We start from the raw sequence: 144,179 nt of genomic DNA, 5'->3' as shown, positions 1-144,179 counted from the left end.
AGCAAAGTCTCAGGATACAAAATCAATGTGCAAAAATCACAAGCATTCTTATACACCAATAACAGACAAACAGAGAGCCAAATCATGAATGAACTCCCATTCACAATTGCTTCAAAGAGAATAAAATACCTAGGAATCCAACTTACAAGGGATGTGAAGCACCTCTTCAAGGAGAACTACAAACCACTGCTCAAGGAAATAAAAGAGGATACAAACAAATGGAAGAACATTCCTTGCTCATGGGTAGGAAGAATCAATATCGTGAAAATGGCCATACTGCCCAAGGTAATTTACAGATTCAATGCCATCCCCATCAAGCTACCAATGACTTTCTTCACAGAATTGGAAAAAACTACTTTAAAGTTCATATGGAACCAAAAGAGAGCCCGCATCGCCAAGTCAATCCTAAGCCAAAAGAACAAAGCTGGAGGCATCACACTACCTGACTTCAAACTATACTACAAGGCTACAGTAACCAAAACAGCATGGTACTGGTACCAAAACAGAAATATAGATCAATGGAACAGAACAGAGCCCTCAGAAATAACGCCGCTTACCTACAACTATCTGATCTTTGACAAACCTGACAAAAACAAGCAATGGGGAAAGGATTCCCTATTTAATAAATGGTGCTGGGAAAACTGGCTAGCCATATGTAGAAAGCTGAAACTGGATCCCTTCCTTACACCTTATACAAAAATCAATTCAAGATGGATTAAAGATTTAAACGTTAGACCTAAAACCATAAAAACCCTAGAAGAAAACCTAGGCATTACCATTCAGGACATAGGCGTGGGCAAGGACTTCATGTCCAAAACACCAAAGGCAATGGCAACAAAAGCCAAAATTGACAAATGGGATCTAATTAAACTAAAGAGCTTCTGCACAGCAAAAGAAACTACCATCAGAGTGAATAGGCAACCTACAACATGGGAGAAAATTTTCGCAACCTACTCATCTGACAAAGGGCTAATATCCAGAATCTACAGTGAACTCAAACAAATTTACAAGAAAAAAACAAACAACCCCATCAAAAAGTGGGCGAAGGACATGAACAGGCACTTCTCAAAAGAAGACATTTATGCAGCCAAAAAACACATGAAAAAATGCTCATCATCACTGGCCATCAGAGAAATGCAAATCAAAACCACTATGAGATATCATCTCACACCAGTTAGAATGGCAATCATTAAAAAGTCAGGAAACAACAGGTGCTGGAGAGGATGTGGAGAAATAGGAACACTTTTACACTGTTGGTGGGACTGTAAACTAGTTCAACCATTGTGGAAGTCAGTGTGGCAATTCCTCAGGGATCTAGAACTAGAAATACCATTTGACCCAGCCATCCTATTACTGGGTATATACCCAAATGACTATAAATCATGCTGCTATAAAGACACATGCACACGTATGTTTATTGCGGCATTATTCACAATAGCAAAGACTTGGAACCAACCCAAATGTCCAACAATGATAGACTGGATTAAGAAAATGTGGCACATATACACCATGGAATACTATGCAGCCATAAAAAATGATGAGTTCATGTCCTTTGTAGGGACATGGATGAAATTGGAAACCATCATTCTCAGTAAACTATCGCAAGAACAAAAAACCAAACACCGCATATTCTCACTCATAGGTGGGAATTGAACAATGAGATCACATGGACACAGGAAGGGGAATATCATACTCTGGGGACTGTGGTGGGGAGGGGGGAGGGGGGAGGGATAGCATTGGGAGATATACCTAATGCTAGATGACGAGTTAGTGGGTGCAGCGCACCAGCATGGCACATGTATACATATGTAACTAACCTGCACAATGTGCACATGTACCCTAAAACTTAAAGTATAATTAAAAAAAAAAAAAAAGAAGAAGAAAAAAAAAAAAACCTAACGGAGAGTAAGGCAAGATACAAACGTCTGTGTAAGTTAGAACTCATTTATGTAAACTAATATTTATGGAAAGAGAGATGTAGACCAAAATAGTATATGGTAGCTTCATGGGTATCGTATTTTTAAAATAACAGCTTAATTGAGATATAATTCACATACCCAAAAAATCCACCCTTTTAATGTGTAATATTTTTGAGTTTTAGTATATTCACAGAACTGTAAAATCATCACCATTCTCTAGTTTTAGGAAGATCCCACAATCCTGTACCTATTCACAGTTGTTCTCATTCTTCCCACACTCAGCCCCTGGTGAATACTTATGTATTTTCTGTCTCTATAAATCTGCCTGTTTTGGACATTTCACATAAATGGAATCAAACAATATGTGTCCCTTTGTGATGGGCTTTTTTCACTTAGCACGATGTTTTCAAGGTTCATCCATGTTGAAGTGTGTATCAGTACTTCATTCATTTTTAAGGCTGAGTAATATTCCATTGTATGGATATAACACGTTGTGGTTATTCATGCATAAGTTGATAGACATTTGGGTTGTTTCCACTTTTTGGCTATTATGAATATTGTTGATATGAATATTGAGGTACAATGTTTTCAAATTCTCTTGGGCATATGCTGAGAAGAGAAATTACTAGTAACTCTATGTTTAGTATTTTGAGGAAATGTCAAACTGTTTTCCAAAGTGGCTGCACTATTCTACATTCTCACCAGTAAAAAATGGGGTTACAAGTTGTCTATGCCCTTGCCAAAACTTGTTATTATTTTTCTTTTTCTTTTTAACCATACTAGTGGATATGAAGTGGTATGTCATTATGGTTTTGATTTGCACTTCCTAATACCTTACCACTAGCCATGTTGAGCATCTTTTCATGTGTTTATTGAAAATTTGTGTATTTTGTTTGGATAAATGTCTATTGAAATTCTTTTCTCATTTTTAAATAGGGTTATTTGTCTTTTTGTTATTGCGTTCTATGAGTTCTTTATGTATTCTGGATACTAATGTCTTATCAAATATATTATTTGCAAACATTTTCTTCCATTCTATAGGTTTTGTTCTCACTTTCTTGATAATATTGCTGACAGCACTTAAGTTTTTAATTTTGAGGAAGCTCAATTTATTTATTTTTCATTTTGTTGCTTGTGTTTTTGATGTCATATATAAGAAACAATTGCCTAACCCAAAGTCTTGAAGATTTATTCATATAATTTCCTCTAAGAGTTTTACGGTTTCAGGTTTTACATTTTCATCCATAATTCATTTGCATATAACGTGAGGTGGGAGTCCAACTTCATTCTTTGGCGTGTGGATATTCAGTTGTCCTGGCGCTGTTAGTTGATTTAACTGTTATTTCCCAATTGAATTGTCTTGACATATTTGTCAAAAATTGATTGACCATAAATGTAAGGGTTTTATTTATGGACTCTGAACTTTATTCCACTGATCTATATATCTATCCTTATGCCAATACCACACTGTCTTGAATACTGCAGCTTTGTAATAATTTTTGAAATCAGGAAGTGAGAGTTCTCCAACTTGTTTCTTCTTTTTAAAGGTCCTTTTGGCTATTTTGAGTTCCTTGCAATTCCATGTGAATTTTAGGATTGGCTTCTCAATTTTCACAAAAAGGCAGCTAGAATTTTGATAAGGATTGCACTGAATCTGCAGATCTGTTTGTTAGGGATCGCCATCCTGTGAAGGATATGATGGCGGTGCCTACTTTAAATCCTGCGGCTTATTCTGTGCTGTAAGTGAACGCCTTCTTTGCCTGGCAAGATCAGTGCAGCTCCATAACATTAAGGCGGGCTTGGAAATGACATCTCTATGGAGAAGACCTATTAGGGCACAGCAGCTGCTCCCCTGAGGCCAGTTCTCGGCCACTCCATACACCACACGTTTTCTATTACTTAGTCCAGCAAGGCTTTAAATACCTCAGGGCACCCCCTCTGCCATTTCCTGTGGAATACTATTTCACAGTCTAATAGCTCTTCCTAAGGGAATTTCCCTGTTACTTAGCCCACATTTCGTTTTAAGTTTAAGTCCATTGCTTCCTCAGGACCATGCCATTCCAGACTGATCTGCCTACTTGGGATTCCCATATTTCATCGCCCCAGAGGTCATATTATTTCCAGGTTGTTGGGTAAACTCTGAGTTTGATAGACGTGGGCTTGAAGAGGAGGTCTCTGGTGAAGGCTGACATGGGGCTCCCTTAGGCTCATGAAGCCAAGAGCAAATGTGGCCAATCCAGAGAAACCCAGGAGCCAAGGCCCTCCTGGCCAAAAACTGGAAGAGCCCTCTCTGCAGATTAGGGAAGAATGATGTGCCCCAACTTTTGTTGTATGAAAGCTGGGGTTCTAGTTCTCCCCAGGCTCCAGCAAGAAGGGCAAGGTACAGGTGCCAGCCAAGTGCCTGCTTGGTAAGCTCACAGGAAAGCCAGCCCCCAGGGCTGCAGAGGCTTCCCTCATCACTGTAGAGGGAAGACAAGGGAGAATTAGAAGGAACCTCAGAAGAGAGAGGAGCCAGACAGGACAAGGTGAGGGATGAGCATGTCTGAGTGCCTCCTGTGTCCAAGATCGGTGCTGTGTCTTTCCTATATTATCTGCTCGATCTTGCATCAGCCCATCTGGTCTGGGGGTCCTAAGGAGGAACTGTGATGCAGAGAGATGAAGCCACCAGCTTGAGCCATACAGCAAGCAAGGGAGCAGGCCAGGGACTCAGACCCACATTGATTTTTCTCCAAAATCTACATTATTTCTGGTGCATAGCTGTGCCTCAGTTTCTTCAACTATGAAATGGAGCTGATGCAATATCACAGAGCTGCTTAGAGGACTGAGAAAATCTAGGTAAAAAAAAAATCAGGCTGGATAAATGTTATATTGCTTTCTTCCTTTCTTGCTTCTGGATGGCTGATCAGGGCCATTTCTCTAAGTAATTTAGCAAGGCGAGTGTCTGCGGTCCCTCTCCTCCCCGCCTCCTGCCCTGCACTGATAAGTTTTATTAGCAAAGAGGGAAGGGATTTTCTATGACCAAATTTCTTCTGAGCTTTTCAGGAGAAATTGTTGGAGCTGGCTGGTCCCTTGGCTGGCACTTCATCCTGGTGGGATTTCCTGGCCTGCGGGGGTGAGGGCGAGGGCTATGGAACCTGTCTGGCCTGAGAAGGGAGGGCCGGACAATGTTATTCTTCTGAAGGGGAAAATCATCATTTGGATTCTTGGGTTTATGTACCCTGGGCACCAGGGAAGCAGCTGGAATTTGCCTGGAAACCACAGTGCTGTCAGTTTGGTTCTCAATGGGCGGTTGGGGACTGCATTTGACAGTTTCTCACCTGCCTTTCTGTTCTGCATAATAAGAACCAGTTCTCAGGGCGTCTCAGTGGCTCTGCTGAGCTGGGGCTGCTGCTGGGTTTCCTGAAAAGGGGTTGTGTGTGTGGGGAGACATGTATGTGCCTGTATATGTATGTACATGTGTGGGTATAGGTAAGTATGTGTTTGTGGGCATGTGTGTGTATGGATACGCATGTGCCTGTGTGTGTGAGTGTGCATGTATGTGTTTGTATGTGTCAGTGTGTAGGTGTGTCTGTGTTGGAAGCACAAGTATGTGTGAGTATACATGTGTGTTACCTAAATGTGTTGATGTGCGTGTGTGTGCATGTGCATTTGTTTCTGTTTCCACCAAATGCCAGATGTGGGTCCCAGGAATGCCCATCGAGATGCCCCACTCAACCAGTTACAACCTCCCTTGAAAAGCAGTGGGTGCCCGGGAAGCCACCTACTCTGAGTCTTATTCTGCCTCATACCAGTCATGTGTCCCGCCAAGGCCTTCTGTACCCTCACCCCTGATCCCACAAGTTCACTCACTCATTCTTAAAGGTTCAACTCATGTCATTCTCTACCTCCTCCTGGAAGCCCTCTCATTCTGACTCTCTCCCCATACCTGGGTTGAAATCCTTTCTCTGAGTGTCCATCTGTGTCAGCACTGAAATCTACTGTCTTCAGCAGATTCTACCCTGGGTAGCACATGACTCTCTACACATCAGCTTCCCACCCTGGACTGTGAGCTCCCTAGGAAGGGGCTAGTGGTTGGTTCTTCTCTGTCTCCTGGAGTCTAGTACTATAAGACACCTCTTAGATATTCAATTCATGTATGTGGAAGGAGTAAATGAATGAATATTCTTCATATCTCAGTGTTCTCACCTATAAATTGCAGGAACAATATTTCACATGGTTCATTGGAGGATCACATGAGATGAATTATATGAAAGCATGTTTTAAAATGTCAAGCAACACAGCAATGCAGCTCTCTTGGGATCAGGGACACCCAACAGTTGAACAGGACAGCAGGCAACAGGCATGGTACAGAGAGAGCTGACTTTGGAGTCAGAAGGTCCTGTTTCAAATTCTGGCTCCATTACTCAGCATCTGATTGACCCTGGATGAGTTAACTCACTCTCAGCCTTCATTTGTACAACTGTAGGAAGGAGCTATTTATACTTTTCATGTTGGCATAAGAAACAGCCTATGCAAAGGGCATGGCACCCTGTGACATCCAGTGAAACTTGGTTAAGCAGAAGAATACTCACAAGGCCATGGGTGCCGACAGCAGAGGTGGTGTGTGTGCAGGAGGTCCCAGGACCTTGGGCAGTGGGCAATGAGTGTGCCCTAGAGGTGGGAGTCTGGAGCTGGGCTCAGGGAATGGGGCTATGGCAAAGCAGGGGGGGCTCTGTGGGGTGAGTCGGAGTGGGTACAGGATGGAAGAAAATGGCCATGTGAGTTGGGGGCTGTATTCTATTCATTTGCTGTTGCTGCTTAACAAACTCCCAGAAACTGAGTGGCTAAAAACAACATTTGTTTGCAAAATCTCATACTTACAGGTCAGAAGTCTGTACAGGGCTCAGCTGGGCTTCCCAGTAAGGGTCTCATAAGGCTGAAATCAAGGTGTCAGCCAGGCTGCATTCTCCCCTGGAGGCTCAACTTGGGAGAGATTTGCTTCCCTTAGGCTGTTGGAAAAAATCTGCTTGCAACTCTGGAAGTGAGGTTTCCATTTCCTTGCTGGCAGCTGGCCAGGGATCTCTCTCACCTCCTAGAAGCTGCCATCAGATTCTAGTCTCATGTCTGTCTCCCAACAGAGCAGCCAACCTCTTCCTTCCTTCTTACTCACGTCCTCTTTCAGGAAGGGCCAAGTCCTTCTAGCAAGCACCTACACTTCCTTTAGCTAGGCCCATCTAGGATTATCTCCCTTTTGAATAACACAAAGTCAACTGGTTTGGGACTTTAATTACACAAAAAAATCCATTCACCTTAGCCAAATATGGCCTAATTGTAGAAGTAAGAGCCCAACATATTTGCAGGTTCTCTTTTAGAAAGAAAGGAGATCATACAGGTCTTGTGTACTGGGGGGGTGGGAGGTAGGGGGAAGCAGCCCTCTTGTAATTCTGTGCACCAGAGGGTTATCAAGCTGTTTTTTCTGGCTGTGCTGTGAGGCTAGAATTCCATGAAGGAGGGTTTTGCTGTCTGTTCTCTACCCACCCTCACAGCTGACAAGACCAGCAGCGGAAGGGTGACCATATGTCCCTGCTGGCTTACATAGTCCTGGTTTACGCCTGGTTTTTGGGTGTGATTATCAACAGTACCCCCTTTCATTCTCATAACTGAACCAGATTGGAGGAAAAAGTATATTGTCATTGGGGTTAAAGGAAGCAGCTGCTCTCCAGAGTGTCCCAGGCTCTTTGGGGAGAAGGAAGTTGGAGGCATGTAAGCTGTTGTTACGGGCAACATGAGTGAAACTGCCCCAGCCAAGGAAAAACCTTAAAAGGAGAAGGTCCAAGGAGATCATTGTGTGCAGAGGCTGTGCTTCATGCCAGGTGATTGGGATAAGGTCTCTTATTGTGTTCTAACAACGATCCTATGGGAATGACAGTATTGCCCCAAATTTATGGCTGATGAAACTGAGGCTCGGAAGATAACATTGAGCAGAGCAAGGTCCCAGTTCACACCACCAGGAAGTGGAAGGCCTGGAATTCAAGTTGACCCACCTGGACCTCACATCAAGTTAGCTGCACCTGCACCCTCCAGCCACCTCCCTCTCCGGGGCAATCCCAACAACACACACTGGGTACCCCTCTTATGGTCATCTGTTTCTTTCCACAGTGACATTTTCCCCTGACTGACAACAAGTTACAAAGCTGATTTCTGGGAAGTGATAAACTCATATCGTGGGTGCTGGGATCTGTTCATCCATGGGAAAAATCAACCAGCTCTCAAGCATTTGATTTTCTCCTGAGAGTGATGTCAACAGACTCTCTACCTTAGAATGGGTCTCGAATGCCAGCTCCACAGGAGGGAAAGCTATGTCTTCTTCATCGCTGCCTCCCCAGTGTCTAGCAATGCTCTGGTATAGTACATGGTTCTCACTAAATATTTGTTCAAAGGATGAGTGAATAAACCCTTGACTCAGGGGAAACTTAACTTCAATATCAAAGCCAACTTATCTCTTTGAAAACGCATTTCAACAAAGAATCGGGGGTGAGGTCCTGGAGTCCAGTGTGGGGGAATGTGCCCAACAATTTTTCTACCTGTCTGGCTAAACCTTCTGTTCATAAGACCCAGTGCCATGGGAATGCAATAATACACATTTTAGAATAACAGCCAAGACCATTGATTTACATGCATTCCCCATGTCTAAGAGTGAATTAACCGTCAGTGACCACATCCATCAACTCATGGGGGACTAGTGTGAGAGATTTGCACAGTTTTCTGAACAACACACATGGGCATGCTAAACATAGGTTTCTGCTGACCCAGAAGGCATCACAGTTTGTGTAGTGAGGTCCACATCAAGCTGGAAAACCTGATGGAGGGACTTTGTCTGGGGCAAAGCAATGGTGCTGATTACTCACCTCGCCTTTGCGTTCGCACAGGTTGTCCTGATTGATTGCAGGATGGTGCGGACTAGAGCAGAAGCTTCCTCCTCTGCTGAAGCGGGGTGGCGGGGCATCTGATAGCATTTGCCACAACATCCCTTCTGATTCATCAGGTTGCTTTCTCTGGGAGAGAAATCTGCCTTGAATGGAGTTATCCTAAACTCCGACGCCCAGTGCAAGTAAACTCTTCAGAAAGTGGGTGCCGCTCCTGGAAAGCCAGGCTTTTTTGTGCTGGGAAACACACTTTGTGAGAAGAAAATGGCTGCAGAACAAAGACAAGAAAGCAAGAAAAAGAAAAGCTAAAGGAATTCTACTTCCTGTGCTCAGGGGTTGGGGAAGCCTGTGGAAATGCTCTGTAGGTTTCTCGTCCAGGCGATTTTATGTCAGGGCAAATAAATAATTGTTGGGCTCTCCTAGGCCCAGGCTTGACGCTATTTCTACCACCTATTAGCTGTGTGACCTTACAGAGAGCTGTAAATGCTCTGAGCTTCTGTTTCCTCATTTGTTAAAGGAGGAAAATAATAACTACCCCAACTCTTAGGGTTTTTATAGGATGGGATCCTGTGCCAAGATGCCTATGCCTCCTCCTTTTGGGGTTTGAATTAATGTTAAAGTCTTCACCCATCAGGCAAACCCAAACAGCAGTAACAAAAGGCATATGTAGTCTGACAAAGACTATTTTAGAAAATGGTTCTAAATGCATTTGTAGGAAAAGTCTTATAGAGGTACACAGAGGAACACACATTGAACATGTTATTTTTATCAACAATAACAGAGTTTTACAAAACATTCAGACATCCAGGACACATAGGGCTTCCCAGCCCACATGGACCACTCTTCTCATGCTGTGGCCATGTGCACTCAGACCAATGTCTCAGACATAAGTGAGCCAGCCTTCACCTTTAGCAGAGCCAAACTGGGGTGCAACCAGGCCCTGGGCATTTACACCTGAAAATCTTGCCTAGCTTCAGGGAAGAGGCAGCAATCAGAAAGGTTCAGGCTCTTTGGCAGGGCTCGCCAGCCTCCAGGTTGAAGTCTTTTTCCTCTTGCTTCCCAGTCCCCACTTCTCAGCCAGTTGCTGCTGTCTTCCATTTGTGACCCTCTGCCTTCTTGCCTTGAATGTCCCCTTCCTTCTCTGTACTTGACCTTAGCTCTGCCCTTTGGAATACTGCTGCCTCTGGTCCTTTGAGAACTCTGTCTCCTCCATTCAAGGAGAGGAATCAAATAATCAAGGGGTTGTGTATCCCTGAAAAGAAAAAAAAAGCATGTTGCTTTCTGCATTGATCACAGGTCAGCACCTTTTCTTTCATAAGATGGATGAAGCACAGGTCCAAAACCAAAGGAGCCCAGAGAAGCAGCAGGTTCTGTAAAAGGCAGAGTCCCTCCTGGCCCCAGAATATTCACAGCTAAGCCACCAAGATGCCTGCCAAGCAACGGAGTATTTTTTAATCATTATTTCTCTCTTATAGGTGGGGGGAAAGAGTCATTTGTAGCCTGGCAACAGAGATCGGCATGTTCTCCCTTCATGCCAAGCTGTAAACACAGCCTTCCCTCTGTTCAGCCTAATGATGCTAAAAGGCCAGTGACCAGGAGAAATTAGGGTGATGGTGTTGATGGTTGCAGGCGTGGGTGGTGCAAACAGGCCAGTAGTGAGTGTCGCAGAATTGGCACTGTGACCCAGGGGCTTTCAGTAGAACCCAAGAGCTCATTGGAAGAGTCCCAGATGAAGGGCAAGGAGTTCCTTCTAGACACAAGGCTGTTTCCTGCACTGGTCAGGGATGAGGTCCTGGAGTCCAGTGCAGGGGAAGTGTGCTATGGGGAAGGGCTGTAGGTGGTAGGGACAGTCTTGCTGTTCCCTCCTGGGGCACCCTCACTGGTCCCTGCTGATGCCACCTCCTACCTGTCCCCCATGTACCTCTCCTCTGTGTTTTCCTCTGGTCCAGGCACAAACTCTTCTCAGTGTGCCACAGCAGGCTTGAATGGGTCCAAGGAACATGTTCTTGAAACAAAGGAAAAAACAGGCCAGAAACACTAACTCAGGTGAGTGTACCCCCACCCCTCCCCCCACCCCCACCCCCTTCCCACCCCCCGCCCCATTGGCATCACCTTAGAAAGATTATATGAAGGAGTGGCTAAGAAGGTGGCCTTGGGGACAGACTGCCTGGATGCAAATCCTAATTACCAGGTGTGTGGCATGGCAAATGACTGACTTCTGTGCCTTGGATTTCTCCTCTGGCAGGTCCAGGTAGAAATAATTTTTATAAAATAGAAGTTCATGTAAAGCACTGAAAACAGAGTCTGGCAATAGGAAATAAGTGCTAAAAGGATGTTAGCCATTATTATTATTGTTGTTATTATTATTGCTATTTCTGAAACATCTGACTGTAGGCAAGTAACATATTCATTCAGTTTTCTCCTATCAGGGTTGCGGTCAGGTTTAAATGAGCTTATGCACTGGGCTCATTGAGTACAGTTCCTGGCACCGAGTTGGTTCTGCAATCACTGTTTTCTATGGGTTCCTTCTGTGGGCTAAGCCTGTGAGAGATGTGGCTGTGCCTGCCTGGCAAACCATTGGCCTCTGTTTCCCACACAGAGCCAGGCACACAGCAGGTGCTCAGGAGGACACGTTGTTAGTCTACGAGTCTCTCCTTACCAGTAACTTACCCAGCACAAAGGGAGAAATAGTGATTTCACAGTGGAGAGGCCAAGCAGACACCACCCTAACCAAGGGGTCAAAGCAAACAGGGCCAACATCAGGACAGACCTGCATGACGTGCCCTGCAATGAGATAACGTAGAAGGACACAGCAGAACTGCAGTGGGATTCCCTCCTGCCACCGACGTGGAGCTCGAACCCCACCTTGAGAAACGACCAGAGGAACTCAACTGAGGCACCTCTTACAAAGCAGCTGACCTGTCCCCAGAAATGTCAAGGTCAAGAAACAAAAAGGAAGACTAAGGAACTGTTCCAGATCAAAAGAGATTAAAAGATGTGACAATGGAATGCAATGCATAAACCTGGACTGAACTTGGACTGGATCCACAACTGGGAAAAAAATGGGTATCACCAACATTATTGGGATAATTGATGAAATTAGAATGTGGGCTGTGGGTTAGATCGTATTATTATATTAATGTTACATTTTCTGATTTTGATCACTGAACTGTGGTTATATAAGACACAGTCGTCTTAGAAAATAAACATTAAAATATTTAGATATATACTGAAATATTTAGGTGTAAAGGGTCAGGAGTTCTCAAATTCTCAAATAGTTCAGAAAATTGTATATACTTATACACACACACACACACACACCCCACACACACATACACATATAGAGAAAGAGAGAGTCTATTTCATCCCAGCTGTTATTTTCTTAAGGTTATCTTCTTTCTTTGAGCTTTTTCAGTTTTGCTTGTTTTTGGACTTTATTTACATGAGATCACACTGGATGTATTCTTCGTATCTTGTTTCTTTCTTTCTTTCTTTCTTTTTTTTTTTTTTTTTTGACAGAATCTCCATCTGTTGCCCAGGCTGGAGTGGAGTGGCACGATCTTGGCTCACTGCAGCCTCTGCCTCCCAGGTTCAAGTGATTCTCCTGCCTCAGCTTCCCGAGTAGCTGGGATTACAAGTGTGCACCACCATGCCTGGCTAATTTTTGTATTTTTTAGTAGAGATAGGGTTTCACCATGTTGGCCAGGCTAGTCTCAAACTCCTGACCTCAAGTGATCCTCCTGCCTCAGCCTCCCAAAGAGCTGGGATTACAGGTGTGAGCCAACATGCCCAGCCTATATCTGATTTCTTGGCTCAGCATTACAGTTCTGAGATTCATCTGTGTTTCTGTGTAGAGAAGGGATCTGTTCATTTCCACTGGTATACAGAATTCCATTTTTTCTGTATCCGTTCTCCCATTGGTGTGCATTTTGGTTGTTTTCTCTTTTTAGCTATTATGAATGATGTAGCTGTGAACATTCTTGCACATTTTTGGTGAACAAGGTATACATTTACGCTGTGTTGATTCATACGAGTGGAACTGTTGATTTATATAGTATACATGTGTTCCACTTTAGTAGATACTGACAATTTGTCAAGTTTCTTGGACACTTTATACTTCCACCAGTGGTGTATAAGCATTCTGGTTGCTGCACATCCTTGTCAACACTTGGTATTGTCAGCCATTTGAATTTTAGTCATTCAAACAGGTGTATCTTATTGTGGGGTTATATCACATTTCTCTAACGACTATTGAAACTGAGCCCCTTATGTTTATTGGCCATTTAAATACACTGTTTTCTGAAGTGTTTATTCTAATCCTTTGCCCATTTTTTTTCTGTGGGCTATCATTTCTCATTGATTTGGAAGAGTCCTTTATATATTCTAGATAGAAGGCCTTTGTCAGATACGCTTATTGTGAATGCTTTCTCCTGCTCCATGGCTTGGCTTTTCAGGCTTTTCGTAGTGTCTCTTGATAAGGAGAAGGTTTCATTTTTATGAGGTCCACATTTCCATTTTTTTTCATAAACTCATATTCCAACCTTTATTCTCTTAAAGAATTAAACTGAAAAGACTGTGAAGGTGAAGGCTAAAATCAGGAAGATTCCAATTCTAGGTTCCAGCTAGAAGGTCCTACCCAGGAGGTCCCAAGTTAAACTAGCTCACCCTCCTTCCTCCTCAGGCCCTGCCAGGTATGTGTGTGGTATCGAGGAGTGAGGTGCTTAGGGAAGACTGGTGGAGAGAGGAACAACTCCAGGCAGCACATAAAATCTGGGATTCAGAAGTCCAGCCTCCTTCTCCCCTGACTCCCCCATCCCAGGGCTCCAGGACCATTCTTTCCAGGCTCAGGCACAGTCCTCCCAGAGGGATACCTCAGAGTGGACAGAGATGCAGTATTGCAGTTCATGTCTCAGGGTCATCTGCAAAGGTGGGTGCTAAGTGACTTGGGACCCAGAGGATGAGAAATCACTCTACTGGCAGGAGGTCAGGGAGAGGTGTAGATCAGTGAAGACTTCACAGAGGAGGGGATTGTTGGGATTGGTTTTGATGGGTGTACAGGAACCTGCCAGATAGACAAGAGGAAGAAGGGCATTCCAGGTAGACAAGCATCCAGGACCCAGAAGGAGTTAAAACACTTGGGGAAACTGTAGGGTCTAAAATAGGGTGTGAGGAAGGGAGCAGCCATGGCCCTCAATTTTCCCATCTGCACGTGGGATGTTTGAATCAGCTGATCTCCCTGCTGACACATTGTTCATTCTTCATTGGTGAGTGTGATGGATGTGGAGAAGACTCAGATATAGGCTCCATCTTTGACGAGGAGAAAGGGAGGGGCACAGATAAGAGATCTGAGAGTTGAGGAGGTAGAATCCTGGAAGGTTGCACTGGAGCTAGGCCTTGAAAACTCTCCTATCCCCTCAGCTGTGAAGGGTGCATCAGAGGGTCTTGCTACAGGTCACTAGAAAATTCTGAGCTGGTCCCCAGTGTGGCAGTTAGGGCTTGGGACTCTCTTCCTGATTCAAAGTCCCCAAGTGGGGACCCAGTGGGGCAGGGGAGAAGTCTGGGTCAGGTGGGGGAGCTGACCTCTGCTCCTCAAAGAGGACACACCCATGGACTATGCAGCCCTCCTCACGGGTCGTGCAGAAGACGCTTGTATAAATTGCCTATGCAAAAAGGTAGTATAGGGTTCTAGGTGCTTGGTAGAGAGCTTGCTGCCTGGACCCATTCTGATATGCCTCTCACCCCTGAGCAGGGAGGCTTCGTGCAGGTCAATAAAAGCAAGCCCTCTCTGTAGAAGTCAAATACCAAGTTTTCCTGCAGAACACAGCGCCCCACACCTATGTGTGCAAGTGTGCACAGACACAAATATGCACACGCACCTTGCACAGTGTTTCTTCTCCAAGCTTCCTTAAGCAAATAAAGCTTGAAATTGAAGTTGGAATTGAAGGCTAAAATGCTCTATCACCAACTCACCTCTATCTCCTAATGAAGCTGGGTTTAAAAATTTTTTATACCGTTTTAACAACTCATTTTCAGATATACATCCTCCCAGCAGAGTGTACTTGTCTGTTTTTCTCTCCTTCTTTCTCTCCGTGTCTGTGTCTCCCTCTTTCTCTCTGGTTTCCCTCCAGGTAGTGGGGACAGGACCCAGTCCTGTTGCAGATGTGTGATGGGGCTGGCTCATACAGATTTGTGAGAGCACTTCTTTCAACTCCATAGTCAGCAACATAAAGCCCAATAGTGAAAGTGTTTACACCACAGAAATTGGCAAATGCTACGAATCCAGCCTTTTTGTTTTTCTGGGACAGCTCGTTGTATAAATTTTACCACCTGGCTGGGCCGTCACCTATATTACCAGCAGCAGAAGCTGGGCCCTGGTTTGAGGTCTATCCCTCTGTTCCCTTGTGTGTTGCCGCCCCAGATATTTTGGGTTGGCCACAGACCTTTGTGACATCTATTTACTATAACCATAAGTGTCTCATAGGCAGAGGTTGAATATGCGAGGGAGTCTGGGGGTGACTGATCTTATGGAAGCCTGATTCCCCAAACACCTCTCTGAGCCAATTGAGAAATCCAGGTAGATCATAAGTAGTGTAATTTCACACCAGTGCTTTTCAAATATTGACCTAATGGGAATTTGGAGGCAAGGCAGAACCCTGTAGGGCAGAGAATGCAGAGGAAGAAGACAGAGGTTGCATTAGTTTTTGGAACTCTCTTGCCTCGTTTTCAGCTCTGGTCCAAACGTGCACACTCCCCTTAGCAGTCATAAGTTCTGCTGCTAATGCTGTGCTGGCCCTCCTTAGAAGGCAGGGGAGTGAGGATATGTGACTACACAGGCCTACCCTGGGGGCTCTCTCTGCTCCAACTCCCCACTGCTCACAGGTGCTCAAAGTTATCTTCCCAAACCACAGGCACTAGCCCCAGGGAGAAGTCCATGGAGCAGTATTTCCTGTATCTTCTTGCATTCCCAGGGATGGCTTAGGGCTCCTCATAGATTGGCACTCTATGCTGTTGTCCAGCTGGCCTGGCTTTCAAACCTCCCTGTAGTCTCAGAATGGCTGGAGTGGTCTTGCCCTCTCTGACTGACCCTTTGAATCAGGCCAGCTGACCTGAGGCTGTACCTTTCCTCCCTACCTCTTACTTCCCACTCCATCTTCCATCTACCCACTCTACCCTGCCGGTCCTCCCTGGATTTGTTGACAATATCAAACATGGCTGAGAAAAGCTCCAATCCTGGCAATCCCAGTCCTGATCAGGCCCTTAGGCTGGGCCATTTGGCAGATGTCCCAAAACTACATTTCCTGACCCCTGTGTCACCTTGGTGCCAGGGAAACAGCCCAGTGTGATGAGGACACCCATAGGAGTGATCAGAACTCAAGGGTCACCGTGGCTTAGATTTCAGCCCCAGGAGCTGACTGTACACTGTGAGCAAGACACCTTACCTCCCTGAATCTTAGTTTTCCCATCTGCAAAGTGGGGCTGCTAATTCACCTCTTTGGTTTACCAAGAGTCTTAGATGAAATTATGGCCTAAAGGTGTCTACTCTTTTCTTAATCAATATTTTGGGGCAGCTCTACATGCCAGGCCCTGAGCCAGGAGCACAGTAGGTACCTAGCTGATAATTTGCTTTCCTATGTCCCTTCCTTTCATACAAAAAAGACTACAGAGATTGCAAAAAGGAGCTGAAAAAATGACTCTGCATTCTGGTCTTCTGGACAGTGCTGGAGGGGAAATTGTGTCCAGCATAGCTTTGGTGCCACTGCCACAAAAGCAAGTGTACATAACAAAATCTCAGGCCAGCACTGTTAGGCAAGGCATCCCTTGGGTGCCCCAAGCCTCTGGTCTCAGCAGCCAGACACTGGGTTGCAATAAGGCAGGGAAAACAACCTCAAATTCCTTGAAAGTCTAAACCCTCAGCCAGTGCTTTACCAGCAGGTTAAGATCTGGCCCAAGTTCAGAATGGACAGTCTAGGCAGGTTCCTGGGCTTGAAGGCTTGAGGGTGGGACCTGGTGGGGCAGAAGATAGGTGAGCAGGGTAGCGGTGCATGAAACATATCAGCGTCACTCATGGGGTTTCTAAACAGCCCTGGGGCCCAGGCTGCAAGGGGTGGGAATATCTACTGTGCTCTGTACTTTCTGCACGCTATTTTAGCTAATCATGAGCCCATTTTACAGATAGAAAAACTGAGGATCAGCTGGAGTCAACAGCTTACCTGACATCACCTTGAGTGGCAGAGATGTAATAACTCAAGTTGGCCAGCTCTTCTTCCTATTCAGCACTGAACCAGGCCATTGGCAAGTGTTCCATCAGCACCTTAACAAAAACTGGACTGTGAGCCAAAACCTAGAACTATCCATAGCTAGTGAAACAATGAGAACAGAACCAGCCCTTGTCCCTCCCCGCACAGCCTAATTAATGTGTACACACAAGAACCACTGCACATCACTTATTATTTAACTGGCGTATAAGTACCGTCAAAGGTGCCATAGTCATGCGTGGTGGCTCACATCTGTAATCTGAGCACCTTGGGAGGCCGAGGCGGGAGGATCACCTGGGGTCAGGAGTTCGAGACCAGCCTGGCCAACATGGTGAAACACCATCTCTACTAAAAATACAAAAATTAGCTGGGTGTGGTGGCCAGTGCCTGTATTCCCAGATATTTGGGAGCCTGAGGCAGGAGAATCACTTGAACCTGGGAGGCGGAGATTGCAGTGAGACGAGATTGCACCGCTGCACTCCAGGCTGGGTGACAAGAGCGAAACTTGGTCTCAAAAAAAAAAAAAAAAGTCCCCTGCTCCCCAAAGAGCTGAGGTCAAGTCGGTTGGGCTGACAAGAGCTCTTAAGAGAATGGTCCTGGGGCTGGGCTGGTGGAGAGAAAGCCCAGAGGAAGGAATGTTAGGGGACAGTGTGCACAGGGCAGGGTTGCTGAGCTCAGAACTAACCAGATCTGGGCTCCGAATTGGAGCACTGTTATCAGGAAGTTGAAACCCCTGTCTCCCAGGCTTTCTGTACCAAGCTGGGCACCAGCATTTTTGTTTAAAGAAAATCACCAGCATGGGCTGCTCCCCAAACCTATCCCCTAATGCACACTCAATCTCAGAGGCAGCCTGGGGCCCCTCTGCCTGGCCCACAGCCTCCTGGGGCTGCACAGATTTCCTAGCCCCATCACCTGCTGATGCTGGCACCACTGGCTGGCAGTGGCTCTAGAACTGGAAATCCCAGGAGGATCCAGGATCTGCAGCCTGAAGACAAAACGTTCTCAGGGCTGTTCCCTAGCAACCCAAGCTGCTCGCAATAGCTCCAGTTTCCACAGCTGACGCCCTTCCATCCATTTGCACTGAGGCGTTTGGTTTTAGGTGCTCCGGGATGCTTCCTAATGTCCCTTCAATGATCCACGAAGCCATTTGCTTATAAAATCTTCCTTCCTCCCTCCTCCCGCCCTCACTCCGCCCTTCTGCCAGCATTTAGTATAGTGAACCCTCTGCGGCAGAGGCAGCAAACAGAACCCTGGGTGGCTTGTTGAACAAAGCCCTCATTCCATGGTGGCAGCAGCAGCATGGGGTGACGTCCCTTGCGGCGATGCTGCCCGCCGTGGGCTGTGTGGGGAGGGGCAGGAGGGGATTGATGGGATCCAGAAGACAAGAAGCAAAACAAGCCCAGCACCAGGCAGAGGTGGAGGGGAGAGGGGAGGAGGGAGAACCAGGGAGGAGGGGGAGAAGAGGAGAGGAGGAGGGAATGGGGGAGGAGGAGGAAGGAGAGGAGAGGGAAAGGAGGAGGAGAGGCCACTTCATTTATTTATTATGATGCCAGTTGTAGTGTTGGTCTCATGTGTGGGGAGCAGACTGTATTTTATGTTTTAATCCTCCAAGCTGTGTGTGTGGGCTGGGGATAATCACATTGAGAAATGTGTATAATATGCGGAAGGTTCTTTTTGTGGAGAATGGGAATGCTCCAGTGGAATATCTTCCTCATGGCAACCAGTGCCTTTTCCATAAGCCACTCAGAAGGTGCCAGTAATTGGGAGTGCAGTGGAAGTGTGGGGCCAGCCCCCCAGTCTGGCCAAGTCCTCCTCCATTGTAGGGGAGGCCTGGGCATCTGAGGAGCAGGGCTGGCACCTTCCCTTTGCCCCTGCCTGCCCGCTGCTTGGGTGGATGACAGGCAAGATACAAATGGGATGCCTGATTGCTTTCTTGGCCACAGCCTTGGGGCCTGCCGTGGAAGAATGCAGGGAGGAGCTGATAGGCAGGCTGCTAGGAGACAGAGCAGCCATGTATGCATGCTGTCCTGAGTGGCACACATGCACACATGGGTGTGCACACACTCTCAGGGACACAGGTGTGCACCCCTGCCCTCACACACACACCCTCACACATCTACACAATGCACATGTGCATGTGTACACACACCTTCACACACGTAATATACCCACATGTGCACGTCCACACTTACACCCACTCATACACACACCCATGTGCACGTGCACACACTCACACCTTCACACACAATACATAAACAGGCACACACTCAAATGCTCACATTCACATTCATACACACACACACCCACATGCACTCACATACCCACTAACTCACTGTCACAATCACAAACGTACAGAAATCCACGTATCTATTGTGCATGTGTATGTACATGCCTTTTCATTCTCTCTCTCTCACACACACACCCTTGTATGTATGCACACACACTATTGCTTGCATGGGCTGACACTTGTGAAGTGATATCAGAAATATTGTTAGTGACATTTTTATTTGGAATTTTAAAAAAAGAAATTGACATCTCCTTCCTTAAAAGGCCACAAGAGTATCTTCAACCCTGACATCTTAAATATTTATTTTTTAGCACACATGCTTTACTGACTGCACCACTCACTTAATTTAAGCCACATGGCAAGTGTGCAAACTTTCCTTCAGCTCATGCCGAATGCTGATTTGATGCCTGTTTACCCAGAAACTGCAGATCCAGTGGAAAAAATACTCCAAGCTATGGAGATACCAATTAGTCTCTCTTCCCATGGTGGGCCAGCTTCTTCACAGGATGAAATCCATGGGACAGACAGTGAGGTCCTTGGAAACCCCAGCTGTGATGAATAGGCCTTCTGGCTCCCTTGGGACTTGGCTGGTTATTTTGTAGGACATTGAATTTCTTGGTAAGTTAGAAGAAGTGCTAATGAGCCCTAATGTGGGGCCGAGAGGGCTGGGGGTGGACTCCAGTCTAGGCATCAGCTGGGTCAGCTTCCACTTTTGCCTCTGTGACCCCTGGATCCTCCTTTCCCTTCCTCCATCTCCAGTCTCTGACAACCAAACTGGCACAATTCCACAACCCTGGCATGCTCTTCTCCCCAGGCACTGCCGCCTCGCTCCAGTCCAGACCCTCCTGTCTCTCTCCAGAGAGTCTATGTTGACCCCGAACTTCTGTCCTTTCCTCTGACAACACCCAAACCTTCCATGGGCAGAAGCATTTGAGACAACATATGGCCTACAGGATTCAGCAGGAATTTCTCAGCCTGGTGCTAAGGCTTCTTCTCTGTGGCCAGCCTGTCTAGCATCAACTTCCACTAGTTCTCTGCTGTGCCCTCTTTGCTGATCCAACAGCACTGGTCATTGTTTCCTGAGCTTGCCCTGGTCCCGCACCTTGGCCTACCCACCAGTGGATCCGAGAAGTTTCCACACTCTCCATTAGCTCCCACTGCAGGGAAGAGGGGTCCATGTACCTGCAGGATGGGGCTCTGCAAGGCCTAATGGCTTTGGCTTCCTGGCTGCTCCGAGTTGCCTCTGGTGGTGTCCCTGTTTGTCCACTTGCTCCAGCCACACTGGCTGCCCTCAAATGCTCCAGGCACACCCCCAGAGCAGGGCCTTTGCACTTGCTCTTCTTAATGCCTGGAAAGTTCTCCACCCGGCTGTCCACATGCCTCACTTCCCAACTTGCTAGGTCATCCCTGAAATGTCACCTCCGTGAGGCCGTGCTTGACCACATCGTTTAAAGTGGCACCCTGCCCCTGGTTCCTGACCTTCCACATCCTCTTACTCTGCAGCCCTTGTCACCACCTGACCCTGACCCTGACCCACACCCACTGTGCGTGCTACTAGAGAGTGAGCTTCAGGAAGGCAAATGCTGGGGCTGTTTCAGTCACTGCTGTATCTCCTGAACCCGACAGAAACCAGGGACTTAGAAACTACTCCACTTCCCAGCCCATCTCCAAAACAGCCTATTCCCAAGTCCATCTTAGGCTGGCAAAAGGAGCTGAACGCTTTTTCCTTTGTACTCCAAACATGTGTTGAAGGTTCTTGCTGCATGTTGACCCAGAGAACAAACCCAGATTTCTTTTTTATTGAGCATATTGAACTTCTCATGTACTCTTAAAGTATTTCACATGCATTATCTGATTTGCTGCTCACAAAAAAATGCAATGAAGTTAGATGTGCTAATTAGCCCTCATGTGGGGCCGGGAGGGCTGGGAGTGGGCTCCAACCTAGGCATCAGCTGGGTGAGCTTCCACTTATGCCTCTGTGACCCCTGGATTTGGTGGGGGGGGGGGGTGTCTACGAGGCCTTCTAGAAGTAAAAATAGGTACTATTTTTATCCTTATTTGATAGAAGAGCAAACTGAAGCTCAGAGAGGTAAAATGACTCACCTGGGTCACACAGCCTCTACCTTCCTGCGCCCTTTCTGCTAGACCCCACCACCTGCACTATTTATACCCTCTCTCCCTAGTGGGTGGTGATCTCTGTTTCTTAGCAAGCACCCAGTTTTTTGCAATCAACCTAGGCCATGTCTGAAGTGTGAGTCATAAGCACAAAGGCCCTGCTTGTCGGCCAAGAGAGCATCATCACATTTGACACCCGAGGAGAGACTTCAATCCCACTGAAGAGTGGATTTTCACAGGAGGATCTCTCATCTGGCACTTCCTGACCATGTGACATGGGGCATATTGTTTTACCCTTTGAGCCTCTGTATCCATATCTATTAAATGGGGTTAATATCTACCTCCAAGGTAGTTGTGAAACAGCACAGTTGATTTGTTCCTGCTTACAAATAATCTTTCTGTAAATAATTTATAAATTCCTGACTCAGGGAACTCCAACTCACCAATTGACACTTTATCACCCCCCAGGATTCGTTTTGCTTTACTAGGCAGTCACCCTGCGCTACAGCCCCACGGGTATTTAGCAGGCAAAGAAAAGTGCCACGCCTTTTCCCTAGAAGCTGTCCTATAGCACGGTTGATTTCCCATCCTGGAAGTGGCTGCTGGGTTTGGGGATCCAATCAGAGGATTCCACAACATCCCCAAAGAAGGCTGTGTGGGGTGGCAATGGGGTTGAAATAAAACCCCAACAGAAGTAGGGGGCTCCAGGACCAAATGCAAGCCAGAATGGGAAGGCAGCTGCAGGGAAAGCTTGCCCTGGGGGGTAGGCAAAGGGGCCCCCTCCAACAGGGAGAAGGTAGAGGGCTCAGGGATGAAAGCTGGCGGGAGGTGTATGCCTTCCCAGCCCTGTGCCAGGTTCCCTGGACGTTTCCATGCAGCAGCCTCCCAGCCACTGTGGCGCAAACAAAGCCAGAGGTGCTGCTGCAGACATCGCACGGCGACTGGGAAATAGGGGCCGTCTGTACCTTTCAATGCTCTCATCTCATTAATCTTGTACCTCTGCAGTCCTTCTGAAGAGCGCACTCACAGCAGCTCATTCATTACGGCTCTAATAACAGCGGCAGGCATTAAAGCACCAGGCTGCAGAGGAACTGGCCTCTGCAGCTGCAGAAAGCCAATACCTTTTTAAATACATTTACACAGCAATAAATAAAAGCGGTCTCAGTTTACCTCTTTATTAAACTCTATTTGCTCGTTGGAGTTAAGGGTGGCATTTGTGTCTTGCTATTCAAATTTATTCGTACTCGTCTCCTAGGCTGGTCACATTTATTCCATCATGCAATAATGGTGGCTGGAGCTTAAGGGGGCCTTTCATCACCAAGCAGCACTCATTAAGGGCTCTGCTTCAGGCTCCTGGGCTCAATTTGGCCACCATGAAGACCACCCCCATTATCCAGAGGGGCAAACGAAGGCAGAGAACGAGCATGCCTTCATTAGTCTCACTCAGCAACCAGCCGGCTGATGACTGGAGGCTGATGAGACATCAGTGTCCCCCAAACTCTAGTGTGGAGAGATGGCCCCCTAAAGGGGTTGCTGCACCTGACACACCCCCTCCCACCCCCTAGCTCCACAGTATTGAACAGTCATGGCATGTTAGCATAGTAAAGACCCTGAGAAAGCAGGGAATCTGTTCAAACTTGTTTTGACCTTGGATCTCCTCTCTCTCTCTCTCTCTCCGTCTCAACACCTGGTCTGTTTCAAAGAATCAACATTCTGTATTTTAGTTTGTGCAAAGTGTGGGATTTACCAACCTGGAAAGTTTCCCCCATTTGATGTATCTTGACTATTCCCATCATGGGCAATTTCTTGCTTCCACAGGCTGTTCAGAGATTGAGATTCCACCTGTCTTCCTTTATTAAGGGCTTATCTTCTTTGAGAATCCTGGATTTCCTAAAAAGACCCCAGTGGATGGGCAGGCACAGTTGCTGGCAATATACACATGTCCCGAAGCTCACGGGATGTCTATACTCTTCTGATTTTTGTGCCCAAAGGCCTCAGGGCCTAGGCCACTGTCCTTAGACTCAGGCTAAAGCAAGTGGGTAGTAGGGTGCTGGTTGGTCATGACCAGAAAACCCAGGTGGGGTGGGACTCCCTAGGCAAGTAATGGCCATAGGGTTTTGTGGGCAGCAGAGTAGTAAGAGCCCCAGGATGGTCACTTGAGGGTGCCTGGATATGTGGACCTGGCCACCTGTGAGACCAGTGGTGTCTTAACCACCAGCAAGAGCCAGCAGTGAATGAACTGTTCCCCAATTCACCGGGGGAGTTCTTACTCACCAGGGTTCACTGCAATGGCTCACCTGTACTGAGAAAGCAGACATGCCACGAATGCATTACCTCCCATGGGACAGCAGACCTACGAGGCAATAGGACTTCTTCCTCATTTCACGGATGGACAAAGTAGGCACAGAGAAGTTGCATGGCTTGCCCAAGGTCACACAGCTAGTCAGGATTCCAGCTCAGGGAATCCACTCTGATTCCAACTCTCTGCACTGCTGTCTCTCCAGAAGCAGTTTCAGGAACCACCTTGGCACAAACGGCCTCCAGGAGCCTCTGAGGGATTCCTATGTTGGAGAGTGAAGGGTGCTGTGTGGGGTCAGAGTGCTGAAGGGCCCTCAAAGTCCTGCAGCTAGTTCATACCTCCAAATTATACTAAATGGTAGAGTCCTCTTTCCCCAGGATTTTCTACTTCCTGCCCCTTCCCTTCCATTCCTCCCACATCACATTCCCAAGAATGACCTGTCCTGGACGTGGTGGAATGAACAAGGATCAGGAGACCAGCAGGAGAGGATTCTGGCCTAAGATTTGTGGATTTCTGGCTGCACCGCTCTGAGCCTGTTGGAGTCAGAGCTTGAATCCATTTTTCCTACATTATCCCAAACCTGGTGCTGTGCTCTCTTTTAAAAGAAAGCACAGGGGATGGCCTCAGGCTGGCCTTGAGTCCTGGCTTGGTGACTTACAAGCTGTGCTGTTTCAGGCAGGCCACTTCTCTCTGGGTCTCATTTCCCACATGTGGAGAAAGGCTGAGAGAATGCACACTTCACATACCACACAACATCTATGTGAGGAGGAGGCACACAGGAGACACCCAGCAAACAGTAGGGGCACAATAAATGCAACAAGTTAGTTCCCTTTCTTCATCTTAGTTTCTGGGCAGCTGGGGCAGGGGAGGGAGTCAGTTCTTTTAAGTTTAGGGAGAGAGGAGGGCAGCCTATCTGTTTACTGACAGCATCAGAACCCAGATGTAACCAGGTCATGCCAGCTAAGTGGCTGAGAGTACTGACTGCTAACTGCACGATGAGAGAAGCCAGGCTGTCTGCTTACACTTCTTTCCCCAATCCTGGAGCTGTGGGCTGGGAGACACTATTCAATAGCTCCTCAAATTCACTGTCAGTCCCCTTTTCCCATATGTGTTAGAAATCAAACCCCTGAAGATGGCCGAATAGGAACAGCTCCAGTCTACAGCTCCCAGCATGAGCGATGCAGAAGACAGGTGATTTCTGCATTTCCAACTGAGGTACTGGGTTCATCTCACTGGGGAGTGCTGGACAGTGGGTGCAGCGCACCATGCATGAGCCGAAGCAGGGTGAGGCATCACCTCACCCGGGAAGCACAAGGGGTCAGGGAATTCCCTTTCCTAGTCAAAGAAAGGGGTGACAGACGGCACCTGGAAAATCGGGTCACTCCCACCCAAATACTGCGCTTTTCCAACAGGCTTATCAAACGGCACACCAGGAGATTATATCCTGCACATGGCTCAGAGGGTCCTACGCCCACAGAGCCTTGCTCATTGCTAGCACAGCAGTCTGAGATCAAACTGCAAGGTGGCAACGAGGCTGGGGGAGGGGTGCCCGCCATTGCTCAGGCTTGAGTAGGCAAACAAAGCCTGGGTGTAAACAAAGCCTGGGAGTAGGTAAACGAATGGGGTGGAGCCCACCAGAGCTCAAGGAGGACTGCCTGCCTCTGTAGGCTCCACCTCTGGGGGCAGGGCACAGACAGACAAAAGACAGCAATAACCTCTGCAGACTTAAATGTCCCTGTCTGACAGCTTTGAAGAGAGTAGTGGTTCTCTCAGCACACAGCTTGAGATCTGAGAATGCACAGACTGCCTCCTCAAGTGGGTTCCTGACCCCCAAGTAGCCTAACTGGGAGGCACCCCCCAGTAGGGGCAGACTGACACCTCACACAGCCAGGTACTCCTCTGAGACAAAACTTCCAGAGGAACAATCAGCCAGCAGCATTTGCGGTTCACCAATATCCACTGTTCTGCAGCCACCACTGCTGATACCCAGGCAAACAGGGTCTGGAGTGGACCTCCAGCAAACTCCAACAGACCTGCATTTGAGGGTCCTGACTGTTAGAAGGAAAACTAACCAACAGAAAGAATATCCACACCAAAAACCCATCTGTACGTCACCATCATCAAAGACCAAAGGTAGATAAAACCACAAAGATGGGGAAAAAACAGAGCAGAAAACCCGGAAACTCTAAAAATCAGAGCGCCTCTCCTCCTCCAAAGGAACGCAGCTCCTCACTAGCAACTGAACAAAGCTGGATGGAGAATGACTTTGACGAGTTGAAAGAAGAAGGCTTCAGAAGATCAAGCTACTCCGAGCTAAAGGAGGAAGTTCGAACCAATGGCAAAGAAGTTAAAAACTTTGAAAAAAAATTAGATGAATGGATAACTAGAATAACAAATGCAGAGAAGTCCTTAAAGGACCTGATGGAGCTGAAAACCACAGCATGAGAATTACGTGACCAACGCTCAAGCCTCAGTAACTGATGCGATCAACTGGAAGAAAGGGTATCAGTGATGGAAGACGAAATGAATGAAATGAAGCATGAAGAGAAGTTAAGAGAAAAAAGAATAAAAAGAAATGAACAAAGCCTCCAAGAAATATGGGACTATGTGAAAAGACCAAATCTACGTCTAATTGGTGTACCTGAAAGTGACGGGGAGAATGGAACCGAGTTGGAAAACACTCTGCAGGATATTATCCAGGAGAACTTCCCCAATCTAGCAAGGCAGGCCAACATTCAAATTCAGGAAATGCAGAGAATGCCACAAAGATACTCCTCGAGAAGAGCAACTCCAAGACACATAATTGTCAGATTCACCAAAGTTGAAATGAAGGAAAAAATGTTAAGGGCAGCCAGAGAGAAAGGTTGGGTTACCCACAAAGGGAAGCCTATCAGACTAACAGTGGATCTCTCGGCAGAAACTCTATAAGCCAGAAGAGAGTGGGGGCCAATATTCAACATTCTTAAAGAAAAGAATTTTCAAGCCAGAATTTCATATCCAGTCAAACTAAGCTTCATAAGTGAAGGAGAAATAAAATCCTCCACAGACAAGCAAATGCTGAGAGATTTTGTCACCATCAGGCCTGCCCTAAATGAGCTCCTGAAGGAAGCACTAAACATGGAAAGGAACAACCGGTACCAGCCACTGCAAAAACATGCCAAATTGTAAAGACCATCAAGGCTAGGAAGACACTGCATCAACTAACGAGCAAAATAACCAGCTAACATCATAATGATAGGATCAAATTCACACATAACAATACTAACCTTAAATGTAAATGGGCTAAATGCTCCAATTAAAAGGCACAGACTGGCAAATTGGATAAAGAGTCAAGACCCATCAGTGTGCTGTATTCAGGAAACCCATCTCACATGCAGAGACACACATAGGCTCAAAATAAAGGGATGGAGGAATATTTACAAAGCAAATGGAAAACAAAAAAAGGCGGGGTTGCAATCCTAGTCTCGGATAAAACAGACTTTAAACCAACAAAGATCAAAAGAGACAAAGAAGGCATTACATAATGGTAAAGGGATCAATTCAACAACAAGAACTAACTATCCTAGATATATATGCACCCAATACAGGAGCACCCAGATTCATAAAGCAAGTCCTTAATGACCTACAAAGTGACTTAGACTCCCACACAATAATAATGGGAGAATTTAACACCCCACTGTCAACATTAGACAGATCAACAAGACAGAAAGTTAACAAGGATATCCAGGAATTGAACTCAGCTCTGCACCAAGCGGACCTAATAGACATCTACAGAACTCTCCGCCCCAAATCAACAGAATATACATTCTTTTCAGCACCACACCACACCTATTCCAAAATTGACCACATAGTTGGAAGTAAAGCACTCCTCAGCAAATGTAAAAGAACAGAAATGATAACAAACTGTCTCTCAGACCACAGTGCAATCAAACTAGAACTCAGGGTTAAGAAACTCACTGAAAACCACTCAACTACATGGAAACTGAACAACCTGCTCCTGAATGACTACTGGGTACATAACGAAATGAAGGCAGAAATAAAGATGTTCTTTGAAACCAACAAGAACAAAGACATAACATACCAGAATCTCTGGGACACATTCAAAGCAGTGTGTAGAGGGAAATTTATAGCACTAAATGCCCACAAGAGAAAGCAGGAAAGATCTAAAATTGACACCCTAACATCACAATTAAAAGAACTAGAGAAGCAAGAGCAAACACATTCAAAAGCTAGCAGAAGGCAAGAAATAACTAAGATCAGAGCAGAACTGAAGGAGATAGAGACACAAAAAACCCTTCAAAAAATCAATGAATCCAGGAGCTGGTTTTTTGAAAAGATCAACAAAATTGATAGACCACTAGCAAGACTAATAAAGAAGAAAATAGAGAAGAATCAAATAGACTCAATAAAAAATGACAAAGGGGATATCACCACTGATCCCACAGAAATACAAACTACCATCAGAGAATACTATAAACACCTCTATGCAAATAAACTAGAAAATCTAGAAGAAATGGATAAATTCCTTGACACATACACCCTCCCAAGACTAAACCAGGAAGAAGTTGAATCTCTGAATAGACCAATAACAAGCTCTGAAATTTAGGCAATAATTAATAGCTTACCAACCAAAGAGAGTCCAGGACCAGATGGATTCACAGCCGAATTCTACCAGAGGTACAAGGAGGAGCTGGTACCATTCCTTCTGAAATGATTCCAATCAATAGAAAAAGAGGGACTCCTCCCTAACTCATTTTATGAGGCCAGCATCATCCTGATACCAAAGACGGGCAGAGACACACAAAAAAAAGAGAATTTTAGACCAATATCCTTGATGAACATTGATGCAAAAATCCTCAATAAAATACTAGCAAACTGAATCCAGCAACACATCAAAAAGCTTATCCACCATGATCAAGTGGGCTTCATCCCTGGGATGCAAGGCTGGTTCAACATACGCAAATCAATAAACGTAATCCAGCATATAAACAGAACCAAAGACAAAAACCACATGATTCTCACAATAGATGCAGAAAAGGCCTTTGACAAAATTCAACAACCTTCATGCTAAAAACTCTCGATAAATTAGGTATTGATGGGATGTATCTCAAAATAATAAGAGCTATCTATGACAAACCCACAGCCAATATCATACTGAATGGACAAAAACTGGAAGCATTCCCTTTGAAAACTGACACAAGACAGGGATGCCCTCTCTCACCACTCCTATTCAACATAGTGTTGGAAGTTCTGGCCAGGGCAATTAGGCAGGTGAAGGAAATAAAGGGTATTCAATTAGGAAAAGAGGAAGTCAAATTGTCCCTGTTTGCAGATGACATGATTCTATATCTAGAAAACCCCACTGTCTCAGCCCAAAATCTCCTTAAGCTGATAAGCAACTTCAGCAAAGTCTCAGGATACAAAATCAATGTGCAAAAATCACAAGCATTCTTATACACCAATAACAGACAAACAGAGAGCCAAATCAAGAGTGAACTCCCATTCACAATTTCTTCAAAGAGAATAAAACACCTAGGAATCCAACTTACAAGGGATGTGAAGGACCTCTTCCTGGAGAACTACAAACCACTGCTCAATGAAATAAAAGAGGATACAAACAAATGGAAGAACATTCCATGCTCATGGGTAGGAAGAATCAATATCGTGAAAATGGCCATACTGCCCAAGGTAATTTATAGATTCAATGCCATCCCCATCAAGCTACCAATGAGTTTCTTCACAGAATTGGAAAAAACTACTTTAAAGTTCATATGGAACCAAACAAGAGCCCACATTGCCAAGTCAATCCTAAGCCAAAAGAACAAAGCTAGAGGCATCACGCTACCTGACTTCAAACTATACTACAAGGCTACAGTAATCAAAACAGCATGGTACTGGTACCAAAACAGAGATATAGACCAATGGAACAGAACAGAGCCCTCAGAAATAATGCCGCATATCTACACCTATCTGATCTTTGACAAACCTGACAAAAACAAGCAATGGGGAAAGGATTCCCTATTTAATAAACGGTGCTGGGAAAACTGGCTATCCATATGTAGAAAGCTAAAACTGGATCCCTTCCTTACACCTTATACAAAAATTAATTCGAGATGGATTAAAGACTTAAATGTTAGACCTAAAACCATAAAAACCCTAGAAGAAAACCTAGGCAATACCATTCAGGACATAGGCATGGGCAAGGACTTCATGTCTAAAACACCAAAAGCAATGGCAACAAAAGCCAAAACTGACAAATGGGATCTAATTAAACTAAAGAGCTTCTGCACAGCAAAAGAAACTACCATCAGAGTGAACAGGCAACCTACAGAATGGGAGAAAAATTTTGCAACCTACTGATCTGATAAAGGGCTAATATCCAGAATCTACAATGAACTCAAACAAATTTACAAGAAAAAAACAAACAACCCCATCAACAAGTGGGCAAAGGATATGAACAGACACTTCTCAAAAGAAGTCATTTATGCAGCCAAAAAACACATGAAAAAATGCTCATCATCACTGGCCATCAGAGAAATGCAAATCAGAACCACAATGAGATACCATCTCACACCAGTTAGAATGGCAATCATTAAAAAGTCAGGAAACAACAGGTGCTGGAGAGGATGTGGAGAAATAGGAACACTTTTACACTGTTGGTGGGACTGTAAACTAGTTCAACCATTGTGGAAGTCAGTGTGGCGATTCCTCAGGGATCTAGAACTAGAAATACCGTTTGACCCAGCCATCCCATTACTGGGTATATACCCAAAGGATTAGAAATCATGCTGCTATAAAGACACATGCACACGTATGTTTATTGTGGCACTATTCACAATAGCAAAGACTTGGAACCAACACAAATGTCCAACAATGATAGACTGGATTAAGAAAATGTGGCACATATACACGATGGAATACTATGAAGCCATTAAAAATGATGAGTTCATGTCCTTTGTAGGGACATGGATGAAGCTGGAAACCATTATTCTCAGCAAACTATCGCAAGGACAAAAAACCAAACACCGCATGTTCTCACTCATAGGTGGGAATTGAACAATGAGAACACATGGACACAGGAAGGGGAACATCACACACCGGGGACTGTTGTGGGGTGGCAGGAGCGGGGAGGGATAGCATTAAGAGATATACGTAATGCTAAATGATGAGTTAATGGGTGCAGCACACCAACACGGCACATGTATACATATGTAACAAGCCTGCACGTTGTGCACATGTACCCTAAAACTTAAAGTGTAATAATAATAAAAAATAAATAAAAATAAAGATAAAAAAATAAAAAAAAAGAAATCAAAGCCCTGCCTTTCCTAGCTGCCCTTGCAGCCACAAGTGGCCACAGGATCAAGTGTTGACCAATGAAATATAAATAAAAAATTTTTTAAAAATCTGCAGGGTTGGGGGTGGGATTCTGGAAAAGATTTTGTGGAGGTAAAGAATTCACTCACCATTTTGATTGTGGTGATGGCTTCATGTGTGCATATGTGTATCAAAACTGATCAAACTGTATACTTTAAATATGTGCAGTTGGTTGTATGTCAATTATATCTCAATGATGCTGTTTTAAAAAACCCTGCCCAGTCTCTGGGGAAGACTGGTTTTCCTAATCAAAGAAAGCTTCACAGAATGCCTGAAGTCTGGTGGCTCCCTGATAACCAAGAGTAACAAATACGTAGGCAAGTTCAAGAGAGTTGCTGAGATGTTGACTCTAACCCAGCCAGAAGTCACCTTCTTGCTATAGGAAGAAAATAAACACCTATTTGTTTGAACCCCTGCAAATGAGGTTTTGGATTCCTTGCAGCCCAAAGCTTTCCTACATTTACTTAGGTGCTCAATCAATATTTGCTGAATAAATGCATTAAGGATTTGATAAACCAATGAGATGAGAGGAAGGAGCAGTCTCCCTGGGCTGGAGTGACCAAGAAGTCTTCTCATTTGGGTCTGGAACTAGAGCTGGCCCTGCCAGGATGGGTGGAATTTGGCTAGCAAGAGAAGGTGCAAGGAAGGGTTCAAGGCAGGGAGGGCAGCAGGAGCCAGGCACCTCTGCCCAGGTAGACCCTCCCTCTGAGGCAGCAGCAGGCGTCCTGCCTCCCTCCATCTTGGCTAATAAGCCAGCCCATAGTTTACTTTCCTCCGCACATTCTTTTTTTTCAGTGGCAGAAAATTACAGCTGACAAGTGGCAATTGATCTCTTCACATTATTTTGAAGCGGTTATATTGAAACAGGAAACAATGCTTCCAGGAAAGAGCCCAATAACAGAGCCGAACACAAAGCTCCCTCTAAGACAGACAGGGGAGGACAATTTGCACTGCATAGAAACTGACCAAATTTCCTTCTCCTGAAACTACAGTTAATTATTGCCTGGAAATCTTCAAAGATAACTTCTACTTCCGTCCAGGGAATGGAGGACAGGCCCGAGTCCCCAGGTGACCTAAAGAGGGGTGAGGTGCCTTGGGCCTGTCAGCACTCCCAAACAGGGAGCCCTTAAACTCCCACATATCAAGAGGGGATCTATGGACTTGAGTCTGGGCACAGGAAACCAACTTGCGCAGAAGGCATTAGGCTATAATTCCTCAAAGTTAGAACAGCCTAGGACCCTTAAAAGAAACAGATTCCTGCAGACCCCAATATTGACTTAAAGATTGTATTTGAACACTACTTAAATTTTTACAAACCAAAGGTAGGAATAAACTTCCTTTGCTTATAGTTTATATATAATGGGAAACAAAAACATCATTCCAGATATAAAAATAAGCCATAAAACCAGCAAAAGCAAATTAACATCAATTTAATGCAAAATATTTAATGCTGCTTTGCTGCACCAAATTTGCACCTGTGACCTGGGTATGATGCCATTGCCACAGAGCCAATCTCTGTGTGTTTTTCATGGTGTGTCACTGTGGCAGTTTGACCAGGGCAATTTCTTGTCACCCCTCTCTTCTGTCTCCTGGAACTTCTGTTCACGTGGCATGCCTGGAGAGGGAGGTTTCAAAGAGCCTGTCTTGACTCTTTCCTCATGAGTCTGCAGCAGCTCATCTGGTGCCAGCATGACTGTAACACAAACAGGACATGAATGTGTAAGGGGACACTTTGGGGGCAAGGTGTCCTTTAGATGAGTGGCTCTCAGACTCCGTAGTACAGTGGAATCACTTGGAGAGACTTTAAAAATGCCCGTGCTCAGCCATACTCCAACCAATTAAGTTGGAATCTTTTAAAAAACTCCCTGGGTAATTCTAAGGGGCAGCCAAGTTGAGAGGGAATGATCTAGATCCATTTCTCAAGCTTAAGCATGCCTCAGAACCCATGGAGAATGTTTTTAAACCCAGAGGGCTGGGCCCCAGCCCCAGAATTTCTGATTGTGTAGTTTTGGGGGTGGGGGAGCCTGAACAATTGGCATTTCTCACAGGCTCCCAGGTGATGCTGATGCTGCTGGTCAGATGACCACATTTTGGGAACCATCAACATAAATGATCAGAATGAGCTTATATTCACTTGCTACAGATTATCATAGAAATTAAAGCCTTCGCATTATGAACTCATGGATTCCAGAGAATGCATCTGAGAACCCCAGCATAAAAGTGGCCATGTAGTGACCCTGGCAGGACTCAAATCCCTCCTCTACTTATATTTAACTATGTGGTCTCTGGCAAACCATTTACCACTCTTTGAGCCACAGTCTTTGATGTAGTGAGATGGGTATAACATCCATCTCACAGATAAGCTTAGAAAATGCAGTAAGGTGCAATTGAAAGTCAGACATTGGTAGGTCAGGGAGAAGGCTGGGGTTTTGGTTCCAGCTCCACTGCTTGCTGACTGTGTGGCTTTGGCCACTGTGCTTATTAGCATGGTAAAGATGAAAAATGGCTAATAACAGCTTGCAGACTTGTTATGAGGCATATATATATATGAAAGCACTTTTTAAACTGCAAAGCACTAAATGGCTTATTTTATAAATTAAGACATATTTCAGAGGTAGTTAGAGAAACCTGTGAACCTGGCTAGAAAGGAACTGTCCACACTTATCCATCTCTTCTCTCCACCTTTAGGGTGGGTTTCCCTAAAGGGGGACCTAACAAGCAGTTTGCTGAGAAGCCCCCTGTGTTTGCAAAGCTGGAAAATGATATGAATCCCAAAGATGGGTACCAGTAGATGACCCAAAGAAGGGAGCCTATTTAATCTCCCAGCATTTACTCTCAAAGGAAGTTGTTGGAATGAGCTCCTCTTCACTATCTAGCTTTCAGAGGAAACACAACTTCTAGTTGGCTCACATGGTGTCAGGGGAAAACAAGATTTTTTAAAATGAGGAAAAGTAGAAGGTAGGCAAGGAGAGGGTTACTGGAAGGAGACCACCCTCAAAGGACAGAGCTGTTGGTCTCTCGCTTCTCTGCCCACTTGTAGTCCCTGTCCATCTTCGTCCCAGCCCTCAGTCAGGATCATAATAACGGTAACATCTTTGCTGTCCCAACACCACAAACTCTTTGAAGGCAGCTTTGTGCCTCACCCACTCATGGCCCAGCTCTTTGCTTTCTGCTTGATTTGTAACTGATGCTCATTACAAGTTGAGTGAACGCTTGAATGGATGAAACCAATACAAAATTGTAAAGACATCCCGGCAAGTTAACTCACAGCTCACAATTTTGCTGATGATTCAGCATTAGTAAGACAGCAAAGGGGATGGCATTTTATGTATGAGGAAACCAAGAGGAGGCTTGGAAAACTGAGTAACATGGCAGCATTTGAATTTTGGTCTAAGAGAACAATTTATTATTTACCTTTCTTCAACTAAGTTCCAGGGGTAAAGTGCAGGATGTGCAGGTTTGTTACATAGGTAAATATGTGTCGTGGTGGTTTGCTGCACAGATCAACCCATCGCCTAGATATTAAACTCAGCATCCATTAGCTATTCTTCCTGATGCTCTCTCTCCTGCCATGCCCCCTGCCAGGCCCCAGTGTGTGTTGTTCCCCCACCATGTGTCCATGTGGTCTCATTGTTCAGCTCCCACTTATAAGTGAGAACACGTGGTGTTTGGTTTTCTGTTTCTACATTAGTTTGCTGAGGATCACGGCTTCTAGTTCCATCCATGTCCCTGCAAAGGACATGATCTTGTCCTTTTGTATGGCTGCATAGTATTCCATGGTATATATGTACCACATTTTCTTTTTTCCATATTTTATTTATTTATGTATTTACTTACTTATTTTTATTATACTTTAAGTTCTGGGATATATGTGCAGAACATGCAAGTTTGTTACATAGGTATACATGTGCCATGGTGGTTTGCTGCACCCATTGCCCCATCATCTACACTAGGTATTTCTCCTAATGCTATCCCTCCCCTAATCCCCCACTCCCTGACAGACCCTGGTGTGTGATGTTCCCCTCCCTGTGTCCATGTGTTCCTACTATTCAACTCCCACTTATGAGTGAGAATATGTGGTGTTTGGTTTTCTGTTCCTGTGTTAGTTTGCTGAGAATGATGGTTTCCAGCTTCATCCATGTCCCTGCAAAGGACATGAACTCATCCTTTTTTATGGCTGCATAGTATTCCATGGTGTATATTTGCCACATTTTTTAATCCAATCTATCATTGATGGGCATTTGGGTTGGTTCCAAGTCTTTGCTATTGTGAACAGTGCTGTAATAAACATACGTGTGCATGTGTCTTTATAGTAGAATGATTTACAATCCTTTGGGTATATACCCAGCAATGGGATTGCTAGGTCAAATGATATTTCTGACTCTAGCTCCTTGAGGAATCGCCACACTGTCTTCCACAATGGTTGAACTAATTTACACTCCCACCGACAGTGTAAAAGCATTCCTATTTCTCCACATCCTCTCCAGCATCTGTTGTTTCTTGACTTTTTAATGATCACCATTCTGACTGGCATGAGGTGGTATCTTATTGTGGTTTTGATTTGCATTTCTCTAATGACCAGTGATGATAAGCTTTGTTTCATAAGTTTGTTGGTGGCCTAAGTGTCTTCTTTTGAGAAATGTCTGTTCATATCCTTCACCAACTTTTTGATGGGGTTGTTTGTTTTTTTTCTTGTAAATTTGTTTAAGTTCCTTGTAGATTCTGAATATTAGCACTTTGCCAGATGGATAGATTCCAAAAATTTTCTCCCATCCTGTAGGTTCACTCTGAAGACAGTTTATTTTGCTGTGCAGAAGCTCTTTAGTTAAATTAGATCCCATTTGTCAACTTTGGCTTTTGTTGCCATTGCTTTTGGTGTTTTAGTCATGAAGTCCTTGCCCATGCCTATGTCCTGAATGGTATTGCCTAGGTTTCCTTCTAGGGTTTTTATGGTTTTAGGTCTTACATTTAAGTCTTAAATCTATCTCAAATTAATTTTTGTATAAGATTTAAGGAAGGGGTCCAGTTTCAGTTTTCTTTCTACATATGGCTAGCCAGTTTTCCCAACACCATTTATTAAATAGGGAATCCTTTCCCCATTGCTTGTTTTTGTCAGGTTTGTCAAAGATCAGATGGTTGTAGATGTGTGGTGTTATTTCTAAGGCCTCTTTTCTGTTCCATTGGTCTATATATCTGTTTTGGTATCAGTACCATGCTGTTTTGGTTACTGTAGCCTTGTAGTATAGTTTGAAGTCAGGTAGTGTGATGCCTCCAGCTTTGTTCTTTTTGCTTAGGACTGTCTTGGCTATACAGGCTCTTTTTTGGTTCCATATGAAATTTAAAGTAATTTTTTCTAATTCTGTGAAGGAAGTCAGTGGTAGCTTGATGTGAATAGCATTGAATCTATAAATTACTTTGGGCAGTATGGCTATTTTCATGATACTGATTCTTCCTATCCATGAATATAGAATGTTTTTCCATTTGTTGCCCTCTCTTATTTCCTTGAGCAGTGGTTTGTAGTTCTCCTTGAAGAGGTCCTTCACATCCCTTGTAAGGTGTATTCCTAGGTATTTTATTCTCTTTGTAGCAATTGTGAATGGGAGTTCACTCACGATTTGGCTCTCTGTTTGTCTATTATTGGCGTATAGGAATGCTTGTGGTTTTTGCACACTGATTTTGTATGCTGAAACTTTGCTGAAGTTGCCTATCAGCTTAAGGAGATTTAGGGCTGAGATGATGGAGTTTTCTAATTATACAATCATGTCATCTGCAAACAGAGACAATTTGACTTCCTGTCTTCCTATTTGAATATCCTTTATTTCTTCCTTCTTGCCTGATTGCTCTGGCCAGAACTTCCAATACTATGTTGAATAGGAGTGGTGAGAGAGGGCATCCTTGTCTTGTGCTGGTTTTCAAAGGGAATGCTTCCAGTTTTTGCCCATTCAGTATGATATTGGCTGTGGGTTTGTCATAAATAGCTCTTATTACTTTGAAATACATTCCATCAATACCTAGTTTATTGAGAGTTTTTAGCATCAAGGGGTGTTGAATTTTATCAAAGGCCTTTTCTGTATCTATTGAGATAATCATGTGGTTTTTGTCATTGGTTCTGTTTATGTGATGGATTATGTTTATTGATTTGCATATGTTGAGCCAGACTTGCATCCCAGGAATGAAGCTGACTTGATCATGGTGGATACACTTTTTGTGCTGCTGGATTTCGGTTTGCCAGTATTTTATTGAGGATTTCCGTATCGATGTTCATCAGGGATGTTGGCCTGAAATTTTCTTTTTTTGTCGTGTCTTTGCCAGGTTTTGGTGTTAGGATGATGCTGGCCTCATAAAATGAGTTAGGGAGGAGTCCCTCTTTCTCTATTATTTGGAATAGTTTCAGAAGGAATGGTACCAGCTCCTCTTTGTACCTCTGGTAGAATTTGGCTGTGAATCCATCTGGTCCTGGGCTTTTTTTTGTTTGGTAGGCTATTAATTACTGCCTCAATTTCAGAACTTCTTATTGGTCTATTCAGGGATTCAACTTCTTCCTGGTTTAGTCTTAGGAGGGTGTATGTGTCCAGGAATTTATCCATTCCTTCTAGATTTTCTAGTTTATTTGCATAGAGGTGTTTATAGTATTCTCTGATGGTAGTTTGTATTTCTGTGGGATCAGTGGTGATATTCCTTTTATCATTTTTTTTTACTGTGTCTATTTGATTCTTCTCTCTTCTTCTTTATTAGTCTGGCTAGTGGTCTATTTATTTTGTTAATCTTTTCAAAAAACCAGTTCTTGGATTCACTAATTTTTCTTGAAGGGTTTTTCATGTCTCTATCTCCTTCAGTTCTGCTCTGATCTTAGTTATTTCTTGTCATCAGTTAGCTTTTGAATTTGTTTGCTCCTGCTTCTCTAGTTCTTTTAATTGTGATGTTAGGGTGTTGATTTTAGATCTCTCCTGCTTTCTTCTGTGGGCATTTAGTGCTATGAATTTCCATCTACACACTGCTTTAGCTGTGTCCCAGAGATTCTGGTATGTTGTGTCTTTGTTCTTATTGATTTCAAAGAACTTACTCATTTCTGCCTTAATTTTGTTATTTATCCAGTAGTCATTCAGGAGCAGGTTGTTCAGTTTCCATGCAGTTGTGCATTTTTGAGTGAGTTTCTTAATCCTGAGTTCTAATTTGATTGTACTGTGGTCTGAGAGACTATTTGTTATGAATTCCGTTCTTTTGCATTTGCTGAGGAGTACTTTCCTTCCAATTATGTGGTCAATTAAGTGCAATGTGGTGCTGAGAAGAATGTATATTCTGTTGACTTGGGGTGGAGAGTTCTGTAGATGTCTATTAGGTCCACTTGGTCCAGAGCTGAGTTCAAATCCTAAATATCTTTGTTAATTTTCTGTCTCGTTGATCTGTCTAGTATTGACAGTGGGGTGTTAAAGTCTTCCACTATTATTGTGTGAAAGTCTAAGTCTCTTTGTAGGTCACTAAGAACTTTCTTTATGAATCTGGGTGCTCTTGTATTGGGTGCATATATATTTAGGATAGTTAGCTCTTTTTGTTGTATTGATCCCTTTACCACTATGTAATGCTCTTCTTTGTCTCTTTTGATCCCTTTACCACTATGCAATGCTCTTCTTTGTCTCTTTTGATCTTTGTTGGTTTAAAGTCTGTTTTATCAGAGACTAGGATTGCAACCCCTGCTTTTTTTTTTTTTTTTTTTGCTTTCCATTTGCTTGGTAAATATTCCTCCATCCCTTTATTTTGAGCCATGTGTGTCTTTGCATGTGAGATGGCTATTGTGCTCTTGAATACAGCACACCGATGGGTCTTGACTCTTTATCCAATTTGCTGGTCTGTGTCTTTTAATTGGGGCATTTAGCCTATTTACATTTAAGGTTAATATTGTTATGTGAGATTTGATCCTATCATTATGATACTAGCTGGTTATGTTGCCCATTAGTTGATGCTGTTTCTTCATAGTGTAGATGGTCTTTACACTTTGGTATCTTTTTGCAGTGGCTGGTACCAGTTTTTCCTTTCTATAATTAGTGCTTCCTTCAGCAGCTCTTGTAAGGCAGGTCTGGTGGTGACAAAATCTCTCAGCATTTGCTTGTCTGTAAAGGATTTTATTTCTCCTTCGCTTATGAAGCCTTACCCTGGCTGGATATAAAATTCTGGGTTGAAAATTCTTTTCTTTGAGAATGTTGAATATTGGCCCCCACTCTCTTCTGGCTTGTGGGGTTTCTGCCAAGAGATCCACTGTTAGTCTGATGGGCTTCCCTTTGTGAGTAACCCGACCTTTCTCTCTGGCTGTGCTTAACATTTTTTCCGTTATTTCAACCTCAGTGAATCTGATGATTATGTGTCTTGGGGTTGCTCTTCTCGAGGAATATCTTTGTGCTGTTCCCTGTATTTCTTGAATTTGAATGTTGTCCTGTCTTGCTAGATTGGGGAAGTTCTCCAGGATGATATCCTGAAGAATGTTTTCCAACTTGGTTCTACTCTCCCTGTCACTTTCAGGTACACCAATAAAATGTAGGTTTGGTCTTTGCACATAGTCCCATATTTCTTGGAGGCTTTGTTTGTTCCTTTTCATTCTTTTTTCTCTAATCTTGTCTTCACACTTTATTTCATTAAGTTGATCTGCAATCTCTGGTATATTTTCTTCCACTTGATCGATTCAGATATTCATACTTGTGTATGCTTCACGGATATCTCATGCTGTGTTTTTCAGCTCCTTCGGGTCATTTATGTTCTTCTCTAAAATGGTTATTCTAGTTAGAAATTCCTCTAACCTTTTTTCAAGGTTCTTAGCTTCCTTGCATTGGGTTAGAACATGCTCCTTTAGCTCGGAGGAGTTTGTTATTACCCACCTTCTGAAGCCTACTTCTGTCAATTCGTCAAACTCATCCTCCACCCAGTTTCGTTACCTTGCTGGTGAGGAGTTGTGATTCTTTGGAGGAGAAGAGCATTCCGGTTTTTGGAAGTTTCAGCCTTTTACGCTGGTTTTTCCTCATCTTCGTGGATTTATCTACCTTTGGTTTTTGATGTTGGTAACCTTCGGATGGGGTTTCTGTGTGGATGTCTTTTTTGTTGATGTTGCTGCTATTCCTTTCTGTTTGTTAGTTTTCCTTCTAACAGTCAAGCCCCTCTGCTGCAGGTCTGCTGGAGTTAGCTGGAGGTCCACACGAGGCCCTGTTTGCCTGGGTATCACCAGTGGAGGCTCAGTTGGAAATGCAGAAATCACCTGCCTTCTGTGTTGATCTCACTGGGAGCTGGAGACCAGAACTCTTCCTATCAGTCATCTTGCCAGCCACCTATATGTACCACATTTTCTTTTTCCAACCTACCATTGATGGGCATTTGGGTTGATTTCATGTCTTTGCTATTGTGAACGGCGCTGCAATGAACATACACACGCATGTATCTTTATAATAGAATGATTTATATTTCTTTGGGTATATGCCCAGTGATAGGAATGCTGGGTCAAATGGTATTTCTGCTACTAGATCTTTCTGGAATTGCCACACTGTCTTCCATGATGGTTGAACTAATTTACAGTCCCACCAGTAGTGTAAAAGCTTTCTTTTTTCTCTGCAATCTTGCCAGCATCTGTTGTTTCTTGACTTTTTAGTAATCACCATTCTAACTGGTGTGAGGTAGTATCTCATTGTGGTTTTGATTTGCATTTCTGTAATAATCAGTGATGAGCTTTTTTCATGTTTGTTGGCTGCATGAATGTCTTCTTTTGAGAAGTGTCTGTTCATGTCATTTGCCCACTTTTTTATGGGGTTGTTTATTTCTTGTAAATTTATTTTAAGTTTAAGGGAACAATTCAAAGTGTTTGCAAGAACTGATGGATTTTGAATTAGTTATAACCTTTGAGGGAAAAAAAGAGAAAAGATCTTGATGTCACTTTGGACAACTCACAACTCAATGAAAAAGCCAGAACACAGTGGCCAATTTCATAATTAAAATGTTCAGCCTGATTGAGGAAGGGAGAAAGGAGATGGAAATTATTTTAACATCAGCATGACAAGTCCATTGAGAGAGGGACCCTGATCATCTCCTCCCAAAGATACCGGGACCCAAACCAAAAGGGGAGAGAGTCAAGTCCCAGGTTAGTGAATAGCAGCAGGTTCAAAGAGTTTCGCCTTTTTTAGAAAACTGAGAAATAACAGCTGGGAACGGAGTGAGGGGAATCCGAATCAGGAGCTCCCATTTATCTTATTCCATTGGGCAGAAGCCAACAGTCACTCAGCATGAAAAGCCTAAAATTTAAGGCAGAAAGAGGGAAATCGCTTTTTCTGGGCTATGTCTAATTAACCCTTGGAGCAACATGGCTATTTCGTTTTACTGCAATTTCTCACTTAGGAAGACTCCAAAATAAAGATTAAATATGGGGTGTTCATGAGTGGTTATTCTCACCAGGATGTAACAGCAGAGGCCATCAATCCTCCTGCCCAAAGAAGCCAACTGGGGCCAACCAGAACATCTCTGCTGCTTGCTAAGGGAATGAGTTTGTTTTCTGGAGCTGCTGCCTATGATTGCAGTGGAGAAAGATGATCTGAAAAGTCAGCCGTGAACTTATTGCTGCCCATTCTCCAAGGTAAATAAGAGTTTCCTTTGTCTGGTGTATCCTGACTGTTGACCCTGAAGCTCCCAGAACTAGACCTTGTAAGTAGACACTCATTTTCTTAAGGTTGTCTTTCTGTCTTTCTTGAGGTTTAAGGAAGGGTTTCTTAAATTGTTGGAAAAGCTATTTGAAGAAAAAAAGGAAAGAAAAGAAAGAAATCCTTAGCCTGCAGGTGATCAATTACCCTGGGCGAAAACCCATTTGAAAGTCTTCTCAAATAAGCTGTGGAGCTGGTTTGAATGCTTAAACAGACATGACAGCCCAACTTTCCGGTGAAAGATCTGCTTTGGCTCCTAGTATAAATAGCTGCATTAACACCACAGGCAGAGAATAACACAATCTCCACCTTGAATATGCCAAATGTCCTCATTATTCAAAAGGCATGCAAACTGGCCAGATGCCCTGTTTAAATGAAGAGACACTGTGCAAGCTACATGAGAGTCAATGACAGGCACTCTTCAGTTTAAGCACGTTAGTTTTACAAAATGTCTAATTTTCAGATGTGATAAGGCATGGAACTATTTATAAGGCTTATTGGGACAAAATGATCTTAAAGACCTCTTCTACCCTTAGTATTAGCCCATGATTGTTTGGACTTCAGGCTATGTGTATCATGTATCAGAAAGTGGCCTCTACGGGTGAGGTACGATATTGCAGCCCAGCTCAAGTAGTCGTGGTAATTACAGCTGGCGTGTTAAGGGGAGTACTTCATATGATATCAAAATATTTGGTTGAGAATAAAAAGTAAACGCCAAAAAGTCTATGCTGAAACAATCCTTAAATGAGAGATATGCTAAGGTCTGTGGAGTTCTGAAAAGGTGGCAAAACATAAACAGCACACCATGACTCAACTTACCACTTCCCACACACCAGAAAGAGTAAATGCTGATACAAACACTTAAAATATCTTTGATTCAGTATTTTGAGATATGCACCATATCTGATTTTGTAATGAAAGCCAATGGAAAAGTGATTTGTTTGGCTATATTCTTATACAACCAACTTAAAAATGTTTCTGTTGCATGTAACAATCACACTATGTCTTCTGAGTTTTAAAGAGCACACAGTTGGTTTCCAAAGAAAAAAGGCTGACCTGTCAAGATACTTTAAAACCTTGAGTCAGAAGGATGAGGTGTGATGCACAGAAACAACATATCAGAGTTGGGAGGATCTTAGAAGGCCGTCTCACTCAATTTCCTCATTGTACAGATGGAGAAACTGAGGGCCAGAGAGGGGTGGTAATGTTCCAAGAGCCTTTCAGTGAGAGGTTAACCTAGTCATGAGTAGATTCAAAGCTTATTGCTACCAGCCCGGGTTCCTTATAATTTCATAGCCCAGCTCCTGGATTTTCCAATGAAGTTTCTATTTAAATGGATTGTCCTATAATTTCTGGAAGAGATGATTTTCTATTGGAAATTCCATAAGTTCTGCACCAAATTATATTTCCCAGACTGTCCCTACCCCCAGGAAGTGGAAATTGTAGTTATGGGAACATCACATCCCTCTAATCATATTAATCCAGATAACTGTGTCAACATGGCAAGGTGGACGACTAGGCAAACAAAAGCACTAGAAGGAGGAGCCCATCCTAGCCCACTTTCAGCCCTCTTCTAGTAGGAGGAGCAGCTACCGCTGCCCAGCTTCCAGAACTTCTTCTAGGAGAGAACTTCAGTGCCCTTCAAGAGACAATTACAGTCATCTTAAGGAAAGCGGAATTAGAGGGAACGAGCCTCCATGGACTCCAGAGCTTCTCCTCTCCCAACATCCCTTATGTTCCTCATAATGAATCCTTTCTTTAAACATTACACCCCTCAATTAGCTCATAATTGCTGTCCATGCCATATGAATTATGCATTGTGCGATGCAAATTCAGGTTCCCTGGCACTGGACAAATCACAAGCTGTTGAAGAAGCTGGAGTAATTACCAAAACAATCCTAGGAGCCCTGGGGAAAAAGAACATTATCTGGTCTACAGCCCGTTCTTCTGCCTTGTCTTCCCCACTTTCAGCCTGGTTCACCCCCCAACCCACTCAGCTTCAATACATAGTTGCTGGGTTTTGAGCAAGGACTGCATGCCAACCAAGGTGCTAACTGACGTATATCATACTTTAACATTTATAGTCTTCAAAGTCCTGTGGGGCAGGGGCCACAATTCTACATATCACTTGACTTCACTTTAAATACCCTCTCCTCCTGGAATTTCTGAGTTTCACCATGCTGGGGCTTGGGTGAGGTTCACCTTTGTGGTATAAATGGAAAAGAGGGATTATTTCAGCAAGTGACAAATGTCAAGACAAAGGATGGCTTAAAACTATTTAAAAAAAGACAAAGAGGGCACTTTAGAAGCATTCAATGTGTTAATTACAAGGCAAATTACATTTATTGAAACTACTTCTTGAAAACCTCCAAGGCAGGGTTAAGATATATATCCGAAAGCATTAAAATCACAGTTCCTCCCATATATTCAAATTTATGCATGCAGATTCTCAACAGTCTAACCTTTCATACAATTTTCTCAAAGCAGTTGGTTAATACTGTACATACACACCATACATACATGTGTGTGTAATGATTATATAGAGTTTAATGGTTATATCAACTTTAATGGTAAGAAGAGGACATGTGTCTCTCCATGATTCCTACCTTCCTTCCATCACCATTTCTAGTTTCTAATTTGGAGAGTAACACATCACTGCAATTATGCTCATACCTAGGCTGTTTCAACAAGATATATACAGATTTTTATATCCTAAGCATTTGCAGCAAAAAAAATTATTCTCTACAAGTTCATTCAGCTTAAGGAGGCAAATGTTTCTCTCTAGCCACTATGAGTTTTTGAGATAAATGTATAGCCTTGTCTTCTTTGCCCTGCCCATCGTTCATGAAAATCATGCTATGCTAACTGCTGCTTCAAACTTTTAATTATTGTGAATTTCCTCATTAATTTATTCATCCTTTAAATGTTTATTTAGGACCTATTATGTGACAACATATTGAACTAGGAACTGGTGTTGCCAAAGATAAATAAGGTGTATGTGGTCTTGTTTGTTTGTTTGTTTCTTTCTTTATTTCTTTGATGGAGCTTCACTCCTGTCACCCAGGCTGAAGTACAGTGGCACAATCTCGGCTCACTGCAACCTCTGCCTCCTGGGTTTAAGTGATTCTCCTGCCTCACCCTCCTGAGCAGCTGGGATTACAGGCACCTGCCACCATGCCTGGCTAAATTTTGTATATCTAGTAGAGACAAGGCTTCACGAAGTTGGCTAGGCTGGTCTTGAACTCCTGACCTCAGGTGATCCATTTGCCTTGGCCTCCCAAAGTGCTGGGATTACAGATGTGAGCCACCGCGCCAGGCTGTGATCTTCTTTCTAAGTAGCTCAGGGTCTAGACCTTATAGAAGGCCACTTTAGCTTGAACCAATTACATGTGTTTAGGGTTCAGTAAAGTAAAGAACTCTGAAGAGGCAGGCTTGAGTTCAAGTCCTAGAGGCACTATTTACTAATTATAAGGCTCAGTTTCCTCATCAGTAAAATGGGAGTAAGTGACAGTATAAACATATGGTGTAATGAGCACTCTTTGTATAGCATTTTAGAATCCTTTTATGCTTCTTGAATGTCATGCATGTACCAATTTAAATTTTTACTTTAAAAAATGAACAAGCAGACACCATTTTGAAATGAATGCTGACATGGAATGGATCCCAGGGACTCCTTTTTCCTCCTGCTCTCTGTCCAGGGACAATTCACCTATCTTGTCTGATTCCCGCTCTCTTCATCAGACAAAAGGTGAAATTGAACAAGTGGCCTTTAAGGTAGCTTTGATATTGGAAAGTCAATGATTTTATTTGTAGGTAACAAATCACAAACCCCTCTGGTGGTCTTCCTATGGGCAGGAAATCTGATTGGGGTCAGCCCAGTGGTGTAGAAGAAGGGTTATGATGGGTGGGCGTTGCCTAGCGGCTTGTGAGTGATGTGTCCAAAGAGGTGGCAAGAGAGGGAGGCGAGGCCAGGCATTGAGAGACATAAGATCATGTATCAAACTTGACGGGTGAAATAGAGTTTAAATAGAAGAGCAAAATCACAGTTGGTAGCACAGGAGTACAAGAGATTGATGTAGGGTCCAGGCAGATGAAGCCTGTTTCTTCACATGGAAATTTGTTCATTCATTCACTCATCCAACAAACATTTAGTTAGTGCCTATTTAGCCAGTCCATGCTAAGTATTTGGCAAGCAGTATGAACAAATAGGCATGGCCCTTGTCCTCATGAGGTTGACAGTCTAGTGAGAGAATCAGACATTTATAAAGAAACACTTAGGACTATATAATAATCAGCCCTAATGACTGCTCTCACTGACTATCCCAGGCTGTCCTAGAAGCAGAAAAAGCAGACTAGATCTAGTCTGCAGGCAGGGAACCAGTCCAGGAGGAAGTGACATATAAGCTGTGATATAAAGGATGCACTGGAATTAACTAAGTCAAGTCAAGGGAACAACTTCCATAAATGACATGTCCAGTGAGACTCTATTGTGTATAGATTTGGGTGTTTCCAGCTTAGAATGGAAAGGAGTGGGGAAATTCCTTAAAAGGGCCGATCAAAACAGAAATGTGACACATTTTGTTTTCATCAATAAATGGGCTTATATAAATATACAGAGAGCATCAAAATATTTATCGTATCAAAGTTTCCAAGACTGCTGGAGCAATGACTATTTCTCATGGAGGAAATCAGAGTTGATCCAGGTTCTTGCTTTTCATGAGTGGACTCTCCCAGCATTTTAAGAGCAGCGGGTGAGTCGGTCTTCCAAGCAGAAGCTGGACACGAGCCTTGGTTAACCTTAAATGGACTCTCTCCCCTCATCCTCTCTCCCTGCCCATGACCCTTCCTGAGGGCCACTGTTTCTCTGCTCACAGAGAGGATAGAAGGCAAGACACGAGGGAGATGCAGATTCATAAACTTTACAGTTATTGTAATGCTTTCCAAGTGTGTTAAATAGCAAAGTCATTTCATTAAATGTTCATAAGTGTTATGTGGGTTCAGAATGCAATAATTTTGGCAAATGGATCAAACAGTTATGCAAGCTTTTGTTGCAGGCCTTATCAGAGCCTTTGATATTTTGTAATGTGCACTGTAAGTCTCTAATTGAGGATACAGCTTGCAATATTTTCCAAACATATTTGACCACAAAACATGCTTTCCCTGGAATATTTCTTGGGTGTGTTATGTTTCAGAATTCATTTTGGTAAATACTGTTTAAATGAGTAACTGAAAGTTAGGGTTTAAAAGTCAAATGGATTGGGCCAGGCATGGTGGCTCACGCCTGTAATCCCAGCACTTTGGGAGGCTGAGGCAGGTGGATCACGAGGTCAGGAGTTCGAGACCAGCCTGGCCAACAGGCTGAAACCCCATCTCCACTAAAAATACAAAAATTGGCTGGGCATGGAGGTGCACACCTGCAATCCCAGCTACTCAGGAGGCTGAGGCAGGATAATCGCTTGAACCCGGGAGGCGGAGGTTGCAGTGAGCCAAGATTGTGCCACTGCATTCCAGCCTGGGTGACAGAACGAGACTCCATCTCAAAAAAAGAAAAAAAAAAAAAAAGAAGAAGATGAAATGGATCTTAGAGGCCACCTTGTCTAAACTTCCACCTAGAGAGGAATATGAATAAAAACCCACTGAGCTAAATTCATTTCTTTTACATTATTCCAGGCATATCTCTTACACTGTTAATGTCGTTAAGTTGTAGGAGAGAAAAGTGCTGTAAAGGAATAAGGAAATCCCGGCACTTTACCAGGTAACTATGGGCAAGTCCCTACTCTGGCCTTCAGTTTCTCTAGAGGTTCAATGAATACCATGCATCTTTGGGTTGCTGAAGATCCAATGCTGTATGAAAAGCACCTGATACTGAGCAAGTTACTAGATTTCCCCCTTCCCACCCTGAAAAATAAGCATCATGCTTTACATAAATACTGCATGCAAATATTCTATATGCAATATGCAAATATTCAAGACATTTTTTATAATGTTGGGTTTTGTCCTTGTCCCTAAGGGAACATATTAATGCAAAGTAAAACACTCTGTTCAATTCTGCTGGTTTAGATGATGCCTCATTCTCCCAGGAAGCTCTATTTTATAACCTGGTGTTAAACTTCATTAAATACAAATACTCTGGAGTTTATCATCCTTTATAGGAACCTAAGCTTCAGAATTACAGCATTTCAAAGTTTGGGCTCCCTTATGTTTTAGAAAAGTAGAAATAGACTCTACAAGGGGAAGTGACCTGTGAAAGGTTACCACATGAGCTAGAAGCAATTGCAACCCCAGGTAAGCTAGTCATGTCTAGCCTGGGGCCTTTTCTCCAAATCAGCAACTCCTCATTTCTTTTCTTGGAAACTTAAGCTCCAGCATGCTGAAGTGTTTGCTCTTGAATTCTCTTACCTCTGGAAACCAGGAAACTCAATGGATTTTTGCCTTCTCACTTATTTGAGAAGATGCAGTTTGTTGAAAAGAGAATATATGTCAACAATCTGAGTTGGGTGTTTTATGCCAAACAGAGGATTCAGCATGTTTTAGTGGGATTTACAGTCCTCTCTCTTTCTGCAACTAATGAGAAAGGAAGTAAAACATGCTCGACTGTAGGCAAAAGTCTCCTTTCTGTTGTACACACAGGGGAACAGGTGCCAGGCCATGGCCCTGACAGTTATGCAAATCAGTTGTGCAGATTTTAAAAACAAAAACAAAGGTAAACTGACTCTACCTGAGCATAACATTTTATGCAACATGAGCATAAATAACAAGATTCTTCGCTACTTACTCTCTGGTACTCACGCAGGTGACAGCTTTGGCAGCACTGTGGGCGGAGCCATAACAGACTGGAGCTTGTGGGTCCGGCTTCTAAAGTTGCTCCTCCTGTGACCTTGGACAAGTCACACTTCCTCCTGTCTGATACCTCATCTGCTCTGTGGGGGATGTAGCTGCTTGCCTTTTTATAAGAATTAAATGAAAGACAGGAACCAAACATTCACTCCAATATCTTATTGCTACTCCAGGGCAGGAACCAGGCTCAGTGCTGTAGATGAATGTGATGGTCCTTTGCCCATAAGGGACCCCCCCACCCCCGCTGTACTGGGCACTCTCACTCCAGATTCTGTAATAGGTGTGCTCATCACGAATCCCAGCAAAGTCCTTGCAAAAGAGCACAGATGTGCAATGCAGGCATTTGTGATTCACTGAGATGAGGTGTTTGTTTGTTCTGGGCCCACATCAGAGACCTGGGTTTTGCAGCCATTGTGTTCTGGGGTCCATGAGCTGAAGAAGGGATTCTGTGAGTGATAGTCTGGTTTGCTTGAGCAAAGATCTGAGAATCTGCCAGGTAAGGTTTCAGACAGATTCCTGAAACTATTTTTAAGAAGAAGCTACTCTAGTAGTAAATGCTAAGTGAGTGTGTCTCCAATGGGCAGGTCCTGGGATTGGCCTCCAAATGTGACAAGGAGACTTCAAGAGGCTATCAGGGGACATGGTGTTACAGTTAACATAAGCAGTACAGTGTTAGAGGATCTTGAAAGCCCCGGGCCTCCTCACTTCTATGGTGACACCAGAGAAGGCAACCAGGTTTAGACATCTCAGAGATCAAATGGTTCTATAATCACCTCCAAAAGGTGGCTAGAATGTTTTCTTCCAACCTGGAAAGTAAAATCCTAAATTCAGAAAAGACAACCCCCCCAACCCCGCCCCACCCAGAGGCATCAGAACAGCAGGCTTGGGATGGGCTGTAGATGTCATCTGGACCATCTCTAATGTTCCAGGTGAGGAAACTGAGGAAGGAGGACTTGCAAGAGGACACACAGTGAGTTTGTAGCAGGGCTGGTTCTGAAACCCGACAAGCTGGAGAGAGTCAACCCCTGGAGATTGAGCTCTCTGAACACCTGCCAGTAGGGGGAGCTCCGTCTCACGGGTGGTGCTCAGTGTCTCCTGGCAGGGTACACAATGCCCTGGTTAGGAAGTGGGTTGAAGGCGCATCTGTAAATCCAAGGCTGACAGAGGAGGCCCTGTTGTCCTATATTTCTCCTCTGTAAAAGCCCCTGCCCACCCACCCCAACGAGTTCCTCCTGGGTCCCTGGGAACCATGAAAATTGTCCTGTCCAAGTTGAAGGCATAGAAGTGCCTCCTGAAACTTGTACGTGAGTTTGTTACTCTCGGCTGGAACAATGATGGAGCATTACCTGTCTAAGCACTCTCAGGCAGAGCATTGGCAGAGTGGCTTCCGGGGTACGGGGAGGTGCAATTCAGAGTGGGCATAGGAGGGCATTTTTAACCAGAGAAACGTGTCCATTCACCTTTGCAGACATTTACTGAGCACCTACTATGTGCTGGGCACAGGACTTTCACCATCCCAGACATCTAATCAATGCCACGGCGGACAACCTCCTTTCTGAATGTCAGCCGCCCAATCCTGGGCTTTGTGCTGGCTCTCTTTCTTCCTCACTCTCTTTCTTTCTTTCTTAAGCCACCAACAAAACTCTGACCTCTCCCCACACACACAATGCAGGCAGTCACTCATGCATTAACAACCACCAGGCCCCAAAGGTCGTTTCTATGACAACCCTGGGGTCCTTAATGACCCTGGCAGGCCAATGATTTTGTTTTGTTTGAGAGTGAAGGAATAATAAGTCAGTCCAGCTCGCTCGGGCGCTCGCCTCTCTCCCCGTCGCCCCCCTCCGCCGCCTCCGCTGATATACTGTTCATTATCTGGCTGCTGCATCAGCCCCAGAGACGGGGCGGCAGCCAGCTCTGAAAGACAAGAGCCTGGCTGCAGACAAAGAGCTGTAAAGGACCGAGTGTGCCCTGCATCCAGGGCTGCCCGGGATTCATTAATTCCATTGCCCGCTAGAAAGGAGAGTGGGAGCAAGGGCCTTGGGGTCCTTGGTTCCTAGAGTCCAATGGCACCAGCATGAACCCCAAATCACCGTGCAGCTCTTCAGAAAGAAGCGTGTGTAGGGCCCTGTTGGGAGACCTTTCTACCCAGGAGGTGTGCCCAACTCGCCGCCAGCCAGCACAGCTCCCGAAGGCGAGACGTATCATTTTAATGATGGGTTGAACAAGGCAATTAATGTGCAGCCCCCCCAGCTTCCATATGGATCATCAGTAACTCGGGAGGCTGGGCCTGATCACCCAGACAAAGGAGGGCAGCATGGCGTCCCAGCTGATTCCCGTCCACTGGCTCCGGTGGGGCGTTGCCCTCTGGGTTCTCCAGTTCCGGATTTCTGGTTCTACCCTGAGAAACTTCCTGGGGAGGAAGCTTTCATTGTCTTCTGATCTTGGGGCAAACAGGCCTCCAGCTTGTCCCATTAATTTTCAAACGCGATGTTCGGCAGCATGGGATTTTGCTAGCAGACACTTGGAATTATTTTTGTTGTGTGTGCACAACTGAAATCCCCTAGAATAAGTCATTATCCTCTTTAAAAAAAAAAAAAAATCAGCTCCTACTGGCTGCCTGGTGGCCCAATCAGCTGACTCACTTTCCATCTTTCCCTGAAGTAATTAGCGTTTTCATTTTTCCCAACCTGCCTATTAGATAAACTCCAGGATCCCATTCAGTGGAAGCACATTTTTGTGAGTTGACTTGCCTCAGCCTCTCCCCAAGAAACAAAAGAAGAAATCTGGAGAAGGGCACAAAGAGATGTGTGATTTAGGCTCCTGTTCTCTGACATGGACTGTTTATTAATCAAGGAGATCGATAAAGGGGGGTGTGCTGTGGCCAGGGTAGGGGGGCACCGTGGGTGGACACCAGCATCAGCTGCTGACCCTAGCACAATAATGGGAAAGGGTATTTGGTCATTCAGTAAACAGTTACTGAGCACAAACCCCGGGGTGCAGAAACACGGTGCTGCTTTTAACAGTGGCAGCACCTGCTCATCCCATGCCCTCTCTAGGGTTCATTTCTCCTCTGTTGAGTGAGGGGCTGGCTCTAGATGAGAAGTGGAAAACTCTGGGGTTGCATGGGCCAGGAGACAGTGTCAATGGGGGGGTGCAGTGGGCCTGGGCATGAGGACTTGGGCAGGCTGGAGGGCATTGAACCTGTCTAAAATGGGCAGCCACAGGTCAGCTCCAGCACTTGCTGTGTTCCACCATGTAGGGGCAGGATGGCCACAGCTCCTGAGGGTTTCAAGAGAAGACAGAATTTGGAATTATTAAAACGTGAAATCTGCACATTTTTAGATGTTTTCAAGTACATCTAATTTTTTAGAAGATTATGCTGGTCAAAGAAACACATTTGGATGAAACAAGTGGTGCCAGGACCACCAGTTAGTTGCTGTGCTCCAGACTTTTGTGATTTCAAGTGCAGTTGAGTGAGCAGGTATAGCAGCAGCTGCTGGAAGCTTGCGAGGCATGAGGATTCTCAGACCTTGCCCCAGATCCCCTAAATCATAAACTAGATTCTCCCTATGCATGTTAAAGTTTGGGAGGCAATGCAGTGAACCCTCAAGGTCTTTGAAATGGGCTGCGACATCTCTAGCATTTTCTCTGAGTACGGATTTGCTCACTGTACCTCCTGTGCACACCTTTCATTGCAATCCAGGTAAGAAAAAAGTCCCATCAGAGTATGAGAGACCAAAGTGTGTGGGCTCAGCCAAGGGGCCCTGGGGGCTTGTCTGTTCGAACCTCTTCCTCAGCAAGGGGAGAGTTCAGCTGTCCAGTACAGAGAGCTGTTTATTCTCTTCTCCAGGAATGGGGCTGCTGAGTCTCATCATAAATGTAATATTTTTCCTTTCCTCATTTCCTAGAATTTGCAGTCATTGGCACAACTGACCATGATTCTTTCCTGAAATTCCCTTCTCCATTGGGTCCTTCCTCCAATGGTCCCTAAACATTATCCTGGTTTGTAGCCCAATTATTCTAAAGACTTTAGTCTCCTCTTATGTTTCTCCTTCCTTCTCTAACATTCTAAATGCAGGCTGTTCCCAGATCTTCTGCTGTCTTTTTCTGTCTCCATCACAAGAGTGTTCCTCTAAGCACTTGGACTTCCAGATCCACTCTCTTGGCTTCCATCTCTCTGAGAGGCAGTGGTACTTTTCAACTGCTTGGTCCCACTTCAGGCTGAAATAATCTAGAAGGAAAACATCACCCTTGCCCTAGAGCTCATTCTACTCCTGGTTGCATGCTCACTTTTAGTAGCCTCATCACTCAGGTTCCAGACTGGACAACAGCCAGGCATAACAGAAGGAAGTGAAGTCTTTGCCTGGTGCCGACCATTCAGCCTAAGTTTCACATGGACTACTCTAGGAGTAAGTGATCTACAAATTGACAAGTCAGCAAGTTGATTTTATGAGCTTACCTTGTTTTCAACTCTCTTATTATTAACATTTATTTTCCACCTTTCTCTGGTCCAAATCCAAAAGTTGCCAAATGTAGTTGATCTGACCTCCTGGATCTCTCTTGCCACATGCCACCTCTGTTGCCCTACACTGCATCCTCACCTGCGTTGCTGCAATCACTTCTAGGGTTGAGCCTTTCCAGGGACCTCCAGGTTACTCAGCCCAAGGAATAGTGCTAAATGAAACTCTGCTTGTTTAGAACCACCAATGTGCCCTCATGCCTCCTCAAGGAAGCCCAGAGTCTTCATCTTGACTTTCAAAGCCCTTCACAACACTACCTCAGTGTGTCCTGCATGCTTCTGCATCACACATGCCAGATCCTCCAGACAAGTGAAAGCTGTGAGTTTTCGTGCTACCAACTAGCCCAGGACACTTCCAATAGCTGGAATGTTCTCCTATTATCAAGTTCACCTAAACACCTGCAAGTTGGTTCTGGCTCCCTGAGGCAGCAGATATCTCCATTCCTCTGAGTTCAGTGCTACTTTGTTCCTTCCCCCTGTGTCACATCATGGCTATTGGTATTAGTCAGCTCAGGCTGCTATAATAAAATGCCACAGACTGGATGAGTTAAACAACAGGGGTTAATTTTCTCACATCTGGAAGCTGGTAGTCCAAGAAGAAGGTTCCAGCCAGTTCGGTGTCTGGTGAGGCTCTCTTCCTGACTTGCAGACAGTCACCTTCTCACTTTCCTCAGTGCATGCTCAGTTTGGGGTGTGGGGTAGGGAGCACTCTCTGGTGCCTCTTCTTACAAGGACACTAATCCTATGGGATCAGAGCCCCACCCTTATGGCCTCAATTAATTTTATTTACTTCCTTAGAGCCTCCATCTCCAAATACAGCCACAGTGGGGGTTAGGGCTTCAACATATGAATTTGAGGGAAGCATAAACATTCAATCCATAACAGGTATCTTGCATTAGTTGTTTGTGTGTGCATCTTATTTCCCCTTCTAAGTCCTAAGCTTTCCAAGGACAGCATCTGTGTCTTGTATATTCAATGATACCATTCATATAATAGGTACTCAGCAAATATTTGTTGGATGAATTTGCCAACAAAGTCTCCACCACCCTCTTCTGCATCATCTGAACCCCAATAGTCACCTGAATGGCGCTGGGGCTTTTTACTTCAGTGCCTTTCCCATTATGCACCTTCTCTGTTCACCTGGAATGCAGGAGTTAGCTCATCCAATACTTCTTTTAGAAACTCTATCTGATTCTGTCAAATACATTGAGGGATTCTTATCAGCCTGGTGAGCACCTGCATCTCTGTATTTATTGCTCATATGCAATATATGATCCATCTCTTCAGGGGAGTTCCTTAAGAGCAGAGATTGGGGCTTTTTATTCTTGTGTACCCAGCGCCTGGCATGTTGCTTGACAGCAAATAATAGCACAATTAAATACTCATTGAAAGAAGGAGTGAATAAAAACAGGAAGTTTAAAAAAGATTTTCCTATCATTCCTATAACCTACTTGAAATTGCCTTTTAAAAGCAAATTTATTATAACATTTCAGACAATTACTTTACATGGATGTTCACAAGATATTCTTATTTCAGATCCCATGACAATGGGAAAAATGATTAGTATACAGAGAAGATGAAAGAAGGGAAATTGGAGATGTATATTGAATTTGAAAAGAAAATTTTCCAGTAACAGTAGCTCCTTGCCATTCCTGAGAAATATGTTACAAAACCATCATAAATATTCAAGTTCACTTATTCCAGTGTAGCATGTAGTTTTCATCCAGAAGATTGTGGGTAAAATGTATGTGACTCCATCAGCTCCATAACAGTTCTACTAAGAGTAACCATAAAGGATAATATTAACACTTGTGCTAGGCACTCTGCTAAGCCTGATTAACATATTCCTATTTAATGTCCACGACTGTCATGAAAGGTCAAAATGATTATTATTCCCATTTTCCAGTTGAAGAAACGGAGATCAGAAGAGGTCAAGTGACTTGCCCAAGAACATGAAGCTTATACATAGCAAGGGTGACCAACCATCTCAGTTTGTCCAGGATATGGAACTTTTGGTCCTAAAATTGGGAAAGTCACCATGTAGGTGACAGAGGATGAGTTAAAAGCCAGTGTCTCATGTCAGATCTTGATCTATTGAATATCTGTTTGGTAAATATTTCAGCTACCATGTTTATAAACTAAGATGAAATTTTTGAAGAGGTCGGTTCAAAAGTACTATCTAGCATTGTAAGGTATACAAGTTTACATGCTGAGACTGGAAGTTCCCTGAGGGCAGGGACTCTGTCTTGTTTCTCCTCCTTTATTTCATGGTCCCAATATGAGACCTTGCATAGAGCAAGTGTTTAAGAAGAACTTATTCAATGTGAAGTTCTTTCCCTACCATCAAAAGACAAAAACCCCAACCCATCACTCGGCTCATGTGCCATACTCCATTTCTGTTCTTTCTCTCTCTCAACTTTTCTCCCAATGTGCACACTCAAATTGCTGCTTTTCTCCTCGTTATTCCCCCAGGTTCCCCAGCTTCTCAGCTACACTGGAGAACATAGCCCCCAGAGCACGATTCCACCCTCACTTTGCCCCTTTCCTTTTTAACTCTGTCCTATAAACTCCCTTTCAAGTCCTAGCTTCTGCTTTGCCCTCCCAGACTCCTCTAATGGGGAATTATTTATTTGGTGTGCCCACTCTGGGTGCCAGAAACTTCATGGCAATTGCCAATTAGCGTGCAGGTCAATACATGATGATGTCTTTGTGTTTTCCCTTATTTAGGACTTTGTGACTGATTAGTCAACATGTCAGACTACTAGTTGTCCAAGATCCATTTCCCCTTCTCCCACTGGATTAGAATGTTTATTAGGGTGCGTGGCTGCTCTGAATCAGGACTGTGCTTCCCAGTCACATTGCATGGCCATGTGACTAAGTCCTGGTCAGTGGGAGGTTAGCAGAAGTGCCTGTCCTGTGATAACTTCCAGGTCCTTTCCTTGAGAGACCTGGAGTGCACCCTTTACCTCTTTCTTCATCATTTTCTCTCTCCTGGAACATAAATGCCTTGGACTATGAGAGCAAGGGCCACACTGCAGAGATGGCGAGATAGAGATCTAGAAAGTTCCTGGGTCCCTGACCCAATGGGACCCAATATTGGCCCTTGATTTGCCTGCCCAGACTTTTATATAAAAAATACACAAGCTTTTCTCTTATTTAAGCCACAGTCTTATTTTACTTTCCAGTTAGCTGCAGTTTTAATCTCCACTAAAACAGTTGAGAATGATGGAGGATGCTGCGTGAGATGGAGTATGTGTTCCCTTGTGTTCAATTGCACAGAGGAAACAGAGGCATTGACAGCTCCGGGGTTAATGTTGTAGAGACAGAAAAACAAAAGACCTCGGGATAGCCATGGGACTGTCTGCTTCCCATCTTTGGTTTGGTGTCATCTTCTCATCCCCTGTACCCCTCGCTGTCCCATGTTCCCCAATGCCTTGTGTTGGAATGGCCATGTCTGGGTTTTTATTCCAACTGCAGATGGCGTCTTCAGCTGTTATCACACACAGTTTACACGTTAGGTGGAAATTCTCCACCAACTCCTTGTCTCTAACCCTGGCTATCCCCATTCCTACCAGTCAGCATGCGTCATGACCATCAGATGCTGGAACTGAGAAGACTTACCCTTTGCGACACAATTCACTGAGTGTATATGTGAGGAGCAATTTCTCTGGCTGAGCCCCTCTCCATTCTCCACTGGCACTCTGCTGCACTTCCCAGCTACATTACAGCAGAAGATAAGATGTTTGTAGCTCCTGATTTTTTAATGTTTCCCTTTGGGAAAGAAGCAACTTCCAAGGTAAATACTACCTGAAAAGGCCTTCTGAAGGTGCTGCAGTAAAAAAAATCTGCCCTCCATACACCAAATCATCCTGGACTGGTGGATTCTGTTCCAAGCCCATGTAAGTGACCCAAGTTCCAGATGACAATAGCCTGGCCTCTAGGAGTATTGAGTACGCAGCCAAGTGAGCTGCCTCTGAGTCAGGGCTTGGATCCTGACTATTATCCTGTCTCTCATTTCTCCTCTCTTGGGCACATGCTGTCTCTTACCCTTTATAATATAAAGCTTATATTAGCTTTAACCAGTAGTTTGTTATGTAAAATGTTCCACATGACAGCTCAGCTTTGCCCTAATTCCCCCATTTCCTGCAACCTCTTAAAGATCTTTCTTAATGTCCTTGCTCTGTAATCCATTAATTTCTATTTTATGAGTGGAGACTTCCCTTGATATTTCTTTGCCACTAATCTTTCTTCCCCCTTCTTTCTTGGTCTTTTTTTTCCCCTTGTCTTGACATCCTCTTTATCAAGCTCTGCTCCATATTTGATCCAAACCTCTCTTGTTTTCATTGAGGTCTGTTGCTCAACATTTCATCCTCCTTGGAAATGAACAAAGCAAATGATCAGGATGGCCTTCCCAGAAACAAACCAAAAGCCAAGGAAAATTTTCTTCCTAAAGCCTGAGCTCAGGGTGAGACCCAGCTAAAAATGCCCACCTTACTTTCTCATACCTTTTTCCTTCCATTGCCTCCCATGAACTCCATGACCCTCTTTGTCCCTCTCTCCTGGTGCCGATAATGTGGATCGAATTTAATCAGGTTCTCCCTTCACCTCCCCTACTGTGCATTGAGCTCTGTGTAAACAGGCATCATGTCTTGTACTTTTTTCTCCTTGGGGCCAAGCAGCTCCTGGCACATAGTAGGCTTGGCATAAACGTTGAATTATTAGATACTGTAAGCCACTCAGCTTTCTTTGTTTTAAATCAATAATCTTACAGTTATGAAGTAATAAGCTGATAAATGGAACTTCAGCAAAATTAAAAACTTCTGCTCTTTTTCTTAAGAAAATGAAAAAAAGGAAAACAAGGCACTCACTTGGAGGAAATATAGAACTTGTATCCAAATATTTGAAGAACTTCCAAAAATCAATAATAAGAAAACAACCCAATAAAAAAAACTGAGCAAACTATTTGAATAGAGGCTTTACCAAAGAAGATGTATGGACGGAAAACAAATACATGAAAAGATGCTCATCATCATTAGTAACTAGGGAAATGCAAATTAAAACCATAATAAGATACTACTGTTTATTAGAGTGGGTAAAACTAAAACACTGTCGGTGACCATGGGAAAGAACCAGAGCCCTCACACACAGTGGCGGGTATATAAAATGGCACAATCACATTGGAAAACAGTTTGTAAATTTCTTGGAAAGCTAATCATACACACACCATATGACCCAGCCATTCAGTCTTCGGTATTCACCCAAGAGAAATTAAAGCACGTGTTTTTACAAAACTTGTAAACTAATGTTCATAGCAGCTTTATTAACTATAGCCCCAAACTGGGAAAAATCCAAATGTCAATCAACAGATGAATGGTATATCTTTACAATGATATATCTTTATAATGGCATACTACTCAGTAATAAAAAGGAATGAATAATTGATACACACCATGACCTGGATGAATCTTAAAATAATTATGAGGATTAAAATAAGCCAGACAAAAGTGTGTATTCACTCAATGATCCATTTGTACACAATTCTAGGATATGCAAACTAATCTGTAGTCACAGTGCTTCAGTGGTTGAGGGGGCGGTGTTAGGAGGGCTATGGAAGAGCCAGAGGAAACTTTGGTGGGAGAGCAGTGGAAATATTCACTATCTTGATGGCTTTACAGTGTGTACGTTTGTCAAAATTTATCAAATTATTTACTCTAAATCTGTGTAGCTTACTGTGTGGCAATTTTACCCCCAAAAAACTGTTTAAATAAAAAAAAGGTAAGTAAATAAGTAAATGCTTTTGGTTACCGTCATGCATTCTTGAAATTTCATTTGTTTTTCTTGGAATCTTCTCTAGTCTATCCACATTTTTATCCATAAAGTAAAGGTACTACTCACAGAGCTAGAGTCAAGGGGCAGATTCAGTCTTTTGTGAAACTAGTGGAAGGGTTTCTTGACTTTGCTATTAAAGAATGTGTCTGGGAAGATGTATTATTGCGGACATGTATCCCTCATGTTTTCCTCAACTGTCCTGTTTTAGCCACAGTTAGGAACAGGAAGGTGGAAGGGAGGGAGCCTGCACCCAAGGCTTATTTTGAGACCCTAGGTGCTTGTAATAAATGCACGAATGATTCTGATAAACAGAGATCGCTATGAAGTCATAGCCTGGAACAAGTAAATTGCTGAAAACAAGGAGAGCCACCTCTATGGCTTCTTGGCCCCATCTTGGGGCCAGGTAACAAAGATGAATGACCATCATCCAACTCTCTGGGTGCTGGGTATGGCCGAGGGGTCAGCTCTAACACAGAATTGCAGAGGCACGTGTGAAGGAGATCGAGAAGGGACTCTCCTTTTGTAACACAACGGGCTGAGTGCTTACAGTGGGAGCATGAACACAGAGTGGAGGGAACCTGGGACAGGCAGGGATGGCAGTGAAGATGGCATCTGCTATGAGTGTTGACAGTGAGTAGGGTTGATAGGGAGGGGTTGCTTTCTGGGCAGAAGGAATAGCATGGCAGCAATGAATGGTGCAATGATGAACCCTGGCGAGCAAGGCAAGGTGGCTGGAGAGGGAAGGGGTTCAGGAGTGGGAAGGTCTTCCTATGCCTCTGTGCAGCCTCTGGGGGTGGGAGGTCCCTCCGCTGGTAAGTGGGAGGAGCCTGTCCCATCTGAAGCCCTGCCCATGAACCACACTGCGAGGACCACTCAAGTCTACCTGGAGGCTGCTTCTCTAGTCACTGGCATTTGACCGGGGGGGCCTTTGCCAACAAACAGTGACAGCAGGCTCAGAAGATGGAAGGAAATCTATGTGGAAGGAGGAGTGTTTGTAAATGAAACAGTGTGACAAGTGCCAATAACTGAAGTCAGTTTGCAGGGACTTCTGTCCCAGCCATCCTCTCTGAGGTCTGGTGATGGGATTACATGTAAACATGTCTCCAGTCCTAGAGCTGCTGCTGACTCGTTTCATGAATTTGAATAAGCCAAGGAACTGCAGATCCTGCCTTCTCATAGGTGAAGTGGGAATTGTAGGGTGGTGAGGAGAAAAGAGAGACTCACAGTGGCTATGCTTTGTAACTTACTGGTGGCAGGGACTTTCCTCCCCACTCTGTCCCTTATCCCCCAACACACCCGGGCAGGCACAGTTTGTACTTCAGAGTGGACTATTTCTGATTCTAGCTAAGCTGAGGTCAATACATGTCTGGTGAGTGACTTGCAGGAGGCTTTGCAAAGACAGCCCCAGCCAGTCATCAGATTGCAGTAAGCCAGACAGGGATCTGAATGGAGTTATGTTGCTAAAGGGCACGTCAGTGTGGGCTAAAAGTCAAGGAAGACTTCCTGGAGGGGATGGGAATATAGCTGGGCCCTGAGAAGGGGTGGAGAATAGGGGAAAAGGGAAATGGAACAGGATCCATGAAAAGCAGGCAGGAGGTTGGCCCAGAAGGGTATGTGCCAAGCATGGGTCATCAACTGAATCAATGGATCAGTGAGTGAACAAATGAATGAAGCCTCCTTTGGAGGCCCTTGAAGAATGTACTGAGTTGAATAGTGCCCCCCCCCCAAAAAACAATGCCCAGCTAGACTCTGTGAATGTGACCTTATTTGGAATAAAGGTTTTTGTAGATATAACTAAGGTAAGGATGAGATCATCCTGGATTATCCAGGTGGGCTCCAAATGCAATGACAATCCAATGTCCTCTTAAGAAAAAGAGGAGAGAAGACAAAACAATGGAGAGAAGGTCATGTGAGGATTTAGGCAGAGGTCAGGTGATGCAGCTGCAAGCTAAGGATGCCAAGGATGGCCAGCAACCTCAGAAGCCAGGAGAGAGGCCTGGAGCCCTCTCTCACAGAGCCTCCAGAAGGAGCCAGCCCTGCTAACACCTTGATTTTAGACTTATGGCCCCCGGAAGTGTATCAGAATACACTTCTGTTGTTTTAAGCCACACTGCTGTTGGTCATTCATTACAGCAGCTGCAGGAATCTCACACGAAGACCATGCCGTGCAGTTGAGATTTATCTTGCAGAAAGCAGGGAGCCATTGAAGGTGTGTGAGCTCCAAGCTGAGGGGGTTGTGTTCTGAGATTGTATGTGGAATGGACTGCTCCCAGGCTCTGAATAAGCCAAGAAAAGCTGGAGGCCAGATCAAGGGTACCTCTCAGAGCCATGAAGCCGTACTGTTTACATGTCAAGCATGATCCCCTTCATCTGCTCCCTAGGCTCTGATCAGGGTGTGTTTTTTTTTTTTTTTCATGCCAAAACTGAAAATAGCACAAAAGTTACAGAGGCAGGCGTGAAGGAGATCTGGAATGGCATTTTCCTTTCCTTTTCCCCCAATCCCTGTATGGTTAAAATGGCATCCCCGCCTGCAAGCCCAGCTCTTAGGGAAGAGGGGGAAGGAGAACCTGTGATCTGGCTAACTTAGGGGACCAGAACCTCTGAGATCCAGGCCCAGCAAGAGAGACATCCCCATCCCCATGGCCTTCTTGTCTACTTTGAGCTTCCTTTGGCTGTTTGAATGCCTTGTAAATGTGTCTGCATCTTCCCACTTCCCCATGCGCTCATGGTTTCTTCTTCCCAGCACCCTCTCTCCACTGGCTTCTGTGCTGATATGGCCTCAGACCAATGCTGCTAGCAGGTAGGTGGCCTAGGTGGCCCTGGTTACAGCAGTGTGGGTCTCTCTAAAAGAGCTTTGAGCTGGACTCCAGAGAGCACAGGTCAGTCAGATCCAATCAGACGGGCATAGGGAGGAGTGGGGGTGCTACATGGGCAAAGGAATTTCTGTGTCCTTCTGTATGCTTATCTGATCATTCTTTCCTCCTCTGTTGCTCTAGGGTATGTGGATCATTAATAAAATACAGCAGCGGTTCTCAACCAGGGGTGATTTTGCTCCCCCAGGGGACATATGTCAATGTCTAGAGACATTTTTAGATGTCACAACTTGAAGTTTGCTACTGGAGTCTAGTGCGTAGAGGCCAGAGATGCTGCTAAAGATCCTACAGTGCACAGGATGGCCCTCACAAGAATTTTTCAACCCAATATGTCAACAGTGCCAAGGTTGAGAAACCCAAACACAGTGAGGCCTTATTGACCAGAAGTTGAGAAACAGCAGTTATAAAGACCATGCATGTGACTCCAGATAAGAGGTGAGATGTTTCTTCCCATGGACACACAGTTGTTGTGAAAAATATTAAAGATAAGAGCCCTGAAGATTCACCAGAAATGACAGCTAAGAGCAGAAAATGTGGGATGATTATTTGTAAATATGACTGTGAAGGAGTTAACTATGGCCAGTGCTGTGGTCTGAATGTGTTACCCCTAAATTCGTATGTTGAAACTTGATCACCAGTGTGATGGTATTAAGAGGCAGGGCCTTTAGGAAATGATTAAGTCATGAGGGCAGATCCTTCATGAATGGGATTAATGACCTTATAAAAGAGGTCTAGGGAGCTGTCTGTCCCTTTGTCCTTCCATCCCTTCTGCCATGTGAGAACACAGCTGCATCCTCTTCAGAGGGTGCAGCCATAAGACACCCTCTTGGAAGCAGAGAGCAGCCTTCGCCAGACACTGAATCTGCTAGTGCCTTGATTTTGGACTTCCCAGCCTCTAGAACTGTGAGCAATACACTTCCGTTCTTTGTAAATTACTCAGTCTAAGGTGTTTTGTTATAGCAGCAGGAGTGGAACAAGACAGCCACTGTTTAAGAACAGAATGTCTTCTAGAAATAACTGATATGTGCACAGTACTTAATAGCTTTTATGGAGTGCTTTGTTACATCTGATCAAAAACATTGAAAACATTTTTTAACCAAAATAGCAACATCAACAACAAAACCCACAGGCTGTGGCATGTAAAAGTTTAGTTAAATTTTGCTGGAAAATAACTCAGACAAATGTTATATAAATATATTGGAGTTTTCTGCATTGTTAGGTGACAGAAATGACTACATAAAATCATTTCATTTACTTCAAAAACTTGTATTTATTGTGTTCTTTGGCAAGTGGTGCAGGATATTAATGGGGATGCTGCATAATACATGCAAGAGAAAAAAAGGAAGAAACCCATCATTTACATATCTGGAGAGAAATGCTGCTACCATCTTGGTGAATAAAATCAATACCTTTATTATACATGGCTATCAATTACACATATATCTTGTGATGCTTCAATATATACATATACATATATATACATATATAAACATCTTCCCACCTGACTAAGTATTCATATACAACACCACATCAGTTTTGATGGCTGAATGGCAGTGCTATACTTTGTAACCATTTTTATTGTAGTCAATGGTGTGGTGAACATCGAGTGTTGTCTTTAGATAATTTAAACTTGATAGACAGACTGCCATTTGAGAAAGGCTTTTGGTGGCATTTTTATTGTTGTTCTTGGCAAGAACATCCCAAGTCCCTCCTTCATTCTGTGTGCCCTGTCACTGGATAAGAGTCTTCCTGGGTGTGATGGTTAATTTTATGTGTCAACTTAGTTGGATCCAGATATGTGGTCACATATTATTCTGGATGGTCCTGTGAGGGTGTTTTGGATCATATTTACATTTAAACTGGTGGATTTTGAGTAAAACAGACCACCCTCCATAATGTGGGTGGGCCTTATCCAATCAGTTGAAGGCCTGGGTAGAATGGAAGACTGATCTCCAGGGAGAACTATACCAGCAGAGGCCTTGGTTCTTCCTCTACAACATTGCCTCTTCCTTCCTCCCCAGCAGACTGCCTGTGGACTCAAACTGTCAACCTTTCCTGAGTCTCCTGCCTACTGACCTCCCCGATCAGATTTTGGACTCAGAATCACATTAGCCAATTCCCTAAAATAAATCTGGTTCTATATACCCACACGTGCCATTGCTTCTCTTTTTCTGAAGTGCTCTGACTAATGCACTGGGTAAAGACCCCTCCTCTTGGTCTTGGCTCCCTCTATTGGGCTGTGGCTCTTAGGAAGAGCAGGTCTGCAAGACTGGCCAGCCCCATATTCATGGCACTGTTCACAAAAGGATGGTTTTCTTGCTCAACGGTAGTCATGGGATCCTGGTGTCAACAAAGTCACTGGTGTGTGCTGAGACTCACCCCCAAGCTGGTCATCTCACTTAAATTATGTCACTGACAGTGAGTGGACCATTCATTTTCCAGGTGGAGGGACAGGCTTAAGAAACAAATGGCATAAGAAAGATTGTGGGCAACAAAGCTGCCTTGTCCTGCTCCCTGTCTGATGATCTACATGCCACACCAGCCTCCATGATGCATTTGGGTGATGCTATTGTCTCCTGAAACATCCACAGAGGGGAGTCCTGGGTATGGTGGGCCAGAAACCTTGCCACAGAGGACAGTGCAGATAGTTGAAGGGACTGGAGCTATTTGACTTAAAGAAGACAGGTATAGAACAGTGGGTAATGTTTTCACCAATAGGCTCTTTACAGGATTGGGATTTGGTTTACGGGTTGCAGGAGGCAGATATGGGTGCAGTGGGTAGAAGCCATAGGAAGGAGATTTCACAACATGATAAGCTGTTTTGGGCAGGTCATGAGCTTCCTTTGATAGGAGGAATGTAAGAGAGACAGTTTGCAGAAAAAAAATCCAGCCTGAATTAGACAAGATTATCTTTCACTTCCTTTCCAGCCCTGGATTCTGTGACTTCACAGATGTAGCCTGGGTACAGAAGAAGCTACCCCTCCCTGACCAAGTCGGATAATGAATAATTAAACAGCCACTATGGAAAAGGAATAAAATTACCCAAGCTGTTGCTAAGGCAAGAGGGCCATCTTGGGCCAGGCAGTCACCGGGTTCCTGGTTCTAGGCCACTGGGACACGGGATGCCCACTTGCCCACAGGCATTTCTGTAAACAAGGCTCCGCTTGGCTTGTGGGCCAAATGGCCTGTGCCTTATGATCCGTGGGCCTCCAGGCACCCAGGGTCTGCACACATTTACAGTGCTGCCATGCTCCAGCCAAGTGGCCAAGTAATTGATGACAAGGCCCTGAATGTCAGGAATTAAACTGAGAAAACTTCTCCCTGAAACTGGTTTGAGCTCATTGCAGCTTAACTCTCAAGCGCCAGCAGGTCCTAAGAGGATCCTTCTCCATCAGTTCAGGGGCGAGAGGCTCTGAGACAAGGTATACAATTGACCTGAGAGGGCCCAGCCTGGCTCCCACTTCCCAGGGACTGGAGGGCTCCTACATAAATGGCTCAATCCCTGCTGCCTGCTTTGGAGATGATTTCCAACTGTTTCCCACTCCTAGGAACACTGGTAGATAAGAGTGGTTAGAAAGTGTAGACTTTCCTTTCTTCCAAATGCCTTGGACACTTGGGAATCTGAAATTTCAGGAGGGCAGAGGACTGGTGTAGTGACAGCATGTGTGAGAATGCCTTCGGTTTGTTGTCTGGGGCCAGCTCAGGATCAATGTGACTGATGTTCTGTGGCAGTCCAAAGAGCTCTCACTGCACGGGACATCAGCAGTGTCCAGGGAGAGGGCAGGCACAGCCCTTTGCTGTTCTGCTCTGATGGATGCACCTGTGCTATTCTGTTTTTCTCCGGGCTTGTGAAGCAGGAGAAAGATGGAGCCGACCCAGTTTGGTGGAGCTGCAGGAATGGCCCAGGGCTGAGCTTTTTAACAGGGGTGAGAGATGGCCAGCGACAAGGAGATGTTTAGCACTAACAGCAAATATATGGGAGAATGTGAGAGCACTTTTCACACCTCTGAACAGCTGTCAGGAAGAAAAGAGGAGTATTCAATTCTGTGTGGCCCTGGGGGCCAAAAAGCAGAAGTTAAGAGAGAGTGAGTTGACTTCTTATGAAGAAGTTCAGCAGTTATATTTCCAAATGTGCAGCTGCCTCAGGAAACAGTGAGCTCCTCACCCTTGCAGGCATGCGAAGTGTGGCCAACAGACAGAATTACATGTTAGATTGGTGATGTGGGGGAGGTATTGCCAAGATCAACACTAAAGCTCATCTGGATGTGAGGGGCTGGATTATAAATACCTTTCTAGGTGTCCATTTCAGTGAGCTACTGCCACAAAAAGGCTGAGTAACAAACCATCAGATATTCTCAGCCATGTATGACAAAGAACTGATTTGGTTCATGCGTCTGCAGGTTGGCTGGGGCAGCTGGTCCAGGTTGGATTGGCTAAGAGTAGCTCTGTATCATATGATCCTCATTCTCCTCCTGGGACCAGTCGATAAGCCTGGGTTTATTTGTCTCATTGTGATGGCAGAGGAGCAAGAATGCAAGCAGAAGAGTGCACGGCCTCTGGTGACACCATCGCCTCTGCCCACTGCCCAAAGCAAGTCCCATGGCTGAACGCAAAGAGACAAGGAAGCCTGCCCCACTCATGGACACAGGGAAGGGCAAAAAAATTAGGTCCAATACTGTGGTCTACCACAAGGCTATTATGTCAGTTTTGTTGCACACACATCCACAAAATAGGTTTGCAAAGACAGGAGTAAGTGGGAAGCTTCCAAGCAAACAACATTGTTTCAAAAGCAGGCTCATAAAGAAACCAGTGCTCTCTGTAGAATGCAGAAGTTTTGGTTGTGTTAATCTTTGCTGGGCACAGAATCAGCACTTTGGCTTTTATGCTGTACCTAAAAATTTATAACTTACCTGGGAAATGACTGAGGCATCATTCAGCCCAAATATTATCTTATTTCACAGTCTGAAAATCCAGGGCCCAGAAAGGAGAAATGGCTTGCCCAAGCTTACCCTGCCTAGATCCAGCTCTCAACTCAATGTTCCTTCTCCTCCCCTGCAGTGCCAGAGGTCAGCTGGGCTTGCTACACCTCTGAGACAAAGTACAGGAACTAAAGGTGAATGGAAATCAAATGTAAATGAAGCTTAGGATGACTACATATTTGGTTGTTATGAGAATTTGAGAAGGTGACAAATTTGTAATACCTGGCATATAGTAGCTATGCAATGCCCGATGGATAGTGCCAATATTAATCAATAAAGTACGGTGGCTGCTCAGAGGCAGGAAAGGTGGCATGGTAGGGGGAGCAGGAACTAACACTGGCTTTGGGAAGACTTTCTCCAGGAGCCAGGACAGGAGGGTATGGTTTGTAGGTGGCCTGTGGGGTCACGCGGCTTTCTCTGCCCTCTTTGAGACTGGCTTTGATTGTGTGCATTGGCTGGAAACAATGTGGTCCTAAACAAGATGAGGTAGATTTTGTCTGAGTGGAAGGACTGATGAGCTGACTGCCAGTGCAGTCTGACCCAACAAGCAGGCGGTAGGAAGGGCCTTGCCCACAGCACCACTCACATTTGCTACCTCCCCAGAGAGGGCAGAATCCCCACCCGCCACATCCCAAGAAGTGGCTTCTGTGAAACTATTATTTGCATGTTTTCCAGGCCTTGCCAGTGATTCTCCAGCACATCTCATGTCCTGAGTGTTATGCAAGTTGGGGTGAGACTGTGGAGCGTGCCCTCAGGACACCCACAGTCTGCCAGGGCACAGACAACTGCCCAGTCCTGAGGTCAAACCCATGGCTCCTGGGTTGCAAGGACACAGAAAAGCAATTTGTTTGTTCAATTTCACATTCTTTCAAAGCAGAGATCATGTTTTTTCCCCCAGCACCTAGCAGGGTGTCCAGCACACAAAAGCACTCAATAAATGTTGGTCAAATGAATGGGCATTGGATTGGTCTGAGAGGTTACTAAAGTCTTTATGGAGGAGATGAAACGTGACCCGGGCTGTAATGGATGAGACTGAACTCCTCAATGGTCAATTACTTTGGATATATACATGCTTTCCCTGCACTCAATGCTTCTGCCAAAACTACCATGCATGGGCTTAGAGACAACCTTATTCTTTATCATAGTATTCCTCACAGTTGCTTCTGGTCAAGGAACTCATCTCACAGCGAGTGAAGTACAGACATGAGCACTCACTTGCAGAATTCACTGGTCTTGCCATGTTCCTGCCATTTTGAAGCAGCTGGCTTGATATTAGGTTGGTGCAAAAGTAATTGCGGTTATTGCCAAAAAGTAATTGAGGTTTTTGCCATTAAAAGTAATGGCAAAATTACTCTAAATCAGCATCCAATACATGGTGCTGTTTCTTCCATTGCCGAGATTCATGGGTCCAGGGATCAAGGAGTAGAAATGGGAGTACTAGGAAATGGGACTATAATGGGAGTAAGGGGTGCTACCCCAACTCCTTGATCTCCAGATCCTCTAAGAGATTCTCCTTGATCCTTAGTGATTCTCTAGCATAGTCTTTGCTTTCTATCTCTGCCCGTTTATACTCTGTTGACCTAGAAGTCTTAGTTCCAGAGGGAGAAATGCTTCCATCTGGAGTCATAACAATGATCCCATTGAACTGGAAGTTAAGATGGTCTCTCAGCCACCTTGGACTCCTCATGCCTCTGAATCAACAGGCAGAAGGGGAGTTACAGGGCTGGCTGGGTGATGGGCCCTGACTGCCAAGGGGCAACTGGGTTGCTACCACACAGTAGGGGTTAGGAAGAGTATGTCTGGAACACAGGAGGTCCCTTGGGACGTCTCTTAGTTTTACCATGTCCTGGAATCAAAGTCAATGGAAAACTACGACACTCAATTCAGACGGGACTGCTAACAGCCCAGATCCTTCAGGAATAAATATTTGGGTCACTTCACCAGGCAAAGAACCATGACCAGCTGGGGTGCTTGCTGAGGACAAAGGAAATGGGTGATGGAAGAAGTTATAAAGAGCAGCTAAGATCATGTAACCGGTTGCAGCAGTGGGGACTATAATTATGAGTATTCTTCCTTATTTTGTTATAAATATATCTTTGTGTGTATATATACATGTATTAATTAAATGATTTTGTTTTCTTCTCTCTTATCCTCTTATCATTACACATATATATTAATAGTAGTTAGGTTTATGTCATAGTATTTAAGTTACAGGATATCACGAGAGAAGAGTGGGCATCACCCAAGTACATCACATTCTCTTCTGCAGAAGGGTTAGCACGTTTTCAGTTGTATGCAGGACAGTTGTGTTATGTTGGATGGGAGTATGACTTTGTTATTATCTTTACTGGGAGATTAAGCATGGGTTCAGGATATGTGTTTAGATTCCAAATTGACAAGGAGTAGATTGTTTTATGTGATGGTCAGTTTTGTGTGCCAGCTTGGCTAGGTTACTGTCCTCAGTTATTCAATCGAATACTAATCTAGGTGCTGCTATGAAAGGCTTCGTAGATGTGATTAAAGTCCATAGTCAGTTGACTTTAAGTAAGGGAGATTATGCTAGGCAGTCTGGGTGGGCCTGGTTCAGTCAGTTTAAAGACCTTAAGAAGAGAGCTAAGCCTTCCCAGAAGAAGAAGAAATTATGTCTCTGGACTACAGCCTCAGCCTTGCCTGGAGACACCAGGCGCAGTCTGAGGCTGTAGTCCAGAGACAGAATTCCTGGATAGCCTGTCTTACAGATTTTAGACTTGTCTAGCCAACCTCCAGAATTGGACTAGCCATTTCTTTGCAATAAATGTTTTAATATGTCTCTCCTACTGATTTTGTTTCTCTGGTTGAACCCTACTGATACAGAATACATGGAGCTCAGCCAGTGTAAGGTGCTGGGGAGAAAGGCATGAGATATTATGGAGTGGGTCACAGAGACCAAAAAATGCAGACAAATGAAGGACACTCTGTCCAGTTAGGCCAGGACAGTCAGTACCTAACAGTAGGTAATAGTTGGACAGAGCAGTGTAATGCTTTAGGATTAGAATGCCAGGCTGGGGGGTTAAAGCTCAATGTCGTGGGTGGTGGAAGCCATTAAAGCCTTTCACACTGGTATGGACTGATAAAAATCTAGACCTCAGAAAGATTCATCTGGCTCTTTAGCCATGATGGGCTGGAGCTGAGAAAAACTGAAAGCAGGGAGGAGCCCTTTCATTGGCTGTGTTCTAGAAGGAGCATTAAATGGCACATGCAGGAGTTTAACTGAGACTCACTTACAAGAAGCAAATTTGTGCATCTCTAATGAAGGGAGGTGGAGGCAAAGATGTAGGATGATGGCAGCACATTGACTGAAGAATGGAGATGGGACAATGTGGGGAGATTGAAACTTCACATGGTAGATTAGATGTTTGCTCTCAAGTCTTCCTCTCTTCTGTGTATAAGAACACATATCCATGCTCTTTGTCATGAGACTTCTGCAATTCCTACTAGAGATGGAGTCTATTCCTCTGATCCATATAATTGGGATGACTTTCTTTGACCAACAGAGTGTAGGTAGAAGTGATAACATGCTAGTTCTGAGCCAAGGCTTCAAAAGGCTTCAAATTTCCACTCATTATTGTGTGCTTCCTTGATTTGCAATAAGAGACTTCTAGGCTCTAGCTTGAGTTACAGATTGAACACATGTTAAGCCACTTGCATTCCAATCCTCATCCTGGAGCCAACCTCAGCCAAACAGCATTCCAAAGGAGGCCTGTCCAGCCAAGTCCATCCTGGGTCACCCAATTCTCTGTTAATCTGCAGACCCATGAACATGAGGTTATATCCTTGCTATTGTAAGCCCCTGAGTTCCAGGGTGGTTTGTTACATAGCACTGTTGTGGCCATTACTGACTAATGCATCCTGTCCTTTGTATTAAGAGAGTGTGGCTGTCTCCACCAACATGGTGCATTCTCCCATAGTGATGGTGGTCTGTGATGACTCAAGAACTCCTGGATCCATGGGAAGAATCCATTCAGCTGTGGACCAGAGTTAGGGGTGAGGTTGGAGAAGCCGAAGGGGAGTAGAAAGAACACTGTACTGGGAATCAGGAGACCCAAGTTGCAGACTCAGACCTGCCATACTCTAAGTGACCTTTGGCTGATAACTTTCCCTCTCTGGGCCTCAGTTCCATAACCTATGAAACATGGCAGTCACACTAAATGCCTTCTGGTTTAACTGCCTCCCCAGTTCAGATATTAGAAGCTCGAGTTTATTGAGTGACTATATTAGCTATTACAGTGTTTCACATCAGAATTCCTTTCCTATAGCTGATAAAAATGTTTAACCTCACTTTCAAACTCTCAAACATTGGTTGTGGTCATCCAGAGCTGCCTTGAGAAAGAGACCAAGGCTGTGTCCAAGCTTGGCAAGAACGAGTGGCGTGGTTGATGACCCCAGGGGTTAGGGAGTGGGGGCCCTGTGATTTGGCCCCCTGAGGTAACTGCTGTCCACCGGGACAGGTGCGTGCAGTGTATGTGACTGTCATGCTTGTGGGTTGCCTGTTTAACAGGTATCCCTGTGTAGCTGAGGCAGATACCCTTGGCTGTTCCTGGCACTGAGAGCTTTCTGCCCAGTTTCAGCACACCTGACACCCAGGAGCAGATCCTCTGCTATCTTAGAGTAATCACAAAAGCAAGAAAAATGTGGTTTCCTTGGGCTTCTTAGAAGGTACCTGGGAAGCAGGCTGTGTGCATTGCTCACTTCAAGTCCCTTGCAGCTTCCCATGGAAGCCCTTGTAATATGATTACCACTCTGTTTCCTTGAGACCTACAGCTGTGATGGGTTGTGTGAGCACCCACAGTCCTCTCAAAGGCTCAGGAGAGCAGCACAGCCCTGTCCTGGAGACACTCAGTCCCAGCTCCAGATCTGCAGCTCCTTGTGTGGTCTTGGGAGGTAAGAGCCAGGAGGATGGACTTGGGCTCTGGGGTCTGTTATGGCTGCTCCAAGATGTTCAGTTTCTGTAGAAAAGAAGTTCAGATAGTAGAAGTCTTAGAACTAGGGGCTGAGGCAAGCCTAGAGTCTTTGAGTTATAAGTGACAGAAAAGCTAAGCCAAACTGATTTAATAAAACCAAAAACATTTTGGGTCATATAGCTAAAAATAACAAGGATAGGATTTGGCTGCAGGTTTGGCTGGATCCAGGGTTCAGACACCACCACTTAATAGTAACACATCCAACACTCCCTTCATATCTTGACTGTTTTCCCAAGTAGTGGCTCTGCTCTCAGGTAAAATTCCTCCATATGGTGGCTGCTGGCAGGTCCAGAACTCCTTATCTTCTAAAACAAAGACCATGAGGGAGAGACCTTTATATTTTTCCCTTTTTGTGTAGCAAAAGTTCCAGGGTGGCATTTTGTTGGATTGTGTAGGTCCTCTGTCCATCCTAAACCAATCACTGTGACCAGGAATGAGACTCAATCCCTAAGCCAGGGTTGACCCATTTCATTGCTAAACACGTGGACAGAGAATGGGGAAAGGGTTATGAAAAAACAGGGGTATGGCTGCTGGAAAGATAACAACTGCAGATATCCATGCCACGAGACAAGGTCTGTGTTTCTTAGCTGACAGCTGACCCAGCCAGGAGACATTCCTGAGGCTAGGAAAAGCAACAAACAAAAAACACCCAGTCACTCATTATCTGGTGCAAAAACACCAACCAACATGTATCTGTGTGTTTCCTATGTGTTCAGCACAGTCCTAGGTAACTTTTAGAATTAAAAAAAGAAAAGTGGCAAATTGTAACACCCCAGTCTTTAGGGACATGCAATGTAGCTGAGGAGAGAAAAATGAATACCAAACAGTGAATGAAGTTGACTGATTGAGGTCGAAAGTGTTTGGGTCACACCAGTGCTCTGGAAAGTGTGGAACTGAGAAATAGAGGGGATTATTGTACCTGAACAGTGAAGACAAGAGCCCCAGTGGAGAGACTGGGTTTGAATGGACACAAGGAGAAAGGTAGAGTTCCGGGCATGGGGCTGGAGGCTGGGAGGTGTCAGGATGACTCACTCAGGGGAATCTGGATGCAAAGGGAGCAGGCTAAGCAGATGGGGAAAAGGCAGGGCAGCCAGCATAGGGCCAGAGTCTGAAGAACCCAGACAGACTCCAAGTAAATTAGATTTACTCTGGCAGCAGCAGGGAGCCATGAATGGCTTCAGAGCAGGTGCAGGACACAGCTCTCACCACCAGCTCTGCAAGTTGGCCTGGCACAGCTCAACTTGTGTCCCCAAGGACTCAAGAGTGCCCACATTAAAAGTGTGCATGTTAAAATATCAGATAAAAGGTATAAATACAATGTATATTGTATGATCCCAATTTGGTGGAAAAACATATATGAAGGCGTGACGCTGCCAACCAGTGCACAGTGAGTACTTGTATTTACTGAACACTCCTGGCGCTCACTGCAGAGCACCCTCAGTTAATTAGTTCTCACCCTATGACTGAGTATTATCTTCCCTATTCACAGCTCCAGGACTAAGTTTTATATGGTACAGGTGAAAGGCAGAGGTGGGGTGTGACTCCAGGTGTGTCCAAATCCACGGTAGCCCCTGTGCTGAAATGTTAACCATGATTACGACTCTGTGGGTGGATTACAAGAGGTTTCCATTTTCCTTTTAAAACTTTTCAGCCAGGCGCGGTGGCTCACGCCTGTAATCCCAGCTCTTTGGGAGGCCGAGGCAGGCAGATCATGCGGTCAGGAGTTCCAGGCTAGCCTGGCCAACATGGTGAAACCCCATCTCTACTAAAAATAGAAAAAATTAGCTGGGCATGGTGGTGCGCACCTGTAATCCCAGCTACTTGAGAGGCTGAGGCAGGCGAATCGCTTGAACCCAGGAGGCAGAGGTTGCGGTGAGCAGAGATCACACCATTGCAACTCCAGCCTGGGTGACAGAGCAAGACTTAGTCTCAAAAACAAAAAAACTTTTCAATAGCTTGAAAATCATCTACTGTGAATATATGTCACTTTTGCCAGTATAAAACAAATATATGTTTAAAAAAAATTCCTCTAGCCTCCGTGCTGTGGGACCTTAGGCTTCCAGAGAAATTACCTATCACAACTAGCATTTAATTCCCCCAGCACTTTCTTTGTAACAAAGCTAGCTCACAAAATGGTAGAAAGAGGCTTTACTCTCAGACTTGCAGTCACTAAGATTGTCACAGCATGTATGCCATTTTTTGCCATTTCCTTTCATTGTAAAATTAATTTTAATTGCATAAATAAAATCAAGATAACTGCTCCTTACAAAATATTATAGATAAGACTAAAGTATTATTTGACCACTGCTCCTCCCATCCAGTGGTCACCTGGGAGATAACTAGAAGTATTGATTGGGGTGTGTCCTTCTAGACATTTTCCTAGTATTTACATATATAAATATGTATCCAGAAAAAAAATACAGACCTATTGCAAGTGTGCTTAACACGATTGCATTTTATTTTATGTATCATTCTGCAACTTGCTTTCTTCATTCACCGGATGCTACACCCTGTCCTGTGAAGCTATGAAGAACCAAGAAATGTCACGCAAACATTACACACAGGGTGGTTTCCAGGAAGGAGAAGGCCCTCCAACCGAGCACTGTCTGGCCATGCCTGAGCTTTTGTGCAGCCTCTTCAGGCTGGAACAGTGTCTGCGCCGGGCCCAGACATGGTGTGCACTCAGCAGGTGGAAGTTGTTATCCCTGGCCACCATCAGGGAGCTGAAGTCTTTAGTGACTTGAGGAGGGAGTCATGGACACCTGCGTGAAGACCACAGCTCCATCACTTCTTCTCAAACAAGCTCAGTTTGGTGTAGAAACATACAAATGGAGCTGAAGAGAGGCCCTTCAATATTCGCTTCATCCAGGGAGTCAGGAGACATACGAGTGGAAGTGAGGTGGCGGGTACAAGCAGATTTGGCCTTTTCTGAAAGAACTGTGCAGGCATGGGAAAGAGTCCTAGCAGATGCAATAATAAATTAATAAAGAGGAGGAAATGGGACCGCATTTAATTTATTTCATTGCATAAGCATGGGGGTCTCCCATGAATCAGAGAATTGCAGGGGGAGCTCCAAGGGGACAGACACTAACTTCTCATGAGCCCAGGTGGGCAGGGATGTCAACTGGACTTCATCTGATGTAGAAAAAGATACAGATGAATCGTCTTGTGTTCTCAGTGTCATGGTCGCTTTCACAATCCCTTTTCATGGTCTCTGGAAAAGAGGCTGCAACAGCCAAAGGATAGAAGGAGAACCCATGGAGGTGAAGCCTGGGCAGAGGGAGGCCCAGAGCTGCCTCCCAAGCTGAGGCAAGAAGAGGCCCAGGGACTTCATGGAAGAAGGCCCCCTCCCTGAGATGCAGACCCTGCACTTGCATGACCCCCAGAGTGAATGTTGATTTAATGTTTGCACCCTCAGATGGGACCTCCCTTGCACCATCCAAGTCCTTGGACAGAACCCATTCATGACAGGAAGTATGATCAAGTGCAGAAGGGGCTGGCCTAGGGCTCAAACACATCCAGGTTCAATTATCAACTCTGATTCCTCACAGCTGTGTGGTGTTGTAAGCCTCAGTCTTCTCTGAGCCTCAGTTTTCTCTCAGGTAAGTGAGGAATCATAACACCCACGTCACACTCAGTGCACAGGTGCCAAAGAGCCTAATGCAAATGCTCAAAGAATGTTGGTTTCCCTTTTCTTGAAGTCTTTATCCGCACTGATTAGTAACCAGAGGCTCCTGATAGCCCCAGCCCCACATCTGGATTCCTGAGCGGGACCCAGGCTCACAGAGCCCTGCACCATCCTCAGTATCCCCTAGCCTACTGTTCCAGGCCTAGCCGGCCCGCCTTCCATCTCATGCCAAAGGGTTAGCTAGCAGGAGATGACAGAAACTTCTCAAAGGGAGGAAACCTCTCTCTTCTGAGCAGCCTTTTCCTGCTAAATCCGTCCCCACCCTGTTGGGCTGGACACAGTTATTTACTGTGAGATTGCTTTGAGCACATCTGGAGGGATCACTTAGGGTGATGTTGTTTGTTTGTGAGGCTGATACTGTTACTGAGCAATGGGTCCTCCAGGAGCCTGGGTGCTTCCCTGAGCTGCTTGCTCGGGGCCCAACTCTCACATGAGGGGGCACACATCATTCAAATGCACACACATGCCCCTCTGCGGGCCACGCACTGGGCTTCCAGAATAATTGCTTATACCCAGTCACTTCACCCAAATGTTTATACAGCTGGGGAGGATGAGAGTTTTGGCGAATAAGATCAGAAACCACAGTTATTGTGAGAATCACTTGGGGAAATAGATGAGAAAGTCTCTTTAAAAAGCCAAATGCTGAGAATGCAGGGTGTGTTGAAGCCGCTCACCCCACCCCAGCCTCTAGTCAGAGAGGCCCTTGGTCTGGGAGACACCTTTTCCCAAACCCATGCCTGACTCCACTCCACCAAGAATGGGCCGCCCCTGTTTGTGCTCCCCATGTCCTCCCTCACTCCTGCCATCTGTGTCACAGTCTGCTGCCAGCTTTTCTTTCTGAACTACCGCCCCTGATAGAGCTCAAACCCCACTAGGGCCCATGGGCCTGTGTCTGATTCATTTCCCTACTCTGGGTGTTAAACATGTGGCCTAAAACTGAGTGAATTCAGTAATTGTTGATTTTTTTAAAAATAGGTAATTTTTTTAAAATAAAAGAGAAAGAGTCCCAACTGAAATACTGGAATAGAATGTCGGGCACTCCCAGGATAGCCCAGCTGGCTTTGTGCTAGCATCATTGGGGCAACTAGAAGCCTGGGAAGGCTCACAGGGTCCCTGTGGGCTTGGTCTTTGGCTTCTGTGAAAGTGGTTCAGTTCCCCCACCATCCATCCACCCAGCCTACGGCTACTACTCTTCTTCCATCTGTGTACTTCTAGTTTCCAAACACTGGTCTTTCCTTGGCCTTTAAACAAACACCCCCTCTCACAAGGCCCATGTGCATGTAGCCCACTCTGCTGATGTGTTTGGGGTGCAAGATGTGCCAACAGCCTCAGATACTGGAGAGACATCTTTGCTGCTGGCATTTCCCCATCGCTAACCTCTTTGGGGTGCAAGGTGTGCCGACAGCCTCAGATACAGGGAAGATGCTCCTTGCTGGTGGGGCATGCCCTGTTGCTAACGTCTTTAGAATGCAAGGCTTGTCGACAGCCTCAGATACTGGGGAGCCATTCACCCCACCTCTAGTGCTGGTGGCATTTGCCCAGCTCAGCCTAGGGTCCCTGCTCCTCCTCTCTTCTGCCTCAAAGTCTCCAACTGCATGTTCCCCCACATCACCTGCACTCACCTTCCTGATAGTCCTCCTCCTGTAAACTAAAAAGCCTTCTTTAGGGGCTAGAAAATTATACTATCTTGTAAATTTGTTTGAGTTCATTGTAGATTCTGGATATACAAGAAAAAAACAAACAACCCCATCAAAAAGTGGGCGAGGGAGTGGAACAGACACTTCTCAAAAGAAGACATTTATGCAGCCAAAAAACACAGAAAAAATGCTCATCATCACGGCCATCAGAGAAATGCAAATCAAAACCACTATGAGATATCATCTCACACCAGTTAGAATGGCAATCATTAAAAAGTCAGGAAACAACAGGTGCTGGAGAGGATGTGGAGAAATAGGAACACTTTTACACTGTTGGTGGGACTGTAAACTAGTTCAACCATTGTGGAAGTCAGTGTGGCGATTCCTCAGGGATCTAGAACTAGAAATACCATTTGACCCAGCCATCCCATTACTGGGTATATACCCAAAGGACTATAAATCATGCTGCTATAAAGACACATGCACACGTATGTTTATTGCGTCATTATTCACAATAGCAAAGACTTGGAACCAACCCAAATGTCCAACAATGATAGACTGGATTAAGAAAATGTGGCACATATACACCATGGAATACTATGCAGCCATAAAAAATGATGAGTTCATGTCCTTTGTAGGGACATGGATGAAATTGGAAACCATCATTCTCAGTAAACTATCGCAAGAACAAAAAACCAAACACCGCATATTCTCACTCATAGGTGGGAATTGAACAATGAGATCACATGGACACAGGAAGGGGAATATCACACTATGGGGACTGTGGTGGGGAGGGGGGAGTGGGGAGGGATAGCATTGGGAGATATACCTAATGCTAGATGACGAGTTAGTGGGTGCAGCGCACCAGCATGGCACATGTATACATATGTAACTAACCTGCACAATGTGCACATGTACCCTAAAACTTAAAGTATAATAATAAAAAAAAAAGATTAAAAAAAAAAGAAAATTATACTATCTTTCTCAGAAACATAAAAAAAAAAAAAAATTAAATCCCCTGGGGAGAAGTTCTTCAGTTTTAAGAAACACTGCACCGTTTCCTCCTTGGTGAAGGCAGAGAAAGGGAAGAATGTTTCCAGCACTTTCTGGCACATCTGCAGCCATCACCACGAAAAAAGAGACACTAAGTACGTTTTCCAGTCAGTTGCTCTGCACGAAATTTTCAATCTACCCTCTTCACCCTACTGTCCATCAGAGCCACGCCAAGCTGTGGAAGTTGGACTTTGGATAGTGGTCAGCTGGGGAAGAGCCCAGGTCTCACCTTATTGGGCCAGGGATTCCAGACTCAATGTGTCACATAATGACAATCCTTTCAGATGGGCACCCATCGTCAAAATGTTTAGTAGAACTTTCTAGGCTTATCATTCTAAAATATTTGTGTTATGATAATGGCTCTCTTGGCTAAAACTTGAGTAAGTACGATTTCTTGGGAAGAAGTGGAGAAAAAGTAGCTGAGTATATCTGGTGGCACCAACAGAAACTGCAGCTACACTGAGTCTGGTTAGCTCATAAGAAAAGGGAGTGCATGTCTCCTATCCTGGACATGTGGGAAGTCAGTCAGCTGTACCACTCCTGCTCCTGGGCCCGATGACAGAGCAGGTGGCTCTCCCTGGGCCAGAAGAAGCTGTCCTGCAATTCTACCTGGGTGGCAGGCCCCCTCAGTTGGCTTGTGTGGTCTCCTGCAGGGTGGGTGAGATTGGGGTGCCCTCTGGCCCTCTTCCTCATACCATGTATGTCAAGGAGAAGGAAACTGGGAAGTAAGTACATGCGTTTAACTTGAACCTTGGGTGTGACTGCTTTTTATTTTTGGCTCAGCCCAAAGAGAAAGAACCAGAGAAAATAGTGCAGCCACGTTTCGAACTTGGTGACAGCACAACACTTGGCCAACAGTTGAAAGCTGCAGGGGTGCAGGTGCTGAAAGAGGGCCTGGCAGAGCCAGGCCAGGCCAGCAAGCAGAAGGCAGGAGAGGCAGGAGGGTCCGCGGCACTCGGAGCCAGGGAGAGCAGAGGCGGAGGCAGAGGAAGGGGAAGGGGGGGAGAAAGGCCTGGCTTCTGCATGGCTTCTGTGGGTTCTGTAGAAAGTGCAGATCCTGTCCCCAGGGCTTCACCTCTAATGGAGAGAAAGAGCCCATGGACAGATAGTGAGGCCAGGACCCCATGCCGTAGTGGACAGAAAACAGGTCGGACATCAGGGCACTGGTCTCTGCTCCTTGGCTGATGCATCCTGGAGTCTTGGGAGAGTCTCCTTGCTTCTCTCAGCCTCAGTTTCTCCATCTCTATGTACTCTTAGTGAACTTTAGGGGTCCTTCTTGCTGCCTCAGACTGTAGTTCTGGAAAGGAAGGAAGTCAGAGTGGGAAAGCGAGTTAAGAGAGGGAAGTGGGGAGACTCGCATGGCCACACAGAGCCTCCTTCTCTGATCTCAGTGCGAGTTTGGCAGCCAACAGAGAAGGTCCCTACGTGGGTCCCATCACCCAGTGTTCCAACAGAGCCCTGAGTTCACAGAGCTGGGAATGCCAGAGATGAGTGGTCAGACAGAAGTATGAGGAGCAGTCTGGCAGACAGATGGCCCTCACAGGTGAGCAACTCAAGAAAAGATGGCCATTCCCAGCAGCCCCAGCTCCAGGCTTCCACTGAGAGACCTCAAGCCTGGCTGATCACTTGGGGAAAGGGGTCCTCTGCCTGTTCTTGGCTCACCTGTATGCAACAGTCCCTTTCTAGAGAACCATTAGGGAATTCAACACCCCCATCTCCTCAGCAGAGGAGCTCACAGCCTGCAGAGCCATGAGGATTGGAGCCAGGGTCCTCCATGAGGGCCAGGTCAGCCTCCCATCCGACATCCAGCCTACAGAGGTGGAGCCAGCCCACATCCTAATGGGGCTGGAGGACGCAGGCCTGCTGAAAGCAGGAAACAACAAACCCATTGCAAAGAAGAGCCCACATCTGCTCCTTTGGCGCAAGAAGCTCAGCCTTCTAACAGGGTCCCCTCCTCAGCAATGTCCCAGGTTAGCAATGAGGGCATGGCATGTGGATGTGTCACAGGGGCACTGGGGACATTGTCTTGTTGATTAAGATGTTGTCTTCCTCTCCCTTCAACCTGAAATGCATGTCTCCTTTTTTCAAATAATTATGTCCTATTTACCCTTTAAATCGATCATGCTGTACCTCCTCCAAGAAACCTCCCCAGGCTACACTAGTTCACACAAGTGTCTCTGGCATTTATCAGACTCCTGTTATAAAATCTTGCACTTAACTTTTCTTCCATCATCTCATACCTGTTAAAATTTTTCTCTGTGTCTAACATGACATATAGAACCTTATTTATGGTGCGCTGTTGAAGAGGTTGTTTGAAGGTCACCAACATTCAAGAAGAAGTATCCCATTTTCTTCTACCACTTATAGTCCAATGTCTTCATTTTACAGACAGGGAAGCTGAGGCTCAAAGAGAGGATATGCTGTTGCTAAGGTCTACCTGAATTCACATAGTGAGTCAGTGATAGGGCTGAGGCTAGAGCCCCCAGCCCTGCAACTTCAATCCCCAGCCAATTCTGTCTTTTCGGGCCTCTCTTTGACAGATGGTTTTCCTCCGCATGGATGCCTCAAGTTCCTGAGAGCTCGACCCCATGGAAGGCAGTTTATGCAGTGCTGGGCAAAACCCCAGCTTCTTCCACCAAGCAAAAATTTGCTTTATTGCAGCCTCCATCCACTGATCCACCTTTGCCTCTTATTCATTTGTGTTATCTCACATTCATTCATTCATTCATTCATTCACTTGTGCCAGGAGAATTAAATAAGAATGTCTTGCCTCCCAGAGTTGAGACAGTTGCACAAAGCATTAAATGCCTGAGTGAAATACTGAGCTCCAGGAGGGGAGGGGCCATGTCTGTGTTCTCTCCCTGTATCTCTAGGGTTAGGCCAGAGTGAGTAGCACTGCAAAAGTGCCAATCAGTACTTATAGAATAAAAAGACATAATGAATGATAGTGATATGAAACAGGAAAAGGATTATAACAAAGAGAGACCAGCTAGTTGTGCTTATGTTTGGGTTGGGGAAAGGAACAGTCAAAGTGGGCTTTCCCAAGGAGGTGGCCTTTGAATTAGGTGGGAGAGGGGCTGGGGCTTCTGTAGACAGGGAAGTAGACAGGGCCCAGCAGGAGCAGAGACAACACTCAAAGAACAGGGGATTCCTGGGCACTGATAAAACCTTCTGTTTGACGCGATCATAGGGCAGGAATGGGAGAAAGGAAAAAATGAGGCAACTAGAGATGACTGGGCCATGAGGGGGCCTTGAACCCTAAGCTAAGGTATCTGGAATTGACCTAAGGTGCAGGGGAGGCAGCACTGGGTTTCTACAAGGTGAGTGACAAGATCTGAGCAATGCTTTAGAAAGATCACCATGGTGACTATGTGTGGAATGCATCCGCCTGGCTCACGGTTCATGTGGGGACCCATCAGGAAGCTGGTGCAATTGTCCAGGTGAGAGATGATTACAGGGCCGCCAAAAGACCAATCATTTTCCAGTCGAGTGGTAATTGGGCATTCGAAACGCAATCCCAGGGTCACCAGTGTCCCCAACCATAACTTCCTCTCTGCTGCAGGCTCACCCTGCGTGAGCAGCTTAAGCAGCTTACAGCTAATCCTGTGCCGGCTCTCAGGCACCTTCCCAAACACCGTGGTGGCCAGCACCAGGTGGGCAGAGCTAGGCTTCTACACGAGGACTCTAACATCTTTCTCAGCCCTTCTCAGGGCCACCATTGGCCTCTGTACAGCCCCGAGCCTGCTGCATCAGGCCCCAGAGCATTCTCAACCCCTTTCCAGCAAGCCGGAGTGCAGGGCTGGCAACATTCTCCCCAAGATGGCCTCCCTGGCTCTCAGGCCCAAATTGATTAATCATCACTTGATTCCAGCTATCAGCTCTGCTGCAATTGGCATATTTATTTCTAATCAGCTCTTAAAAATGGCATCATTCAAAAGTGCTTAACCACATTACTTAATTCTCAGCCTGTATTGCTATTGATTTCAAATATTCTCCTCAAGATATGGCTCATCATTCAATGCAGAAGTCTGTTTATATAATAATCTTATCTGGTTACTAAAATCTGTGAAATCTCTTCAATTGCTTCTAATGCAAGATCGGAGGCTGGTTGCTAAATGAGTCAATTTTACTTTAATTTGGTTTATTTACAGTACATGTTTTAATGCTCCGCATTCCCGTCTTTCGCAGCAATGCTGAGAATAAAGGCAAACAGGCGAGGAGGGAGGCCTGTCCTTTTCTCAGTCTGCAGGAGTCAAGGCCGCTTGACTGAGCTCCCTGGCTCTGCGCACCAGCAGAGAGCCTGCAGTGGTTCTCAAATGCCAGCAGCAACAGTGCAGTGCTATCAAAAGAGAACTGGAGGGAAGTCACATGGACTTGCTTCAAGTCTGCCATTCACTGAAGATGAGCAGGATGCTCGACATTACAGAGCCTCAGTTTCCCATCTGAGAAATGGGGATAATGTAACTAACATGCTTCCAGGTGTGTTAGGAAGACCACCCGTGACTCCAAGTTTACGTGCACACCATTGCTATTCCACACGTGAGAGTTCCCAGCTCCTTCGGCTTTCATGGCAAAACCTCAGGAACAGCCTTTCACCAGACAGTGCCTATGTCTCTTTGCCAATCTTGAGGGATGGCTCTTTGGAGCAATTTTTCTAGACACGGAGCTCTGGAATACAAAGAACGGGGCTGACTCCTTTGGTGGATTTATCATACGACAAAGTGAGCGCTCCTGGAAGACCAAGGACGTGACCCCAGTGAGGCAGTCTGTGGCTCCCAGATCCAACATGCTTTAAATCATATCCTGATCAGGAACTTTCCTGAAGTCTCCCTCTGACACCTCTGTCCCTTCTCAAGTGTGCACACCAGTTTCCTGTCCCTATGGACCAGCTGGCTTAATCCTGACTCCTTCCATGGCTGCCCTAACCTCTCTATATCACAGATGTGGTCCCTACTCCCTTTGATTTGAGCCTACTGCTAGGTGACCATCTCTTTTTGTGTCTCTTTGATGAAATGCCAAGGGAGAAAATGTGATCGACCCAGCTCCTATGTGAGAGCCAGGCCCTCATGTCACTGGTTGTTGGTAGCCTATAAACTGCTGTCTATTCCTGGGCCAGTCACCTGTGTCCAGGGAGCAGAGACTAGGGTCAGTGGTAAAGAACCTGGCCATGCCTCCTCTGCAGAGTCTGGACTATGTCAGATTCTGGGCCAGGCTCTCGGGGTGCAATGTTGGGCCCCTAGCTTTGAGTTGCCCCTCACTTTGCTAGAGGGACTCCCACAGGTACACAAAGATGCCACAGCATGGTATGTGGGATGTCACTGGGCTTGGGAAGGAGATGGTGAGATGCTAAAGGAACTTGAGCTCTCCTATACTTTCTGCCCCCTAAGGATGTGAGAGGAGCGGGAACCCCAGGGTACTGTCTGCATCTCCCCTTCACCAAGGCAGATCTAAGCAGCCCCCCTGCATGCAGGCGAGCCTCAGCCTGCCCCCTGATGCTGCAGCTCTCTCTTGGTCAGGTGTGAAAGCTGCCATTTCATGCTCATCTTCCCCAATTAACAACAGCTGGTCCTCTATAAAACCAACTGGTGAGATGGTTTGTTATTGGAAGACAATGCAACATCATTAGGCATTAATGGCTCCCAGCCTCGTTTACTGGGGCTGAGTTCGCAGGGTTAATGTGGCGAGATGTTGGGCCTCACCCTGCAGAGCTCCTCACTCCTCTTCCATTTTTAGGTACCTTTTTCAAACTTCATTTTCTGAATCATGAACTGGGAGGCGGAGTGAATGTGGTAGAAGGTCTTGATTTTCTGGAAGGGAAATGGTTCAGGAGGGGGTGAAGCCACCACTTAGAAAAAAAGAGATCATCTCAACACTTTAATTGATAGCAAACAATTCTGAATTCAGAAATGTTTAAGGAAATGTCTTTTTTGTATCTGGATTAATCAGTCTGTTTCCATCAGCAACTAGATAGGCACTCCTTTTCTTCCCTCTCTCTGACTATCCCTAGATAACCTCCTCTAGCTCATTTGAGAATTTTCATACTCTCGGTTTGAAAGTTAAGAGGTGAGTCATGAGCTGCATTCAGACAAGAGCCCTTTCACTGGTGATATAAGAGCTTGACTCAGAGAAATGATCTTGGACTGGCTGTGACCTTGAAGTCACACTAAACACAGGTGGCATTGAGAATAGCTTGGCTACATTGAGTTCAAACTGGCCTGCTAATATGAAAATTTTATCATGTGCTTGTGTATTTCCTTGTGATTTAAAATCAAAGCCTTAGTCTGCATATTCCTCTTGATCTTACTAATTGTGGCCATTATGATTCCATAAAGAGAACTCCCCTTAAGTAAACAAATCAGAAATCTCCATAACAGTCATCCATTCTCTCAGCAAACATTAAGTGACTACCAGTTATATATACTAGGCTTTACTGACAAAAATATCTGCCACTCCCAACAAATGCAGAAAAACCAGATGAATCTCATGGCTTTTGTTAAAAAGAAAGTTTTCTATTTGTCCTTCCTTATTTCTTCCTCCCTTTCTTTTTTGCTTCCTTCCTTCTTTCCTTCTTTTTTCTTTTCCTCTGTGTTTATCCCTTCCTTCCTCTCTCCCTCACTACCTACCTTCCTTACTTCCTTTCCTTCTTTTTTTCTTTATTTTGTTCCCCCTTTACTTCGGATATGGTTTGGATCTGTGTCCCTACCCAAATCTCATGTCGAATCATAATCTCCAGTGTTGTGCATGGGGCCTGATGGGAGATGATTGGATCATGGAGATGGATTTCTCATGACTGGTTTAGTACCATCCCCTTGGTGCTATTCTCTTGATATTGAGATCTGGTTGTTTAAAAGTGTGGGACACATCCCTATTCTCTCTCTCTAGCTTGCTCCTGCTACCACCATGTAAGATGTGCCTGCTTTTTCTTTGCCTTCTACTGTGATTGTAAGTTTCCTGAGGCTTTTCCTCAAGAAGCTGAGCATATGCCAGCATCATGCTTTCTGTACGGCCTGTGGAGTCATGAGCCAATTAAACCTCTTTTCTTTATAAAGTACCCAGTCTCAGGCATTTCTTTATAGCAAAGTGAGAATGCACTGATACACTTTCCTCTCTTCCCCCCTCCCTTTCTCCATCCCTTCCTTCCTTCCTTGCTTACTTCCTTCCTTCTTTCCTTCCCTAAGATTTCCCAAGCATTTATACTTGCTGTATACTTGATTAAGATTTAGTTTCTATGCTAAAGAAACGAGGAATTTATCATCTGCATAGAGTGGCCAAATGGCATCTCTTACCAAGAAGAAGCCCCAAAGCCAGGGTTCCCAAATCCTAGTCCAGGAGAAGCCCCAAAGCCAGGACTCCCAAATCCTAGTCTGGGAGCCCTGGGTCAGCAACCAACTCTTCTGGCATGAAGTTTGGGCAGAGATCTAGGGGTGAGCCAGCAATGGTGGGCAAAGCCCCTGGCCTGAAACACTACTTCTAGTTCTTTCTATGTTTACTCCCCTATTCCCTTGGTGTTTAAGCAAGTGAATCCTATCTCAACTCTGCTAAGGGGATCAACAAGGAAATATGAAATCTATCCCTGGCCAATTCTATCAGGAGAGCAGCACCCCTAGAACCAGCCTGGTATGGCAACACCCACCCCCAAGGAGAAGGGGAAACTTGGGGCCCTCTTCCAGGACCACTTGATCCAGTCCCTGTAAAGTGCCTGGAGTGAAGTTGCAGCCCTTGTGGGTTTGCGTCAATGAAAGAGGACAATCCTTCTCCTAGACCCTGAGCAGGAGTCGATTAAAAGGACTCATTGTCTGTCCCACTCATGAGATACTTAATCAAACCATGCCATGAGCACTCACATTTATTACCTTCTTGTGTTGTTCTCTAATTTTCCCTGGGAAGAAGGGTTAACCTCTAACTATGTGCTCCCCAGGGAAAGAAATAGAGTCATATCTACATTTACTTTATGTCTAGAAACCAAAATTAGGACATACATTGTGGCAAAGGATTGCTGTACCCTTTCCGAGAAAGGGAAGCAATTTAGAAAATTCAGTAGTTTAAACAACAACAATATTGGGATGTAGGGCAGTCAAGTGACTTAATAGCGACTCGGGATGTCTTCCCAGCTTTTCCACTTGCTGTGTGACTGCAGGTAAGGATCCCACCTCTCTGCACGTCAATTTTCTGTTTGAAGGCAGACTGTTCTGGAGAAGAGAAGGTGGATGGTTGCCAGGATCATAATTCCCTGCCCCTCTCTACCTCCAGGATTCACACCTGAACCCAAGCCCAGCAAACAACCAGGCACCCAGGAGTCCCTCAGCAAGTATGTTACAAGTGAATGCATGAAAAATAGCAGTTTATAAGTGACAGACGTACTCTAAGCGGCCACCCTGTGACCCAGGCTCTTTGCAGTAGGACTTTTGGAAAATCTTTCTAGACACGTCTTCGTCTAGATGCTGATTTCCTGCAAACCAGCTGACCTGTATTTACAGTATCCACATTTGCTTTGGAAAAAATCCAAATGTCCACTTAACTGGGCTGGAGGCCAGCATAATCTTCCTATATTGTTTGTAACCATGAGATTAATGGTGGGCCTTGGTCCGAACCTTCTGGTGACATCATTCACCTAGGGATGTCTCTTTGGTGCAGATTACAATAATGGATTCGACATTGCTGTGGCTGTCCTCCTGCTCTGTTTTAGGAGCCTGGGCTTCTTCAGAGAGGCAGCCTGGGAGACAGAGTGGCATCACCTTAGAGATAGGCTATGGTGAGGGCTAAGATCCAAACACCTCTCTCCTGCGTACCAGCTGCGTGACCTTGGGCAAGCTGCCTAATCTCTTTGAACCTTAGCTTTCCCATGTATAAGCATCATAGCTCTTCATGAAATTATTGTGAGGATTAAATAAGTGTTTCATAAATGCTTGTTTTCTACCCATTGCTACACATGCTCATTCACACATTTCTGTTACCAGTGGGAACATGGTTGAGTGGTTCATCTGATGTTGAAATAGGACATGGGTAACAACTAAACCACAGCAATAATAAAACCAAGTCCACTAAAAAATGGGCAAAGGACTTGAATAGGCATTTCTCCGAAGAAGATATAGCAATGGCCAATAAGAACATACAAACATACTCAACATCACGAATCATTAGGGAAGTGCAAATTGAAACCACAATGAGATACCCCTTCACACCCATTGAATGGCGACTAAAAACAACAAGAAACAAGCAGAAAATAACAAGTGTTGGTGAGGATGCGGAGAAACTGGGACCCTTGTGGACTGCTGGTGGGAATGTAAAATAGTGCAGCTGCTGTTAAAAACTGTATGGTGATCCCTCAAAAACAAAAGCATAGAGTCCCCTATGACCCAGCAATGCCCCTGCTGGGTATACAGCCCAAAGAGAGGAAAGCAGGGACTTGAACATCTATTTGTACCCCCCATGTTTATAGCAGCATTAGTCACAACAGCCAAAAGGTGGAAGCAACCCAAGTGTCCCCTTACAGATGAATCAATAAACAAAATGTGGTCTATACACACCCAGTGAAACACTATTCAGCCTTAAAAGGGATGGAAATTCCAACACATGCTATAACACAGATGAACCTTGAGGATGTTGTGCTACGTAGCATAAGTCCAAAAAGACAAATATTGTACATGTCCACTTACATGAGGGACTTAGACTATCAAATTTAGAAATAGAAAGTAGATGCTGGGCATGGTGGCTCACACCTGTAATCCCAGCACTTTGGGAGGCTGAGGCAGGTGGATCACTTGAGGTCAGGAGTTCCAGACCAGCCTGATCTACAAGGTAAAACCCTGTCTCTACTAAAAATACAAAATTAGCCAGGCGTGGTGGCACACACCTGTAATATCAGCTACTTGGGAGGCTAAGGCAGGAGAATCGCTTGAACCCAGGAGGTGGGGGTTGCAGTGAGCCAAGATCGTACCATTGCACTCCAGCCTGGGCAACAAGAGTGAAGCTCCGTCTCAAGAAAATAACAAAGAAAAAGAAATAGAAAGTAGAATGGTGGTTGCCAGGGGCTGGAGGTTGCCAGCGGCTGAAATGAGAAGTGAGTTTTAAGTGGGTGCCGAGTTTTAAGGAAAAAACTCTGAAAGTTTCTTCCTGAAGTTGCCTCAAATGCAGGGACTGTATTTTCTTCATCTTTGCATGCCGCTCCTGGTATCTGTTAATGGCTTGAACTGCAGTCTCAAGAAAGGAAGCACAATTCAGCAGAAGATGGCAAAGTCCCCTGTGCACACACACAGATAATATACGTGTGCACACACACAGAGTGAGAGAGAAGCCTTCGCGGCAGCCCTGATAATGGATGTGGGGAGTGTTGGACAGGCATGTAGGAACAGAGTCTGTGACACTCGTTCAGAGGTTTTTGAATAGTCCTGGCAAGGGCTGAGAGGGCCCTGACCTCAGCTCACTGTACACCTGTATCCCTTGTTCCTCGTGCAGGGCCAGGCAGTAATGAGCGAGTGTAAGTTCTGCAGTCAGGCTATGTCATTCCAGCTCTAGCAGTTACCAGCTGTGAGGCCTGGGGCAAGTTATTTCACCTTTATGTGCCTTGGATTCTTCTGCTGTCAAATAGAGATGATACTAGAACCACCTAGGGCTGCGGCAGGGATGGAGGGAGTCACAAGCAGCATAAAGAGGGTCCAGCCCAGCATCTGGTGTCCCTGCTCAGTGACTGCATGTGACCTACTTGCCTGCAAGGGGAGCCTCTTCCCGTCACTGTGCAGGCTCCACCCCAGCCCCTTTCTCGTCCCCTCCCCACCGAAGCCTTGAAGGAGGAGGGTGGGTACTAAATGGCCTAGATGAAAGGCTTTCTGCTGGCAATTGCCTTCATTGCCTGCCATAAAAATACATCTATATTTAAATATGCTGAGATAATTCTTAAGTTTTATTAGTACTTAAATATTTTGGCATGTTTATTTCTCCTGGAACAATTATGGAGGTTTCATTGTTTTACTTGCAAAAAAGAGACTAAATCTCCTTTTACAATAAACCCCCTGACAGGTTGAAGATGGTGCTATCTCCAGTGTGTGTCCCATTATTGTCTAGTCAGCTCCTGGCAGAAGCAGGACTGGGGAGGGAGGGGCATGGTCCCAGAGAGGCCCCCGTACAGGGCCCTGGATGTCTCCTGCTTGTCCCACCGATCTGTTCTCTGTATTCTCTTGCTTGTACCCTTTGGCATGCCTGGGTGGGCCATGTGTTCTCTGCCTTCCAATTGAGTCCAGCCAGTGGGCAGCTGGGGTAGGAGACCTCAGGAAGGGAAAGAAGATGAGTCAGAGTAGGGAACCCTTTGACTTCCTCCCTTTGGGGTCACTATGGCCTGGCATGCCCCTCCACCAATGGGCACAACTCCTTCCAGCCAGCCCACTACCTCTGGCCAGCCCACACAGGGTCCCTGATGGACACAGAGCCTTCAGTAGGGCCTTCCTTGTGTAGGTCCTTGCCACCCACACAAAAGGAAGCACTTTTTTTTTTTTTTTTCTGAGATGGAGTCTCGCTCTGTCACCCAGGCTGGAGTGCAGTGGTGCGATCTCGGCTCACTGCAACCTCCGCCTCCCGGGTTCAAGCAATTCTCCTGCCTCAGCCTCCTGAGTAACTGGGACTACAGGTGTACACCGCCACACCCGTCTAATTTTTTGTATTTCAGTAGAGATAGGGTTTCACCGTGTTGCCCAGGTTGGTCTCGAACTCCTGACCTCAGGCAATCTGCCTGCCTTGGCCTCCCAAAGTGCTGAGATTATAGGTGTAAGTCACCGCGCCCAGCCTGGGAAGAACTTTTAAATCTGACATTGTGGTTAATGCTGGTAACAGCTCTGTAAGTAGACTGGGCAGGGCTGCTTTCCCTTATGTTACTGATGGGGACACGGAGGCCCAGAGAGGTTGCCTGCCCTGCTCAAAGTCACACAGCTGGTAAGCAAAGAAACTAGGCCTGAAGCCCCAGGCTGCTGAACATAGGCTCCAGATAGCTCCGACTCCTGCCGGCTGGCTGTGGTAGACAGTTAGATATAGGGATGGAGAAACACAGAGGCTGTTTCTTCTCCCACCTTGGAGAAGACCTTCTCTCACCTGCTGCCCAAACCACTCCTCTCCTTCCTGGGGTGGGTGAGGGTGCAGGAGGAGAGAAGTGCAGCTCAGGGACATGGGGGAGACAGAGGACTGGTCCGGGCCCTGTTTTAGCTGTGTGACCTTGAGCAAGTTACTTAAACTCTCTGGATCTTCATTTCCCACTTGCATGATGAAAATGGTACTTGCTGGGCAGGATTCAGAGCCAGAGTGACCATATCAGCTTAAGGTAATACTATGCAGGGCTCATGAGCCTGTGCCACGTGACTGGGCTATTCTAAGCACTTTACCACTTTAAGTGTAATGTTTGGTTGAGGTAGCTACTGTTTTTATTGCCCTTATTTGACAAATGCAGAAGCCAAAGCCCAGGGAAGCTGAGCGGACACTTCCCCCACCTCAGTGCTGGCATTTGAGCACAGGCCATTGGACCCCAGAGATCAGCCTCAACCTTCACAGAGTAGGAGAACTGGAGGGGGCCTCAGGGCATAGCTAGCCCAGATAGCTTTACAGGTGGGGAAGTAAGGCTCAGACAGCAAGGGCAAGGGCCCTGATCAGTTTCACACAGTGATGGGCACCAGACTGCGTGTCCCCAAATTCATGGCTTACCCCCTGTGGAGTTAGCAAAATATGAACCACTAAAGATCAGCTCTTGCAATCCATTTCTCCAAGTAACCTGTTTTGCCTTCACTCCATCTCCATGTAAACAGTGGGACCACCAAGCCCACCAAGCTCTAGGGTCCAGGTGGCCCCGAGCTCTGTTGCACACCAGTGCTAATGCAGCTCTTTGCCCTCGGATGGCAAAGCTGGTGTCCTACAGGAGTGTTTCTCTTGTGAGCAAATGGACTGCACTGCCTGGAGGTGTGGTTTGTGAGTGAGCCAGCCCCCACCCACCCTGTAGTGATCACTGACTATAATCTCATGGAGGGTGGGAGAAGGCCCAATCTAGCCTGGGACAGGGAGGGCTGGAAGCCGGGTTTGAGGAGGAATGGTGTGCTGTTTACATTCTGTGTGTCATAGGCTGCTTGGGCTGCAATGTCTAGCTGTGTGGCTTTGGGAATTTTCTTCTCTCCTCTGAGCTTTGGTTTTTTCATCCATAAAATGGTGCATCCATAGCAGTATGTGACTTATAAGCAGGTGCTGTATGAAAATATTAATACATAACAAGTGGTTTGTAGGGGACCTGACCAATCAGAACCAATGCCAGCCATAAACCCTGATGCAGCTATTCTGGAGTCAACTGAATATCCAACCATTCCCGGGGTGATTGTCAAGAATCAGAGACAAAGTGCACAGCTGATCACACGGCAGATGCTCCATACACAGCAGCTATTGTTTTATTGGTAAATTTCAAGAGCTCTGGTTTCCTCCAGGTTGTGACATTTTCAACATTTTAATCCTTTAAGGCATATGGTGGAAATTTCATTACTGCAACTCTAGGTGTGGGGAAAATGCCAACCACTACATGGCAAGATTTAATTCAATCCTTCAAACATTGGCTGAGTAGTCCCTCTGTGCACAGCACCGGGAAGGAGGCACAGAGGAATACAGCAGCCTCTGTTCTCAGGAGGGAACCCCAGATCCATGGGAGAACCCACACAAACAACCCAGGGTAAATAAGTCAGAATGAAAGAAATGCTCAGTGCAGGGACAAGAGGCTGGGCAGAGCAGTGGAACAAAACACAAGCTTGGGGTCAGGCATTTTTCCCATTTCCACCCCACCCCCAACCTGGCAGATTCAGTTCCCTATCTGTTAAACGGGACTATTAACATTTATCTCAACGGGTTGTCATGGGGACTAACTGAGGCATTGTCCTGTTGAAGCAGCTGGCATGGGGCTTGGCACCATTTGGCCTCCTCTTAAAGACATGCAGCTAGCCTGGGGTTAAACAGTTTCTCCCACTCACGTTTGGGTAGTCTGGAAACGCTTCCTAGAGGAGGGGGTGTGGAGTTGTCTTGAAGGGTGAGAGGGGTTTTGAGTGGTGGAGAAGGCGAGGAAATAGCCCCGAGGAAGGCACAGAGGTAGAAGGAAGGGTGTATGAGGCCACAGAAGGAAACTGCAGGCCACAGGACAGGGCAATGGTCTTTGAATGACGGAGCAAGGTCTTGAAGAAGTTGGCCAACACAGCCTTTGCTCCATAGGTTTTTGGTGATTATTTTTGTGAGTTGATCATAACTTGGAGTGGGATTAATGGCTTCCATCTGAAGAATGTGATATAATCTAAGTCCAAAAGCAAACCTCAACAGAAGCTCCACTATGCCTCCTGCCCATGAAGAAATGGGGATGGGGGCTCAAAGGGAATGGATAGGGGACTATGGTGATGGTGGGAGAAGGAAGGCCCAGGGAGTACTGACCACAGACAGGATGGAACATCAACTAGACAGAGCTTGCAGCTGCAAGGAGTGAGCTTTCCCAAGCAGAGCACTTCTGTCTGATGATCACCATAGGAGAGGCTGGTTCCTTCTCAGTCCAGACTACTGAGCAAAAAGGCCCCTTCCCCCTTGGCCTGGGAATTATTAGGGGGAGGAAGAGCAAAGTTGTGGAGGAGGATGGAGACCAGGAATGAAGAGGCTCTGGGAGAGAGGGAGAAATCTCTTTGTTCTCACTCATATGGTGCTGTGGGTTCACCCAACACTCAGACCAGGCTCGGAAAGGCTGGTGTCAGTCCTGGTCAGGCAGACTTGAGGCAAGTCACAGGTGTCTTGGTTCCTACTCTTGAAAAGGTGGCTGTGACCCCATTCCCAGCTCTCTGTAAGGCCCTTTTTAAGATGACTTGGAAGGAAGCCAGTAGTGGAGTCTCCATTGCCAAAGGAAACCCAACTGCTGTTATGCCCCTGTTTTAGACAGAGCTGGGGAAGAGAAGTAGAGAGTCTAAATTCTTCTTATCTTCAAATAAGAAAGCCATTGCAGTCTCAGTCCAACTAATGGGTCCTCTATCAGAACAGGTCAGGTTCTAATGCCAGAGAAAAAGAAATACATTCTGAAGGTCCCAAGAACCCGGTTTGTGGAGAAGAGCATGTTCCCCTCAACTCCTGCACTCCTCTCCCAGGTCCCAAGTGCCTGCTTCCCAGCTTAGCATTCGGACCCCCAGCACACAGCAGGTGCTCTCAGGGTTTGTGATTATAATCAATGAACTCTAGCCCTCATCCTCTCCCTGGCTGTCTGTTTTACAGATGGTAAGGTTGAGGCCAGCCAGAATGAGGAAAGCAGTGCTGGATGGAGCAGAGCCCAGATTAGAGGTAGAATGCAGGGATCTTGTCGCCTAGACCTTTCTGCTTTAGAAGGCTTTACAGTAGGAGGCTCTATTTGGGTCCCAGAGCTCAGAAATGGACTTCTAGGTCTTCATTTCCCTTATGTCAGATGCAAATGTCAGGTGTCTGTGCATTTCTCTGGACAGAGGACCTACAGCTTTCATTAGGTTTTTTGATGGTTTCTATCCTCATTCCCTGAAATGTCTTCAGAAAATAAAATTACAAGCCAGCATTGCATTGCTGTGTTCAACCATTCTCCAACCCTCAGCCTGGAGGCAGGGAGCCCTGCCATCCAGCTTGCAGTCGGGAAGCAGGCTGTCTTTCCAGTCTGGAAGTCAGCTGTCTTCACAGTCTGGGGAGGAGGTGGCAAGAGTGACAGCAGGGCCCCTCTGTGTCTCTGACACATTTTCCCAGGCCCAAACATGGATGCTAACTCGTGCTCACTCATATCTCCTCTCAAGCCCATCCCACACACGCGCCCCAGAACATTGGGCACTCTCTGTGGAGTGGCTGTGGGAAGGCACCAGAGTGCCATTGCCATTTACACCCTGCCTTCGTTTTTGCCTAAAATGCTGGAAAACTTGGGAATCTTCTGGGGTAGCCATCTCATCTTACAGAGGGGAAAATAGGGAAGGAGCATTCTCTCATTTACCTCTATACTAAGGGCAGAACATGATTAGGAAAATAAAGCAAGCTTCAGATTCAGGCAGAGCGTCTTCCTCCACTGGAAGGCCCCACGTGGTAGTTTTCACTGTGAGGCTGGGCATTTCCAAGGAGGAGCCAGCATGCTGGATGGGCTGCTGGTCTGACCCTCTCTTGTGAGCTGCAGGCTGTAGGGTCCTGCCATCAGGAGTGCAGCCAGGCCAGGTAACCCTGTGTAACCACACATGGAGGGGCTTGAGGAGCCAGAACTTGGCAGAGAACAGAAAAAGGATCCATCGTTTATTCACTCCCCCACTCATTTATTAAGTCAACCAATATTTATTAAGTTGTTATACTCCAGGGGCTAGTAACAACAACACGACCAAGATAGGCCCTAGAGGCATGAGGCTCACATGCTCATAGAACAGCAGCAAATTGAGCTCCACTGCAGGAGGAGGACTATGTCTTGTTCCCTACACAATTTACAACAGCATCATCACATTCCGCAGTGAATAAAGGATGCGCAGTGGGACCTGCTATTCACTTCCAGTTTCTTCTCATCCCTCAGTTATTGGTGAAACCCTTAGCCCAATGTGGCTAAAGAAACTCTTCCCCTTCCCCCTTCCCCCTTCCTCCTTCCCCGTTTCCTCTTCCACCTTCCCTATTCCCCCTCCCCTCCCTTCCCTTCCCTCCCCTTCCTTTCCTTTCCCTTCCCTTCTCCCTCCATCCTTTCCTCCCTCCCTATTTCCTTTCTTCCTTCTCTCCCTCCTTCCTTCCTCCCATCTGCCTTCCCCCTCCTTCATCCCTCCCTCATTCCTTCCTTTCATCCCTCCTTTCCTGCTTCCTTCCCTCCTTTTCCTGTCTCCTCCTCCCTCCCTTTCCTTCCTTCCTTCCTCCCTTTCCTTCCTTCCTTCCTCCCTCCTTCCCTCCCTCCCATCCTCCCTCCTTCCTTCCTTCCTTCGTTCCTTCCTTCCTTCCTTCTTTCCTTACTTCATCCCTCACTCCCTTCCACCTTCCCTCTTTCCCTCCTTCCTATGGGGCTTCTTAGATGCTGTATCCTAAGGAAGATACTGAGGATGCAAAACGAGGTCCAGGAAGGAAGCCAACTAGAATTCAGATCATTACCCAACCACATGAGGGCTCCTAGGCATTAAGGGAGCTCAGAAAAGGGGCCCTCACCCCATACTGGGACATCAGGGTCAGTTCTGCAGGGAGGCGATGCCAGGCTCCTCCTTCCTGCTGGCTGAGCACCTGTTATGTTCCAGATGCCATGCTGGGGCCCTGGCATGGAGTGGTGAGGGCAGGTCAGACCCCTCCCTGCAGGGACCTTTCTGCCTGGGGGCTTGCCTGGATCTGCTTGGTCCCAGTTGGCTGTCTCCACTCACATTGTACAGGCTCTTGGAGCCTCCCCTCTGGGCCCCTGGCCTCTCTTGCCCTTCCTGGTCTGGGCTGGGCCATCTCATCTTCTTCAGTGGTCTTCTTTAGTAATGGGAGAAGCCACTCATTGTCTGTTCCTATCATTGCTCAGAATTCAGAGTGAAGAGTTCAGCCTTCACCCTCCACATTTCTTGTGTTCTGCTGAGAGTGTGGAGCCAAGAAAGACTGTGAGCCTGCCCCTGCACGTGCCTTGCAGAGGGTCTGTCCTCAGTGACCCACTGCCAAGAGAGCCCTGCAGGGATCCTCTCTGTTCCTCTCAGAGCCACCTCTGTGTCCTGCCATATTTCAAGGGCAGTTGGGGACCCACTTTGAAGAGGAAGAGTAACTTCTGGGTTGAGTCCAAGGGAAACACTTTCTCCACTGTACAGAGGTCTTCCCTGCAGCAGTCCCTGTGCACACCTTTGTTAAAGTGCCCTGAACTGGGTGGCACTGGGGTTCTAAATCATATGAGCTCAGCTGAGCTCAGCATGCCATTAGTGCAACACAGAAGGGAAATCAACGAACCTGCTATTCAAATAAAATTCAGGTGTGGGGTGGTTTAAATAATACAAGCAACATGGCCACTGTTCTTAGCATAGGTATTTGATCTTTTAAAATAAGACCTTATTATTCGAAACAAAATTTCAATGAAAAAAAACCTGAAAAATTACCAATTTTGTGATTATCAGCTTCCATGTTGTTCAAATAGAAAGACAGGATCAAAATTAAAACTTGGGTTTCAGACCCCAAGAGGCAGTGTCTGGTATGTGAAGGGCCAATATTATCCACTGTGAATTTGTTGTGTGACCCTGAGCAAGTCAGCCCACCTTCTACCCCAGTCTCCTTGTGTACAAAATAGGGATGATGTCACCTGCATTGTGAGGTGTGGCAAAGGAAGTAAGAAAAGTGAGGGAGTGTGGTTTTTACATGGTGTCATTTGATCCCTTGTTTGTTTGTTTTCTTTATTTTTAGCCTTTTTCGAACCACTCAGTATTGGAGACTCCAATTAAAGCGAATGTTGCCCAGATATGAGAGGTCACTTCCTTTTGCCTCTAACTCATAGGGAGACCCAATTTTGAAGAACTGAGAAATGATGTCCCCCATAAGGACATGAACATAAGGAGTTCAAAGGGAAGCAGAGGAAGTTTCTATACTTCAGGCTCAAGATTTCGACGCCTCCTACATTCAAGGCTAAGTGCAATTTTTGAGGGTCCCAGAGCGTGTTCCCTGGTTTAGGATTAAAGAAACAATAGGTAGGTTTGCCTTCAAAAGCCAACCCTGGCTTCTGTAGCCTCCTCACTCCATCCGGAGCCATTGCTTTGAATTATACATGAGGCACTTGTGGGAGCTGTGATGCTTTTTCAAATATTTCTCTAATTGATGAGTGGGCCTTTGATAAATTGCTGTAGAACCAAGAGCATCTGATCACAAGAAATTCTGTCTTGTTCCTCCTTGACAGATGTTTGTTTGACTTAAAGGGGGTGCAAGATCCAAGGAACTACTTCTCCCTCCTGGAACTTTCATTGTAAACAGAAAATTCTATGGTTTTGTTTTTAAAGCCAAACAAAGACAGTTCTCTGAGATCTGAAGTCTGGTGCCTGCCCTCATTCAGATGAAGAACTTGGGGACAGAGAGCTGAAGTGCAAGGTCTTATCCACCCTGAATTCTTGCTTTATCCCCCATGTCTTCCTCCCTGCTGCTTAAGGGTACTTTCTAAACCTCAGCTCCATGGAGAGAGACAAAATATTTAATAACCAGGATATCCAGGCACCAACTAGCCAGAACATCAGAACGAACACCAGCCACAGGCCAACACCAGGGCTTGCTGGGTCAGGCACTAACCTTTACTTGCTGGGACCCCAGGTCGGGGAACCACAGTGCTGAAATGTGTGAGGAAGATGGGCAGTGACTCAGAGGCGCTTGAACAGTGTCTTTTTCCCAATTGGTATGGAAATATTTCAATATTTTCAAAATTAGTATGTCTATCCCAGTATAGTTTTTGATGAACTCCCTACTGTCCTCCCATCCCCCAAAGAATACATCCAAATATGTACATGACATTTAAAATCCTCCAACTCCCTCCAAACTGTCTCTCCCACGTCTTCTCCCTCGGTTTCTTCCCATGCCCATATCCCTGAGTTCAGCCACATAGGTCTCCTATTCATTATCTGTACAAGTCAGAAGCTTCCATGAAGTCTGGCCTGACCCCACTCTAATTTTGGCCCCTGCCTCCAGCACTTCATCACCACTTCCTTCATATTGTCACAACATTGTCACAAAAGTTTAATCTAGTGTTTAATATATTTCATTGTGATTTTTCTAATCTGTGTTAGATAATAACCTATGTAGGACACTGGCCTAATAAATTAGATTTATTGGGCTCTCATTCCCACCTCTTATTGCAGGACCATCAGGCCACTTTCCCTCCAATACTTCCCTAGTAATTTCTGAAGTCATCAGAGTATAGTTCATGTGCATTCACCAAAAACATTTATTGGAGAGGAATCTCCTTTCTCTGACCCCTGCTTCCATGCAGAGGGACCTCCACTGGCATAATAAGCTTATCATCTCTTCATCTTATGAGTGAGTGAGAAGGAACTGGGCATGCAGGGATTCTCCTTTTACTTCCCTTTTCTTCTGCTGCCTTGACATCTGCTATACACAGAGAGCACATTTTCTCCTCCAAGCCACATGACCTGCAGAGGCTGGCTTGTATAAGGAGGACTATATTTTTCAGGACTGCTATGATTAGGTGAATAAGCACAATTCAGGGTATGTGGGCAAACCTCCTGTCCAGATCTAAGCAATGTCCTCCAAGATGGCTTTATCAAGATCAAAGGCTACTGCCTGATTCCATCCTGGGCAGAGAGAAATGAGAGGGGGGCATTTATATTCAAGACTTCTGAAAATCCAAAAGTCAGAAAACCCACAGGCATTAAAAGGATAAGAAGAATACTGCAAATGATCCTATATATATAAATCTAATAAATAAAAGGAACCAATTATTTGAAAGCAATAAATTACTAACTCAGCTAGGAAAAAATGAATAACCTCAATAGTTCTATATTTATTAAAGAAATAAAATTGATAGTTTACAAAATCTCTGATAAAGAAAAACTTTAATCAAAGATAGTTTCACTGCTACAACTTACCAAACATTTAAAGAAGAAGAAACACCTGTTTTATGTAATCACTTTCAGAAAGTAGAAGAAGAGGGAACATTTCACAACTCAAATTATAGTGCCAGAATTACCCTGAAATCAAAACCTACAAAAATATTATAAGAAGAGAAAACTATAGGCCAATAACCCTTATGAACACACAAATACACTCAGCAAAATGTTAGCAAATAAAATCTAGCAATATATAAAAGGAATAATATACCATAACAAAATGAGGTTTATCTCAGGAATGCAAGGCTGGTTCAATAGTTGAAAATTGACCAACACAAGCCATCATACTATATTAACAAATGAAAGAATAAATGACACACAAGCATATCAATTGATGCAGAAAAAGAACTTAACACAATTCAACATACATTCAAGATAAAAATCTTCACCGAACTATAAATAGAATTTTCTTAACTTGATTAAGGGTGTCTACAAAGAAATCCATAGCTAACATCAAACACAGTAGTGATGTTATATAGTAGGCAAAGTTTTCCACTCTAACTGGTGCTATTCTGCAGCATACTGGAAGTCCTAATGAAATAAGGCAAGAAAAAAAAAAAAAAGGCACACAGATTTAAAGGAATAAATAAAACTTGGCCCTATTTGTAGACAACATGACCATAGAACATCCCAAAGAATCTACATTTAAAAACTCCTAGAATGAATAAATGAGTTTGGCAAGGTTGCAATATACAAGGTCAATATTAAAAAATCATATTTTTACATACTAGCAATAAGCAACTAGAAACTAGGATTTTAAAAACAAATACCATTTATAAAATTTTCCCAAAATGAAATACTTAGCTATATATGTAAGAGAACATATGCATGACCTGTATAAAGAAAACTATAGAACACCAATGAAATAAATAATAGCTAAAAAAAAAATGGAGAGACAAACTGTGTTCCTGGATTGGAAGACTTAATATAATTAAGAGATCAGTTGTCTCTAAGTTGTTCTATAGATATATTGTACTTCTGATCAAAATCACAGCATAATTTTTTGGTAGATATAGATAAACTGGTTCTAAAATTTAATAGGAAATGAAAACAGAACTAAAATAGCCATAACAGTTTTGAAACATAAGAAACAGAATAAATGTGGAGGGCTCACACTACCCAATATAAAGACATATTATAAACTACAGTAATCAAGACCTCAGGGTATCAGTGAAGTGTTAGATGCTTAGATTAGTGGAACAGAATTGACAACCCAGAAATAGACAGACACAGATATGACTGAGTGATTTTTGACAAATTCAATGGAAATGGGATGATCTTTTCAACAAATAACAATTTGGGGCAATTGCACATCCATCACAAAAACAAAACAAAACAAAACAAGAAAAACCTCACCCCTTATTACAAAATGGATCATAGATCTAAATGTAAAATGACATTTTTTAAAAAAATATAAGAGAAAACATAAGAGAAAACCTTCTTGACCTTGAGTTAGGCAAAAAGAGTTATTGGATGTGACACCAAAAGCATAATTCATAAAAGAAAAAAATTGGTAAATTAGACTTCATCAAAATTAAAAAGATTTTCCTTTTGAAAAAGACTGTTAAGAAAATGAAAAACAAACTACAGCCTGAGAGAAAATACTTATAAACCACATATTGTATAAAGGACTTGAATCCAGAATATACAAACAACTCTCAAAACTCAACAGAAGAAGGAATACACCATAATAAAAAAAAGTGGGCAAGCAATTTGAACAGACTCCTCCCTAGAGAATATTTACACAGGTGGCAAATAAGTTCACAAAATTCAAAATAAAATAAAGCCCCAATGAGATGCCATCGGAATCTATTAGAATGGCTATATATATAATAGTATATAGCATATATATGTAAACATATATATACACACAAACATATGTTAACATATATATATATATATATATATATATATATATGTTTACATTAGCCTAGATCTATGGAGGGTCAGGGTGTGATGAAATTGTTCTGTATCTTGATTGTGAAGCTGGTGTTACATAAATCTATACCCATATAGTTACAGGAAAGCATTGCTTAAGGATAGGGATATGTTCTGAGAAATGTGTCCTTAGGTGATTTCATCATTGTCTGAGCATCACAGAGTGCATTTACACAAACTTGGATGGTACAACCTACTGTACACCTAGTCTATATTGTAGAGCCTATTGCTCCCAGGCTACTGACCTGGACAGCAGGTTACTGTACTGAATACTGTAGACAATTGTAACCCAATGTCAAGTATTTATGTATCTAAATATAGAAAAGGTACAGTAAAAACATGGAATAAAGATTTAAAAAATGATTGGTCCATCTTGAATTAATTAAAGACTTAAATGTTAGACCTAAAACCATAAAAACCCTAGAAGAAAACCTAGGCAATACCATTCAGGACATAGGCATGGGCAAGGACTTCCCGTCTAAAACACCAAAAGCTATGGCAACAAAAGCCAAAATTGACAAATGGGATCTAATTAAATTAAAGAGCTTCTGCACAGCCAAAGAAACTACCATCAGAGTGAACAGGCAATCTACAGAATGGGAGAAAATTTTTGCAATCTACTCATCTGATAAAGGGCTAATATCCAGAATCTACAAAGAACTCAAACAAATTTACAAGAAAAAAACAAACAACCCCATCAACAAGTGGGTGAAGGATATGAACAGGCACTTCTCAAAAGAAGACATTTATGCAGCCAAAAGACACAAGAAAAAATACTCATCACCACTGGCCATCAGAGAAATGCAAATCAAAACAACAGTGAGATACCATCTCACACCATTTAAAATGGCGATCATTAAAAAGTCAGGAAACAACAGGTGCTGGAGAGGATGTGGAGAAATAGGAACACTTTTACACGGTTGGTGGGACTGTAAACTAGTTCAACCATTGTGGAAGTCAGTGTGGCAATTCCTCGGGGATCTAGAACTAGAAATACCATTTGACCCAGCCATCCCATTACTGGGTATATTCCCAAAGGATTAGAAATCATGCTGCTATGAAGACACATGCACACATATGTTTACTGTGGCACTATTCACAATAGCAAAGACTTGGAACCAACCCAAAAGTCCAACAATGATAGACTGGATTAAGAAAATATGGTACATATACACCATGAAATACTATGCAGCCACAAAAAATGATGAGTTCGTGTCCTTTGTAGGGACATGGATGAAGCTGGAAACCATCATTCTCAGCAAACTATCGCAAGGACAAAAAACCAAACACTGCATGTTCTCACTCATAGGTGGGAACTGAACAATGAGAACACATGGACACAGGAAGGGGAACATCACACACCGGGGCCTGTTGTGGGGTAGGGGGACGGGGGAGGGATAGCATTAGGAGATATACCTAATGCAAATGACGAGTTAATGGGTGCAGCACACCAACATGGCACATGTATACATATGTAACAAACCTGCACGTTGTGCACATGTTCCCTAAAACTTACAGTATAAAAAAAAAAATGGTTGGTCCACCGGTAGAGGGCACTTCCCATGAATGGAGCTCACGGCACTGGCAGCTGCTTTGGGTGAGTCAGTGAGTGAGTGATGAATGAATGTGAGGGCCTAGGACATAACTGTACACTACTGTAGACTTTATAAAACTGCACACTTATTTAAAATTTATTTATATAAATTTATTTAAATTTTTGATTTAAAAATTTTTTAAAATTTATTTAAATACATTTATTTTAATTTATTTTAAAATTTTCTTTCTGTAATAATAAATTAACCTTAGCTTATTGTAACTTTTTTACTATATAACCTTTTCAAAACTTTTTGACTCTTTTGTAATAACACTTAGCTCAAAACTCAAACATTGTTCAGCTGTACAAAAGTATTCTTTCTTTATATCCTTACTCTATAAGCTTTTTTAATTTAAAAAAATTTTATTATTATTGGTTTTTTACTTTTTAAAAGTTTTTGTTAACAACTAAGACACAAATACACACATTAGCCTAGGTCTACAGAGGGTCAGGATCATCCATGTCGCTGTCTTCCACTGCCACGTCTTGTCCCACTGGAAGGGTTTCAGGGCAGTAATACTCATGGAGCTGTCATCTTTTATGATAGCAATACTTTCGTTCAGAATACCTGAAGGACAAGCCTGAGGCTCTTTCACAGTATATATATATATATATATATATACAATCTAAAATAATTAAAAGTATAGTATAGTAAATACATAAACCAGTAATGTAGTCACTTATTATCACTATGAAGTATTATGTACTGTATATAACTGTATGATCTGTTCTCTGATATGACTGGCAGAGCAGTAGGTTTGTTTACATCAGCATCAGCACAAACACTTGAGTAATGCCTTGTGCTATGATGTTACAATGGCTAGGATGTCCCTAGACCATAGAAGTTTTCCAGCTGCATTGTAATCTTATGGAAACAGTTGTGTATGTGGTCCGTCGTTGACTGAGGTGTTGTTATGCATGAGCGTGCCCACACACAAACAAAACCAGCAGTCGTCTCCGCCAGTCTGTGACAGCTGCATTAGTTCTATCTTTTGCCAGTCCTTCCCATCATGTCCCTTTCCACAGGAATCCTTCTCCCAGAAGCTCCACGGAAGCCTCTCAGCACAGCCACTGTTTCCAGTGCCCACCCGTCAAAGCTGCCGGGGGGCCAGCCTTCCTGTGCTCCCCTACAACCTGACACCACATCCTGCCCTTGGTGCCGCCCCCATAGCTGCCCTGGAGCTGCCACCACCACCGCCAAGCACCACAGCCAGCAGGCAAGCCCACAGGCACCAAGGGGCTACATTGGGCTGTACCCTTCCAAGCCACTGCACACCAAAGCCATGAGTATCCTGTGCTCAAGGGGAACACGCAGGTGTTCCCTCTCTCATCACACTTTCACAGGGATGTTGTAAAGCACTCCTGACCTGTGTCCTGGCTTATAAAAATTTCTGGAAAACTAGTCCATGCAGTTTTATTTTTATTTGCAGCTGAGAGCCTGCCCTCATTTCTGTCACACCCTGCCTCGCGACATGGAGCTGAGCTCAAAGCCTCAAGGCATGGGGCTGAGCTGGGAGACAAGCTTCGGTGGAAGACGCCATGCAGTGCCCAGACTTGGCCTTCCCTCCAGCCACAGAAGCCTGCTCTTCACTTAAGTTGGGTGGGCTCTGAGGTGGTACAGGGCCACTGTCATAGGGTCAGCCCAGAGCCCCCCTGATGTCTGCTTGTCTGCTCTCCTAGCTTCCTGGTTTCCCACCCCACAGCCCTTTTCCCCAGCGCTCGAGGACTGGCTGATGGATGCCTCACTGAATCAGCCATGGAAGTGCCTTATAGAGTCCAGTAATTATTAATTTGAATAAATACATTTTGGCTCCTTCTTCACAAGCCCCTACAGACACTGCAGGGTTTACTGCTTCAAACTTAGGCTTCTGGTCAGCCTCATTTAAGGCCTCTCTGGAATCCAGGCCAAATATAAATGGTGACCAGGCAAAAGTGGGGTGACCAGGCAAAGTGTGATACTTCCTTTGAGACCATGAGCCAGCCCCTTCCCTTCCCTGGCTCAGTTTCCTCTGTTGTAACATGGGCTGGTGGGCCAGATGGTCCCCATGTTCCTTCCATCCTTAGGGATCTAGAAATAGAAGAGGCTCCTCCCCAGCATCCCCACCACCTGGCTCCTGAAGAGCACACACCCGCTCTGCAGAAAAGTGACAGTGAGCCCAGTCCATCAGGGATCCCTGGAAACAGAAGTTAGAAGTGAAATAGCCCAGGGCATTTGGGATGTTCATTCATTATTACAGGTTGAATTCTGTCTCCCCAAAAGATACATGGGAATCTTGACCCCCAGGACCTGTGTATGTGACCTTATCTAGAAATAGGGTCTTTGAAGATGTCATCAAGTTAGGATAAGGTCCTGAGGATATGCCCTCATCCAATATGTCTGGTGTCCTTATAAGAATGGACAAGGCTGGGCATGGTGGCTCACGCCTGTAATCCCAGCACTTTGGGAGGCCGAGGCAGGTGGATCTCCTGAGGTCAGGAGTTTAAGACCAGCCTGGCCAACACTGTGAAACCCCATCTCTACTAAAAATACAAAAGTTAGCTGGGCATGGTGGCACATGCCTGTAGTCCCAGCTGCTCAGGAGGCTTAGGCAAGATAATTGCTTGAACCCGGGAGGCAGAGTTTGCAGTGAGCCGAGATCGTGCCACTGTACTCCAACCTGGTCGATAGAGCAAGACTCCGTCTGAAATTAAAATAATAAAATAAAATAAAATAAAATAAAATAAAATAAAATAAAATAAAGGACAAGACAGAGACACAGGTTGAAGACGGCAGAGGCAAAGGTTGGGGCCATGTATCTAGAAGCCATGGAATGCCAAGAGCTGATGGCCACACCACAAGCTATTAGAGGCAGGAAAGGACTTTCCTCTGTGGTTTTCCAGACGGGGGACATGCACACCTTGTCTGGGGACTTCTAGTCTCCAGAACTGTCAGATAATAAATTTCTCTTGTTTGAAGTCCCCCAGTTTGTGGTACTTGGTTACAACACCCCTAGGAAACAGATAGACCCAGTCAGTCCTTACATATTTATTGTGCACCTACTGTGTGACAGGCACTGGCCTAGACCCTAGGTAGAGCAGCAAATCACACGAATAAAAGGCCCTTCCTTTGTGGAAATTTTATCGATGATTGTCCTGAGGGAACAAGGAATTTGTCAAAAAGTTTTGATTGGAAGATAATGTTTGTAGCCTTCCTGTTTTATGTGGAATGGAATATGCTATTTTTGGGGTCATTTTCCAGACAGAAATAGCAAATTTCAGAGCTGGAAGAGCCTTCAGAATTTCTCTAGTCCAAATTAATCATGTCCTCAGCAAGGGAACTTAAGTAGAGAGACTGGGTCCAGGCTGGCTTCTCGAGTCTGTGTGGTGTCACCACCGCCCACGCTCTGGGTGCTCAGGTGTCTGGGCTGGGGATGAGGTCCATATGAATCATGGATTGGGGGAACTCCAGGATGGGGTTTTCTGGGACCCAACTTTAGAGACTACAGTGGTGCCGTGACTTGAGGGGGTTGTGGAAACAACAAGGAGGCTTTTGTATAGCACACGGGTGTCCCCAACTCTACGTGAGGTGCTCACTGCTTGGGACTCTTCTGGGGACATGGGTGGAAAGGGAACCAGTGAGGGCGACATTTAGGTCTGATTCCTAAGAGTGGCTTAGAGCCAGTGGGTCCTGGTGCAGAGCAGGCATTTCTCCTGCTGGACACGACTCCCTCCTGTGGCCTGAGGCAGGTGCTAAGACCCTCAGACACGAGGAGGGGGCTGGGAAAGATGGGGACATGGGGAGCGGTCTCACAGCCCGCACTGGGGCCCAGCCTGGCTGTCAGGCAGAGGAGCCGGCAGGGGAAAGTGGGTAGGATTAGAGGTGAAGCCATGCCTTTGAATTCAGACAGACCTGAGCTCCAATTCCTATCTGCCCCCTGCTAGTGGAGCGGCCTTGAGTGAATTAAGTCGCCTCCCTAAGCATCAATTATCTTTATCTGCAAAATGGATACATATGGAGTACTTTCTTCAGAGAGTTACTGGGAGGCCTAAGCAATATGGCCAATGTAAGTAGTGAGCTGCCATTATTACTATTGTAGCCAGTGGAGGGGATGCAGTGGAGTGAGGCCCCATAGGAATGGCTGCAGGCTGAGCAGTGCCAGGAGAGGCAGGCAGGGACTGCTGGGGGTGATGAGGGCACTGCCCAGCCTGAGGCTGAAGAGTGTGCAGTCAGCCCTTCCCCTCCCTCTGGCTTCACCAGGATAGACCCAGACCAGATGGGGACAGGAAGAGAGAAGGGACATGGACCAGGATAGCCACAATGCTGCTTGCCTCTCACCATTGCCCTTCCCAAGGCCCCTCCCCTGGCCCCTGCTTAGATATGATTCTGTTCTCCTCTCTTCCTCGGCCAGAGGTGTGCTTTTGTCTCTGTGTCATCTCCCAGGGTGTAGCACTCACCTTTAGAAGAACGGGCCAAGCTCAACCACATCCACTGTTGCTTATTTCTGCTAATGACACTGCTGTCCCTTTTGCCTGGGTATTTCCTATTTCCTCACCCCTTCTCAATACAGATTGTCCCCAGGTCATGCGATGTCACCTCTTAAACATCTCTTGCATGCATGCTGTGCTCTCCGACTCTTTCATCACCACTCTTATGCACCCTGTCTCACCTGCACGGGGGATGCAAAGTCTTCCTCAATGACTGTAATTTTTTCTTCATCTGCCTGCCCCTACCCTATACCTCTGTCAAAGCTGTCAGAGTGACCTTCCTAAGATACAACTCTGAGGGTATTTCCCCCTGCTGCCCATCTGATGGCTTCCTTTTGCTCTCAGGAGGAAGGACAAGGCTCTAACCTGGCCCAGTGTCCTCCAGAGTTTGCTCCACCTGCCTCTCCATGCTCAGCATCCAATGGGCCATGATCCTCCCTGTCCCAGGGGCTTTGCACAAACTATATTCTTTGCCAAGAAATTTTTCACTGTTTCCCTTGTTGTTCCCCAATGCACATTCTACTCATCCTTCAGATTCTTGTTCATAGGCCACTTTTTCATAGGATTCTTCTCTTCTCCTGATTAGTTCAGCTTCTCCTTCAAGCTTGTCTCACATTAGCCTGTATTTTCCTTCCTAGCATTTTCTTAGCTTGTGATTATCTACTCACCCATGTGGTTGCTGTCTGCCTCCCTCCCAGGCTGTATGGGCTGCGAACACAAGGGCATGTTTGCTTGACTCACCATTTATCCCAGCCTCTGGCACTCCCTAGCACGTGGTAGGAGCTAAGTGAAGATGTTATTGAATGAATTTATGAGATGATGGTTTTCCTGTGTTCTACTTGTGTTCCTGCATAGCTAACAGGTGGCTCTAGTCACCTCCATCCATTTTCAAGCTTCCATACCAGCACACGTGTGCCTCCACACTCCCACCCTTTCTGCGTAGCCATTGCTCGCAATGCGTTTGATTGATGTTTCCTAATTTTCACTAGACTCTGACCATGGGGCAACCCATCGAGTTGCCCAGGGTGGTGGGAAGGAATGCACAGGAAACAAGGCTGGGAATTTGCTTGGAATTTTAAGTGCTTTGTCCTAGAGTTTTCATAGTCTTGGATGGCCTTCAATATGGGAATAATATAACACCAGGACTCCCAGGGCACTCAGACATCCACATGAAGCTGTACTCCAGAGCTCAAAGCTTCTGCTTTGGCTGAGTCCCAGCATGCCTGGGGTGGCAGAGGAAGGAGCCTGGGGCTTGGGTTGGGTTTGCTGTGGGAGGCCAACCATCGCTGAAGTGGCAGAGCTGGGGCCAAGCTCCCGGCTTTGAAGTCAGATGCCTTTTTCAACCATGGGTGAACTCACCTCCCCTGCATGCCTTAAGCCGCTTCTCCCTTTATGGCATGTAAACAGAGGTAGCAGTGAGGAATAGGCCATATACCCCTGGGATAACAGGCATGAAATGTTCAGGGACTTTCTGAATGTAGTTGGAAGAAAAGAGCTTATAAGCAAGGTGGAGGCAAAGGCACCAGGCAAGAGAGAGACAGAATGGCCCCAGGCATAGAACCCACCAAGGAAGAAGACCCAAGTGTCCTGAGCTCTGTGCCACCTGTCATTCTGTGAACATGCTGTTTCCAGAGCCTTGGAAGGCAATGCACAAGGGTCCAGCTGTTTGCAGTCTCCCCCAGCTGTGCCTTGGAGAGTACTCAGCTTCCAGTGAGTTCTTAGAGAATGGTTTTGGCAGAGCCAACTTGGGCTATGACATTGAACAACCTTTTTTCATCCTGGGCTTCAGTTCCCCATCCCCAGGATAAAAGGGTGAGGCTCAGCAATTGCATCTTATGTCTTTCCAGAGCTGGATTGCTAGGAGAAGAGAGGGCTCCTGGGATCCTCTCCTTCCTCTGTTGTTCACTGGACAGGAAGCCAAATCATTTCTCTTCAGTGGTCACCTGAAGGCCAGGGGAGTGCCCAGGGACACAGGTGTCACAGACCAAGTTTAAAATCCTGCTGTACTCCTTCCGAGCCACATGATCTTGAGCAAGTTGCTTTACCTCTTTCAACCACAGTTTCTGTTTTCAAAATAAGAAAGATGACATCTTCATCGTAAGGTTATTTGAGTGTTCCTCAAAGTAATGCATATCACATAATAGATCAAACTCAGGGACATTCACAGCGCGTGCTTCCCCTTCTGCATGGCAGCGGAAGGTGCCCTTTCCATAGACTTGAGGCTTCTGTAGAGTTTGTGATTACTCTGGATGAAGGTGGGTGCCCTCCACCTTCACCCAGCTAGCAAGAGTTTTATCACAAGCACACAGACCTCTGAAGAAGAAATCCCATGTGCAGGTGCTGCCCACAGGTGGTATGAAGAATCACTTAGGATTGGGCTGTGAGTGAAGAACCAGGCTGTCTTCCAGCTCAAGTGCCCCAATCCCATGTCCGTTGCTGAGGGGGTCTGTTCCATGGACCCGAAGGACCTCAGCCCCTGAAGCATGAAGCCTTTTTTGAACCCCACCTACAAAGCATACAGGTTCAAACATAAAGGGAAGAACTGAGAGAGAGATCATGTTCCACACATTTGCCAACAAGCCTGGAAATGAACATTCGCACGCCAGAATTAAAGCCTGGAAAGTTAATTAGAACTTTACCCCAGCAAGTGTGTTGCTCTGTTTGTCTGACACTTTAAAAGAGAAGGAATACTTCTAAGATCTGCAACTGGATTGGTCTTGGATTGGCGAAGGGACCTGGAGTTAGTCACTGAGCTCTGTTGACCATTGTTTTTACTCCACAGAATGGGCATCATCCTGACTCTCTAGTGATCTCCCGGGGCCATTGTAAGAACCAAGTGGAGTCATGGCAGCTCACCTCAGAACGGGTGGAATTGAATGGGTGGAATTCTCTGTGATTAGATAATTTGGAGGAGCAACCAGGAGGCTCAGGTTCTGAGGGGCAGACTTGGAACCAGACCTTGGATGACAAGATCTGGATTTGAATCTCCCGGCTGTTCCTTCCTGGCGGTGCAATTCTGGATCATGTATCAACCTCCAAAAGTTTCCGTTTCCTTAATTGGAAAAGAGCAAAAAGGGGATGATAATGTCCACCTAAGAGAAGTGTCACAAGCCTTAACTCCAGTCCAGCCAGTGAAAATGCTTCACTTAGCAGCTGGTCGTAGGTGTTTGGGACATGTTACCTGGATGACTGGTTGGGTGTCAGGAGGTAGGCAGGCAGGCACACCAGCACATCCACAAGGTGCCAGAGGGAGCAGGGCAGGGGAATAATGGGGATGCCAGCCAGAACCACACGACTATGCTGTCTTTGTTTCTCTTCTCTGTGGAGGTGTGTCCTTCACCAACACAGCTGCCAGGACCATCGCGCAGGGAGCGTGCCTGCTTTGTTAAACAGACCAACTCTCTGCACTTCAGGCCAGGCATGATTTAATGAAACCCTGTTTACCTCTGGCTAGAGCTGCAGTTTTGAAGATTTTCTTGAAAACACACCCCAGATAGCCCTGGGTGTCTCACTTCCTGTACAGCAGGCATACATGCCTGGTCCTCTTGGGCAGCTGGTCCCCATTTCAGGGACACAGTGGCCTAACTGAACACAGAGCTCAGGACTCTGGGCCTGTTCCCTCCATGCTTCCCACCCCTTGGCAATGCCATCAGCCACTGATCCTGCAGTGCCCGGGGGGTTGGTCATGGAGTCCAGAGGGAGGCCGGCAAGGTGGCAGTCCGTGTTTGTAGGGAGGCCATCTGCATGGAGCTCCTCCGCAGACCTTCCACAGGCAGGAGAGGGTATGTAAAGTGCCCTGTGGGCCCAGAGTGTTTCACAGGTGAGGCCAGCAGACTGCCTGTGGACCACTGTCCCAAACAAATGGAGCTTCCATGTGCTGAGCCTTGCCCCTGACACCTGGGTGCCCCAACAGCTCTCTTGTCTTCATCTCTGTGTCCTCTGCTCACCTCACTTTGGGCACTCAGGATAGTCTGCCTCAGTGCCCAGATGTGTTTAATGCAGCAGGATTTCTTGGCAATCACCCTCTGATTTTACAAACAGGCAATGTGAAGCACAGAGAAGACAGCTATGGCCCATGACCATCCAGCCAGACAGAGAGGGAAACAGAGAGAACACAGGGTACAAAAACAACAACATAGGACTCTAAAATCAGGGATCTGTCCACTCCAGCAAGAATCTTTCCAGGCAATCAAAGGGGATAACACAGTTCCTAATTTTAGAGGTGGGGAAACTGAGACTCAGTGATGAGAAAGGACCTGCCTGAGCCCATCAGGGGAAGAGTGAAGTCAGAACACAGAGTTTTCCCAAGCCCAGACTGCATTTTCCTGTCCAAAATAAATGGAGGCAAATGTGGCAGTGGATGGGGCTTGGAGGTTGGGGTAAGATGGCCTTTTCTGCACCTGTCAACTGAGTTTCAAAGCCAAAGTGTTAGTGCTCATCACCCACCCTCCCCACTTTAGCCCCTTTGGGATGCTATAACAAAATGCCATGGACTGAGTAATTTATAAACAACAGTGATTTGTTGCTTACAGTTGTGGAGACTGAAGAGTCCCAGATTAAGGTGCCAGCAGATCCAGTATCTGGCGAAGGCCCGCTTTCCAGTTCATAGATGTCATCTCCTGTGTGTCCTCACGTGGTGAAAGAGGCAAACAAGATACCTTATAAGGGCACTAATCTTATTCATTAGAGCAGAGCCCTCATGAACTAATTGCCTCCAAAGGCCTACCTCTTAATACTATTGCATTAGGAAATAGTAATCAACATATGAATTTTGTTGGGGGGGACACCAGCACAGCAGGAACAATAAGATGAGCCCCCTGCCAGGAGATCTCCAGCTGTGTGGAAAGTACTGGCCTGGTTCCAGAGCCGCCTCAAAGAGAACTAAGCCCAGCCCCTGCTGGAGGCTCCCCAAGCCCCTCAGCTGACCTGCTGACCTGTTCTCATGTGTGCAAAGATAACAGAGGTTAGACGCGATGGAGGAAGTGGCTCCCATGGAGGTGGTCCTGGGGGAGGGCCATTCACCCTTGATATCATCATACCCTTTATTCCATAAATGGAACTTGAAACTCCAAGGCAGATAGTTCCCTGCTAATAGAAACTTGATTCTGTTCAGGTGCCATCATATGTCCAACTATATACCCACTCACCATCCTCTTGTGCTGTAGCTAGGGGTGGTCATGTGATCAGTCTCTGGCTAATGAGCTGGAAATAGTCTTCTGGAAGTCTTTGGAAAGCCTTTTGCTTTTATGATAAATGAAGAGAAGTGGCAGCTCACTTCACTCGCTTCCATTCAGCCTTGCCTGCAGACATGATGTCTGGAGTTACAGTAGCCATCCTGAGATCAAGGGGGCAACCAAGTCTTCGTCAAAGATCAACCGAGAGACCCACAGAGTGTTGGCACTGTTAAAGCACTGACACCTCAGCATTCACTTTTCTCCAGATATCTTGGCATGTGAGAAAAAGAAATCCTTTTTGATGAAACAACTAAAATTAGGCTTTCCATTATTTGCAACCTAAAGCATTCCTAACTGATCTATATCCAGAGATAACGAATCAATTGCTAGGGAGAGGAAAGAACTCGGGGCATCACCCCTTAACTAACTCACCCCTTAACAAATAGTGTGCTCTACCTGAGTCCCTGCATGGATGTTTTGCTCAGAATGCCCTTCTCCGACTTCTGCCCTGAGCATTCTCCTCCTCCCTCAAAGCCACTTCAGGCACCACCTCCTCTCTGTGGCTTTCTTTGACCACTCCTCATTCCCTGCCCTAGGATGTGATCATCAATTGGTATCACTATAGCGCTTTATGTACACCCCATTTAAAGCCCTTTTGGGGTTTTGGACTGCTAATTAATCATAAACATCTTTTCTCCCAGTTTCAGCCAGTTGAGACTTAGACATTGTAGTCAGATGGCAACCACGTTCCAGCCTTAACACTAACAAAGCTGGACTGGAGGACATGATGTGGCTACGAGGCTTCCTAGTACTTCCTTCCAGGTCTGGGCCTCGGAATCCATAGAGGGAGAGCAGTCTCATGATCAACCGTCCCGTGAACCCCTCTGCTTCCTGCCTATCAAAGACAAGGATGCTTTTGAGGAGGATGCCTCTAAATCACAGGCCATTGGGAAACTTAGTACAGGAAAAATGGCTTGCCCACCAGCACTTCACTTGGCATCCTGACCTGCATTCCCCTGAAAGCTGAGCCCTCCACAAAGGCTTGTGTGCAGGGAGTATATTGAGAAATGCACAGGAGTGACAGGCAGGGAGTAAACCAGGGAAGGAGGGAAAACCTGAGTTGGCCACCTCTATAGGTGACTGGAAGCATAACGAACTGGTCCTCAGGACTGTCTACCTGGGACAAACTGGCGACACATTTATCCATCAGCTCCCACCCTCCATCAGTCAAAACTGGCTCCAAACTGCTGACACCTCTGGCTGAGGATGTGTAAGTAAAGAGAGATGCCAAGGGCTTGCCATACCAGGGAGGACGAGAGAGTTGAACAGGGCAAGCCTGTGGGGGAGGCACCAGGCCACCCCTGCCCCATGTGGTCAGAGACTGCATGGAATGGATGACCCGGGCTGTGCCTGGAGTAAGAGCAGGTGCAGAGGATCTGCCGTCATGCTCAAGAGGGCCTGATGCACTCGGTTAGCCAACAATCACGTGCTTATCATTTACCCTTCATTTATTGATTCAACACATGCTTATTATGCTTATTAAGGGTCTACTACAGGTCAGATAGTGCTAGCCCTTGGGAATGAATATGAATGAGAGAGTTTCTGCCCCTTGGGAAACTTGGAATCCTGCAGGATATATACTTTAAACAGATAATTATAAACACGAGTTCAAAAGTACATCAAAAGAGAACTTCCTTGTGCTATAAAAATATGACAGGGGCCTAAGCTATTCATTTTTTTTTCATTTGTGTGTTTATTTATTCAGCACATGTTTATTGAGGTCCAGCAGCACACAGGTTCTGTTTTAGCCCTACGGATATGGCAGAGAACAAGTCCCCACCCTCCAGTGGGGTAGAAAGCTAGTAAACAAATGCATCTGTATTATTTGATGAAATAGTGCACATAAGGCAGGATGCATGGAAAAAGGATGAATGGAGGACTTCTTTAGATAGGGTAAGTGGTGGTATCTCCCAGGAGGAGAGCACACCTCATTCATCTTTGCATCCCCAGGCCCATGATTCACTGGCAGGGTCACCATGGATAAGCTAGTCACAGTCAGAACTTTTGTTTCTTCATTTCACTCCTGCATGCATTCATTCATATATCATCATGCATTCAACATTGCTTGCTTGCTTACTAGGTGCCTAGTAGATGCGATACAGCAGTGAACAAAAGAAACAAAAAATTTCTGATCTCATGAAGCTTAAATTCTATTTGGGGTGGGCGAGGAAAAAAAAACAAGAAAAATACATCTTACACACTCTGCACATGTACCCCAGAACTAAAAAATTTTTTAAAAAAATAATAAAAATACATTTTAGTCAAGTGGTGATGATATGGAAAACAGTGAAGCAGAAGGAGTGGAGGGGAACCATTGGGGGGAGTGGGAGAGGCTGACGTTTCAAACATACTGGCTGGGGACATTCTGGGGAGGTGGCGATGTGGGCAAGACAAGAATGAGGCCAGGGAGTGGTCACAGGCTGGCTCAAGGAAGAGCAGTTGAGGCTGTGATAATTAATTTTAGGTGTCAACTTGACTGGGCTAAGACAGATAGCTGATAAAACGTGATTTCTGGGTGTGTCTGTGAGGATGTTTCCAGAAAAAATTAGCATGTCAATCAATAGAGTGAGTAAAGAAGACCTGCCCTCACCAATGTGGGCATCATCCTGTTGCTGGCCTAAATAGCACAAAAAGGAGGAAGAGGCCAGGTGCAGTGGCTCACTCCTGTAATCCCAGGACTTTGGAAGGCCCAGGTGGGGGGATCACTTGAGGCCAGCTTGGGCAACATAGCAAGATCTTGCCTCTACCAAAAAAAAAAAAAAAAAAAAAAGCCCAGGCATGGTGGCATGTGCCTGGAGTTCCAGCTACTTGGGTGGCTGAGGTAGGATCCCAGGCTTTTGAGGCTGCAGTGAGCCATGATCACGTCACTGCACTTCAGCCTGGGGAACATAGCAAGACCTCGACTCTTTAAAAAAAAAGGTGGAGGAAGGATAAATTCCTTCTCGCTTCTTGAGCTGGGTCACCCATCTGTCCTTGGACATCGAAGCTCCAGGTTCTGAGGTCTTCAGATTCTAGGATTTACACCAACCTCCCCCTCCACCCTTCTGCAGCTTGCAGATGGCAGGCTGGGGACTTCTCTCAGCCTCCATAATTATGTGAGCCAATTCCCATAACAAATCTCCTCTTATCTATCTAAATATATCCTATTGGCTCTGTTTCTCCAAAGAACTTTAATACAGAGGTGGAGGGAAAAGTGAAACAGGTAAAAATGCCACTCAGAAATCCTGCATTATAGGGTGCTTGCAAGAATTCAACAAGAGATTGGATCTGTAAAAACATGGTTCATAGTAGGTGTTCAATAAATGTCACATTCCTTTCCACTTTTCTTCTCAAATTTGTTAGCAAAATGGAGCTTTATTTAAAGTCTCTTTTTGTAAAAAAAAAATAAAAAAAAATACAAGCTGTTTTCCAAGGCAGTTAAAGGAAATGTAATCAATTGCACAGTGTCAAGTGACAGATGGAAAAGGAAATGAGGAAAGAACATAGATTGGAAAGGCTCACGGGAAAATGTCACCACTGGAAGGAAATGAAGCAGTTACCTTCTCCAAAGCTTCTGGTCAGCAACAAGGAAACTGAGGTCCGGGGGAATGAAAAGGACTTGGCCAAGGTCAGCCCAAGAATAAGCATTATAGGAAACTGTCTCCTGTTGGCCGAAAGGAGCCCAGGGAAAGGGAGATTCCCCATGTTCAGAAGTGGACAGGTCCCTTTATGCCAAAGGGCATGAAGGAGCACCAGACAGATGTGTTCTGGAGTGAGATGGATCTTGAGATTGGATCCTGGGAACATCAAGTGTTTATGAGGATGTGGAGTAACTGGGACTATCATATACTCCTTGTGGGGGTATAAAATGGTGCAACCAGTTTGGAAACAAGTCTAGCAGTTTCTTATAAAAGGAAACATACACCCATTCAATGACCCAGGCATTCCACTCTCAGGTATTTATCCAAGAGAAATAAAAACATGTCCACACACTATTTATAGTAAGATGTTTGAAGCAGCTTTATTCATAATCACCCCAAAATGGAAACCACACAAATGTCCACAAACAGAAAAGAAGTTGTGGTACATTCATACAATGGAATAATAGTCAACAATAAAAAGGGACAACCCATGGATACATGCAAAATATGGACGAATAAACACACACACACACACACACACACACACCAAACCAAACCATCACTTGAGCAAAAGAAGCCAAAAGTAAGAGATGAAAGCACTACAATTTGGGAAGTAAAAGTGAGCTAGGAACTCTAATAGATACTTATCAAGGTTTCTGGCTGCCTCAAACCCTTTAAACACCCCTGTGATGTCTTGTAAGTACATTGCTTTATGAGTTCTCTCTTCCTGCAGCAGAAGTCAGAACATTTACTTACCCAGCCTCCTTTGCAGCATGGCACAAATAAATGCTCAATCACAAAGTGTCGGGTAACCTGTACATGTAAAATTAGATGTACCTGCCAGAGAGTTTAATTCAGAGCTGAATAACTGGAAGAAAGAACTCAGCACTGAATCTGGATTTGCTGGTGAGGTTGGAGATTAAGAGGTCTCACTTAGTCAGTTTAGTAGCAGTAGTGTTGCACAGTCGTGGTTGGATGCAGAAGTGGCATGGAGCTGATAGCAACTGTGATAGTGAGAAATCTGAAATTCTGTTATATTAGTATGTGGTGATGACGGGGACATTGGTGGCCTGGAAGGTCCCTCCTCAGAGCATTTCTGGGGCGAAGTTTCAGGCAGTACTTTTGGAAACTTCACCTGAAGACAGGTCCTCTGGTCCTGGCAATAAGTTCATTAGATACCCAATATCCTTACCATGTCCCAAAGCAAACTCTTCATATCAGCCACCAACCTCTGTCTCATCTGTCTCTACCACAATCTGCCATACCTGCATTATTCTTCATTTCACCAAATGGCAACTCTGTTATTCCACTTGCTCAAAAACCTGACTCCTTGTTTTCTCTCCTAACATTCAACATAGCAAACACCCTGTTGGCTCAACCTTTAAAATATACCCAGCCTCCAGCCTGTTCATCTTCTTCATTGCCTCCACCCTGCTAGAAACCATCATTTCATATCTGGATTTACAAAGCAAATTGGCAAATTAACTTTTCTGCCTGTTTCCTTCTTTGTTCACTGCAATCTAGTTTCACAACTGCAGCCAGGGTGGTCCTTCTAAAAACATTTATCTAATCTTATCACCCCTCCCCTGGAAAGGGTTAGATGACTCTCCATTTCATTCAGAGTAAACACAAAAATTTATACAATGATCCACATTAATGTAAAACCTCTAAATATATGATTAGGCTACGGAATATAACAGTATATTTTTAAAAATACATCGTGACTAAGTAGGATTTGTCCCAGAAATGCAAAGGATATCTATTCATGTGATTCACCATATTAATGATAGAAATGGGAAAAACCATCATATCAATCAATGCTGAAATAGCATAAAGTTTAATATGAAATTCTAATATTTAAAAAAGTTTTTACAAAAATAAATAGATGATAGCATCCTTAATTCAACAAAGGCTACATGCTAAACATGTAGAGAAAACATCATACTTAAGAGAAATTTCCTTTTAGGTCATGAAAATAACAAGCAGAACTGTTGTCACAACTACTGTGCCATATAATTCTAGAGGTTCTTGTTAACAAAGAAAGAAATAGTGGTAGAGTGAAAAGAAAGAGAAATTTCCCCATCATTAATAGACGATATGATCATTTACATACAAAAATCAAAACAGCAACATACAAGATGAATATGTGAGAAGTAATAATGTTCTTCTATACCTCCATTAACAACAAGAAATTGCAATAAGAAATAAGATACGATTTACAATAGCAACAAACTCTCCAAAGTAGCAATTAACTTATTAAGGAATGTACAAAACATTTATGGAAGAAAATTTAAACCTAAGGAAGTGAGATAAAATCCATATTCGTGAATAGAGAGCATTAGAAAGATGCCATTTTTCCTATATTAATCTGCACACTCAAAATAATTCCAATAAAAACTCAGACAAGATTTTACAGAGCTTAACAAACTGATTCCAAAAAAATTTTTTATAAGAGAATGAATGCTAAGAAATAATTAAGCCAATATTGACAGAGAACAAAGTTGGGAGCTTGCCCTATCAGACGATAAGACTTACTACAAAGTAATGGTAATTAAAATAGTTGATACTGGTGTAAAAAAAGAAAGAGAGAGAGAAATATACTAATAAAAAAGTATACAGTCTCAATTATATGACAACTTGGTATGGTCATGAGCTGTTAAGAGTCTGAACTTGCCACAATTTCATCGTTGTTAGCAGAAGACACAAGACCCTAGGTTCAGAGACAACGGGCAGCTAATTACTCATAGCAATGGCAATAGTCAGAACATCAGCATTTGTGTTGGTTCCTCGCATCCCAGTTCCCACAGGATGACATGAAGAGGTCTGGGTGATGCCTCCACACATAGTGGGTTAATTGTCAGGAGAGAAACACTAAGCTTAAACCCAAACCTTTTGTAATGGGCAGTAACCTTGCCTGAACTTTGCCCCAGAGGGAGAAGTTATTTTATTATACTTGGTAGTAAACAAACCTGCCCTTTGTTCTGCATGGAGACAGTATCTCTATTTCCAAGGGTGTTTGCTATACAAACATCCTTGAAAAGATAGTTGCAAACAGTCTGTCACAGTCTCTGCTTATAAGGTATGCAGAAATGCAAGATATACATGAAGAATTGGCTCCCAACAGGTATATGGTAGAGCTAGCATCACAAATCATTGGAGAAAGAATAAATTAGCTAGTAAAGTATGTTAGGAATAGTAGCTTAGTAACTTCCTATGCAGAGAAAAATAAAGTTGAGTCCTTATCTCATTCTTTCTATAAAAATAAATGCCAAGTGGTTTAAAGATCTAGTTGTCAAAATTAAGACTAAAACTAATAGAATAAATATGTAGGGTTTTTTTTAACTTTGGAGTCCTGAATTTTTTTAAAATAAGACTCCAAAAACACAAGCCATAGGGGAAAAACAAGTGGATTTACATCAGAATTTAAAGGCAGAATTATGTTCATCAAAGTGCACCATTCAAAACCTTAACAGATGCATGACAATTTGGAGAAGACTTTGACAAGGCCTAAAACCAGCAAATGATTAATAAGTAGGTTGCTCAAGTAATTCCTGAAAATCAACAAGAAGAAAAAGAAATAGAGAAACATGCAAAGAATATAAATAAGCAATTCATAGGAGAAATCCAAGTGGCTAAGGCAAACTATCAAGAAAGCACAGACATGCAAATTAGGATGTGGAACCACTTTATACCCCATCTGATTGGCAAACATTAGAAAACTGGAAAACATTAACTCTGGGTGAGAATATGAAGAAAATAGGTACCCTTGCACACAGCTGTAGGAATTTTGTTGCAGTTGTTCAGGAGAATCATACAGAAATAGTTAGTGAAATAAAGGACCCTGTGGTCCTACAATTCTGGTCCACAATATATCTCTCAGAGAAGGTCCAAAGCATCTCTCAGAGAAGGTCCAAAAAGAACTATGCTCTGTGACATTGTGTGACTATCTTTCTTTGTCTGGCCTCTCCTCCCTCTCCTGAGAGACGCAGCTCAAGCGTGATCCTTCAAAAGTCGTCTCCACCCCATGAATTGACTCTGTGCCTGTCCTTCATGCCTCTGTCCCACTCCTGGCTTCAATCTATCTATGCACTCATCACACTGCATGTTTGTGGTTGGTTTAGATGTCATTTGCATTTCCCATTGGTCCAGGAGTACCCTTACAGCACGGACTATATTTTATCATCCTGTGTCTACAACTCCAAGCAGTATACTTGGCACAGAACAGGCCTTCAGCTATATGGAATCAATAAATTCATCAAACATGGGGCCTGGATCTGGGGCCTGGTATTTGTAAGGTGGAATTTCTTTCTTGTGTGCAGATTCCACCCTTGCTCCAGTTATCTTGGCTGGTCTGATAAGGGCAGGGAAGCCTGCTTTAGTCTTGGGAGTCCAGTATATCAGCAGGAATTCCATGCATCCACTCCTGGCATATCCTTTTGCGGTGAGTCTGCTAATAGCCTGTGTCATTTTGAAGGAGAAGACGTCTGCCAGGCCATGATGTGATATGTACTCAGTGCAGCTGGTGTTTGTCAGCCACAGGCCCCGCCGCTCCACTAAGCTTCCATTCCTCCTGTTCCTCCTGTGTTCAAGAATGTGGAGCCTGGCTCCCTCTGGGCTCCAAAAATGCTTCAGGCTGGGTCCTGTGAAATCTTAACCTTTCCTCCCACCCCTATTCCCTTAGCATTGCCACCTTTTTCATAAAATAATTTATACAACTGGAAAGGAAGAAAAAAAATCCAGTGCAAAAATACCATATGTAGAACAACATTATGAAATCTCCTTAATGTCCTGAAAGCTGCACCAGGCCATTTGGAAGATGCATTAGCTAGATAAGTATTAACAGAAGGGCCTATCACAGAAACGTTACCCAAACTACCACCTTTTATTAAGCCCCCAGGAGAACTTAAAACCAGCCCATTACTCTGATGTCTGAGACGGGCCTGGTTTTTTTTTCCCCTGTGAAAGCAAGCTTAAGTATTTCAAAAAAATGACATGGATTAATCATAGGTACCACTGAGGGCCATCATATTCATGTCAGAACTTGGGGTGGAGGGGTTTGACTTTCAGATAACACTCAGAGTTGGGCCAAGTGTCAGTCTCCTGTACACTTCTAGAGAGCTGAAAGGCCAAGGAGAGAGAAAGTTTAATACTACTTTCTGGATTTATTGCCTACTTCTTTAGCCTTTCTTCAAAAACCAAGGCACTCAGGAGACATTAAGATCTGAGTTCTGCCTCTGCTCGTAGCTTGCTGTGTGACCTAAGACAGTTACTTAAGCTTTCTGGCTCTGACTTGTAATATGCAAAAAGGGAAGAATACCAAAGTCACTAAGTGACCTCTCAGAAGAGGTAGCCCAGGTCATGAGAGTGTGGGCTCCAGAGAAGGCCAGCTGCCAGCCTCACAGCTCTCTCAAGTTCCTAGATGAATAGTTTGCAGGTAGTTACACAAACTGTCAAAGTCTCAGTTTTCTTCACTGTAAAATGGGGTTTACAGAACCTATCTCCTGAATTGTAATAATGAAATAAGACTTCATATGGAAAGCAGTTACAACAGTTTCTCGAGCATAATAAGTGCTCAATAAGTATTTGTAGTTATTATTGTTGTCACTTAGGTTCTATTTTAGGTAGCTTTAAAAATAGTTCCCAATGATCCTGGCCTCCTAGTATTTGTACCCTTGTATACTGCTTCTTCTTGAGGGTGGGCTGAACCTAGTGGCTTACTTCAAATGAATGGAATACAGTAGATGTAAAGAGATGTCACATCCAAAACTAGGCTATAAAAATTCTCTGCATTTTATCTTGTGTATATTCTCTTGCTCTATCATTTGCTTGCTCTGAAGGAAGCCAGCTTCCATGTTGTAGGCCTTCCTGTGGAGAGATCCATGCAGTGAGAAACTAAGAGAAACCTCCAGGCAACAGCCAGTTAGAGACTGAGCCCTTCAGTCCAATAGCCCATGTGGAAATGGCCCCTCCAACAAACACCTGAGTGCACTAAGGAGACGATCCTCTTCGGTTGAGTCTTCAGATGAGACTACAGCCCCAGTCTCCACATCAAGTGCAGGCTGTGGGAGACCCTGAGCCAGAGGACCCCACTAAGCCAGGCCTGGATTCCTGAGTCACAGAAACTGTGAGATAATACATATTTGAAGAAATTTGTCACACAGCATTAAGTAACAATTGTAGGCTTCTTCCAGGTCCAATATACTGTTTTCCCAAGGTGATTCCAAACTCATACTATCTCTAAGACACATAGTGAGGCCCAGTGAGAACTGTGGTCTGTGAAAAGAAAGAATTTATTGCAATCCTATCACATATAAAGTACTGCAGGTTCTCTAGATGAGACGCAAAGACATCAACACATTTCTTCATGTTTGTATCTGTACGGTGGAAATACTGTATAACTCCATTTTCACATTAATAGCTAGAAATTAGCTACAGTTGGGGTACAATGCCATGGAAATCAGCAAATGCTTCAAATCAAGGTTTGTTTTTTTCTTAAGAGCAATGTTAAACATTTGCTAGCGTATAACTGAAGTTAATCCTTAGAAGTCGTTATTCTAAGAACTCCAGGAAAACTCAAAAGAAAAAAGATCTTTTCTACCTGGGAAAGACAAAAGGATTGAGACATAAGCTGCTGGCTGTGAGGTCAAAGTCCTCCTAGGTCTATATTCCCCATGCTATTAAATTTACAGAACTCAGATGCAACTAAGAACCTTGTCTTTGGAATATGATAGTTTCCTCACCTGCGAAACAAGACTGTTGCACACTTCTGGGGAGTCACTGTAAAGATAAAATGTATGTACAAGTGCCTAGCACTGTGCCTGGCACATAGAAAGTATTCGGCACACATTTTAAAACTTCTTCCCGTCTCCTCCTACTGGAAGAGAGTACTAGGTTTGGGGTGATGGAATGGGAAGAGGGTGCAAAGCCCACATCCAGCCAATGAATGCCAACATAATGATCTGCATCTTGCATGGTCCTTTCTGAGAAAATGTCTTCTATGCTGATGTAGGAGGCCCTGTAGAATGAGACTGGAGAAGCATTCATTGAGCTGTGAGGCCCTTGCATGTGTGAGACATCACCAGCCTCACTTTGATGGACATTCTCACTATCAAGGTGACAAGGACATGAGCAGTTTCATTTTTGAATGTACCAGATACTCAAACCTTGCCAGATGAAGAGGACGAAAGCAAGACTTCATCTGCTTTGCCCGTTGCTATATCCCTAGGGCCTATCCCAATGTCTGGAACACAGTAAGTGCTCGATAAATAGTTTTGGGGATTAATGAAAGGGTTGAAGACTAAGCTGGAGAAGATCTTAGGCAATGTGACATCCCAACAACTCCTATGTGCCCTTTTTAGAGATGAGAAGACTGAGTCTTTCCATCACTCATTGGGAGCCAGTCTCCCCACATCATAGTTTGCTCCAGTCTCAGAGGGGAAGGCCGCAGGATCTGGGGCTTCTCTTAGCTCTCAGCTTCTGCTCAAATTTCAGAAGACTTCAGAATAATGAGGTATGTTTCAAACTCAGCAGGGAGAAGAGAACTTTCAGGCCAGTTTTACAATTTTTGATTTTAGTTTTATTTTTTAACACTAAGGAAGCACCATGGTGGTTGCAGGAATGACCCGCCTACTAAAAGGAGTTGGGAGAGAAATGGGAGAGTGGGATGAGGAATCTTACAAAGTTGAAAACCTGCTGGTTCTTGTTAAAAGAACAGAACAATGTTCTCCCCTCCCCCAGTGCTCAGAGGGTTTGACCCTCCTCTTCCAGAACCCCTGGTTTTATTTTATAATCTAACTCGGCTGCAAACTCCCTAGCTACGCAGCTGACTTTTTACAGCGTGGACTGGGGAATGACTTCATCTCGGTGAATTTATGGGTCACAGCAGAGGATGGAGCAGGGGAACTTGAAGGGGGAAATCACAGCCAATCCTGCCCCCACCCTACATGATGATTTTCCCAGCCGTGGCCTTGCAGAGCCCATTCTTGCCCTGTGAGCAGGGGTGCTGGGCCAGAATCCCCTGCTGCTGCCTGACATGTTCTGTAAACTTTCAGCAGAACAGGATGCCTGGCAGGCACTGGGGCTGGCTGAACACGTCCAATAAACCAAGGAGGGTAAGCACAGGGGCCCCTGTGAGACCTTCCCAACTCTGAGGGACTGGGGCTGGCTGAGGTTAGGGTGATGGTTCTTAAAGATGGCGGTTGCTTTAGACACTCATTGCTGGCACTGTCTGTCCTTGGGCAGAGACCCTCACTGTGGAAAACCCAGCGCTGTGACTCTGCAGGTCCTGACTTTGCTATCTCCCAAAGGGTGATGCCAATGCCTCAGCTTGGAGACATTCCAGGAGCCGGTCCACCTCCCTGCCTTACAAACGGGGCTCCTAGAACATGCTCTTGCATTCCTGCCTCTGTGTCTTTCTCCTGGCTATCTCTTGTGCCTGAAACACCCTTCTTCTTGGCTAACAACATATCCTGGAAGTCTGACCACTTATCATTCAGGGTTGTGAAGCCTACCTTTGAATAGCTGCAGGAGGGGCAGCTCTGTGTGTGTGTGTGTGTGTGTGTGTGTGTATGTATGTGTGTGTGTACGTGAGTGTGTATGTGTGTGTGTTGACCTCTGGCATAACAGCAAGGCTCTGTATCTATTTCACCTTGATTTCTTCTCCTTTCTGTCCCCAGTATCTGGCACAGAGTTGGTGCTCAGGAAGGATCATCCATGAACCTGTAAAACAATAGCCAGCCCAGAAACCCAAATATTTGGCAAAACAAAAGGCTCTTCCTCTCTACACAGCTGATGTGTGTCCCTGGCAGGGCAGAGGCTAGGGTGAGGTAAATGATGAGCCTAGGGCATGAACTTTAGGAGGCAGTCACCCTGCTGCAAATGCAGGGTTGGCACCTGAGAATGAGCACTTCCTTATATGTTGTGTCTCTCTCACCTCACACTAGTCCTGGCCTAGCTCCTGGAGTGTTGTCTAAAACAAAACTTGAACCACACACCTTTAGCCTATGAACTTTAACTGTCTCAGAGGTGATATTGGACTGTGGACAGAGTTTGGACTCAAGAAGACCAAGCTCAATGCTCTGCCACCTATGAACTCTGGGATTTGGACACCTTGCTCAGTCCTTCTAAGTTTTATTTTCTTGTCCTTTCTGTCCCTTGGGATAGAAACACACCCCTCTCATCTCATCAAGAGCCAGCAAGTGAACAAATCTGGCACTGAGTCTGGCAGGTAGGGGCAGGTGAGGGGGGACCTGGAAAGATTTTAAAGCTGAGTGTGGCCCTTCATTTATTCTAATAACTTACTATTGCCCCATGATAGACTTTAGGATACCAAAGTTTCACAAGCCAGACTCTTCATCCTTGAGCACTCACAGACAAGGAGGTGAGGTAGACAGGTGGACCTTTGACTCTCACCCTACATGGTAGCGGCATTAATGTGGGTGTACAAGTGGCCGAGAGAGTGTGCACTGAAATCTGACTGTACGAGGAAGATCACTGTTACAAGGGGGCTAAATTAAGGCCATTACCCTGCTTCAATGACTGCTGGATGGGCATTGAACTTTAAGAGGAAGGTTTTCTGATGGATGAGGAGAAAAAGAGTGCTCTTGTAGAGGGACCAGCATACGCAAAAGAATGGAAATACAAAAAACATCTGTGATTTTGAGGAACAGTGAGTAGGTTTAGCTAGAAAGTGAAGTATTTGGGGGAGAAGAATGAAGATGAATGCCCAGGCTGGTTCAGGAGTAGCTGAAGATAGAGAATGAACTGCACAACTTTCTTTTTCAAAATTTGCACTCAGGTTGGGTATAAATGTAGGTGGCTGTGCACATGGTGTGGAGCTTGTTTGGGACACTAAAGAGTTTGACTGTGTTAAGAATTCGATCTGGCATGATATGGAAAAAGAGCTGTGGATTGTATTTGGGAGTGCTGGAGTTCCTTGGGCTTGTGTGGCTTGGGTATAAGCATGATCAATGAGACTGTTGAGGTCAAGGCCCTCAGGGTCACTCTCAAGCAAATTAAAATAAGACCTGCTTTATGGCCTCTGTCCCTGGAGTTCCAGGCCAGCTTTGTGGCAGAGCCTGGGCCTTCTTCCAGGTGTGGGATTGAGTTGTCAGTAATTCAAGTCCAGAACTCCACTCTGTGCTATGTGCAAGGGCCTCTGAGGGATGTGTGGCTGAAGGTCTGGCTCTGGTGACTTTGCCACAATCCCTCATCCCTCTCCTGCCTCCTACCAGCTTGGTTCTTCCTCACCAGCAATGCCCCAGAGATACCCACATCCCTGGCAGCCCCTTCTGCCTGTTCCTGTCACCTGCCTGCTCACCCCAGGACCCTGCCACCCATCCTCAATGCTCCTTGAATCTCTTCTCCGCCTTTCTCATCCCTTTGGAATAATCATTTAAAAAAGAAACCATGCTGCTCTCTTTCCTCAGCCCCATTGAGATCTGAGCTCTCTCTGCTCCTGGCATATTTGATCAATCTTCCTCTCCTTCTTGCCGACTGTCAGGGAAATTGGAATCAGACTTAAACCTGTAACGAGATTAATGTTCTAAAGACAAGCATGTACCTCAGAGTGGAATTGGGGCTGCTGCTCTTTGATAATCTATTCAACTCATTTGGTTCCATCGTTAATAGACAGCTGTGTATTCTGTGATGATTACAATATACATTAATCAAAGACACGTTACGCTGAGAGTTGAAAATTACACTTCCCTTTTTCCCCTTTGCAGAAAAAAAAAGAAAATATTCCACCACTCAATGACAAGGAGAAAGGTGCTTAGAGTCGCAGAAAACAAGCAATGAGCCTTTCTGAAAGCTCTTTCTGAAAACAATGACAATTTATCCTGAAATGTCACAGTATCATTAAAATTGTCAAAACAAGAATGAGGATCAGGGAACTGGGTTGGAAAAAGAGTGTCCATAACTTGCATAAGATTCTCCAAGGAGACTTTATCCTCCCAAAAAACTTTCAGAAGTTTCTAGATCAATGATCTTCCAGGTTCCTCTTGGTGTTAACCAGGTATAATCTTACATTTAACCAGCACTGGAGGATCTTCAAAGTCACAAAACCAACAAAGGCCAACTGGACACTTCTCCACTTAGTATTCAAATGAAATTCACCAAGTATTGTTTCTTTTTGCATCCCTGCACAGGACTGGGGCCACTTATAATGACACATAAATGTGCATTAGGAGAAAAGGAGTGAGACTAGTGGGAAGAGGGCCTTCTGGGCTTGGGCTCAGAGCGCTTGATTTTTGGGGGCTAGGTTGGCCTTAAAGGCACAGAATTGCTTCACCTTTCTGAACGTCGACATTGCTATCTCAGCAACGGGAAGAGCAATATTTACCAAACAAAGGCAAATCAGGGACTATAGTCAGCAGTGGGGGTAAAATGCTCCATAGAGTGAATTACATCATACAAACACACAATATTGCCCCAACAAAGCAGCTGGCAAGGTGAGGATGGAAGTGTGAGTTCCACATCTCAGTGCAGAACCTGGGGCCAAGGGCTTTGAATGTTGACTTTGCCACTTGCTAGCACTGTGAACTTCAGAAGCTTAACTTTTTTCTTCCTCGGTTTCTTCATATTTAGACTATGGTCATAATAGTACTTACCTCTTAAGGTCATTGTGTCTCAGGGACACTAGATTAATTCATATATGTAAACAGTTAGATCATGCCTGGACACAGTGGACACCGGGTGTTGGTGATCACCACTATTCACAATCTGCAGTGGAATAGAAAAGTACATGCACAAAAACCGGGGGCTAAACATCATGTGTTACAGCAGGGACCACCTCTATTTTGTTCAGTCCTCTCTCCCCTGTGCTTGTCTGATGTTAGAACACAGGAGATCAGCAAAAATCCTGAATAAATGCACATCAAATGTAACCATTGACTAAGTGAACATCAAATATATCTCAGAACTTCACAGCAGCCCAGCAGCCGGAGAAAGGAGGCAAACATCTTGAGTCGTACAGTTCTCAACGGTTGATAAAAAGAAAGACACACATCCCATCATCAAAAGATACAAAGTTTTTCCTAGTGCCAATTTATAAAAAGAATGTATCACTTGGGTCTCAGGTTGGTGCCAAATACTCTAATGGATCTAATGGATCGTGTCTTCAATAGGAGTTAACTAGAAGATCCAGAAATTTCTTCATCTGACTTTGGGTAACAGCTGGACCATAATATTAACAAACATCTCAGAGCAGGACCTAAATAAATAAGGTCAGGACGTGTGGCTTCTTTGGTCACTTTCATAATATAAGGACCAAACTCATCCATCCTTAGAGTGGAGGTTCTTAACCCATTTTAGAGTCAGAGACCTCTTTAGAGAATCTGATTTAAAAATAAATAAATAAATAAATAAATAAATAAATACAAACCAATAACTAAAGCCTCTCTCCTAAGAAAAACATACCTGCTCTCAAGATTTTGCACACAGCTATAGAGGGGTTCATGGATCCCTAAATCTCATTTATTAATCTATTAACCCGCTAGGCATCTATGAACTGAAAACTAAGAACCACTTAGAGGGGTGGCTGGAGAGATGGCCCTGAGATGCCGTGTGTGGAAATAGCCTTTCAGTGTGCAGTGGTGCAGAAGTGCAGCCATTGTTCTCCACTGTCTCAGCTGGGCTTCCTGCCAGCAGTTGGCTCCAGGCTGAGCTCTCTGGCAAGAGCTTGGAGTATGGATAGCCTCTTTTTCATTGAAGGACAGTCCACATAGTTTGGATCTAAATAGGAAAGTGGTTTAGACAACCTCCCTTTTCACCACTTTCACAGGGAGTCAGGTCATGGGCCTAACCACCTGATGTCACCAACATCCTTTAGAAGCAGTTTTGGAGGGTTCTCATGAGCTGTAGGTGTGAGGAAGACCCTTCCAGAGCAGGAGTACCTCATCATCATGGGTCTCAGCCATGGAGAGCCATGCCTCAGAGGGACCACGACCTTTCTAGCAGCAATGGCTTCTGGTATCCCTGCCAGAGAACTGGGCAAAGCTGCTTCCAGGTCCCTGGGGAGATTTTCTGGTTGAGAGAATTGCTAACTCTCCTCCTGGATGTGGGACCTGCAGCTGCCAAAAACAGACCAGTTTGGATGTGATACAAATTTTCTGCTACTCTTTCTGAGCAAAATTAGACAGTATGAGAATGCTGCTTTTGGTCCTTTCTGTAACACTGGGTGATATTGGCAACAAAGCAGAAAAGTGCCTGCATAATGGCACAAAATGCCTTTCTGGCCTCAGCAACATTCTTCTTCCCTGCCTCAACATATGCTCATCTCATGCTCCAACTCAGGCACTCCCTACATGTCCATATCATCCCTTGGAATATGAGGCAGCTTCCATTGGTTTTAAGTACATGACATTCCTTTCACCTTTCAATACTCCTCTCAAATACGACCTGCTCTTGGAAGCCTTATGGGGTATTCCCACCTAGGAGGCCCACAGCACATCCCATATCTGTTGGCCAAGGGCAACCGTGCTGGTTCATTAGAGCTGGTTCCTCATCCATGTCATGGGGACAAATGATGGCCCATGTAGAAGAGTTGTCATGAGGACTGTGTACCTTAGCATATGTAAAGTGCTCAGAACAAGGCCTGCTGCAGGAAGTCCACGAGTGCCAGCAGCAATGCTAACAATGATTATAGCCAATTAACATCCTGCAAGCACTTTCACGTCCTTTATCTCAGTGAATCATCATCTCAGGTCTCTGAGAATGACATTTGCAAGATGTTGAATCTGAGTCACCTAGAGGGGAACAACGTGTCCACAGATGCAGAGAGGAAGTGACAGAACCAAGGCTCCCCACGCAGCCATCCTCGTGGCTCCTACCAGTCATCACAGCGCCGTGTCTGGAAAAAGTGGGCCTCTGAAGAAGCACTGAAGGGAAAGGGGAAAGCTGCCATGAGGGGAAGTTTGCATGTTCAAACTGCCTGCGTTTTACCAGAGGGAGACTTTGTGACAGCCTCTTTAACACCCTTCCTCACCCAAATACATTACAAACAATGTTGCCGCAGCAAATCTCAAATGAGTACATAATGATCAGCACTGACTACAAAGGTGTTACTGGGCCCACCAGCAAGTGACAATGTTATGAAAATCATCCCCTAAGAGGAGATGTCCCCATCCAACTTGAGGGACCAAAGAGTCACAGGGATTGAAGGACTCCAGGAATGTTCTCCCAGAAAGGAAAACTCTAAGTCATGCTGGGGATGCTGCTGCTGCCTTGCAGAATGAGTGGGGCCAGAGACTGAAGGACCACTCAGATGTCTGTGCCCGTAAACAAATCCTAGTGTCATTTTTAAAATCCAGAGCCCACCTCTACAGCTGCTTACAGGGGTCTCAGCTCTGTGGAGAGGCTGCTGAGGATCTTTATAAACCTGAGATGGCTGATTTCAGCATCAGTGTCTGGGGGAGGTGGGAACTTGGCTTTGTCTGGATATCCAGTCAATATTTATCTTTCAACTCATATTGAATTTAGCATGAAATTTTTTATTCCATACCACCTTTATTGGTATTTAACGAGGCATGAGTTGGATCTAAGAACCAAGTTAAACAACTTCTAGTTCTCTGGCCCAGGCCTATGTGTAGGGACTATGATGGGATAGCCCTAAACCTATAAACACGTGTAAGGATATTTCAAGCCTATAAACCATTTTTATACCCATGCTCTCTTTTGATTCTTAAGGTAACCCTGTGCATTAATCAGGGCATGGATCCTACACACTACGGTGCAGAAAAAGTAAATAGCTTTGTTGCAGGACTTTTCCTTAGTTCAGCTAAAGACAGAGTTCTTGTCCGTCCCACAGACACAAAAATTTAGGCTTGCAGATGGTTTAAAGGGTGAGTAAAGCAGGGTCTTATTGGATGAAAAGGGGAACAGAAAAGAGGAAATAGCGATCCTCGGCAAGGCCAGAGTCCCCTGCTGGAGCACTTCCCATTGGTTGTTTGAATTCCAGGTACCACACAGGAAGAGGAGGGGCCGGGCTCCTCCCTGTTGCAAACATCCCGTAAACTTCCCAAGGCTCACCTCAGTGGACAGGCTGGTTGGAGTTTCACCAGGGACACCCTCCCACTTGGCTGTCTCAGCTTGCTGCTGATCATGGAGTTACTGAAGGAACCAAGAGAATTTCTGCATCCAGGACTCTCTCATCCTCCCACCAAATATCTGTCCAAGTGATCAATGACTGAGAGAAGGGCAGGAGCAGAGGGCAGCCTTAGAGGACCTTAAGGGGGACAAGAAGTGATTGTGCCCAGCCCAGCCCCACCCTCAGTGCCCAGGGAGGCATGGAGGCTGGTGTGCGTGCAGGCTGTGTGTATACAAGCATTCTCCAAGTCTCCTAGCACTGGAGAGGGGGCAGTTCCCTTCTCTCCTTGCCCAGGCTTCCAACTCAGCCTAAAGCCTGGGTTGGGCTCAGGGTGCTGACTGGTTTCTGTCCCTTGGGAAGCCTGCCTCTGAAAGGAAGTTTAGCAGGTCTTGTACAGTGGTAAGTGTTTGCCAACGGCCTAATAACACACCACTTCTCTCTTACGTATGTACAGTGCGCATCACAGTTTTCCAAATATTCACACTGGTACTCATTCTGCAACCACACAATTGCCTTATGAAGACAACAGGATGGGGATTCTAATTCCTACTGGGGCAAATGACCCGCCTGAAGTCTCAAAGCAATCACAGATAAGAGTCAGGGCTCGAGCAACCAGGTTTTATCCTGTGTCCAAGGCCAGTTGCACTTTAAATTTTGCCAGCTGCCTCCCTGACTGCCCCTCTATCCAGTAGTCATCTATTTACCAACATCACTAGCCAGCTATGATCACCAGGAGAGAGCCCAGAAGCTGACCATGAGGTTTCTGCTTTGTTAATATGGTATGTGCTTTACATCCAAATCCTCTTGCCAGCTCCTCTTCCCCAGGAGCTCTGACAGGCTGTACCAGATGTGTATCCTTTATCTGAAAAGCTTGGGACCAGAAGTGTTTTGGATTTTAAGTGTTTTGGGATTTTGGAATACTTGCATATACATAATAAGATATCTTGGGGATGAGACCCAAGTCTAATCACAGAACTCATGTATGTTTTCGTATATACCATGCACATACAGCCTGAAGGTAATTTATACAATACTTTTAGTAATATATGGGACCTGTCACATGAAGTCAGGTGTAGAATTTTCCACTTGTGGGGTCATGTTAGTGCTCAAAAGTTTTAGATTTTGGGACATTTTGGATTTTGGATTTTTGGATTAGGGATGTTCAACCTGTATACATGCAAGGAGCCAGAGGGCCAGTGGCAGGTTTAGGAAATGCCTCTCTTATCAACAACGGAACAAGCACGCAGCTGCCCACCCTTCCAACAGGCTCCCGTGTGGCTCTTCTCTAATGGCCTGGCTGCAAATATTGCACAGGCCAGAAGGCCACAGCAAGGCCTCCTTCTTCCTTCCCCTTGAACTCGAGTTGGGTGCGTCTGTGACATGTCACCCCATCTGACTTCCCTGCATTGCTATGGACTGAAAAGCAGGAGCTTCTCTCTTTCCTGCTTTTCAGCCTTCTAGAAACTCTAAGGCTTTCTGGAGCAGGAGCAAGTATCTTCAGCTGAGTCCAAAAGGAATAACATGTACATGGTTTAAGAAATCCTGGTCATTGCTCCTGGCAGGTGTAGCCTATGGACTTGTCTTTTTTCGTTTACCACATCTGGCTTTGAAAAAAGACCAGCCAGATGTTCACAAAGCAGTGTTTGCCATTCTTCATAAAGTAAAACAATGTACCATGGTCAAATGTGAATGCATGTGTAGGTTTAAAAGCTTATGCTCTTGGTTTGGTAAATGTTTAAAAGATGTTACATCCTATATGATTACACCAAGTTCCGTAAATAAAGCCCCAAGTGGTACAGGTACAGGAAGATGAGACATCTGCTTGTCAGCCAACACTGTTTCTCCTTCTTGCTCTTCTTTCCTCCCTCTCTGTCTTCTATGTCTTGGTCCCACTTTTATTTCTAGCTCTCTTTTTAAGCTGCTTCATGTTGGGCTCTTTTTAACAAACAGAACACTTGAAATCCAATCTCAGCTCAGCCATTAAGCCCGTGGATGACCTTGGGCAAGTCACTCAACTGCCACCACGTTGCCCCCCTTCACTTCCCAGGCAGAAAGCAAAACGCTGCCCATAGCACCGCTTTCCTGGGTCACTCGAATAGAAAATATGCTTGCGAGGTCTGCTCTGTGGGGGATTTCAGACGTTGACTCAGTGGTTCCGCTGACATTTATTAAACACTTTTTTGTGCTGGGCATTATTCCAAGATGAAGGGGACAATACCCAGAGCATTGTGGTCATGAGAAAAATTGTCAATTGCTTTTTTTAGTAATGAGAGCTCCCTGGGAATGTCATTCTCCTAACTAAGAACCTGAAGTAGCCTCCCACTGCCCATACAAAAAAAAGTCCCTGAGGGCTGGAGGAGTCTGCAGGAGCCACATCCCAGAAAGCCATCTGCTTTCTTTCTAGTCCCTCTTCTCACCTGGTTTCTTCTCACCCACTGCGCTCCAGGTATCAGATGTCCTTCTACCTCCTCCTGGCACCTTGCTTCCATGTCTCTTACCTGAGGTGCTCTGAGCAGGCCATGGCCTCTACTCAGGACCCTCTCTCCTCTGCTCATGTTCAAATCCCACTGGGTGTGTCAGCTTATATGCCAGCCCTTCTGACCAGCCTTCCCCACTACTGGGCGAAGCCACTCAATCCCAGCTCTCTGATTGGAAGGCAGGAGCCTTGTCTGTCCTTGTTTCCATTTACCTACTGCGCCTGGCACACAGTAGGTCCTTAATGAATCCTTCTGTGGCATAACACCCGGTGGTTGATCTAGAGGTCCCAGAGTATAACCTTTAGGCCTCTTTCATTTTGGAGAAAGGGTCTTGGGTGCAGAGACCCAGAGCGGGCTTGAGGCAGCTGGGGACCCTGCCTAGGGGAGAGATTCACCTCCTCCATGTAAAGGTCCCCTCAGCACCCGCCTGAGCACAATCCTTGAACTCGGCCTGAACCCTGCTCAGGAGCATCATCCTGGGAAAAGAAACTGCATTTGCATCGATTCCCCGCACAGCCATTCTCTTTAGGGCCATACATTGTTCCTTCTTGACATGGGGCCTGTGGAGCAGCGGCACCCGCCTTGCTCTCTATGTAAATACAGGCTCCTTGAAGGATATTTATTGGCCTGCAGAAAAGATGCGGGGGAATTTTGCTCTCTAGGTGAGTGATAAAAAAGATCAGCCAGCCGATATGTTCGCCAGCTTATTTACCACAAATCTCTTATTTATGGACTCATAACCTTCTGATGGCCTGGTGTTCCTCCCCTGCCCCCACCTGGTTTTCTTTCCAGACGGAGAAAGTGCTGAGCCGAGGACTATTTGTCCAGGGTTCCTCTTGGCTCCTAGTTTCGACAGCTGGAGCCAGACCGATTGATTTCCCTGCAACTGCGTGGATGTCGATGTGGTCTGTGGGGTGAATCTCTTGCTGCAAAGTGTTGGGCTTATGATGGCCTGGCAGATGGTGTTTGAGGTCCAGCCCATATTTCAATTCTGTGGGCATTCATTGAGCACCTATTGTGCCCAGCACTGCAGATGGTGCCAGGCATGGAGAGGGAGACAAGTGTCTAGTCCCTCCCTCGGGCCTCTTTCTGCAGTCTCCTGATAAATATTGAGCGCCACTGGCTGGCCGCTGTGCTGGGCACTTTGCATATGTTATAGTCCATTGATCCTCTTAGCAATCGCATGAAGATGCAACATGTCCCCAAACCTAACTCATCGTGGACCCCTGAGGCCACTCTCTCTCCATGGTTCAGTAAGTGGAATGACACCATCACCCAGACCCCTAGTTGGGTGGCCTCCTAGAGTGCCCCACAATAGGCGGTCCAGGCTCTGCTGATGGTGCCTCCTCCCCCTGTGTCCTCCCATCCCCTGGGCTCTGTGCCTGCCTCGCCTCTGCCCGCTCCATCTCCCACCATTCCAGGCTGGCATTGTTGCCAAACAGATCTCCTGGTCTTGGACGGGTCAGTTCTGGATCCATTCTTCTCTTTGGGTTCCTGTGAAACCTTTCCAAAGCACACCTGACTGGAGCACTCCCCTATTGAACACTTTTAATGAGCCCGTTACCCTCACAATGACATCCAGACTCTGGGTCAACAGAGTACCATCTTTAGAGTAGGTCTATCTTTGACGCTGTCTTCTGCAGGCTCCCAGGCTCAGGTCCTACTGGATCATTTGTGGTCCTCTGCGGGCTCCCAAGCTCCAGTCCTACTGGATCATTGTCCTCAGCCCCTGCAGTGCTTGTTCTTGCCTCATGCCTGTGCACGCTCCGGTAAGACCTCCTGAAGGCCTTCTGCCCACCTCCCTGTAACCTGATGACCTTCTACTCCAACTTCAGGACTCATTTCTAATGCCGCTGCTTCAGAAACCTCCCAAGACAACCTTCCTGGATGTGAGTTAGACACTCAGTTGCCCATAGACTGCCGCGCCAGAGCACCACTGCCCAGGTGGCTTGAAATAGTGGCAATCCATTTTCTCACAGTTCTGGAGGCCAGGAGTCCCAAATCAAGGTGTTGGCCTGCCGGCTTTTCCTGAGGGGTGTGAGGGACAACCCATTGCAGGCCTCTCTCCTGGCTTCTGGGGGTTGCCGGCAGTTCTTGGCTTGTAGATGCCTCACTCCCGTCTCTGCCTTCACATGGCTGTCTTCTCCCTGTGTCTGTGTCTTCTCCCCTTCTATCTCTTATTAGAACATGTGTCACCAAATTTAGGAGCCATCTGAATAATCAGGGTGACTTCAGAAAGTTAATTACATCTGCAAAAACCCTCTATCCAAAGAAGGTCACATTCATGGTACCAGGAGTCCATGGATCTGGATCTATCTTTTGGGGGCCACCTTCAAACCCATCAAAAAACCCCTCCTCTGTGTTTCCACATACCTGGGCAAAGCTCCTCTTGGCCTTTCCCTCGCTCAGAGTGGAGCTGATGGCCCGGTTCCCCAGAGCACTGAGACTGTGGGCTGAGACTTTCCTTTCTCTGTCTCCAGTACCTGGCACTGGGCCTGGCCCACAGACACTCATAAATAACAAATGGGGAAATTGATGAATTGGGTGTGTCTCCCAGCATGCTGATGTGGAAACAAAGTCTCATGAGGGAAACAAGATGTGCATAAGGCCATGGAATGAATGAGGGCAAAGCCAGGAATCTGTTCCCAGGACTGTGGGCTGGGGCCTTTTTCTTGGCATCAGCCTCTCTACTCCCTCTGGGATCAGAGGCGCCCCCTCAGAAAATCTCTTCTGCTGACTGATTAGGAAATAAAAAAGGTTTTCCATCTCCCCATTCTCTAAACAGGCTTCCTCCCAGCTCCCTGACCCTTTGATCGGCGCCCTCCCCAACCCTGGTGCCCAGTCCTCCCAAATCAGAAACACATGTATCATTTGACCTTGGCTGTTTATAGAGGAAAGTGACCCCACAGGGTGGATTTCCCAAAGGTCTTGGGGGCCCCACTACTTGGGCATCCCATGGGAACAGTTCCTGGGGACTTCGCTGTGCTGAGGATGCCAAACTGGGAGGCCAGCATTGTGTGAGGCCAGAGGCTCCACTGGACATAGCTCCTGGAAGAACAGGAAACCCCACAGGGGCTGAATCCCTGCCAGGCACCTCTAGATCCCAAATAGAGGGGCATTTATCCCTGCACATGAACTCTGAGGGCAGGCTTGCTGAGCGAGGGGCCAGGTGCTGAAATCCAAGCAAGCATCCTGCCAACACAGCAAGCATAGGGCAGAGGCCAGTTAGACCCCAAGGGGACCCTGCTGGAAAGGCCCTGTCAGGTAAGCCCCACCTGTGCCCCACCACCCACTCCCTGCCCAGGAGTCCGTCTGATGGGGAAGAAGCAGCTTTGTGTGAGAGGCACCTGGCCAGACTGTCAGCTCAGACATCACCCCAAGGGGTGGTGAGGTTCCCCTAAAGACACACAATCCAGCTTTCCTGTCTGAACCGTGATGGTCCAGAAACTCTCCCGTCAGCTCTGTGGGCACTGGAGAAGTTACCCAAGGGACAATGAGTGCCCTGTGTCCTCAGGTGGCTGCCCACCACAGGGTTTTCTCTGGCTTGCAGGAAATGGTCTCCTTCAGACTCCATGGAGGGTCTCTCTTTCCCTTGAAATTAGGTCAGCAGAGGAGCAACCCCAAGGTGTTCTGAGCAGAGAGACAGAGCCGGTGACATTTTGCTCCATCTCTGACTGCGTAGGAGACCTGGGAGACCACTCAGCCTCTGCCAACAGTTCCCCAACAGGGAAAGTCAGGATAACAACACCTATTTCACTAGAGCCTTATGAAAAGCGAGTGGAATAACATATGTCCATGAGCAGGTCCCACGGTGTGCCGGGAATAACAAGAGGAGCCGACTGTTCAAAGAGCTCAGCGGTGCACATCTCAGTGAATCCCCCTGCAACCCGCTGATGAGCTGCTTTGCTATCAGCTCATTTTACAGGTGATGGAACAGAGGCCCGGACAGGTTGAGGACCTACCAAGGGTACACAGCTCTTAAACAGAAAGGCAGGAACCATGATGTTCTCCTGCTTCCCTGCCAAGTGTACATTTCTTTCCCATCTTCTAACCAGGTGCCTGGCACTGAACTAGTTGAGCAAATGACTTTTCAAGTGAACAATATAAGTCATGCATGGAGGGTGAAAGATGAGTATGACATGGCTGTGTGCTCCCCTCACAATCTGGAGAAATGCCTGCAAACAGGGAATTACAGTATGGTGTGTGTGTGTGTGGTGGGGGGTGCACAGAACAGGGAGAGCAGTCTGTCCTGTGGGATCTGTTCAGGGATGGGTTGTCAGTGAGAGAAGTTTCTGGCAGCAGGGAATGCCTGAGCTGAGAGGTGCAGAGTCAGGAAGGGTGAGCCAGGTGGACTGGCTAGGGGAGAAAGTCGGGCTATTCCAGGCAGAGGACCCTGAGTAAGCACAGGATCTGAGCCATGAAACAGCCTGCTGAGTGCATGGAATGACAAGGAGCCGGGTGTGCCTGGAATACCGAGGGCCAGGCAGAGTGAGGATGGTGTGGTGAGAGGCAGGCAGGCAGACAGGCAGGCACCAGGCCCTGGAGGGCCTGCGGGACGGGCCTGGGAGTGTGGGCCTCCACTGTGGGCTACAGGGAGCCACAGGATGGGTCTACACAGGGAGGGGTGTGGGCAAATTTCTGTTTCTGAAGGATTATTCTGGAGGTTTTATGTGAATCAGAGGCCAGCCTGGGTCAGAGAAATCTGTTAGGAGGTGAGAGGAAGTGAGGCCCTGAATAACAAATATGGAGGCAGTGGCGGAAATGGAGAAATACACTTGGAAATAAGTTAGGGTATAAAAGCAGCAGGAATTGCTGAATTATTGAGGTAAGTATGGGAGAGAGAGGAGTCTGTGGTGGCACCCAGGTTCTTTGCTGGGGCCCTGGCTGACCGGTGGACCCATTCACGAGCAGGGACCTGAGGAGAGTGGCTGATTTGAGCAACGATCACACCCACTGATGTCCAAGGCAGGAGATGGCCATGAGAGGGCTGGTTCTGTAGCCCATTGCTCAGGAGAGAGGCGTTGACTGTAGGTGTGGGCTGGGGGTGCGCCTGCTTATAGATGGAGGTGGAGGTTGATGTCCTGGGAGTGAAGCAGAGGAGTCAGAAAAAAGACCCTGGGGGAGCAAAGGCAAGTCCAGGGATGGGGAGAGTCTCCGTAGGAGGCGATGCTCAATGGGTCCAACCCCACAGAGGCCCTGCAAGGGAAGGACTGAGAAGCACCTGGATGGGGCTTTGGGGTCACTGACTATGGTTGGGACTGGATTTTGTGGCGGTTAGGAGTGGATGTTAGAGCAAAGGAGCAGCAGGAAAGCTGTGCAGACAAGATGAGAGCGAGAGTGCATCATCTCAAGAGAGAGCTAAGGTCAAGGATGGGGCCATTCTCAGGATGAAACAGACTGAAGCACACTTCTTCAGGGGAAGAAGCCTCATAAGGGATGTTCTGACTATGTAAGATGAATGAAAGAATCCACAAGATAGGCCTGGAGGAGGCACAAGGGGCCAGACCCCATGGGGGAGACAAAGACATGATGCTTCCCCTCACAGAGCTCCTCGAGACGCCTGCCCTGCTGTTCTTATCAAACCGGAGCCCGTGCGACACCCTCTCTGCTCCAGCTTTCTCCTGTGCCCTTTAGCTTCGGGGCATTGCTGCTGTTCTTTTGATCATCGATCTCCCCCATGTGTCAGCTCCAGGAGGGCAAGGATGTCATCTGTCTCATCCATAGCTGTTTCCCCAGCACATGCCAGGAGCTGCTTCTGGCATGTAGGGGAAGCTCATCTCATGTCTGCTGTGGAATGGATGGATCGGCAGTGGAGAAGACATCCCCATGCACAGCTGATGCTAGAGCCAGGAGACATGGGTTTGGAGTTTGATGGTGGAGGAAGTGGTGGGGGGGCACATTGGGCAGAGGGTGGGCAAGAGCCAAGAGCCATGGAGGAACTGGTGAGCACAGGCCCTGTAGGGAAAGGCCAGTGGTCCAGCATTAACCAATATTACTCAGGGCCTTCCCTCCCCTCCTTCCTGCAACATCTGGGGAGCACATACAACATGTGAGGAGCTGGAGATGCAAAAAGGAAGAACACAGACTGTCTGCCCATGAGGAACTTATAATCCAGGGGAGTGAGAACAGGAGAGCAATCATCAGAGTCCAAATATGGTGCATATTACATGGGTCATGTATCTGGCTGAAAAAAAAATAAGAGTGAGGCCAAATTAAAAAGGCCTTGAATACTGGGCTAAGAACCTTAGGTTTTATCTCATAGACAATAGGGAGCCATTGATGGTTTATAACCCTGGAAGCACCATGATCATGCCCACGTTTTAGAAGAACTCATGGGCAACAGTATGGGCCCTGTAATGAAGAAAGTTATGAGCAGGGGAAGGAAGCCCTGAGAAAATGGTTCCAAACAGTGGTGTGCTGGGGCCACTTCCTCCCAGAACAGCAAGAGCTGAATATCTTCTTCTCTTTCCAGCTCCTCCTTCTGTGACATCACCACTTACCAGTTGAAATTGGCTCTAGTGGGAGTATTTACACCATGGAAATTGGTGAATGCTACAAATCAGAGCTGCTTTTTTCTTGGAGTTCTGGTTTACCCACAAACCAGGGGATAGCTCAAGTGCTAACCATGACCAGTGGGCTCACAGCCTCACACGGAAGCTGACAAACAAGCCAGGGTTCTCTTTCAAGCCCCTATAGGGACCTTATCAATGCTAATTGTTATCTCAGCCTCAGCTTTTTTGCTTCAGAAACAGACAACATTTTATCTTCCCAACTTGGACCACAGTGTCTAGTCCTGTCCTCTAGGTGAAACTAACAAAATCAAGGCAAACCAAGAGGGCAAAAGGGCTTCAGCTGTCCTGAGATGGGCTTTGTTTTGTTTTCACAGCTCAGAAACTCCGGGGACTTAGAATAGTTACCGAGCAGTGAGGGAACAAAATATTTCATCTTTGTGTGGTGTTTGAGGCCAAATCACCTGATCCAGAAGCAAGAGAAGAGGAAGGGGCACAGCCACTGAGCCAGGTTCCCTCCTCAGCCTCCCGGAGCTCCTGTCCTCTTGCAATTGAGCAAGAGGACCCCAAGCTGGCTAAATCAGAGAGCTGCAGACTGCATGCCAGCTGCAACGTGGGTCACGAGGAAAATGGGCTGGGCAGGCAATGAGATCATCGCTGTCTCTTCACCTGCCTGCCCTAGGGGTGCAACTGTTTTATTTCCAGGTAAAACACACCACTGTGTCTCTCCAGGGTCGCAGCAAGAGAGAAGGGATTTGCAGGGATTCCATAAAGCTATTGACTTAAGATGTTAGTTACATTCTGAGAGCGGAGACAGGCACGATGGTTAAATGACTGCCATTTTGAGGAAATATTGACTCTGACCAGTGGATTCCGTGGCTTGTTTCACAATGCCTGGACACAATGGCCTGTTACTTGCACGTGTGTGTGTGCACATGCACGCACATACACAAGCAATCAGTTAATAATTAAAGCCTTGCTTATGTGTCCGCATTGAAAAATGCTTCCGGCTTTCATTTCATGTCATACTGTCTCCCACTTCACCCTCAAATGCATGCTTTGAAGGAGGATTATTTCTATTTTGTATGCTCTGGAAATTAACTGATAGATGTGTGCATTTCTATCCCCCGCTTCTCCATTTGTGTCCCTCCTTACCTTTTATTCTTGTCTGCTCTCTGCTCCTCCCCGCTGATTTTCACCAACTTGTTTCTTTGCTTTAAATCTCTCCCTCATCTGAGGCTGCTTGTCTTTCCGGCCCCACTGCCCCCTCCACCTCCCTTTCTCCTTCTTCTGTATTCCTTTCTGACTCCTTTTTCTCCTCGCCTCTCTCTTTTCTCGTCTTTCTCTCTCTCTGTCACTCAGCAATCCCTACCTCTCAAGGTCAACAAGCAACTCTGCCGAGATCTTCACTCGAAAGAGCTCACTTGGCTTTAATTAGGATCCTTTCAGAAACCCTGACCCCAGAGAAAGCCCTGCACTCAAGAGCTGTCAATTTCCTTTGCTCTGTCTTATCACCTCCCTCCTCCATGCTTTTAAGAGCAAAAATCCAATAAAAGAGATTTAGAATAGACATGTGGAAGAGGAAAGGACTGAGGACATTCCATTTTGCTCCTTCAGTTGTGTAGATGAGAAAACTGAGACCCCAAGGAGGGACCGTGACACTCCACAACCACACAGCCAGTGAGAGACAGAGCTGGTGTCAGAGCCCTGGCCCCACTAACCCCTCCTTACCAGCTGCCCCCTGGACCTGACCACAGAGGGACTCCATGGAGCATTTAGAGAACACCTCCCAGGCCCAGACAAGTGCTGATATTTTTCCAGACATGCCTGGAGGCATCTTGGGAAGAAGCTACAAAGTTAAACAAAAACAAACGGTGAACTTGGTAATTGTACACACTCCTATTTTCTTAACTAACCAACTGGGTCTTGTTAAGGGAGGCTTCTGAACGCAGACAGAGAGAACCTTGTCATCACCCGTTAAATATGTCTAATTTTACACACTGTCATGTAGTTCTCCATCCAGCTGCCTCTCCACTGGAAAGGAGTGAATGATTGCATCTTGGCCCATTTCTTAGCACGTAGGTATTTTTCACAGGCAAGATTGCAGACCCTGCTGAAATGGTCTAGTGTGGGTAATCTTACATACTTGGCATCTTCAGCAGACTTTTAATTCATCTAAAACAGAGAGCTGGTTGTTTCAGATAGTGCCATCTGCCTGATGCTGACATGGCATGTTTTCTCACCTAAGTCCTGCCTCCTGTCTAGTCCTCAGTTTCCCCAACTGTAACATAAGAATGGACCAGACTTTCCCAGGGTCCTTCCAGGGCTCAGCTCTGCTGTTCAGACTCACTCTACATTTGCCAAGACCTTAATTGCATCAAAACTCTGAGCAAAGTCTGGTTTTTGTTAGGGCTTTTGCTTACAGAGCTGTCTTCCAAATCAAGAACCTTCCTGATGCTTTTAAATAAGCCTATACTTTAAAGAAAAATGAAAATTAAAATATCGAACCTCTGGGTGCACTCTGTGCCCCATAATGAAAGGTACATGGAGGACATACATCCGGTTCAAGGACTTTATACAAAGTTATAATAACTTAACAGTAATAAGCTAATAGTCAAATGGAATTAATAACAGGAATGTTGCCATTTAAGCAGTGAGATGGCCCCGTGTCGTGAAATTTTTGCAGCTAAACCCTCTTGAGTTTCTGTAAGCTAATAGCAATTAGCCCCTGAGTTAATGGCAGCTGTGGTCATAATGAGATTGGAATTGATCATTTAGAAGCAGGCTCCCATAAGCTGGTCTTATGAGGCATTTCAGCTGCAAAGCACTGCCTTGACCTCTTCTCCCCATATCTTTCATCATGACCCCATCTTTTTTCAGGCTTTCTGGACTCATCATACTTTTTCCCTGCACAGCATGCAGCTCTGCAGGGCACCAAGAGTGAAGCCTTAGGGTGGGTTGTATAGCCTACAGACCAAGAATTCCAAGCCTGCAAAGCAGAGTCTACTCAAACTTGGCTGCACAAACCTTTCCCTTGGCAGGTAACTCCTTGGCAGGTTATGCCCATCTTAGCTTCGAGTTCTAATTCTGGCTCTCTACTGCTTTGGTCTGACTAGTGGGTTGACCTCTCTCAGCTTTGGTTTTCTCAACTGTAAAGTGAGGTGCATATTATCTACCTCATCAGGGTTATAGTAAAGATGTAATAAGGAAATCTGTGTAAAGGGCCTTTATCTACCATGAAAAGATGTTCAATGGATGTCTTCCTTTTTGTGTCAGTTAGCTTTTGCCCTGTAACAAATCACCCCCAAAATTAATGGCTTAAAATAACAATCATTTTATCTTGCTCACAATTATGTGGGTCATCTGGGTGTGTTTTTTCTGGTGTAGCCCATTGTTTCTGGGCACCATCATGCATTTGTGGTCGGTCGATGGGTAGGCTGGTGGCTGGACAGTCTAGGTATGCTGTGCGCACATGCCAGTGGTTGGCAGGCTGTCAGCATGAGACATAGGAAGAATTGGGACACATGACTCTCATCCTGCAGCAGACTAGCTTGGGCTTATTCTCATGGTGGTCTCAGGGATACAAGCACAGGAAAGAAGGAAGTCCCAATATGCAGGGGCTTTATAAGTCTCTGCTATGTTACATTTACTATCATCCTATTGGCCAAAGAAATTCACATGGCCAAGAAAGACCCATGGCCAAGTCTACCTACACTCTACGTCTTGATGAAAAAATGGCATAGACATGGGAAGAATCTGTGGTCACTTTTCCAACATACCACACCTCATTTTACTTTCATTAGTTTTTGTCATCTATATGCTGTGTCTGGTAGATAGCAGGTGTTTGGAAAGTGATTATTAAGTGAATGATTGAGTAAATGAATGACAGAAACTAGCCTTCTGTTAGTAATGCTGAGACTCCAAGACATGCAGCTTGCCAAGGTGTTGCTGCAACTGCGGGGGAGAAAGCAGGAGTCAGACACCAGCCTCCTGATCTCCACTCAGACAATTGTTTTCTCTTCCATAGAGGAGGAAAACTGTTACATAACACATCCCAGCACCTCAAGATTTTTTGGTGTGTGCTTTTTCTGAGCATCAGTTTCCTTTCTGTATTTGAAGGCATGGGTGTGGTCTCAGTGGCCCTCCCACTCCTCTGTCTGGGTGCTTTGGAAGGTAGTATGGTCCAAAGCAGTTCTCTGCACAGTGCTTCTCCCAAGAGACAGAGGGGTGGAGAAGGGGTGGCAGTGAAGCTCCCCAGGTCCCTCTGCATGTGGATATCGCTGGAAATTCAGTACATGCATCAATATGTGGCTAATCCTTGAGTCAGCTCTGAGTTGTCTGGACAAAAGGTGATTAAATTACTCAGGAATCAATTCCAGGAGCTGTTTTCCTTCCTTGTTTAAAGATCACAAACTATTTTCTCCTGAGGATAAAAATCAATAATTGAGTAAAAATTGGGCATCA

Source organism: Pan troglodytes, chromosome 8 (assembly GCF_028858775.2).
Source record: "Pan troglodytes isolate AG18354 chromosome 8, NHGRI_mPanTro3-v2.0_pri, whole genome shotgun sequence".
Classification (NCBI taxonomy): Eukaryota; Metazoa; Chordata; class Mammalia; order Primates; family Hominidae; genus Pan; species Pan troglodytes.
This window is presented reverse-complemented; position numbering follows the sequence as displayed.